Source organism: Mauremys mutica, chromosome 9, assembly GCF_020497125.1.
Source record: "Mauremys mutica isolate MM-2020 ecotype Southern chromosome 9, ASM2049712v1, whole genome shotgun sequence".
NCBI classification, from domain to species: domain Eukaryota; kingdom Metazoa; phylum Chordata; order Testudines; family Geoemydidae; genus Mauremys; species Mauremys mutica.
Window position 1 is genome coordinate 25,836,866 of NC_059080.1, and position 144,179 is coordinate 25,981,044.

Sequence of the window (144,179 nt, forward strand, 5' to 3'; positions counted from 1 at the left end):
ACCTGCGCAAAGGTATCGTAATTCCTACAGCTGGAGCGTAGCTGGGACTGCACAGCTTCCTCCCGCCAAACACTGATGAGGTCCAGCCGTTGCTCCTTGCTGGGGCTCGTTTGGCGTGTGGAGGCATGGTCTCCTGGAAAGATTCACTGATTGCACTCCACACCTGGTTGAGCAAACAGGAAAAGGATTTTTAAAATTCCCAGGGCATTTAAAGGGCGGGTCACCTGAGGCCAGGGCAGTAGAGTTCGAACTGATGAGCAGAGTGGCTGAACAGGCATTCTGGGATACCTCCGAATACTTCTGGAGGCCAATAACAGTGCTTTTGGTGGCCACACTGGCAGACCAGCGCTGCATCACCTGCGCTGCTGTCGTTATTCCCCAGGCAGAGGTGGAGTACAGCCAGCGCTGTAGCCAGGGAGATACAGCATTGTATGTGCCTTGCAAGTGTGGACGGTGAGTGAGTTGCAGCGCTGTAAAGCCACCACCAGCGCTGCAACTCTCCAGTATAGCCAAGCCCAAAGCCAGATAAGCTCTCATAGCTTGTCCCTGAGAAAAGCCTAAAGAGGGAATTTTTGGTTGGTGTGCTGGCTGGAAAGAGGGTTGGACCTGTGAGGAAATAAACTGTCTCCTGCCATTTGATTTCTACTATGGTCAGGGAAACAATGACATACGTGACACTTTCATCAGTTTCTCCTAATGACAACAACCCACATTGTAGTTAACCACTCAGGTCAAAAGGGGTAGCAATATTTCCCTACAAAACTATGATTTGGGGCTCCAAACTTTTCCTAGCTGAAAGCCTGGCTAAGAACCCAAGGCCCACACCTAATATGCAGGCAATAGAGAAGACTGCTGCCCTCGTCTCTTGCTATGGAGCCAGGCTCTGTGGCAATGACAAATCCCAGCATACCCGGTTCCATCATTAGCTCTGGATTTAAGCGGAGCAGGCAGCTCTCTATATTAAAGATGAGGGATGCCATGCACACCATTGTGGAGCTCTGCACAGGGCCACCTCTCGCACAGAATTTGCAGACCATTAATTAATTAATTACTCATGTATTACTTTAACAAGAAAGAAAGCACGAACTATCATTATTTATCTTATAATTTTCCATGAAAGTCACCTTTGCCACTTACATTATGTACGAGCTGTGGAAAATTATGTGAGTGGTACAAAAAGAGAGGCTGTATCCTGGAGACAGCATGAATATTGTATAATGTAGCACTTGCTGTCTGTTCATTTATATACTAAAGCAAACTAGCGTGTGAAATGTAGAGACCCACAGCACAAGTTGAAGCCGCAGTCTCCTGGGAAGCATAGATAATGGTTCTGAACAGGAAGAAGGGTTGGGGACATATTTCCCCTAAATGGAATGCATTATCAATTTCCCCCTCTCAGCGGGCTTTTTTTCTTTACTTTGAGGAAGACCTTTTCCTATTAGACGACTGGCTGAATGTCTCATTTCTGTACTCTCTTAGGTACTTATTTGACCCCATTACTGTACCATCTGGGCAACTCACAACAGCCCTCTACGGTGGGGAAGTGCTATTATCCCCATATCTGGGGAATAACTGGCTATGCAGTAGCACTGCAGAAAAGGATCTTGGGGTTAGAGTGGATCACAAATGGAATATGAGACAATCATGTGATGTAACTATGAAAAAGGCTAGTATCATTTGGGGCTGTATTAACAGGCGTATGGTAACACAGGGGAGGTAATTGTCCCAGTCTGTTCAGCACTGATGAGGCCTCAGTTGAAATACTACAGTATCTCCAATTCTGGGCAACACACTTTAGGCAACATGTGGCCAAATTGGAGAGAGCCCGGGGAGAGCAACAAAAATGATAAAAGAGTGAGGGTGGACCTGTTAACTCAGGGGTCGGCAACCTTTCAGAAGTGGTGAGCTGAGTCTTCATTTATTCACTCTAATTTAAGGTTTCGCGTGCCGGTAATACATTTTAATGTTTTAGAAGGTCTCTTTCTATAAGTCTATAATATATAACTAAACTATTGTTGTATGTAAAGTAAATAAGGTTTCAAAATGTTTAAGAAGCTTCGTTTAAAATTAAATTAAAATGCAGAGCCCCCCGGACCGGTGGCCAGGACCTGGGCAGTGTGAGTGCCACTGAAAATCAGTGCGTGTGCAGCCTTCGGCACACGTGCCATAGGTTGCCTACCCCTGTGTTAACTACCTTCACCTATGTTGAGGGCTGTTGTAAAGAGGACAGTGATCAATTGTTCACCACAGCACTGAATGCGGGACAAAAAGTAATCTGTTTAATCTGCAGTGAAGTAGATTTAGGTTAGATTTTAGGAAAAACTTTCTAACTAGAAATAGGCTTCTGAGGGAGGTTGTTGAATCCCTGTGGCTGGAGGTTTTTTTAAGAACAACTTAGACAAACAGCTGTCTGGGAAAGTCTAGGTTTACTCTGCTGTATCTCAGCACAGGAGCTGGATTCATTGGCCTCACAAGGTCCCGTCCAGCCTTATGATTCTTACAGAGGGGCCTGAGGCACAGAGAGAGACTAGTTAACTAGCCTGAGATCACACAGGCTAGCCTGTAGCCAGGCAAGGACTTGAACACGGTTGGTCGCCAATGTTCCAGGTTGAGCACATTAACCACTGGATCACTTGTCTTCACTGTTACAGCAGTACATGATATTTCATTACTAGTACTGGCGACAGCTGTAAATGTTGAAATTAAATGTTGAGGGGTGTTTGTTTGTAACAACTATATAGGAGAAAATGCAACTGTACTTAAGGCATTGCTTTAAATTTTTTTTTCATAATCTCACAACATGAGTATTAGCAGCAAAAGCCACATCATGATTTTATTGCTGTTACCCTCATCCTCTTTTTCCCCCTCCCAGCCAGTGTTTGAAACCATCAACTCCCATTGACATCAATGTAACAACTCCCAGTTATTTCAGGAGAAGCAGGATTAAGCCCATAGTTCCTGAGCGTGCAAACCGAGCTGCAGTTAGATCCCTGGGCTCACGTCATTTCATCCCCTCCACTAGAAGAAAGCATACTGGCACTCACAGCCTTACAATGTTCTGCCTTGATGACAGGTTTTTGCTATGGCATGTATTCTTGACATTGAAAACCAAGTTGAAGCAAGGAACTCAACTGCAAAGAATGTGGATTAGCATGTACATTGCTGAGGAAATCCTTGGAAGGTAGATAGGAAGGAATTTACGTTATTACCAAGAGTCAAAACACTCACCATCATTTTAATTTCAATGCAAAATGAATGTTCTCAGATGTGCTAATGATGTGTGACTTTTCAAAGCATGGCAACAACCACCTGATGAGTAACCACCCAAATGCAGCTCTGCTATCCACCTGGCTCTCATACAGCATCTGTTCTCCCCCATCACCTCCTTAACCCCATACTGACACTTCTCCACTGGAGCTCCAAGTAGGGCGAGCAGCTCGGGGTGCTCCATGCCCAGATTTTAGCTAGGAAATCACCATGGGAGATGGTACAACTGGGAGCTGTTGTTTTAAGTTTGTCAATGAAAATGTCTATCAATATCTGTCCTCTGCATCAGTGGTGCAAGTAGAAAGCATTTCTTGATGGTACTGCAGTCATGGGAGGGACACAAGGGGGAGGCACGTGACCACCCCTCCTTCATGTGACTCCTCCCCACCCCGCCCTCAGCCCAGGGCCCCCACGCTTTCCCTGTCCCCTCTGACACCCCCCTTTGTATATACAAACATCAACATGCTTAACTACCCACTTTCCCCCCAGTCTGTTTATGAGAGAACTGAGAATATGAGAGTTGGGTGAGGCGCCATTTCAGCATATGTATGACTTATTAAAAGACAAATTTTAAGTAGAACTGTATCCTAAACTGTTTTATCATATTGTACCAACCCAAACATTGCATTTCAATGGGGGATTCAGCTTCCTTTATAGGAACAGATTCCTGAAACTCTCACCAGCCCACAGAAGTGGTCCATAGTCATGCAAATAGTCCCATTGTCTTCAATGGGATTGATCAAATGATTAAGAGTTTTCAGGACTAGGTTCCAAGTTTGTAAATTGTTCTGGATGAAACTGACAATGCCTCAGCTGTCAGATCAGAAGGAGCTTCATTCAAATAAAGGTGGGCAGATGTGTGATAAGTCCTAGCTCCATTGCTAAGATGAGGAACATATTTTATTCAGCAAAGTTCTGGGCAGATTCCTGAGGCACCTGTTTTAAGGCCATCAGTGTCTGGCATTATAAGCTTCACTTATAGTTCTCTCACTCACAAAGCTGGAAAATGAGGCATTTGTTTTCTATGTTTTGCTGCTCCAGTTCCAGTTAACAAAGTGCATGTTAGACTAGTTTGGCTGCAAAGAAGAATTCTACGTACACTGGGGACAACACCTGGTTCCTCATGCAGAACTGGGATGACATCAGAATCCAAACATCATCTGGTCAGTGCAAGCAGAGCCGTTCCTCTAATGATTTGGACTTGATGCGATGCATTACATTATGGATGTCATGGTGGGATAATTCAGACCAATGGGGAGAAACAGAATGAAAAACACTGTTTAAATGCCTTCCGTCCGTGTCTCCCCCGCCCCCCGCTCCCCTCCTGAGAACTCCTGACCAAGGTAACAGCACAATACACATGCTAACAAACTTAAGCAAAGCCTTTGTTTAAGTTTGTTAGCATATGTACTGTGCTGTTAAAGCCATTTAAAGAATTAATGCCCTCTGGGGGTGGGAGAGGGGAGAGAGATAGCCCCAAGTCTTTCCAGTACCCTGTACCTGCTAAAAAATCTCTAGCCAGTACTGCAAACTGGAGGGTATGACCCTACTTGCACTCCTGCCTCTGCTTGTCCCACAGGGGCAAGGGCACTGCAGTCTAGTCTCATGTGGGGCACAAGAAGCTCCAGGGCCAGCCCAGTATCCAGTACATACCAGCATTAGTTCTGGTTGAAAAGAGAATGCAGCTGCTGAGATTCTTTGGGTTGCTGCATTATATCATTGTAATCCAAGAAATTTAAATTTCACAAGTCTTAGTATATTACACAAAAACATCCTGCTAAGGTGAGAGGAAAGACAACAAAGGCTATAGCCAACAAAATGAAATTCAACAAAGCCAAATGTAAGGCGTCACACTTAGGGAAGAAAAACCAAATGCACAAATACATACTGGGGGATAACTGGCTTGGCAGCAGCACTGCTGAGAAGGATCTAGGAATTGTGGTGGATCACAACCTCAACATGAGTCAGCAATGCCATGCTGTTGCCAAAAAAACAAATGCAATTTTAGGTTGCATTAACAGAGGCATAGCATGCAAGTCATGGAAGATGCTAGTACCACGCTACATGGCGTTGATTAGGCCTCAGCTGGAGTACTGTGTCCAGTTTTGGTCACCAATGTATAGAAAACATGCGGAGAAACTGGAAAGGTTGATCAAAGGGATGATCCTAAGGCAAACCACATGAACAAAGGCTGAAGGAAATGGGTATGTTTTGTTTGGAAAAGAGGAGTTTAAGGGGGGACATGATAGTGATTTTCAAGTACTTGAAAGGCTGCCGTAAAAAAAGATGGAGAAAAGATGTTCTCTCTTGCCACAGGGGGCAGGACAAGAGGCAATGGGTTCAAACTACAGCATAGCAGATTTAGATTAAATCTCAGGCAAAACTTCTTAACAGTAATACAATGGAACAGACTGCTAAGGGGGGTCATGGAACAGCCATCACTGAAGGTTTTCAAAAGGAGGCTGGATAGCCATCTGTCTTGGACGGTTTATACACAACAAATCATCCATCTTGGCAGGGGTTTAGACTAGTTGATCCCTGTGATCCCTCCTGACCCTATGATTCTAAAGGTTAATCCCAGACACTGAACTAAAACCAGCATGTTTCTGGCAGGAAAGGGGGATCTATTCCACCAAAAACTGGGCAGTTTTTACATGGCCTCAGACAATGGCTTAAATCAAAAGCAGCCAAAATCAGGGCATCTGCCATGTTGGCATGCACTCCTAACATACGGTATAAAAAGGAAATGCATTGCTGACAGCTTGAGCAAGGACTGATAGCATGCATCTTGTACTGGTGAAAGGGGCTACATTAACAACCCTGGAAACTGAAGTCCTCTGTTTATCTAAAGACAGTGGGAGGGCAATCCTGTTCTGGAAAGACCATTTTTAATCATGCACAATTAGTTCACTTTTCCATCAGCCTGGTTCCTCTCTATGGAGACTAACATCTGGGACAGAGTTTGGGAATGTGTTTCACAATGTAGCTATTGGTCCACTGGGACAGAGACCACAAACTCCTTCCACATAAGCAACCAAGCATCCCTCAGATGATACCTTTTGATTCCTAAGGCTTGATCTGGATTCAGACAGGAAGGGTGGAGATTAGCCATTACCCACCCAGTCCTCCTGGTAGTTTTATAAATGAATGTGTTTGGCTAAATTGGAGGTACTGTAAGTATTGGCAGAAGAAAAGAATATCCACAGTGTATAGCGCTGATCAGTTAGTGAGCACTGTCCAGTCAGCACAACTCTACAGTCAAAAGATCACTTTTTGGAACAATAAGATGCTCTTAGCGGTGTTGATAATGATACTTCGCACAGGATTTAGGGTGGCTTGTTTTTAGAACTATTCACAGGAGGCTGTAGATGCAGCATAAGAAATGAGGGCTTTGGGGACAGATTTTTAAAGGCATTTAGATGCCTAAAGGTGCTGAAAACCTAGTAGGGTTTTCAATAGTGCCCTGCCTAACACCCATTGATTTAAAAGGACATTTGGTGCCTAGACCCAGATCCTCAAAGCTATTTAGGCATCTAACTCCCACTGAAAGCAGTGGAAGTTAGGTGCCTATCTACACTTTTGAAAATCCCACTAGTTGCCTATATGCATCTTTAGGCACCTAAACTCCTGCTGAAGTCACACTGGAATGCTTCCTGTAAGCAAACCCACAGCTCTGCAGTTTTAAGGAATTAGCAATGCTGGACATGCACCTTTCAACCCAAATACTGAACTATTGTGCAGTACATTTCAAGAGCCCACCTTGAACAGGCGTTAGGACAAGAACAAATCAAAAACAGTAACACTATGAAGGAAATGAATGTAACAGACTTATTCTCTTCTGGGATCCCTGTTTCCCTGCTCTCTGATCTTGAATTTACAGGGAATATCGGAATTCCCTCAGATTACTCAGTAAAGCACCCTGTTTTCACATGGAGCATACTATAGCTCTGATATTTAGCATAATGGCTCTCTTCTAGCTGTGAAGAATGAAATCTCTTTAAAAGTCTCCCTGAGTCAGCTGCTAATGGCTTCCTTTATGTTTTGTACAGCTCTACCAACACCTCCCCCGCACCACAATCATTTAGTAAATAATTACTGATCCTTTCTGAAGTTAAAAGTAAATCAAAGTGACACTGTCTCATTTTTTAACCTGATGTCCAAACAAACGTGTTTCCACCTAACTTGATTATCTTATTAAGACACGTTCAGTCCAGACCTCTCACTGTGAAGCATATGTTGTGGAGGAGATGTAGGGGAAAAGGCCCTAAATAAACACAGCAGTTCTATATACAGGCCAATGGAAAATTACATAATTATCCTGAGTGGTCATTAAGTTTCCAGTATCAAAGAGCACTTTAACCTGCCTGTTAGCTATGACTACTTTCCACAAGTTAGGCTTCACTCTATTTTTCTCCTTAAGTATTAAATGATATGTCAGTAACTGTATGTAAATGGAAGAGGAGGAAGATAGATTATTATAAAAGTCTGTGTAATGTCCATGCTCCACAGGAAGTGCACTAAAAGATCAAAGTACCCAAAATGCTTTCCTCAGAAATTGTGACACATGTCAGACGTCTACACTTGGCTGGGGACCTGCTAGTAAAAAGAATGTTTTGCTCAGATTCTGCATCATTAGAATTTATGTTCCATATTGCAAACGAAGCTTACCGTCTCGCTGCCTATGGCAAAGACCACCTGTAAAGCCAACTGCTTTGGAGGGTTCTTTAGAAAGGAGCGCTTCTTGGTTAAGAATGGGTCTGAACTTTTGTAACTTGCAAATTCTTAAATTTTGGCAAACTTTGCAGAGGTAAACAATGTTTTTCTCAGCCCATGTCTCGCTGCCTGTTAAGATGGATTGTATCTATTTGCATCCACATTGGCTCCATCTTCATCTTTCAAGAAATACCCTGGGTGGACTTGTCAAGATACAAATGCTATTTTGAAGCAGTGTAAAGCAAACAGTAAAAAATGTACATTTTCAATTTTTTTTTTCTAATTCCAAAATGTTTGGTATCGTAAACAATAGCCTCTCTCTCTCGCAACAGACCAGTGGCTATTGCCATATTCAGTTATATCCAACCAATATTTTGATGATAATTATTTTGAGTTTTTGTTTTAAAATTGATCTTTAAAGGAGATAATTGGGCGCCTGATATCACTCTGATGATATCAAATGATCTGCTGCCAACACTACCATTTCTTTTGAGACCAGACATGGATTCCTTCTCAAATTACAGCTATTTCCAAAATGATACAGACTACTATGAAGAGCAGTCATTTTCTTTATTTGATATTCATGTCCTGGTGCCTGTGACTATAATTGCCAGCATCTTGTTTTTCTTGGGTATCACTGGGAATTTGCTAACACTATTCATTTTCAAAAGATACAAGGAAATGAGGACTACAGTTAACATGTATTTATCCAGCATGGCATTGTCTGACATTCTGATTTTCCTTGGTCTGCCTTCTGATTTGTACAGGATTTGGAAATACAAACCATACATATTTGGGGATTTCCTCTGCAAATTTTTATTTTATCTCAGTGAAACCTGCACATATTGCACCATCTTGCACATCACCACTTTGAGTGTCGAGCGGTATTTTGCAATATGCTTTCCTTTGAAAGCCAAAACGACAATCACTAAATGCAGGGTGAAAAGGGTCATCCTTTCTTTATGGGGGTGGGCTCTCCTGACTGCCAGCCCAATTCTGTTCCTGTTTGGTGTGGAACACCGCAATGGAAGCCTGCCTGATGAAGCCAAGGAGTGCAATTACATAGAACGCTCAGCCCGCACAGGGCTTTTAGAAACAATGACTTGGGTTTCAACCATTTATTTTTTCCTACCAGTGCTTTGCCTGACTCTGCTCTATGGACTCATCTGTGGAAAGCTTTGGCGAACCAGGCACAAGCTGAGAGGACCTCAGGCCGCAAGCAGAGAAAAGTACCACAAGCAAACTGTCAAAATGCTAGGTAAGGATCTGGCTTGAGACCAGGCTAACCAGCTACATTTTATATCACGCTAGGTCAGACACAAAGAAAAGGTGGAAAGAGGGAGGTGAGACAGAAAAGGCAAAGTAGGGCCCTTACAGATTTAAGGTTAGTACGTTTTACTTCATTTAGTCACGTTCATGGGTTTTACTGAGATACAGGGCCCCAATTTGAATTGTGTGTAGGTCAGTCGTGGGAACAGTTGAACTCATAGTTTGCTCTGGGCTGATGCAAAGTCAGAATAGCACCAAAAATAAATGTATGATGTTGCTGTGATTTTTTTTGTTTTGTTTTTAAAGTAAATCTGATCAACCTTGATTTGTATGTGTCAAGAGGGGCCTGCACTCAGCAGTCATGGTCTGACAGGTAGTTTTTCAAGCCAGCCACTCTCACTTCTCCTGCAGAAAGTTTCATGTGTTTTAGCAATTAAACTTTGGGCCACAATCTGAACAAAATCATGTGTCCAGGCCTAGTTAAACATTGGCTTTATTTCCACTTAAATCATGTTTAACATTTTAGTAGACTCATTACAGATCCCACTGGTCAGCATGTGGTGTGTGATCCTCTGCAGTTCAGGAACGGGGCTAGGAGGCTGAACCCACAGCAGCGTTTTCTGCTGTAATTACTCAACCTTTTAGCTCTGAAGGTCTCTGGTTCAATCCCCAGTCACAACTAAGATAGCAGTCATCACAATTTGATAAAACAAAGGATTTATTTGGGTTTATAAAGCTTCACTGAGCCTGTTCGCTCATTTCAGATGAGCAAAATACCCACTGCTTGTTGCTGTCAGCAAAATTCAGTGGGTGCAGGTACCAACCCTCTGTGCTCACAGTGCAGGCAAAAGCATTGATGGCCCTGGCCTGTCTGTTCCCAGATCCTCTATCAGCCCCCAGGGGCTGTGGATGTCCCCAAAATTGCCCCCTTTCCCAGAGCTCACAGTGGAATCTTGCCTCTTTTCAGCTCCCTCATTTTCTGCAGGAAACAGTGAAATGCAGGAACATGGATCCATGCAGTAGAATTTATTAACTTCAGAGCTGTGCATTTTCTCCTTCCATCAACTGTTATTGTCTCCAACTTTTGTTTCCCTATTATGGTATCTAAATATTTCTCTCCTCTTTTTCAGGGTCTTTCTTCCCCGGCTTTCCCTCTCCCCACTTCTTTCTCTGCATCTTTTTTATTGTTCCATTCATCTCCCAGATTTCTTTCACTCTGCTTTTCCATCCCCTTCTGTGTTTGGGCCCACGCAGACACTTTGTTCCTCTTCTGATCCCACTCACTTCCCAGCTGAAGACCCTGCCCCACAACCCTGGGAAATATTTCACTGACAACTGAGGCAGATTTCAGGATAACAACCTAACAGCAAGAAACAACGCTGAAGTACCGATGCTTCTGTAACCTAGCCTGTTTTGTTCCTTTCTTGTCACTGTACTACATACATTTTAAAGGTCTTTTATTTGAACCCTGGACACAACACTGCAGCAGGCAAACAAATCTCCAGTGCTTATATCTACCTGCCAACATGAAGCAAACATGGCTGCCCAAGTCAGGTGGTAGCATGTTACGGTACATACCATATTAATGTAGTAGTCTGAGGTTTCAGCCACAATGTAGTTTAGAGACAGAACAAACAGGGTTTCAAAATTTGTACTAAATTATATTTCTTTCCTTTTTAGCTGTAGTAGTCCTGGCCTTTGTGCTGTGTTGGCTACCATTCCACATTGGCCGAATCCTCTTTGCCCAGACTACAACCATCCTGTATGACATCACTCAGTACTTCAATCTCATCGCCATGCTTCTCTTTTACCTTGGAGCATCTATAAACCCAATACTTTACAATGTCATGTCACAAAAATACAGAAAAGCAACGAGCAAAATCCTGAACTACAGTCAAGTCTGGCAATCCAGAAATTTGACAAGGAGCGAAAGGACTTCTCTTGAAGGTACAGAAGTCAGTTCTGTCATGTAAACAGTGCAGCACTGACAAATAGTGTCCTGTACAGCTAGATTACAGCGGTCCACTATGCTTGTGAACTATGTGTTAATATCAAGCCATGGCACTGGTGCATGTTGTAGGTGAAGGGGGGATTTTAATCACTCTCAGGATGGAAAAAGCTTTCTGCTTCCATCTGTGTGCACAAAATTCTCCATTAACCAGTGTTACTCCTTCTGCTTCAGGGTGATGTCATTAGTATTTCCTGCAATGTTTATAAAGTTTTAGCAGTGTCAGGATCAAGTCAAAACTATATGCAGAAGCCAGTAATGACTCAACACTCTAAGTGCCAATGGCTTCAGTTAATTGCCTTGCAATGTGTCCCTGTGTAGTTCCAACCAGGGCCGCCCAGAGGGGGGGGCAAAGGGGGCAATTTGCCCCGGGCTCCGCAGGGGCCCCCAAGAGAACAGCGGAGGCTCCCGCCTCCGCCCCTCTCCTGGAGCCTCAGCGCATCAAGCGACGTGTCTCCGGCCGAGCCCCGCCCCGCTCCGAACCGCGTGGTGAGGGGGCGGGGCTGGGAGCTCCCAGCTGAGCTCAGCTCCCTCCGCTTGGCCCAGAGCTCCCACCCCGCCCCCTCCCCACGCGGCTCTGAGCGGGACGGAGCTCAGGCCCCGCCGGCCACACGCTGCAGCTGTTCCGGCGAGGCGCTGAGACTCCGGGTGAGGAGGGAGCCGGGGGTAAGAGGCTGGGGCCAGGGGGGAAGCGGGACCCGCCGCCGAAGTGCAGCCCGGTCTTTGGCGGCAGGGGGCCCTTCCGTTCCGGGACCCGCTGCCGAAGTGCCCCGAAGACCCGCGGCGGGGACCCTCCCCCGCCACCGAATTACCGCCGAAGACCGGGCTGCACTTTGGCGGCGGGTCCCGCTTCGGCAGTAATTCGGCGGCGGGGGGTCCCCCGCCGCGGGTCTTCGGGGCACTTCGGCAGCGGGTCCCTGAACGGAAGGGCCCCCTGCCGCCGAAGACCCCGGGCCCCCGGAATCCTCTGGGCGGCCCTGGTTCCAACTAGCCACAAGGCTGTCATCCGCTAGTGGATTTGTCCTAAGCCCTACAACAGTGGTTCCCAACGTGGTGCCTGTGGGCACCATGGCACCCGCCAGGGCATTTATGTGCGCCCACCTAGTGCCCAGCAGGGGAGAGAAGCCGCAGCACCACGCCTGCTGGGGACAGAACTCTGGGGCCACAGGCAGCAGGCACCAGTGTTATCTGTCCTCCCGGCTTCTCTCTGCACTGCCCAGAACGGATGGTTTTTTTTGGTGCCAGAACACAAAAACAATACAAAAAAACCCCCAAACCACTCCGACTCTGCAGAATGGATGGAATGCCGCCCTGTAGCATGTGCTGCCCCAGGCATGTGCTTGCTCCACTGGTGCCTGGAGCCGGCCCTGTATGTGAGTAATTGCTGGTGCCCGCCACCCTCTTCTGAAAACATGAATGTGCTACTGGCCACAAAAAGGTTGGGGAGCACTGCCCTACAAGATCGCAGCTTTTGGTTATGGTTGATACAGAATCTATTCAACGTCCTCATTCAAGTTCTTAGCATTTGTTTGATGTCTGAAAACTAATCAATCCAGCTTGTCTGTTTTGAATGAAACTACCTTTGTTCTCTTCATTTTAATATATTTAATAACTGGGCAAACCTTAAAGGGAAGGGAAAGAAAAATATTAAGATGTTATGATTGGGAAAGCTGCATGTCCGTTACAAAGGCTGACAAAGGGAAGCAGGAAAGTAAGCTACAGATTGGGAGAGGGAGGCAGAGGCAGAGAAAGTTACTTGCTGAACTTCCACAAGAAGTTTGTGACACACAGGGATGGAACCCAATTCTTGCACCAGTTCCTTAACCTCAAGGCCATCCTCAAGGGGGGGTAATGAAATTATATTGTTTGGACAGCCAGCTTACTGCACTTACATTAAAGGCAAAGGACTTTGATGGGTAGAGAGAGGATGGAGTCTATTTCAAGCTTCATTTTCCCTGGTGGAAATCAAGGTTATGTCAAAGCAATCCTGCCTTTGTTGCTCTGTCACCATTTCACAAGAAGTTGTTTGTGTTGTTCTGACAGAGCACAACAACTTACCACACATCACTTCACACACCACCAGAGTGGTGCTATATCACATCACTCAGTGCCGCTTTCCTTTTCGAAATGTTGATCTCAATGAGACCATTTTCAATCACTACTTTTAGTCATACATGCTGCTTCTCATCTGAATAACTAGAAACGGAGTTATGTAGTACACAGTGGTTCCAAAGGATGGACTCCATCAGCTTATAGCAAACAGAACAGCATCACCAAGTTCACTCATTTCATTAGTAGATTTTAAGGTTTATTTTTTGCCCTTAATGCGTTGCCTATAATCTTGCATGGGAGAAGGGGTGGGGAGGTTAATTCTATAAGGAATAATAGGCTGTATTCTCCACTGGATGGAGCACTGTCAGGGCCGGTGCAAGGAAGTTTCGCGCCCTAGGTGAAACTTCCACCTTGCGCCAACTCCCAACTAACCCCCCCCCCACGGCAGCTAACCCCACCCGGGGAGCCCCCCTCCGCGGCAGCTAACACCGCCCCCCTCCGCAGAGGCTACCACCACCCGGGAAGCCCCCCCCGCAGAAGCTAACCCTTCCCCCCGCCACAGCAGCTAACCCCGCCCGGGGAGCCCGCCTCAGCTCTCCTCCGCTGAGCACGCCGGCGCTGCTCTAATTCTCCTCCCCTCCCAGGCTTGCGGCGCCGATTGGAGACTTAGAGCAGGGGCTGTGTGCTCAGCAGAGGAGGCAGAGTGGAGGTGATCTGGGGCGGGGAGCGGTTCCCCTGTGCGCTCCCCGTTACTGCGGGCGGCCCTCCCCGCGCCTCCCCCCCCCGCCCCAGCTCACCTCTACTCCACCTCCTCGCCTGAGCAGGCTTTTAGGTGCGCTAGGCGGCCGCCTAGTTTGCCTAAATAGTTGCACCGGCCCTGAGCACTGTGAAATCAAAGCAGTGGAAATTCCATTGTAATTGGGCCAAAAAAAGTTTGAGGGAAAGGAAGTGAGCCAATCTGGTATAATCCCTTCTCCCTTCCTGGACATATCGTGGCTGGGCAAAGCCAGGGAACAGTTGATCTACACAATTTCAGTGAGTTTCCTTTAGATGATTCCCTGGAGTTAACAAACCCCCTGGAATTAACTACTGGAGTCCCGCTCTTTCCACTGCACGGGAGGTGGGGAGAGGAACAAATGGCAGCACAATCCCCCACAGAGGAGGGCATTGTGAGCAGCACAGTAGGACTGGTAGTTGCCTATGGAACTTGGGAAATCTGTGCTGTGGGAGAACTACATCCCCTCCACAAATCTCCTCCCACATGGAGATATCACCTTTGGAACTGCACAAGTTTAATCTCAGAACTTCCTGAGCACCTCTCGTCTGTAGGTTTAAGATGATATAGCCCATGGATGCTTAATTCCATGTTGCTGTTTCCTTCATCCTAAACTACATACTACACAGATGACAGGATTGCCCCAGAAGGAAGTTATTTTCTTATTCACAAATTAAATACACATAATCAAATTTGAAAACTTGTATTTTTATTGGCTGTATTAAATATATTATCTATTTGATAGTTACAATTTAGTAATACAATGCATGGCAGCTTTAACATAAGTTTGAAATATCTCAAAATTACAATGCAAAAAAAATGAAGATATCTAATATGTTAATGCCTCTAGGGTACATCAATCTGGAATGTATAACAGTCAATATAAAATCTACATTACTCTATACTTTCCAGTATATTTCCTGGAAATATGAACATTTTGTGGCAATTCAGAAGCATTTTATTTTAATTTTCTAGGAAGTCATGATTTTGGTTAATATTTATTCTGAAAGCCTACTTTGTTATTTTAAAAAGATATCAGAAATGCTATTGCCAAATAAATCACTAAATGATTTGCTCTGTTTGACTAGGAGTTAAAGAAAAAATCCTTTGGCAAAAGAAATTTGCTGAAGGCAGTCTATTGTTTTCTAAAAGTAAAATATGAAAGGAAATAAAGAAGGCATATTTGTAAACTTCGACAAACTAAAGACACTAATATCTGTATAAAACTCTTTCCAACACTGAAGAGAGACTTCCATGATATAAATGATTAACTTAAAGTTCTGCTACAAGTAGAACAATACATTCAAACACACATTTTCCAGGATTTTTTAATCAAAATAAATAGAGTACAAAATGAAGAGTACATTTTTGAAAAGGTTAATTTCAGATTGCACCATAGATCTATTTTTAAGAATATTAACTGATACTATGTCATAATTTAGGATTTCCACATCTGAAATGCATCACAATGCCTCAAACTAACTTGTTAACAGCCATAGTAGAAACATCCTTAAGATGTTTTATTCTTTGAAAGAATTAGCCTGTACCCAACAGTACTATCCCACATGCAAGTGCACTGCCCCGATGTACATGAAATGTAGCTGTAGCACTTGCAAAATATGTTAAATCTGTAACACTCTATGGCACGTTCTTTTAACGCCAAATAATTAAGATGACCCATTCTGAAACAAATGTCTAAATTTGTGGCTTCCAGCTTTCAAAACAGTTGATGTAAAGAAAATAGCTGTCAGACTTATCTTCAGATATCTAAAGAATGTGTTTGACAAGGAAAAGTCATATGTAGTGCATAGTATCCACCAAAAATATTCCTCAAAACACAGTCCAGACATGCATGACAAGTTTTGGAAAAGTTTCATCGCAAACTGAAAAGTCTCACCACCACCACAACGGAATGTGAACTGCCACCATTGTGATAGCAAAGAATTTAAAACATTGTATAAATGTTACCTAAAATTATTTCGTGTATAGTTTGATAATTCAGATAAGGATAGAAGAGCATCCAAAAGCAGTTTGAACTTTTTTATTTTTAGGTTAAGAATAGTACAAAAACATTTGCTCAGTTTGAGCCAATAGTGAAACATTTATCATAAATGCACTCTTTCTCCTTAAAGACAAAATCTGTGCCTTCTCTGAAAATACTGAAAAGATTTAATCAGATGCACAGGAAATTACTGTTCTCTCAGGCACTGAGAATGAAAATGTGGATTGGGCCAACAGTTATTTACCAACTGCTGAAAGCATTTAATTCAGAAATGTAAAGTACAAAAGAGGACCAATTTGCAATATTACATACAAATGTAATCACTCTGTTTGTACATTACATGCCTCTAGCATTTTTAATTAAAATTCTAAAAATGCTGGTACCTGTACTTTAACACTTGAAATATTAATTATTGAACCCCAAACATTAAAATAACTGTAAAGTAGTAATATATTTTGTTTTTCTTCTACAGTATATTAAATGTGGTTTGCTCTAGCAATGTTCTGCAGTACAGTAATGTTCTAAGCTCAAGCATTTTTGCTGCTGTATTTCATGTATACCAAACTATAACAATACTTGATTAAAAGTTGCTGATCCACTACCACTTGCCTAGTTGTACTTCAAAAGACTTTATATAAAGCCGTTTATCTAACTGGCCAAAGGGCCTAGGCTTTGATATTGAGAAAGACTAGGAGAAGGGGGGGAGGGAGGCAGTTTTTTGCTGTTCTATTAACCGCTAACCCTGATTACAAAGGACCCAGGATTACCCTTTCTATGGCAGTTGTGTGTTCTTTACTTAGAAAGGTTCTGCCAACCCAGTCTCAATGTCAGTCAGCAGCAAAGATGGAAACGTGTGTATCTCTTATACAATCATTTCCAGCTAGGATGTTATTTAGAATTAACCAACATAAATACCCAGGATGGTCATAAAAAGCTGAATAATGACTAGGCTTTAAACAATCTACTTGATTACAAAGTACTGAATAACAAAAGCAAACAAAATAGCAACCACTGCAAACCCCACAAGAAGAAGAAAAGCAGCAAACCGCTCGTCATTTAACATCTTCTTAATCTTTGCAAATTTAGCTGTAGAACGAGTACACTGTGGAACCAACTCTTGTTTTTGAGATGAGAATACTGTACTGGGACTGTAAGGTCCATACAGTTCTTGTAATCCAGTAGAATCTTGATACTGGCGTCCAGCACAGACTCTGAACCGATATTCACAGTTTGTCTGAAAGTTTGTGAAACGGAATGAAGTCTCTGATCCCTTGTATACCTAAATAATAAAGAGAGTGAACAAATTGCTCATCTATTTCACTTTCCCAATATCTAGCAATAGACACAATAGGCAGTGCAACAAGAGCAGGCCTGCAAGGGTCTGGGAAGCCTTCCTCACCCATCCAATTTGAGGGCCCTAGAAATAAAAGAACATCTGCTTTTATTTCTAAAGAGTTTCCTAGCAAACAGTCTTTAAAATGTAAAAGAACTAGGAGTGAAAACTTGCCAGTGATGTTCCCCTAATGACGACAAATTATTTGCCGCCCTTGCAAGGCTGGCCTCTGAAAAAACTACAGCCATAGGGTAGTGCCGACAGTACATCCTAAAGGAAGAAAGCACCTGCCCCAGAGCTTACAATTTAAGATAAGCAACAAATGAAGTGCTGGGGATAAAACGTACATTTATCCCTCACCCACAAACATCAAATCCCCAACTGTTCTTTAAACTTGCCTTTACTATTTGGCTCATTTCATAGTACAAGTGGGGTTTGGGAGGAGATTATGGCAGTGGTTTTACAAATCCGTTCTGACAGAGTGCTCCTACCTAAGGGGTAGAGTACAAGAAAGCACAAAGTTGCTTGAAGAAAAAGTGGGCAGACAGGTAACGAGGGAGAGCCAGGCTAGTAATACTGGGATAAGGAGAGGGGCCAGATTTGTGAAGGGCCTGTTAAGATTGGCATGTATGCGAAAGAATCTCATTAACCTTCCCCCAAATAATGAGGCTCCTCCGGTGCCTGGTGGTACACTCAGGTCGATAGGAAGTTCTTTACACATGAGATGGAACAGAAACAATTCTAGCTTTTTGGAAATTACCCTGTTCAAAACCTACTTGAGGTTTTCAGTGACATAAGGCATTCAACATTTGCAATGGTATCAAAAGCTCTGTGCATGAGAGTGATACACGAAGATATGCATAAAAATTGGAAAGATCCTTTTGAGACTGCGCTGCTCCCGCTGTAATTGTTAAAACTGTTCACAGTAGTTTAATAGTTTGAGGCAGTTTGTTCAAAAATAAAAAAATAAACGGCAACCAGACTTTTCCAGGTTTAAAATCCACACGAGGGAGGATGGTTTATAGAGCTGGGTTTTAGTAGTGGTCAAGAAAGTGTGCACAAGAGGGTTGGGCAAGTCTAAAAACCAAGGGTCTTAAGTTTGTCATCTCAGAAGTGGTACAATTGTGTAAACAGAACTCGTCATGTTCCACCCCCTCCCTCTGGGGAAAAACCTGCATCATTTCTGTCTAACTTCCTAGATTAATACACTACTTTAATTCTGTGCCTCTTATGGTCTCATTAAAAATTTATAATGTGCACAGCGCTATGGCGGCAGGAGAGCTGCTACCGCCACTCACTGAGATGGTTTTATGATGTCAGCATAGAGCAGCTACATGAGCGATCTTACAGCAGCACAGCTGCATTGATGCCACTGTAAGCTCGCTAGTGGACGTGGCTTTAGTAACATTCAGAGACTTGATTCTCTTAAAAAAAATTCCCTATAATAATTTTTAAAAAAATAGCAAATGAAATTTTAAAAGTTACCTGGTCAATCTCTCTCCCACTGGCAAGCTGAAGAATGTAAACAATGGAATCTGTTTTCATTGATTGTAAAGGCTCCCATGTGATTTCACAGATGTTTTCTCCCACCTGATTTACTTTGGGTGCTGAAGAAAAAAAAAAAAGAGAATCCACACACAAGCTCTCAAAAAAACTCAGAAAAAACTATTTTTTCCATGGTTAACCTGAAACCGCTGTAATCCCTTTTTTACATGACTAAGGACATGGCTTTAGTAACCCAGCCACCCCACTAATGAAGAAGTGATTCTGAATAGGGCTGTTAACAGGCTCAGGACGGGTATTCAATTTTGTGGTGGTAGGATCTCTGTTAAAAAGTAATTTTATCTTAAAGTATCTTAGTAAAGATTGAATATGGAAGCCCATTATGCTGTGTGTCAATTTTTCCACATACAACTTGTTTACAATTTGGTAGTAAAAGTTTTTTTAAACTGTTAGCCCCAAAACAGAGGCTGGGTCAGGATTCTTTCCATTTTGCATATCTCACCAATGAAAGGTTTTCCAGGCCAAATTATGCTCTCAGACACTGTGCAACTCTGTTGCAAAGCCTATGGGGGATGCAAAGGTGCTTCTGTAAACATAATTTGGCCGGAACAATCTTTAATCATTGGTGATGTGCCACACTGGTTTTACACCTACAGAATGTTTCATCCCAGTAGGGGGATTCCTAGCTGGCCAGATACAGTCACAGTATCCAGGAAATCTGCACTTCCTGTCTTTGACAAAGGGACTAGATAGGGGAGAGAATTTGTTTTTAATATCAAATATAAAAATGGCCATACTGGGTCAGACCAAAGGTCCATCTAGCCCAGTATCCTGTCTTCCAATAGTGGCCAATACCAAGCGCTTCAGAGGGAATGAACAGAACCGGTATGCTACTGTTGATTTTTTACGCACCAGAATTACAACAACTCTTAGAATGCTGTATGATGGAATGCTCACCTTTAAGAGATGCTGGTGGAGATTTGATTGTAGTGAAAGCATAAACTTCAGAAAACTCCCCTTCTCCAGCATCATTGTATGCCTGGATTTTAAAATAGTATGTAGTGGATTCACTGAGTCGCTGCACCTTGTACGTATGACAAGGTCCGCTATAAACAGTAACAAATCTAAAAAAAACCAACTGTACGTTAGAACTACACAAACTAATTTATGTTAATGTTTAAACACTAAAAAGTGTGTGAAGGGTGAAAGATTTGTTTGTAAAATTTTATTACAAAAATTGTGACTTACCTTAAATTTGTTACACAAGTGTTAGACCAAACAGACCTCTTTTATTGCAATAAACAGCTCATTATGTGTATTAGTGTCATTCACAACAACAACACTGAGTTGTGGGCACAAGAGAGTGCCAATGCCTTCCCCTCCCCCACTCATTTTAGGGGATCTATCATTAAACCTAGATTTGCACTAGGCTGGAACATTACACAGGAGGTTTGTTACACATGGTTAGTCATGCACTTTCTTTCCCAACCTCTCAAATTTTTAAGTTAGAGGAACTGCAAGCTTCTGGGGGAAAAAAGGGATTCATCCACTTTTATAATCTTAGGTCAAAAAGGAATTGTTCACCCTATTTGTTGGTTACATACACTAAACCTTTAAATTTAGAACAGATTTTTTAAACACACAAAACAGACAATAGACTTATAGGTTAATGTATTATGTTATTACAGTGTAACAATTCACAACTTTCTTAATCTTGAATAAAACATGTTATGCAAGTGCTAAGTATTAATTTCTCATGTCATACAATGAATCAGATACAGCCAATTTAGCTTTTCCACTGGAAAATGAAACTGAATATCCGATTCCACCATGAGAGTTCTAAGGAAACATACAAATGCAATTTAGACTGCAAGTGGGCTTAACACTCATAGTCTTGATTATCTTTCCAGTTTTGTCATCCAATAAACTATATCCACTAACAGAAGTGAGGAAATGAATAGTTTTATGATATACATCAGACCCATTAACTTGATAAGATCACAAAACAGGACGTGAAGCTGTAAAACATTAGCAGGCTTCTGAATGTTCCAAACTGTACAGTAATGATCTCACCTGCCAAATTTATCCTCCATCTGCAAGTTGAACTGTGTAGGATTGGTAATTAAAGCTCTACCAGGACCTTCACCCCATTTCAGTTTAAGGCTCTGGTAGCTGAAGACCACACATTCAAGATGAGGCGGGTCAGGAGGTAGTGGTTTTGTTTTGGCTTTAATGGAATGACTGAAAGGACCAACTCCAAAGTTGTTTATGGCCTGTATTCTAATTCTTCAAGTGAGAGAGGGGGGAAAAAAGGGTTTGCTGTTAATTTACAACTACTAGGTTAAATAATGTACTAAAAAAGACACTTTTACTGATTGTAAAGTTCAATTACTGATGTACTGAAATAATCTTATACACGCCCCAATAATATTCTGCAATGAAGCAAAATGTCAACTGTCATCTGCAAAGAACCAAACACCACAGAAGTTATAAAGCTACAGTTAGAGATTTCAGAGTTGATTTTTGAAAAAGAAAAAAAAAAAAAAGCTTAAGAGTTAAGATCTCTTTCAAGTTGAGCTAATATCTGGAATACAAGTGAGACAAATACTACAAGGTTTTCAGTGGGATTTTGCATAGAATAATCCTAAATAATACTGAGAAGTATTGCAGAATGGAAGCACAGTTGCTGCTGTTCATGAAGGTAAACCATGCAAGTTACAATATTTTTAAGAGTTCAGAGTTAAAGCAGGTGATGGTGTAATTTTAAAACACAAAGCAAGGAAATTTGCCTTAATTCACCCTGCTTTGACTGGGTATTTCAGCTCATCTGGTAATTCTCCTTCCCTCTCTAGTAAAGCATCTAATAAACTGTAAAACACAGGCACAATGTGATGACTAAGGACAAAATGACAGCTGTGACTATGATATTCCCTCCCCTCCCCCATTTGAGTTTTACAGGTTAACCTACAAATGTGATATTTTAACCTTATTAGCCTAGTAATTTTTAAAATAGATTGAAGGGCAGTTACATATAGATGCGTATTTAACTAAAAAATAGAATGTATATTTACAATGCACATAAAGTGTACAAAATTTAATTTTACCCCTTTCATCTATCCTTCATACAGAATCACAGAAATGTAGGTCTGGAAGAGACCTCGAGAGAGCCTCTAAGTCCAGCCCCTGAGACCATCCCTGCGAGATGTTTATCTAACCTGTTCTTAAAACCCTTCAATGACAAGAATTCCACAACCCCCTTTGGAATCCTATTTCGGTACTTACTTTCTAACTATAAGGATAGTTATTTCCCAAATATTAAACCTAAATCTCCCTTGCTGCAGATTAAGACCATTACTTCTTGTGCTTCCTTCAGTAGGACATGGAGAACAATTGATCACTGTCCTCTTCATAACAGCCCTTAACATTTGAGGACTGTCATCAGGTCCCCCCTCAGTCTTCTTTTCTTAAGACTAAAAATACCCATTTTTTTTTAAACCTTTCTTCACAGGTCAGGTCTAAACCTTTTATCATTTTTGCTGCTCTCCTCTGTTCTCTCCATTTTGGCTGCATATTTCTTAAAGTGTGGTGCCCAAAACTGGATACAGTATTCCAGCTGAGGCCTCGCAAGTGCCAAGTAGAACAGAACAATTACCTCCTGTGTCTTACATATGACACTCCTATTAATACATTCCAGAATATTTGCTTTTTCGCAATTGCATCACATCGTTGGCTCATACTCAGTTTGTGATCCGTTATAATCCCAATTCTTCTCAACAGTGCTACTACCGTAGCCAGTTATTCCCTGTTTTGTAGGTGTGCATTTGATTTTTCCTTCCTAAGTGAAGCACACTGCACCTGTGTTTACTGAATTTCATCTTGCTGATTTCAGATCAACTCTTCAATTTGTCAAGGTCATTTTGAATTCTAATCCTGTCCTTAAACCCCTCAAGCTTGGTGTCACCAGCAAATTTAATAAGCATACTCTCCACTCCATTATCCAAGTCATTAATGAAAATATTGAATGGTATCGGACACAAGAGCGACCCCTTGGGACCCTACTAGAGACATCCTCCCATTTTAACAGCAAACCATTGATAACTACTCTGAGTACAGTCTTTCAATTAGATGTGCACCCACTTTATTGTATTTTCATATAGGCCATATTTCCGTAATTTTCTTATGAGAATGTCACATGGAAGTGTGTCAAAAGCCTACTAAAATCAAGATATATCACGTCTGCTGTTGTCTCCCCTCGCTCCACCTCCACCTCATCTACTAGGTTAGTAATCCTGTTAAAGAAGGACATTAGTTTGGTTTGGCATGATTTATTCTTGATGTCTTCTTTGATTGTGAGCTCTTTGTGGTAGAGACTTTCTACTTGTATGCAGACATTGCTTAGTATTTTGTGGAAGCTTCCAGCAAAAAACAGATATTTTGTGACTAAAAGCTACAGTTATGAAAGATCAGTTCAAGAATTCGAAGTGTGATTTGTTTTATTGTTAGGACAGAAGTCCATAATTATATAGGCAAAACAAAAGGAAACACCTTGATTTTTAGGGTGTCCAGGCTCTTCAGGCCAAGGTCCGTGACCAGTGTTATAGAAACACCTACCATACTTCTAGCATTCTGGAAACACTGCCAATAATAGAAAAACTATATAGCCGATCATAATGATATTTTGCACTATAACTGAAGTTGGATTTAAATATTTTAATATGGATTTTCAATGCATTCTTTACCAAGAAGGAAAAACTATTTAAAAACAAACCCAGCTAACTGAAACCACAAAGGATTATTTAAAGCAATGCAATCCTGAAAGGAAGAATTTGAACTAGTGGTAGACTTTGCTGGACTTTTAACTGCAACTTCTCACAAAAGCTATCTGATGTCCTATGGACAGCTCGATGAAGCCTCTGCCACTTGTCTCCTGGCAAACAAAAGATACATGGGGAATGGGACAAAAAGTGATGACAATATTACGATGCCTTTGTGAAGTCAGTGGTATGCCTTCACCTAGAATGCTCTGTTCAGCTCTATTATTTGTATTGTTGCACTACACATCTACCTCAAAAAGACAGCAGAAATAAAGCTCAGGGAAGGGTGACAAAAGCATTAGAGGCAAGGAAAGACTTTCATATGAAGAGAGCTTGAACAGACTGGTACAGTTTAGAAACGACAGAGGGGACATGACAGACGAACACACAAATAATAGTATAGAGAAGGTCACTCAGTTACTCCTGTTCACTATTTCATAACAGAAGAGGCAACAGATTTAAATCTGATTTGAAGGAAGTCCAAATTAGCTTTTAAAATTCACTGTTACCAAATATCATGGATGCTAAAGTGCTTAGTCAGATTCAAAAGTTTTTTGTTTTTTTTTTTAAATAAAAAAAAAGATGTTTTAGGGCACAAGTCAAATACTAAACTCATGGATTTAGGAAGAAACTCCACCATTGGCAGGTTATTCCATAATTGTCCATCTTCCTCTGAAATATTTGCTACTGGCTGCTGTCAGGAGCCAAACAGGGCTAGATGGGGACTACTAGTTTGATCAAGGATCCATACTGTTTATTTAATGCCCAGAGTACAGTTTGCACTTGGTAACATTTCCTGGTATCTGGAATGCTAATGGCCAAAGGGACTTCTCTTCAGTGAAGTTCAATTAAAGCAATGTTACCATGCTGCCCACTATCACAGCCCTGATATTTTTTAAAAAGTTATTCAGCACTGTAAGGATTGAGAAAAAAATCAGTAAGCTGAAAAACAGACCACACTCAGTCTGAGAGTTAAGCTCAGTCCTGCAACTGAATAAGACAAAATGGCTGGGTTGTAGCAGCAAATAAGAATGCAGGCCAATCTCACTAGCTGCCAGTTCTCCAGGTGCAGGTGGTGGATCTTATGAGGAGGGGACTACAATGGCAATGGGCTGCCACTGCCTGGTTGAGGATGCCATGGCAACTGGGTGCACAGGCCATCTTCACTGACTAGCTGCTCATCACAGTGGCAATAAGGCCAAAGATGGCTTTTTGCCCTCCCAGGAGCTTAAAGAGTTCTCAGGATCCATTTGACTGTAGCTGGTACGTGGGTAATACAGATGAATGACAGAACAACTGGATGCAGCGTTGCTGTAGCCATGTCAGTCCCAGGATACAAGAGAGACAATACATATCTTGTATTGGACCAACTTCTGTTGGTAAGACAGACAAGCTTTCAAGCTACACAGAGCTCTTCTGCTAAACAGAAGGTGGAAGAGCTTGTGTAGCATAAGTAGTTAACTTTGAATGATCCCTTGAAATGTGTGTTAAGTGGCCCATTAATACCCCTCCAGTCATTGTGGGGCTGGAGGAAGGGCAGGAGAGAAGGCAGCTAGGAGGAGTTAAGGGTTATGGATTGTTATAAGACACAAATCCAGTGTCTCTATTCAGTCCATGATTATTAGTGTCTATCAAAGTTATGAATAGCTTCACTGCTATATCTGCATGTTGGGTTCAACCCGCAATCATGTTCCATTTGTTCCTTCCCTGATTTCCTGTGACGTTTCTTTCTTTCTGCAATTGTATTGTCACAACTTCTGATGGCATTTGGGTGTGAGCTGGTGGAGGAGGGTGATGTTAGTGTGGCAAGAGAGTAGTTAAAGGGACATATATATCAAAATTAGATAGCTATTCAAATCTGGTGTTTGGAGTTACTCCAACCAATTTCCAAATAATTAACCACAGGAGGATGCTACTCTTGGTGCAAAAGAGGAAATCACTTACACACTGGTTTCCTTAAAACCAGTGGACCTGGTGACCTCTTCAATTGTCCTGATTTAGTGTGTTGGGGCAGAATCCCCCATAAAGTTAGGGAAAGTAGCTAGGACGGATTCCATCACAGGAGGGAATTGACTTACAAAGACTAACTCTTTATCAGGCTTCTGCATTTTGTGTTTATTAATAAAGTTGTAGACAAATAGGCAAATATCTAGATTTTTCTCTATGTCTCTTCTTTCTGCTGCGACCTCAGCAACATACTGATACAAGGTACGCTCTGAGACTCAGTGTCTTCACCTTCTGGTTTTTTTTTTTCCTTCTAAAAAAGTCAGCCACTCTGATGACAACCCATTACATAAATGCACACTCTGGCTTACAGCACGTTCACTTTAATGAAGTGGACTAGTAGACCAAAAAAAACCTGGAAAAAAAAATAGTCCAGAACATTGTATGTTAAAATAGCTACAAAATTGGTTTCAGAATAAAATAAGGAATAATCACCTGTACAAAGTGTCAGGGTGCAGATTCTCCAGAATATGGCTTGTAACTCTACCAACAGTTACAAGTTGCTTTTCCCCATATTCTATATTATATCCAATGACATCTGACCCATGGCAACACGGTTCCTCCCACTGAATGGCAAGGCATGCTGACAAGGGACAAGGAATTTCCATCTGATCTTCTTCAAGCAGATGTAGTACTGACACTGCTGCAGGCACCGACGCTGGTGTTGTTACCACACCAATATCCCCAAATAATCCAACTCCAGCTATATTCACAGCCTGAAAGAGAGATTCCGTTGTGTTCAAAGAGTCCACATTTTTCTATCTTGTCTTTGAGAAAGCTACTGCTTTGATTTTGTGCTTCATTAAAGACATTTGCAAGAGGATGGCATTTTCCTAAACATAATGAAAATGTACTTATCAGTCCAGAACTAAAGGCAAAATTCCACTTTAGTACGTGCAGCTCACATGGAGGCGGAGAGAAATGAGAACAGCAGCAGAATGTCCTTAACCATTCTGTCTTGCATGATAACTCAGATCAATCTGTTCTGAAACACTTTTTGTTGTGTTCCTTCAAAATATAGTAAGCAATAGCTTGCAGTTCTTGAGCACCTTCCAATAAGGACATCTGGGATAAGGGTGTAACAGGCCTGGACATGTTCCCAAGTCGGCTGGCCACAACCATCTGGGGGCTTGGCTACACTGGAGAGTTGCAGCACTGGTGGTGGGTTTACAGCACTGCAACTTACTCACTGTCCACACTTGCAAGGCTCATACAGCGCTGCATCTCCCTGGCTGCAGCGCTGGCTGTACTCCTGCTCTGCCTCAGGTATAACTATTGCAGTGCTAGTGATACAGCGCTGTGGCCACCAAAAGCGCTGTAATTGGCCTCCAGAATTTTCCCATAATGCTTTTAACTAAAGAACTCTCTTTGTTTTGTTATGCAGCCTCTCTTTGTTTTGTTGTGAACTCGGGGCTCCCGGAGCTGCTTATCTAAAAAACAAACACAGCTCCTGTTTGCTGTGAATGAGGCAGGCAGGGGGATGAATGTCTACAGCTAGTGTTTGCTTGAGGAGAGAAACAGCCTGGGGGGGGGGAGGGGGAGGAGAAGGGAGTCCATCGGAGCAGCTGCTTATCTGGTCTACAGGCTATTTGCATTTAAGAGTGAATGAGGGGTCGGGGAAATGGTCAGAATTTGCAAGGCAGGGAGCTGACAGAGCATGAACGAGGAGGTGAGAGGGGCCGAGGGTTGCACTGATATCGCCTTGGGCAAACTTAAAAGAAAGGAAGGGATTGGAACTTGCAAGGCAGGGAGCTGACACACAGTGTCAGCTCCAAAAATCCAATCTCTCTCTCTCCCCCCCACACTCCCTGTCACACTCCACCCCACCCCTCTCTTTTGAAAAGCACGTTGCAGCCACTTGAACGCTGGGATAGCTGCCCATAATGCACCACTCCCAACACTGCTGCAAATGTGGCCACACTGCAGCGCTGGTAGCTGTCAGTGTGGCCACACTCCAGCGCTTTCCCATCACAGCTGTACGAAGACAGCTGTAACTGCCAGCGCTGCACACCTGCAAGTGTAGCCAAGCCCTGGGACTTTGAAGAGATGCAGAAGACATTAGTCAGTGTTTAATCAAACACTATCCTATTCCTAGGTTCGACACATTTTGGCTGGAGTGACAGAAGATGCTCTCCAAACCCTTTTCCTCGTCCAATACATCTGTACAATTTGGACCAGATTTGTATCCGTAGTTTCTAGCTGAAGTACTTATTCAGGTGCTAATTATCTTTAGGTTTTGATTTTTAAAGTGACATGCAAAAGCAAGCCTCTCATACCTGTACTCTGCAGTAATACGTGGTTGCAGGTGTAAGACCTTTCACTTCATAGCTCAGACAAGGGCCAGTGTATATGATACGCATTGATCCTTCCATTTGTCCCCAGTCCAGCCTATATTCACAAATTTCAGCACCATTGCATGCAGGACTCTGGGAAATTCAAGTCAGTGAAAGATTAGCTTTCAGATAGCTCATGATTTGTAATTATAAATATATATTTAAGATTATATCAATGTGGAATGAGTAGAGAAGAGTGTGGATTCAATAAAGTTATCAGTGAAATGAGTTGGCTGGTTTCTAACTACTCCCAAGAGGGTATATGTCGTCCTCCAACCACTACACAAATCACACTCCTCGCTACAGGGAATACAAGTATTAAAACAGGAGTAATTTGACAAAACTGCATTGAGAAGTTTGCACAGTGTGCACCCTATAGCACATCGAACTCTGGTCAGTGGTGCTTTTTCACATAAAGCACTACTGTTGAAACTATGCTAGAAAACAATGGTGTCAGAACACTTATTACTAGTACAGTCCTAGCATGCAAAATGGAGGTTTTTCAGTTTGAAAACCATTCCATAAACAATATCCAGACCTTCCAGGTAGTCAACAGCAAGGCTATAAGTACAGCTCGTCAGAAAATCTCCATCTAGCTATTTGACTGAAACAGAAACATTCACAAAGATTGCAATTCCCACCTGGTCCCATAATTTTCCAGTAACTAGCTGTAACAGTTGTGTGCACACTGCTTAAGGAAAATGTGCTAACAGCAAATAGTCACCCACACTGTGAGAAGGGCTTAAATATCACTCAATTGTCTCAATACAAGAACAAAATCTGTAGCTGAGAACATTTACAAAACAAAATTATTCAAAGTTGACTTCTGTCTGAGTACTGGTAAAATGGGGGAAGCATTTGAAATATTCCATCAATATATTCAATTATTCTCTTTGTGTATTTACTTATGTGCTATATATGATGCATGAAATTCTAAAGCCTTAATATGAAAAATTAAAAAACCTACCTCCCAAGTGACCGCTACACAGGTGGCAGCCTTACAGGTTAACAAGGGTGTACTACACTGATCAGGAGGTCCTGCAGCTGTAGAAATCTCTCCTTTTTCAGAGAGAGGGCCAAACTATAAGGAAATACAATTGCAAGAGTGTGGTAATGACACAAAAACAGGACAAATGCACATTTGCTCAGTGATAAGTTGGAGAAAATAAGAGATGCCATTTTATTTTGATAGGTACTGTGATGCAAAATCTTAGTACTAACTTCACAACTCCTACTGGAGCTTTTTGGGCAGCTGCAACACAAAATGGTTGTGTGCACACAGAACCTCCACAAAGCTCCCACTTGTATGGTTCTGCACTCTGGCAAGCCTCTCAACTCCTCCCCCTCCAAATCTTCCTTTCCTTGAAGTCACATCTTGCTTCCAAAAGCAAGTGGCATTGCTCCAGAGGCACTCTTCTGTGACAGACATTGCTCCCACCCCTAGTTCCAACCCAGTATTGCTTGGAGGTATCCTCTCTGCCCAACACTACCACTACCCTACTCCTACCTTACCTATCACATACTGTAAGTTTAAAGTGATCTGCAAAATCTAGATGGGACATAACAGAAAATGGGATCACTAGGACAAAATTAGGAAATTTAGAGGAAATGTTTTGAAGGCATAAAGGACAGTTGGGCTCCTAATTATTCTTTGAGCCACTGATGATCTTGCACATAAATGTCACTGTCTTCTCTTTGCCAGAAAGGCTTTTGCAAACTAGTCCTTCAATGGGACTAATATGGAAAGCCACAGAGATGCTGCAAACAATACCACCAGGATCCTAATATACAGCTATCTTATTAGTGGTAGTACCTGTATAGTTACTTGCAAAACAAAAACTGATTACATAAAGAGATTGATTACCCCAGCTTTATTTCCTGCTCTTATCCAGAAGCAGTACATTCTCCCAGGAAGTAGATTGTTCACTGTGCATTCTCTCATCAGACCCTGATACACTTGTCTATGTTCATCTTGTTCAGAGTTTGCCATTTCAACAACATACTCTGTTACTTCTGAGCCCCCATCTGTGGAAGGGGGATCTATGAAATATAAAGTTGCATTAATACAAAACCCAAGTAATTATTTTCAGAAAACAGCTCTTATTTTAATAACAGTTTCAAGATGGTCTGTATGAAACCATAAGTTAGATGAATTCTAAAAATAAATTTGCAGATGTTTGGTTTCAGCATCTATTTGAGCTGCAACAATTCACAAGCCTCTAATCCTTTTAAAAAACACATCTGTCTGTTAGTAAAAGATTCATATCCATCTTTTTGATCAGGCATTTATGCATATTATCTCTCACTTCTCCCCTTTACAGGATTAAAAATAAAAACAAACAAACAAACAAAACTTATTTTTGCTTTCAACTGCCAGTTTCAAACAGGTAAAGGGTAAAGACCAACCATAGCACACTATTCCCTACCTTCTGTGCTGGCTGCTCCTTAAAGTTCTGTTAGTAATATACAGCTCTTAGTTATACTGTGTATAGCTGCCCCACAAGCTATACACAATATAACTAAGAGCTGTGCATTACAGTTTTTACAGTTTTTCCTCTTGACTGAGTTTAATTACATAAGCTTTCACGTTTTTGAATTAGTCTCCTGATATTTCAATTTTAGTTTTGTGGGATAATTTTTGTTTTTAGCCTTCTATTTTTATAATGTTTAAAACCTGGAAAAATGTCTATCTACAGAAACATTGGTCCTTACCCCATTGTAGAGTTATTTCTCTGGGCTTAGCTTTGCTAACCAGGCATGGAGCATGGCAAGGTCCAGGAGGAACAGCTGATGTTTGTACAGTCAGAACATCAGAAGCCTAGGAAATGATACATGTATTATTTGAAAGTTACAGTTGTGAAACACTGCACAACGTTATTTTACTAACAGAGAAATAAAACTACTTTCAAGGCCTAATGTGTTTATTCTTTCCAAGTGACTTCTTGGCTCACCGGGCTTTCACCTCCCTTACTGACACAGGAAACTCTCAGTCTGTATGAAGTACCAGGCTTGAGATGATCACACACATGTTCTCTCATGCAACCACTATATACTACTTCCCAGTTAGTTCCTGCAGGAAAAGGAAAGAAGATCAATTTACAATCCATGGAGAAGGTTTTGTTATATTAAAACACTGAACTTTTCCCCATATACGTTAATCACAGAATGAAAACTAAATCCTGGATTGGTTCCATTATGCATACAAACAGAATTTACCGTAATTAACTACCACTCCTATAACAAAATAAACATTCTAATTGCTACAGTAATGACAATACGTACTTACATGTAAATAGAAGTGAACAATAAATAGAATTAGGCCTTTACAATGATTGCTTACCAATTAAAGTTTCTGAAATTTCTAGAAAATACTTAGAAATGTCTGATCCTCCATTATCCTTCGGTGGATCTGAAAGAAAGTTACATTTTAGTTACAATGAATTTCAAAAGTTTAGAAAAAACATGAGGTTTATGTATCATCTTGTAATCAACTATTTAGAACAGTATTTTTCATTGTGGAATATACTCATATGGGAAGTTAAACTGGAATTGCGATAATACTGCAATAAAAGATGAAATATGAAAGCTTCATGTTCAGAAAGAGCATAAAATATGAGTCCTTCTATCAGAATCTGTTTTTATGAAGTATTATACACATTTTAAGACAGCAATAGAGTGGGTTGGGCTCCACAGTAAGAGTATGAGGAGACAGTAGGCCAGCTGCTAAAGTTCTGCTACTCTTTTTTGAATGAAATAAATATTTTTGCTACTTATATATATATTATATGAAGACTAAGCTTTAATGTGTAAATTGCAACTTTTCTTGGAAGCCACACTCAAAGTTAAGAGTAGGGTAATCCAATTCAGTTGGTAAATATATTCTGAAGGAATAGCTGGTCATTAATGCATCTTGAAACGATATGGGATTAGGAGAAAAATATGTATTTTTAAGGCGATTACATTTAGGCTAAAAGTTTCTCTGAAGCAAGGCAGCTCTGCAGATTGCCCTGTCCGCAGGCGCTGCCAGACAACGGGAGCTGTGGGGTCAGCACTTGGGGTGGGGGAAGCATGCGGAGCCCCCTGGCTGCCCCTAAGTGTAGGAGCTAGAGAGGGTCATGCCGCTGCTTCCGGGAGCTGTGTGCAGAGCAGATCCCTGATCCCACTCCCTGGCTGGACCACTGGAGCAGGGCGAGCCCTGGACCCCGCTCCCTGTCAGGAGCTCAAGGGCCGGATTAAAACATCTGGAGGTCCAGATGCAGCCCCCAGGCTGTAGTTTTCTCACCCCTGCCTTATAGGCTCATTTCTCTTTCGAGGAGCAAGGGAAGACAAAAAAAAACACAAGTTCACTTACCCCATGTAACTTTCACATTGTGTGAATGGATCTTTCCCTTTACACTTGGTTTACTTGGTGGTCCAGGTTTATCAGGAATTGTGCTGTATTCTACTACCTCACTAGGGATACTTTTTCCTTCATTGTTGCAGGCAGAGAGCTGTTAAGAATGAATATAATATATTGATTGATTGCCATGGACAAGATCAGGATAATTTGAAAACAAAGATCAAAGAGAAAGGCAATTATTTTTAAAACATTACTCTGACATCATAATAAAATAAAAATGTAATCCCACTGAAAAATTACTACTACTAGGTTAGCCTGCTATTGTCTATGGTTAGGAAATACCATACAAGTGCTACTAGCAAATAGCTCCAGAAAAAAAATAAAAGGAAATCAAATACGTAATTTGGCACATACCCTAAACTTATAAGAAGTACTCCTCCTTAGATTTTTTAAAGTGCATGAGAGTTCTTCTCCGTTGTATTTCGGCTGAAAACCATAACCCTGTAAAGCACAGAAAATTAAGACCAGGCATACAGTTACTAACAACTCTCCTGGTAAAACAATAAGAGCAGCAATTGGTCTCCACAATTTCTCAAGCATTAAACCATTTGAAATCCCCTGGGACACTTCTAACCAAGTCTATATGGTTCTATACTATATAAAGTGTCTCTAATAAGGTGAATTACTTCATAAACAGAAGAGTATGGCAACTTCAGCAATTACGCTTGAATTTTTTTTTATCATTAGATAGTATAGGCCTTTACATACTTCAGCATTTCCACTTTATGAAAAGCTGTTTTATTAATTATACAGTGTTTATGAACTGTTAATTTTGGTGCAATATTTCATATTATTACACAAACATTTACACCTGAAATTACAGACTACTCATCAAAACATTAAGAAAACCCAACTTACAGAATCTTCTTCTTCCATATCTAAAGTGTAAATCAGAGAGTCATCTGAAGACATGCCATTAGGTGGGCTCCATTTTAATGATAACCATGTTACTCCTGCTTCAATAAACTGAGGGGGCAGTGGTGGTAAAGGGACGATTCCTGATGTATAATATGCCACTGTATCACTAAACCCACTGAAAAGTTAAATTTAAAGGTTAGTAACATTAGCTTGGGCTGTTGAGAAATTAAAGTGAGAAACAAAGAATACATTTTACCTCATTCCGATGTCATTTTTAGCAGCTAATCTGAGCAAGTACTTTGTAGAAGGAGAAAGTTTGGTTAGTTTGTATTGCTTTAGATTCCCATAGTAGCATTCTTTGAAGGCTCCACTCTTTCCCTTTAAACAAATAAAATAAAGACAGACTTAAGTAACTTTTACATAGGAAATATTTTTAAAGTTAAAAATAATCTCCTCCGCTCTCCACCTTCCTCTGTTACTCCACTAATTCAAAATTTTAATAAAGGAATTAAACCTAAATATTACATGTGGGCAGGTTGTGATCTTATCCAAGCTGTTTATTTTTTATATTAGACCACTTTTCAAAACAGAAGGCCAGTGGCCTGACATTTTCAATGCTGGATACCAGCCAAACAGGGAAACCAATAACTTATGACTGAGGATATGTCACTAATGGGGGGAGGAGGGGAGACAGACACAATATAGCAGAATTCCTCGAGTGGAAGGATGATCATTAGAGCTAGAAAGACCAAGGCCTACTGGTAAGAGGATTTGGAATGCAGAGAAAAATAACCTAAAGGATCACAGGAAGGGCTACTAAAAAATTTGAGACTTAGAGCCGGTCTACACTACAGTTAGGTCAACATAAGCTGCCTTACATTGACCTAATTATGTCAGTGTCTACACTGCAGCCTTCCTCCCGTTGATGTAAGTGCCCTAGTACACTGAGGCCTGGTCTATGCTACGACTTTAGGTCGAATTTAGCAGCATTACCTCGATTTAACCCTGGACCCGTCCACACAACAAAGCCCTTTTTTCTGACTTAAAGGGCTCTTTAAATTGATTTCTTTACTCCACCTCCGATGAGGGGATTAGCGCTGAAATCGGCCTTGCTGGGTCAAATTTGGGATAGTGTGGACGCAATTTGACGGTATTGGCCTCCGGGAGCTATCCCAGGCATACAGTCCATTGTGACCGCTCTGGATAGCGCTCTCAACTCAGATGCACTGGCCAGGTAGACAGGAAAAGGCCCGTAGTTAGTCGCCTCCTCGCCTGGTTTTGCGCGAAACAATTGTCTGCCGTTGCTCTGACGGTGGGAGGGGCGACTGACTACATGGCTTACAGGGAATTAAAAATCAACAAAAAGAGTGGCTTTGCATCAAGGAGAAACACAAACAACTGTCACACAGAATGACCCCTCAAGGATTGAACTCAAGACTCTGGGTTTAGCAGGCCATTGATTTCATGGAGGGAGGAAGCAAATGAATACAAACCAGATAGTGTCTATTTCTTGTTTTGATCCACTCCATCTATCTTTTATATCTTTAGGGTGGCAGCAGATGGTGCAGTTCGACTGCTAGCCACCATCATCTCCTGGCTGCTCGCCAGAAGACGGTGCAGTAGGACTGCTAGCCATCGTCATCTACTGGGTGCTCGGCAGAAGATGGGAATGACCTGGCTGAGTCACTCCCATGTCTGCCCAAGCGCCCCGACCAATCTCACCAAGGTCGGCTAAAAGAGAACCCAGGAATATGACGATGGCGGCTACCAATCGTAATGCACCGTCTGCTGCCAAAAGGCAATGAGCTGCTGCTGTGTAGCAATGCAGTCCCACGTCTGCCAGCACCCAGGAGACGTACGGTGACGGTGAGCTGAGCGGGCTCCATGCTTGCTGTTGTATGGCGTCTGCTCGTAACCCAGGAAAAATGGCGTGAAATGATTGTCTGCCGTTGCTTTCATGGAGGGAGGGAGGGGCCTGACGACATGTACCCAGAACCACCCGTAACACTGTTTTTGTCCCATCAGGCATTGGGATCTCAACCCAGAATTCCAATGGGCGGCGGAGACTGTGGGAACTGTGGGATAGCTACTCAGAACTACCCACAGTGCAACACCCCGGAAGTCGACGCTAGTCTCGGTACTGTGGACGCAGTCCGCCGACTTAATGCGCTTAGAGCATTTTGGGTGGGGACACACACAATCGACTGTATAAAAACGATTTCTAAAAAACCAACTTCTATAAATTCGACCTAATTTCATAGTGTAGACATACCCTGACATCATAACTCCACCTCCACCAGAGGTGTAAGGCTTATGAGAGTGTAGTTAGGGTGACGCAGTGTGTCTGTGTTACTTACATTGGCTGTTGGCTGCCTTATCAATTACACTAGAAACAGCTCCTGCTGTGTAAGACATAACCTTAGTTAAGGTAGCAATAAGCATCCAAACTCCCTTGGATACCTATGCAAACTAAGATGTTAATCCTTTGACATTTTGTTCAGTCATTACAAAACTCATTTTTAGTAAGAACTTTCGAAAGTTTTAAGTGACGTTTATGACTGTCTTCATGAAATGGACCCATCATGCTCACTAATAATGGATATATTATGAATATTACTTAGGATGGCAAAAAAATCAAATACAAACAGTTTACAATTTAACACTGTATTCCAAGAGTAATTTAATGGAATCTCTGTTTGAAATAGCGGTAGTACTATAGATCTGGCCCAAGTTTTGTTTGTTATTTTAAAGTTGGCTATATATTGATTGGCACAATAAAAAAATGTGTATCTACTTAAGCAATATACATATTCACTCATATCTGCAAAGCATTCAAGCTTTCAAGCAACTTTTCCATCATAAAAATAAAGGGCTTACCTCATCCCATTCTAAGAGAAAATTAGTTATTTTGGAACCATTATCATTTGAAGACTGAAATAAAACAAACAAACAAAAGATAAGATCAAAGGTTTAAAAGTAGAGTTTCATTTTACACAGACACTTGGATGTTGAACTGAAAGATTTTAATACCGAGGATAGGGTTTCAAATGGTGTTACTTAGACATAACTAAGTAAGGACAATACAAACTAATTTTAACACTATATCTCATCTTTCCCTCCTGATACACTTATATTTAAGCACCCTTTCAGTGATCATTTCAGACTTTATTGTGATGGTCTGGTAATGTATGTGAATTTATGAATTCCAGTTTGATTTAAGAACTCTAAGTTTATATACTTCTGGATGTTCTGCCATTCAATGTGACAGATATTAATGCCCACATGAATTGATGAAATTTGTGTTAGCAGGACAACGGAGCCTCCCTGGAAGGACTACTGCTCTGCTAATGACTCCTATCACATCACTACCCTCTCTGAGACATGAATGTAGCAACACTAGAGCATGATGTCTCATGCTGGAACTCATGACCAAAACTGTGCTTATAAGCTGGAGGACTTTTATGCATGCAGAGAGAGACCAAAACCAGAAGATAAGACTGGGCAGGAGGAGGAATGGTGCAAAAGAATCCTGAACTCCCTGGTAAACAGTCAGACCCAAAGAGCTTTCAGGAGGGTAAGTAAACTGAGGCAGGGTGTTGCCTGCAAGTGTATGTTATTTTTCTATCGATCTATGTATCTCGTGTGTGTCGGTTTAGAAATTCTTTTGCAGAGTCTACATTATTTTGTTACTCTCTTTGAGAAGTACATGATGTAACAGTAAACCAAATGGTCCACAGCTCTGGTGGAACTCTGGACCACCCAGCAGCTACTGGGGAAGCTTTGGAGAGCATAGATCCTAATGCAAGAGGAATATCTGACTTTGGGTTTGCACCTGGAGAGTGAGCCTAGAGGCCCAGAGCCAGAGACACAGTGCCTCAGTTCTGCCCAGCCCCAGGAAGCCAAGAGCATGAGGGACCAAAGGTTCTGTTTGGGTCTTGTGTAATAGCTTGGAGCATCTAGGAGAGGGAACTCATCTAGAGTTGTGACACTGATTTTCACTTGCCTACTTTACACACCAATTACCACAATTGTGCTCACAAACTGCGCATTTGCTCATACGATGACAGCATATGTAACTGCAATTGAGTTATGCAGTTGTATGTTTTTGAAAATCAGGATGACAATGTATGTTTACTGAGCATGAATCTATATTACACCAGAGAGCCATATGTAACTGCAAAGACATTTTTCAGTCAAGCACATGAACAGGGATAGTCTTACAAAACTCAGTCTAATAAACACACAATGTATTGTAACATGTCTATATAAAATACATTGCATAGTCTATTCAAGAGTTAGCCTGGGAGAGGGAGGGGAGAGATCATGATGCATAAACCACGCTAAAAATAATAGAATTCGGCTTCAGAGTTATCTTCGACATTCTATGCTATTTAATCTACCACACTGGGACCCTAAGCATTAGAGGTGTTGATGCTCCCCTCTCTCACATGCCATCGTTTCAGTAGAGAATTTTTCCACATATTCTAGGTCATACACACGTATTTTTGCAATGACAAAAGACATGTCTTTTTATGCTGACAAAAGCATGCTACCAACTCACATATTAATGGGATACAAAGGATATTGAATAAGTAACAGAAGAAAACAGGATGACCTGGAGATGGAGAAGTGATATTTCAGCTATATTGCAGAGTAACAATCTTCACTGAGCAACTTAAAATCCAACTTTAAAAAAAGAGAACTAGTACGTTTTGCTTTGTCAAGACTTTAAATATCCCTGCCAAGTTATTTACCTTCCACTGTACACTCAAGCTGTTTTTTGTTCTGTTGATTAGTTTAGGTGCAGCTGGAGGGTCTGGTTCACAACTTTCTGTAGTAAAACTCACCAATTCGGAAACAGATTCTTTTATGGAACTGCTTGTTGCTGAAATTCTGAATGACAAAGGACAATTAATGAAGTGTTCCAAGATTATCATCACATGAATATCCTAAAATTCAGAACATGGAGCATCAGTTTGAGAACTGCACTTAGAGGCAGAAGGTAGAGAAAAGAGAGTAGATGCTTATTGTATTAGAAGTGTAATACAGAGCCTTTCTTTTCTAGACCACTGGTTCAAGTATAACTCACACTGTTAGCATTGTAATTGTCCAAGAGAGGCTTAATGAAGTGAGTTTATGATCCATTCCAGTCCACAGTGGATTGGTATTCATGTCTCAAAAATCACCACCACAAATGCCACTGTCATTGGCAGTGTGAGGGAAATAAAGGCAAATTGGAAGAGCAGCATGGAGATGCTCACAATGCAGTTTCTTTGGATTTAACCATTTTGTGGACAGAGGAACTCAGACTCGAGGGCTGTCAATCTGGCACTGTTCGTGAGCTCTACATTTAATGTTTTTAAATATGAAAAGCACTGACGAATCAATTCTAACTGTTGATATGTCTCCAAATGAAACAATTCAGCATTTCTGGGGCTTACAGTTAACAAGCTTCATCTTTAAAGCTAGAAGCAAAAGTCAATTTTAAACCTGCTACAGACCTTTGAGAAAAGTAAACAACTTCATGTTAAACAATTTTCAAATAAATTCTGTTTTCAAGAAGCATATTTAACAGGAGCCCAGTTATCAGACTGTCAGGATGTCACCACTGTGACAAAGTAAATGATGAAACACATATGGGATTCATGATCAAAACTATATTAAAGAATGTTACCAGATGGATGAGACAGCAGAAGAGGATTACTTTATATTCAAATATGCCAAAAGGCCTTGACACTACAGGGTATATAAAATGAATAAATTAAACTTTCAAATTATTCAGGTACAAGTCTTCCAGGTAAATTCGTATTATAAATATCTGCACAAGCTACTAAACTTAAATGGAGGTTAACTTCTTCTTTTGTATGGCTTGGATAGGTAGCAATAACTACAAATTTATATCTAAGTTTGACTGCCAGCATATTGCCATAGCAGTGAGCTGGTGAATGTCCTTCAAGCTCCCGGCAGAAGAACGAAGGGGACATTCAGATATGATGTGCTCCATCGTTTGTGCCTGGTGACCAGTCACATATAGGGGTTTCCCTCATTTTCCACTTAAGGAGGGCTTGTCCACATCTCCCATGATATGCCCGATGCGATTCAATCTGCACCAGTTTTTCCGACATAAATCAAAACCCAGTGGTTTCTCAACAGGATCAATGATGAGCTGTTTGTTTTGAGTGGTTGAAATGATCCATGTGATTCTCCATTGAGCCTCAGCATCAAAGTTGGGTGTAAGGATCTTGATATGGTTCCATAGAGGGTTGCAGGATTTTAATCTTGTCTTTGGCGGGTTCTGCAGGTCATGGTGCAGTGGAATCCTCGTATTTGCCTTGACACAATTAAGAAAGTGAGACGTCTGAGCAGCTCTTCTAATCTGCGGAAGCTGGATGTGCGATAGGACTGGGAGCCAGTCAACTGGAGTAGATTTGAGCGTCCCCGACACTATGCACATAGGATTATTAAATTGAGTGTCAAGAAGTTTAGGTCGACTGCTGACCTCTCAGTGAACTTAACAACTTAACAACAACTATACTTCCTCAAACCGCCCTTTCCAGGACCAAAAAAGAACAGTTGGGCCAGTCCTCTGAATATACCAAATTAATGTAGAAGGGATGTCCAGGGAAAAAGTGGATTACCTCTCGAGAACCCTCAAAGATCATCACATTGATATTGTGGCCCTCCAAGAAACACACATGAAAGAAGATATAGTTGCCAGACATTAAATCTATGGCTATACTAAAATCGCTGCCGTCAACCATCCAAAACATGGCAGGGGGGAGGTTAACTAACCAATATATTTAGAACTGTATGGGAAATAATTCAAGAACACCGTAGCTCACCTGAAAAATCAGAAAGACAAGGAATTCCGAGATAACACTACTCTTGAACAAGACTAGAAATTAACTAAATACAGAACCAAGGCCCCATACCTACTTGTCTTCCGACCACATCTACTTGCCTTCCAACATGTATGCATGTTTCATATTGCTTAGATTGGAGGTGGCCCTTGTGATCTCGGCAGCACATTAGACCTAAACTATGCAGCAAGACTTCATTGAATTATGCAGCACACTGGAAAACATTCTGCAATTTATAGGAGTGGCATTTCTCCTGCAGTAGGATTTGAGAGTTGTCTTCTCCTGTATCCAACAAATATTGGAGTAGAGCCCTGCGTAGGACGATTTTTAATCCTGCTCCTGTCCTGCTCCCGCTATTATGGCAGCAGGTCCCGCAGGATCCATGGGATTCCAATCCCGCTGCAGGGCTCTACACTAGTCTCGCACAGGACCCTATATTGGAGCTCCCTTCTGCTGTTGGATGCCCCCAAACTCACTACTCCAGCCAGTCTCCTTTCTTGCATAATTAGACACTGTAGGGGCAAGGATTTGTTTGCTCTGATGGGCCTTAAGAGCTCTAGATGGCAGCTGCTGCTTCTTGCAAGCCTCTCCTCCTCTCAAATACTCCATTCTCTCTTCTGCCACTAAGGGGTCTGCTCTCCCACTACTCCAACCAGCCTCAGTTTCCCCTCCTCTAGTACTATTAAGGTTCCCTGGGGAGCAGTTTGGAAGCCTCCCCTCACCTCAACAGAGATTAGCTCAGAGACTCCTTCTGCTCCCCCGAGACATGTGAAAGAAGGTCCAGGAAGGCTGATGATTATTCTTTTCTTTGCTGCTGTCCTTAGTCTAGAAGAATCTCCATCCTCCTGATTCCTGCTCTACCCTTTAGAGCAGTAGCATGGAACTACAGGAAACCACTTAACTCCTCCTTTTTCAGCTGGAATCAGAGGAGACAGGCAGAGGGACAACGGTAGGCAAAAATGCTAACCAGCAAAAGGCAGGATATTTATCAATTTTGGCATTACAAATAGGACAATATTAGTACACAAGTGGCAACAATAACAGTGCATGGACACAATCACATTTTATATCGAACCCTGGTAAATAGTTCATAATCCCATCCATTTCAAGAAGGAAGAAATCATATAATTCTAATTTAACACAATATTGGGTATTCCAATCCTATTAGGGAAGTTCCCAGTACATACCTGACATGGCAATCTGTTGCTGGTCTGAGTTCAGGAAGGGTAATTGTTGTTTCTTCTCCTCTGTAGGAACAAAGAGTGATAGCTCTCCCATGTACTTCAAAACAGGCTTATTGCAAAACAGAACTATACAATGTACATTTAGTGTCAAAGTGTCCATTATCCCCTTTATACATAATACCTATTGGTATTACTTAAAATGATTTCCATGTGAAAAAAGTAGGCCTGCAAGACACCGTACACCTCCTGATAAAAACACTGCTGATCTATGTCAGTGTATTTGAACATATGTATTGTGAAACCAGACTTACATATAGACAGATTTAAATTTTCCATTTTTGCCGCTGTTGGATACTGCTACTTCAAATATAAATGTTGCTGGAGTGAGACTCTGACTTTCTCCATTCTGTGAACTAACTGAGAGATTCCAGGACAGAACTGCTGATCTTGCTTGTATATCAGAAACCTTTAAAAACAGTAAAATAATGCAAATAGGTTTGCTTGCTATAATAAAGGTACATTAGTCATTAACATGGTACTTGCTCATTTGCCCACTAAGTTTCTCACTGGAGGAATTCTTTACTTTTAGTTAGTGGAAGTGCTGAGTCTTTTTTAAGTTAGGACTTTACTGAGCTTTAATTTCAGTTTTAACTATTAATCATTCTAGGGTGCTCATATCAAGGGCACTATATAAATAGACCATAGGCGTATTTAAACAGTCTTAGGGTGTGAAGTGACGTTTCTATTTCACTTGCAGTGTCTGCACTAAGTACTTAGGCCAAAGTTTTCAGATTTGGTACCCTACGAAAAATCAGGCAGCCAATGTGTGTTTACGCACAAACAAATAGCTCCATTTTCTAGCTGAGTACCCACAGTTCTCACTAACTACAGCACCTCTGAAAAAAATCTGACCACTTGTTTAGATTTCTCAATACAGATTTTTTTTAAGGTGCTCAAATCAAAAAGATTTGGTCCAAGTACTAAAAAGCCTTTTCTGCCATGTTCTTCACAGCACTTCGAATGTCCTCCAAAATAAAGTTTGCACAGCTTTTTCTGGCACTAAACCCACAGGGTATCAGTGGCAGCAAAGTAGCAACATTACCATAACATAATGAATGGCAGGAAAGCTGGAGAAAAGAATGCAGCTTGCACTCTGTACAACTGATGCACAAAAGGAGTTACATGTACTTGACTGCAATTTTAGCATATAATCTATTTAAAATATCACCATAAGATTCCAAGATCCCAAACAGTCTGAAAATACTCAAATCTATGCTCCATTTTGATTTTAAATAAAACAGAAAATGATGCACTACTTTTTGTAAGTACTTCTTATTCTTTAATACTTTGCACTCAACTGAGCTCAGTCCAAAATCCAGTGAACTCAGTAGACAGATTGCATCAGACTCAGAGTGCTTTTCATCACAGCATCTCAAAGCATTTACAAATATTAAATAACCTCAGAGGCAGGTATTATCCCCATTTTACAGAGTGGGGAATTGAGGCACTCAGAGGTTAAGTAACTTGCTCCAGATGTCTCAGCAAGTGAGTGGCAGAGCTGAGCACAGAAAACAGAGCTCCTGATGCTTGGCCTCAAGCTCCGACCACTAAAGCATGTACTTTCAATTTACAACATTGAAAGCATTTCAAATAAAAGATCATTGAAGAAAATGAAATATTACAAACAGTATAAAATGTTATTTATCAAGAGAAAGTATACAATCAGGGGATTATACATAACATTTCAAAGACAATACTTACTACAGGTTTACCAACGCTTACGTGGAGATTGTACAATTTTTTGGATTCTGTGTCAGACTCTGAAAAGCCAAACATAAAACTTTATTATAGTTAAAAAAAATAAAAATAAACCCCTCCGCCTCCCAAACCAGCAGATAAGAAATGTTTATCTAAGTGCAACCACAAGATGGAGTTAGCTTCATTAAGAGATTAACAATAGTATATATTATGTAAAGTTAATTTCCCCTAGTTGTTTTGGCTGCGAGATTTGTAGAATTGTCCAAAACTAACATCGTTACACAAACTCCGTTTAGTACATCCTGCACAAAGGATATATTTCCCTAATCTGAACATATCTTGGTTTACTTTGACTGAACAAAAATCTTTATATAAAAATAAAAGATGTAAATTTTTAACAACACGATTTTGTCTTGGCTGCTGTATGTACTGGTGATGTAGTTAATGCTGCATTTCCTTTGTAAACCAAATTTTTCCATGGATATAAATTTGGAAGATGCATTTGAGATTTTTAAATCACATACTAAAAATACAGCAGAACACATTTTCACCTAGCGTTGTTATAGTCAGTCATATGCTTGTGAAAAATATTTCATTTAAAACATGTATGTTATGGAAGCCTGTACATTCAAGAGTTCAGACTGAAATTGCATTCTTAAAAGAAAACTGAAATGTTTTTAAAAGATAAAAATGTAACCGCTTTTTGCAAGGCCAAATCTTTAATAAAACATGTTTAGACATACCAGTGAAAGTTAGTTCCTCCTTTACTTATCTGCCAAGACTCAAATTCTGATTTCTGTTTTACTCTACTATTGAAGTGCTAAGTTTGTCATCTACAGTAGAGAAACAGACCTCTGAGTATTGCAATTTGAATCCTAATAGGTAAAGTCTTTCACTTTTAAAAAAAAATTGTATTTTTATTACAAGCTTACACATGCATTCCTTTAATGAATTGGGATCACAACTCATTTACATTTCCTTCCTTCCTTCAAACCAGTGTCATAGACCAAGATACAGCAGTATCTCAAGTGCTCAGACAGAAGGCAGAAAGCTGATTTTGCAGTTGCATAATTAATTTTTTTTAAAACTGGCACTTAGTCCATCATTGTGCTCAAAGGAATATTTGAAAACATTTAAAGAGACTGAGTAATTTCATTTTAAAATGCTGTTTACTGCTCAGACTAAAACGTTTCAATTGAAATTTCATGAAGACTCATTATAACCGAGACTCGCATGAAACATTAGAATGAGAAAGATTCCTGATTCTGTTATACACATTTATGGTACACCCCAACATGGAATACCGTTCTGAGTTCTGGTAACACTATCTCAGGAAAGATATGGCAGTAACAAAAGAAAGTTCAGTGAAGGGACATAAAACAGAGGCACTTCCATATAAAAAAAAAATGAAAAGAGTGAGACTGTTTAGTTTAGATGAGATAATATGGTAGAGGCATAAATCTGTTGTCTGGTATGCAAAAGGTAAGTAAAACACTCATGTTTATCTTCTCTCATAATACAAGAGCAAGGGGACATTCAATGAAATTGAAAGGCAACAAATGAGAAGCAATACTTTACACAATGAACAATTAACCTGTGAAACTTTGTCACAAGATGAAGGACAAGAGTTTAGCAGATTCCAAATGAGAATTAGAATTTATCTGCCCAGTGAGAATATAGCCACATTTACATAAGACAACTTTAAAAGTTTGGGAAAAGAAATCCCCATGTTTCAAGGCATTAACAAACCAGTAGCTGAAGGGTTTGAACAAACTTTCTATGGGTAAGTCATTCCATAAACGAACTATGCAATTTTGAGTACCTTTCTCTGAAGTGGCTAGTATTGGCAGTATACCAGACTAGACGGGCCACTGGTCTGATCTGGTATGGCAGTTGTATGTTGCTATCCAAAGGAGCAAGATTAACAACTGAGAAACAATACAGCTATCATGAAACTAGCACACAAATTAGAAGCTTGAAAACAGCCAAATATCCTGCAGAAGCAAGTACCCCTAAATAGTAGTAACAGGAATTTTCCTAAGAGACGTACATTCTAAATCAGCAATTGTTGCAAGTGATAAAGAGTGAATTTCTCACAACACACTTCAAATATTATGTAATCAAATGGTTACTTTTTTCAAACCCATGTATAAACTATGAAGGGATAGCTGTAGCGAAAGTGATGAGCAAAACATTAGGAAAAAAGTTTGAACTTGATGAGTTTGTTTCTTTATGATACCTAAAGCCTGAAAGGATTTTTGTTTTCAAGCAAAAAATGATTTTCTGGGTTCATATTAGAAATTGAGGTCTTGTCTGCTCTGGAAGACGATGATGTATGGAAAACTAGCAAAAAATCACATCAGAATCTCTCAAAGCTGAGCAACTAACAAAACAGATTTTTAGTCAGGGGGTATAAATTGTTAATACCACTTGAATTTCAGTGACTAACTGAAATTTTGGAGAAAGAATCTTTGTGGAAGATTCAACACCCTTCCACTTCAATTAAGTCATTTGAGGTTATAATAAACATGCTTCCAGATTCTCCCAAGAGGTACTCCAGCGAAAAACTATGGAACACCAGACTTGATATTCCCAATATTTCTAAGCTAAAAAAAATCTAACAATTGAAAACCTTTCAGGCCTTCTCTATAAATCCTAAAAAGGCAAAGAAATTGAAGACTTTTTATTTATTTTTAAGTAATTGCAGAGACCTTACTCCTGGGGGAATTCTGCACCGAAAAATTTAAAATTCTGCATATTTTATTTGTCAAAATAACACAATATAACCATGCCAGTTTCAATTATTTTGGTAATTTATTTCAAAATACCTGTCAACAAGTATGTCTGTAACAATGCAGACAACAACAAAAAAAAGACTCAGGATATTTTTTTTTTTTTGGACAAACATATTTCTTACTAGTGACAGGTTTCAGAGTAGCAGCCATGTTAGTCTGTAACCGTAAAAATAACGGGAGTACTTGTGGCACCTTAGAGACTAACAAAATTTATTTCAGCATAAGCTTTCATGGGCTACAGCCCACTTCATCTTATGCATAGAATGTTCCTATGCATCTGATCAAGTGGGCTGTAGCCCACAAAAGCTTATGCTGAAATAAATTTGTTAGTCTCTAAGGTGCCACAAGTACTCCTGTTCTTTTTACAGATTCCTTACTAGGCATTTTGATACAGAACTCTGAATAATAATTCATTTAAACTACAATACAGAAATGTATTTCCTGCATCCCTCAGAAGTAGTATGGGAGTCAGGGGTAATGGAGAAACTGATGGAGAGGGAAGTAATTGCTGGGCAGGAGCCTGTCTATGAACTAGGAGTGCTATTGGGTGTGGGTGGGAAAAGTATGGAACAGGGTTTTTTGGAGGGTGGGGGGGAAGAAGGGGAAAGAAGGGAGAGATTGTTAGGGAGCCACCCCCATGTAGACCTTGGCTGAGCTCTAGTCTCTCCCATTCAGTCAGGCACATCTGCCCTATCCCTGAGTGTCCCTGCACTCCTCCCCTCCATCCCCATGTGTCCCTGCAACCCTGCTCAGCCACTTCTCCCCCGTTCCCATGTGTCCCTGCACCTCCATTCCCATTCAGCCCCTCGCTCACCCCACTAGCTCCTGTGCCCATGCACCCAGTCTGTCCCCGCCCCCCAACCTCTCTGAACCCCAGTCTGCTTGACTCCCCAGCAGCCCTGTGTGCCCCACTCTGTCTGTCCCCTCATATCCCATGCCTCTCACCTGGCCACGCAAGCAGGGCACTGTGAGGAAGACAGCCTCTCCCCTGCCCTCTCTGCCGCTGGCTGAGCCAGCTGCCCTCTCTTCTGGCACTACAGAAGCCGCTGGTGGGTGAAAGGTGTAATTGCAGTGCCTTCCTGGCAGAATGTATTTTCTTTGGGGGAAAAAATTTCTGCAAGGGACATGAATTCTGTGCATGTGCAGTGGCACACAATTCCCCCCATCTCCCAGGAGTAAGACCTGTAAGATACTTTGGGTATTTCCATCAAAAAGCCTACATGACAAAAGTAGCCAGCTACTACTTACCTCCCATCTCTGAATCTGCTGGTGGGCTTGCTCTTGTTTTTACTATTTGTTTTTGCTTTATTAGCCCGCATGCTGCTTGCTGTCCCTTTCCATTTCCATATCCATTCTGAACATTTGTATTAGAAGAATTGGGAACTTTATGCGGTGAAGAAGGAGGGCTGTTAAGTTTATTATTAGTATGCCCACTAGCTTGTTTCTCCTTAAGTCTTTTCTTCAGATGTTCTTGCATTTTGACAGTCCTTTCATCTCGCTGAATAAAATTTGTCCTTCCATGGGAACGAGATTCTAAAAGACGACAACAACATTTGTATGTTTTATTCAGCACAATTTGCTTAGCTGGCAGCTGAGAAACACTCTGGAAGTTAAAAAAATAACTGCAACATAGCCAGGCACTGAAAAACCTTGCAAATTCTAAGTAAGTGTAAAGTGCAATGCTATCTAACTGAGTCTGTAGGAGGACAGATCTGGTGCCGCTCATAGCTGTGACAAACTGCACCCAAGTGAAGACCAAAGTCTTGACAATTTTCACACTGTTACTCAGATGAGTGTGGGCACCAGAGGAAATGATAAGAATTTCATACTGCTGATTGGCAGGGGCTTCCTATAGTTCCAGGCAATACACTCAGTGTTTTAGGATCACTTGTGTCTCAATAAGAAAGGTAGTGGTAAAAGTAGGCAGCTCAAAGTTTATTTTGGTTTTATACTACAATAGGACCATAGAGTTATGAACAACTCAGGAATGGAGGTTATTTGTAACTCTGAAATGTTTGCAACTCTGAACAAAACGTTATGTTTGTTCTTCCAAAAGTTTACAACTGAACACTGACTTAATACAGCTTTGAAACTTTATTAGGCTGAAGAAAAATGCTGGTTTCCCTTTATTTTTTTGGTAGCTTACATTTAATACAGTACTGTACTGTATTTGCATTTTTGGGGGCTCAGCTGCCGCCTGATTGTGCATTTCCGGTTCCAAATGAGGTGTGTGGTTGACTGGTAAGTTCATAACTCTGCTGTTCATAATGCTGAGGTTCTACTGTATTGCTAATTTTGCTCATATTTGTTTTAATGTAGCCCTTGCCTTTAATTTATGCCCATTTACCTTTCTTGTATTTAATCCATACCCAGTGAGTTACAGTTCTGAACCATAACCTTTTTACTATTTTTAAATCCTCTCTCAGCTTTTAAAAACATTTCCTATTTTCTCTGGTTTTTTTAATAATAAAAATAATAAATAATAATAATAATAATAATAATAATAAAAATCTCAGAACTGGAAGGGACCCTGAGAGGTTGAGTCCAGCCCCCTGACTTCACTAGCAGGACCAAGTACTGATTTTGCCCCAGATCCCTAAGTGGCCCCCTCAAAGATTGAACTCACAACCCTGGGTTTAGCAGGCCAATGCTCAAACCACTGAGCTATCCTTACCCCCATATCCCCTTCCCCCGCATACTCCCAATAGTTAAATCTTTCCTTTTTGCTAGTCTTTACCTAATACCCCCACCCCCAAAACTATGCCTCTTGATGAGAGCTGTCCTCCTTCCTATGACATAGCAGTGCAAACAGCAGAAATAACATTTTCTAGATTCTTTAAGGATCTTAAGGGACTTGACCATTTTTGAAAATAAGATTTAGGTGCTTTATTAAAATTTTCCCTAGCTTTTTCTTCCCAAGAAGTTGCCACCACTACTATCATTGATCAAGCTCCCCACACATTATGACAGTGGCTACTCTTGAATAGCCCCATCTTGTTAAATATCCTCTTTTCTATTATTGCTCATAAAAGGAGAACTATGTAATCCTGCTATGTTACAAAAGGTTATGTCAGTAGGCTCTTTGAAAAGTTACTTGTGAACACACTCAATTAATGTGTATAGCTACTCCCACCACCCTCAACTTGGAGGACCAGTTGTGTGTGCCAAGGTTTTATTTTTTAAATTTATTTATTTAAGCCATACCTGACTTTAAGAAAAAAAAATCCCTGAATAAAATCTCCCCAGAACATAAAAGCGGTTGAAAATTTCCTCAAACTTCCCAAAAAATTCACCTTTGGGCTGAGACCAAGTATGAAGAGTTTCAACATCAGCAGAAACTTTTTCAGAAAGTTAGAAGCAATTTCTAAAATGGTATCATTATTGAACCTGTAGTAGCAAAGACTAAGATTTAAAGGTATTAAAGATATTAAATCTAAAATATAAGATATTAGAAAAATTCTACGGTAAGTAAAATTTCTACATTGCTATCCATCCAAAAGACAGAATTCAAATAAATGTAGTTTACTCTGTGAGCCTGCACATCTGTAACACCTTTCATTTGAGGATTTCCCAAACACTTTAATGAATTTAGGCATACAACATCCCTCTAAGGCAAACATTCCCCCACTTACAAATAGAGAAACTAAGGTTTGAAGAGGCTACAGCCTGCACCCACAAAGCCTGAGTTAGGCACCTAGGTTCCCTAAACTATGAAGGGGGAAGAGACAGGCACCTAAGAACGGGATCCACAAAAGCCAGCATGCTAGGCAGAGAGCAACCTAAGCTAGCCATTCAGAAATTCTTACCAAGAGGGATGTTTCTTAAGCACTGCCCCTTTATGGAGTTAAGTACCCTTAGCCTAGGCTGCAGGGAGGCACCTACCTCTCCTTACAAACCACAGCCAGGAACCCTAGTCCTGGAGCCAGACTGCTTAGGCTCCTGCCTAACACCACAAAATGGCCAGGTGGGGAGGGACACCCGCTTATAACCCAAGGGTTAGAGTACTCACCTGGGATGTAGGAGACCCTGGTTCAATTAACTTTTCTGCCTGATAAGAAGGGATTTCCCACCTGTCAAGTCAGTGCCCTAACCACTGAACTATAGAGTGATTCTCTTGCTGTATCTGGCCCAATTAATATTTGATTATTTTAATTAAATTGGAATGGCTTTAACACTAGAATATCCCATAATCTCTCAAAATCCCTCCCAGTCATTGTGTGTGGAGTTAGGTCAGAGCACCCCTACTGGATCAAGTCCTGCAGGCCTTACTTCTATCTCCCTGGTTTAAGGATTGCTCCAGATGTCTGCCTGAGGCAGCAGTGTGCTTGCCCAGAGGAAAAACAAACAGTTAGGTAACCAGGGAACTTCTACAGTGAAAGTGAAGGTTCTGAGTTTGGGCACCTACAGAGCTAGGCGACAGCTGAGTGAGGGTTTTGTACATTGCATTGGTACCTAAATTTCAGCTTTAGGTGCCTAAATCCCTTTGTGGTTCTAGCTTTAAGTGACTTATCCAAGGTCACACAGTAAGACTGACAGAGTGACAAACAGAACACAGGTTTCTTGACTTCTAGACCTGGTGCCTTAACCAGAAGGCTATGCCTCTGTCAGTTAAAGCACAGTATTAGCAAGTCTTACCTTGTTCTTGATAAACATGTGTTGGTGGAGGAGGCTGGTGAATGAACTGCGGTGGTATTTCTCCTGTCCCTGGAACTGGAGAGTACACTGGATGAGGTGGGTGGGGAAGCAAAGCCGGGTGAGGATGCATGTAATGTGGCACATGTGGTGGAGGGGGATGCATGGAAGGATGGAATTCAGACGAATGTGGTAATACCACCACCTTACGAACTCCATTTTCTTCTACCATCTGTGATACAATGTAAAATACAGAAAAAAATCAGTAATTTTTTTTGTATAATCTACATTCCTTAAAGTTTAAGATTAGATTCTAGCTTAAAATAATTGATATTCAGAACCAGATACTGACCTGTATTGCTTTGGGAGAAAAATCTCCACTGTGATGGGCCTCAATAAATTCAAACTCTTCTGCAAGAAATCCCAAATTTCTGAGAGTGCCCATTAAAAAAAAAAAAAGCTGTCTGGCAGAGATGTAAATAACCCAGAAAATATCCACAACATATTCCTGGTTACAAGTAAACTTGAACTGACTGTAAGTGCCACCCCTACTTCTTACAACAACTATGTCAGAAGTGACATATGACCTGCCTTAGGTCTTGTCTAGACTAGGATAAAAAGATGTGATAGTTTTCTGGTTAGCTAAAGTGCTAACTAATGGTGTAGACAATGCAGCATATACTTTAACATATGCTAATCTGGTTGATCTGAAATCTTGGCTCTCCTTAGTATCTAATTTGACTGGCTTAGCACATGCTGAAGTATATATACTGCCTTGCCTATGCCAGACTTAAAATGTGCACATGTTAGTTAATACACCTTTAAATGCTAATTTAGGCCAGAATTTGGGATAAAACAAGGATTTTAGGAGAGCACATATATAAGCAGGAACAGAAAGAAGGACTCAAAGAACTACATCAGACTAGGACCAACTGTGAAACAATAAGCAATGCCCTGTCCTGCTGGATCTTCAGGCCATCTGCCAGAGGCAAGCATAGGCTAAAATTTGGGATTCATCCACAGGGAAAGATCCTAGCTGATAATGGATGCAGAACACCTATAGCCTTCTTGTGGTATCCGGAAGTAAATGAATCCAATATCACTTAGACGACACAGAAATGCTATCCAAGGAACTAAACTTTTCAGTATCCACTCTTCTGGTTGGTCCAAAGGCCTCTGGAATTATCATCACAAGATTTGTAAAGTTCTTTCCCCAATATCAAAAACAAGTTATCACTGATTCTAGATGAAGATTGCATCTAGTCAGAAGTTAAAGGGATAATGAGGATCTCCTGAAACCCCATTCAAGTCAAAGAACAATCAACTACCTTCCTTTCCCCTCTTCCCCACTAGCTGTTGAGTGATATATGACAGAAGAGACACTAGATGACAGAATATATGTTCTGATGAAAGAGGAAAAACAGGTACTTGAGAAGTAACCAGAATTCAGTAGAATAAGCAGAGGACTTAAACTGGTTTAAAATTAAATTGTCTGTAACCTCATCCCCTCTGACTGGCACCTCCAATCATTGTTACACATCAAAAATTTAGATTACAAAATACTGGTGCTATAAAATAATAATGGATTGATTATCAATGGATGTAAGGAGAAAAGCCCACACTAGACGTACACTGGCAAAGACAAAATTGAGACATTAACTGATTTGCTTCTCATATACAGTCCTCAAAGTAAAATCATACAAAATTAACACTGCTTTTAAAACACCAATAATTTCTAACTAAACCATATTACTAAAAGTATGCAACACTCATGCACTTGTAGACATTTGCACATTACATATTAACGTACAGAAATCAATGTACTAGTCTTTCAACCTCTTTCAAATTCTAAGCCCGGCACAAAATTAAATTAAGTTGCTCCTTTTAACACCTAATCCTTGAGAAGGAATTAAATACATCATCAATATTACTGTAAACATGTTATACAATTCACAGTTAAAGCAGTTTCACAAAGAGGACCGTATGTTTTATCCTGCTAGTTCTATCAAGGTCCTCTACTAGAAGGGCTGGCTATAAGAAGTCATTGTAGCATTTCATAGTTCGCTAAGCAGAAATTGTGGCTGCAGATTTATTACTTATGCCAAAAATATTTTGAAAGGCTCCTCAGTAAAAGATAAAGCAAACTGACCAAGTAAAAGAAAAATATTTTTTCAACAGAACGAGAATGTGTCAACTCATGGATTAGTACCACACAAGTCTGCTGTGATGTGACCTCTACATCAGTTGTAATTATATTGCAATTTGACTATTAGGATTTTTTGGAAAAAATATAGATTACCTTCTTCAATTTAAAAGAACATAATGAAAAAAGCTTGTCTTTTGTGTATTGAATTTTTGTTTTAAAATATGAGTGAATTTTTCTCTAGAAATAAGTTTTCTACATCAAATGAACTAAGTATATTCACTAAAGCTAAATAAATCTAAAAGTCATGGCAAAGTTTCATGCATCTATTGAACCTAATTAGGAAAAAACTCAGTTTGACAAAGGAGATTAATGAATACAGTAAGGGTTTCAGCTACAATTTTATAGTTTGGTGTTGATACAAGTCAAGGCCCATTATTCCAGTATTTCATTCTACTAATGTAGAGACCAACATTACCACCATGTGTTTACTTTTGTACATCTTTGAGTACAGAAAGTTGAGCCCTCATTTGTACTGGGCTGAGAAAAAAGGTTTAAAACCCCCAAATTTTGTTTTAAACTTGGTTTCTACCATTATTTAAGCCTTCCACGGTGGCCACCCAAATCAGCTTAGCTGGACAGTATTTCAATACCATTTCCACAATGTTCACACTCCACTAGGGTCAAAGCATAAGTCCTCTATACTCTAGGAGTTGTTTATCTCAGATATTACTTTTTGGTCCAAATATACTAATTTCATGACACTAAACAAGGAGTTTTAGTTCTGAAAGATTTAGAATAATGAACATTCACCAGATTATTATTTTTTTTAAAAGCAATCATCACCATTAGTAAAGTTTTGGGTCTCAGAAAACAAAATCTCATTTACATCTGATAATTTTTGCTAAAGTGTAACTATTATATTGAAGTGTTAAGAGGATAAATGTTGATAAAGAGAAAGATTTTGAAATCCTTTGAGAGGTACTATAAAAGTGCAGAAGACAACCTGGAGGAAAGATCTAGGGAGTATTTACATTGGCCAGGAAAAGGAAAAAAAATAACCTCACAAGGATGAGAGGATGACAGTATATCAGACTGATACAAAAGAAGAAAGTATGGGAGACAGAAGTCTCATTTATTGGCATTATGGTTAGCTCAAGTTTAAATATAGTGCTGCAAACAATGTGCTTCAGCTATATTCCAGAGGGATCCCCACAAGGAAAAACAGAGCATGCTTATTAAGTCTTTTGACTCTTTGTAGTCTAGTGCCTATTGTGATTGTTTACATCACTTGACTCATGGCATGAGGACAAATAGGCCTAGTAGAACTAAAAGATAACCTCCTCATAACAATGGACAGATCCCATATCTCAATCATTCTACATGGTTGCAGCTTTTGTCAGAGTCAGTCACAAGATACTACTGACCTGCATCACTTAGATGAACTAGACAACTGCAGTACAATTGCTTTGATAATGCCTTTCCAGACAGACCCAAAGAACTGATGGGAAACTACTTGCTCTCCAAAACCCTCACTAGTGTAATTCCAGAGGGATCTATCTTGTCCTACATGAGAACTCTTGGAGAGGTGGTAAGCAACATGGATTTCATTGGCAACAATACACTGATGACATCCAGCTATATATAGTTCCCCCTACAGGTGCCAATATCGGACACCCCCATGCCTACAAGAGATAAGAATTTGGATGAAGAATGGCTGGCTCAAACTAAACCTGGGCAAGACCAAAATCATGTTGGTTGGGAGAGGCAAAAGTTGTGAAGACCAAGCTGCAACACTGAACTCCCCCTCCCATCTAGTTTCTCCCACCTACCCCCAATTAAATCAGTTATGTAATACCCTGGGGTCCTATCAGGCTAATCATTAATCCGAGATGACAATGTAGCAATAGTATAAAGAAATGCCTTCCTCTCCAAATTTATGAGAGGAATAGATGAAGTCTCCTACAAGAATCTGGTCAGTGAACCACTCATTCACAATTTCCTAGAAACAGAAAATGAATCTACTATATCTTGATCTAAAGGTTTAATCAATGCAGAGATATAATTGAAAGCATCTGACTCTTCCACCTATAACCACTGCTAGCTCCCAAGTCACTTGCATCATCAGTGTAAGATTTTGTTTCTGATTTTTCAAAGCCATACACGTATGTCAGCCCATGACACAAGGCAGCTCTGGGATAATGCAGTTAACAGGTAATGTCCTAAGTTTTGTTATCTAGTCTGGAGGTGATGCATAAGTTATGTTTCAGAGTTAAGTGTTTCACTTGAGGGAGTCTGGCAATGGAATGAGCTCCAAAAGGAGATTCAATTAATTTAAAACCAGACTACCAATTTTTGAATATGCTTCAAAATTCCTTTTTTTAATAAAACTTTTTCACATATCTGGAAAGCTTTAATACTTAAACATACAAAAATCCACATACTCCAAATAGAACTTGCTAGAATCTGGGAAGGGCAAAGAACAGACTTCTCTAGGATTTAAATCAGGGATGGGCAAACTACGACCTGGGAGCTGTAACCAGCCATTTTAATCCGACCCTCAAACTCCCACTGGGGAGTGGGGTCCGGGGCTTGCCCTGCTCCGGTGCTCCAGCCGGGGAGCTGGGTCGGGGCTTGCCCTGCTCCACATGGCTCCTGGAAGCAGTGGGATGTCCCCCCTCCGGCTCCTACGTGGAGGAACAGCCAGGGGGCTCCGCACACTGCCCCCGCAGCTCCCATTAGCTGGGAACTGTGGTCAATGGGAGCTGCAGGGGCAGCGCCTGCAGAGGGAGCAGCGTGCAGAACTCCCTGGCTGTGCCTCCGTGTAGGAGCTGGATGGGGGACACGCTGCTGCTTCTCAGAGCTGCTTGAGGTAAGCACTGCCCAGAGCATGCCCTGACCCCCTCCCACACCTCAACCTCCTGTCCCAGCCCTGATCCCCCTCCAACCCTTGAACCCCTCGGTCCCAGCACAGAGCACCTCCTTCACCGCCCAAACCCTCATCACCAGCCCCATCTCAGAGCTAAATTACCTGTGCTGGGATTAGATACTACAGTGAGAGGTGCTATAGGAAACTAAGATTTTTCACATGTCAACAAAGATCCCAAACAGTCAGATTATAACTACTTTGGTAATGACTGACCTGAGAGTAAATCAAATCTGTGACCTAAAGGGTGAAAGGCTCTATATTCCACTACATATATCCATGATAATACAACTGGAATATCTGGCAGCAACTATTCATTTTACTGAATAGTGGCAGCACTTGTGGAATATGACTATCAACCTCATCAATCAGACTGGTATTGAAAAAAAACTCTGCAACTTACATTAGGTTTTCCTGCTGCCAATATAAGAAAAATATTGCTAAGGTTTTCAAAGCCATTAAAGGGAGCCAGGCAGGCAATTCCCATTTGTACTGGAACTGGATACTCAAGTCAATAGCCATTTTTGAAAATCTCAGCCTATATGCACAAATCAGACACCTGATATACTAGATCTGTCTTGTGAAGGAGACCATGATTTCTACAGTTATTAAACAGCTTTAGAAATTGTCTTTCATTTTTATTAGGGATGTGATAAGCAGCAACTTCTGATGCAAAAGCAAACAACTGTAAATTAATTCTTACCTGAGATACATAGCCAGGAGGCACAAATATTGGAGGCACAGAACCATTTGGTGACACCATAGGAACATGTGCTGGACCTGAAAAGGAAAAAAGTGTAAGATTTAAAAGTATTAGCACTTTTTACCACAGTAAGTATTCCAAATTTTATACAGTCAGAAATCTCCCCACCCCTCCCCCCTTTTATTTGGTGGCCTAAAGGTAAGCACTCATTCATTTAAAAAAACGTGGCTAAGTTACTTGGGCTGCAAATCCTTATTTATGCAGCCATCTTTAGATAACTGAATTTAAAAACTAGACTTGAAAATTAGGAAAACTGTAAGCAAATCTTAGTGTGTACTTTTTCCATTAAAAACCCAAAATATATTTTAATAAGTGTACATCAGCAGATATAAAGTGTCTGCTGTCTGCAGGAGCGATTCACTGACACTCAAAACAGTGCATGGAATACAATTTTAATGTCTCACTAAAGCGTTTGGAAACTTTTCTGTCATACTGCTCAATATAAATGCTCCACTTGTATGTATACTACTTGGGTTTATTAAAAAAATATGGATAAGAAATAATCATAACCTCTTTCTGCTCTCACATACTATATATTATTTAAATATCTGTATAGGATAATGCTGGTTTTTTTTATCTCTCTGATGAGCAGAATTAAAATATGTAGTAACATTACTCATTACTCCGGCTATCTGCACTTGTAAAAAGTAGCAACCATTTTTTTTTTAAAAGAGAAACAACGATTATTTCCAGAAAGCTGATCTTATTAAAGATTAATAAAATGCTGAGAGAAATGGAGAGACTAGACAAACTTCATGGGCAAACATTCTGAGAGGTGAAAATAGGTACTGCAACTGTGGAAGTATTGTGCAAAATAATATAATCATATGAAGCACATTTTGAAACCATGCTTAAAATCTGCAGACTTGCCATTGCTACTACAGAAGAAGCTCTCCATAACTACATGGATATTAGTATTTACTCCTTAATAGCAATAGACTACAAATACCACAGTGTTGCACAGAGATTTTGCCATACAATACTCACTAAAGTAATTTGGAGTTAGGTAGCTAAAACCTCCGTAAATTGAAGTGTTAAAATCCTGACAAGATCATTACAAGTCAATAGTGTTATCTAATTAAGACAAGATTCAAATTGACGTGCACTATATATTTTATAACCAGCAAAGTTTAAGATGTAATACATCTAAGATATTTAACTCTCTTCAAGCTTAACATTTATCTTCCAGTGGATTCCTAATCATGCTTACAGTACATACTGAACAGATTCATTCACCATATAACAGAAAACATGTAAACATGCTTATGACTATGTAGTGGAAGTCTTATGGCAGTAGTTTTATGAAGAATCTTTTAAATATTTGTTTTTCCTGTTTAACACATTTAATTGAACTCAGTGGAATTTTCTTTTACCTTGGATACACTGGATATGTCCATCTTCAGTTCTAATAGTGAAAGTTTCTCCTGGGTTTACCTGCACAAGTATAACCTGAAAACAAAAAACCCTGTAATTTCAATAAACTTCATTTAAAATATTTTAGAGATTTAAAAAAAAAAACAAAAAAAACCCCTTTCCTTTCCAGTCTTGTCTTACAAAATTTCTTATAGAAGTAGAGGGCAAGTTTAGAAATACTGATAATGTGGGTTGAATTCCCATCAGTCTCAGTAAATTAATTATATAGTTATTCTTTATTCTGAAACATTCAAAACTGTTCTGATAATACCTACCAGTCATTTCCTCCCTAGTTACAGTTGAAAGGTAAGCTATACTTTACTTTTTCTTGTCAACTTTGTTTTCCATAAAATTTCCCCTTTTTTACTTAAATACCACCACCACATTATCTAAAAAAATAAATACTTTATCCAAAGTGAATACATTTTGCTTTACAGTCTTCTCTATGACACCGCCTCAACAATCTCAGAATTAGATTGACAAGATTGGGTATCTAGAGAGAGAGTATTTATAAAAGATGTTTTACCCAGGAGGATATTTTAATCAAGTTTCCACACTGAAAATAGGTTAAAATATAGTTTGACAATGAGTTTTCCAAAGACCAGTTAATTTTTCTTCATAAAATTATTTCTGAACTCACTCATTAACATTTTCCACACCTTCTCTGAGGATGAGAAGCCTATAATTTTCCTAGACATATTCAACCTACTTAAATTTTTGCTTTATAATCAAATAGATATAATGTATTGACTGTTGTATCTGACTGTTTGAAAGAGATAAAGCCTCTGGCTGTAGTTGGTGTCAATCTTATTTCTGAAGACAAAACCCTTGTGCATTATATTTTATATTGAAAATATCTTTATAATCCATTCTTTGTACCACTGTACAGCAATAAAATAAAAAATTAAAAATAGCCTTACGCTTTAAGTTAATTCTCAGTTTGTTTTTACAATTGTGGTGTTTGGCTCTATGGCTTGTAATAGCTTCTCTTTGGAGGAGCTGCAGCAGAAGGGATGGGGACAGCAAGTTATGCAAACACTGGCAATGTGACAATTGTTTATTAAAACCTTTTGATAAGATGTGCAGGGACAGGAAATGTTGCCAAGTTAACACTACCACAGCTGTAAAGTAAATACAGGCCCTCCAAAAAGCTTCAATGTTACTCCCAAAACAAAACTCTAGAAGCCTTATACACTAATTTCCTAGCCTTTGACACAAAATTAATATTGATTAAATAAGTTAAGTCTTAAAGGATAAAACACATTTAACCCGAGATTAACAAACAAGGTTTTAGTCAGTTCAAAATGAAGACGTGCCAGATTTTTGCCTACCTGTGCTGCTAAGTGTCATGATAAAAGTTGTTCTAATTAACAGGCCAATGGACTACACATAAAATTTTAAGTGTCTGGCTTGTCTGTATGCATAGGCTACTCAATTTAAAACCTGAGGGAGCTCACTGAGGATTATCTGTCCTGTTTTCTACTTTGTGTTTGCCTTTTTCACCCTATTGTAATACAGAAAAACCTCACTACATTAAAAAACGAAGTGAATTTACTTTGTATATTGGTGGTTTTTATATGGACATTTAATTTTTTCCTCCTTTAAAGAATGATGGAAAGCAAAAAGGCTTCAGGGATTATTTACTGCTGATGTTAGTCAAGAATTAAAACACAAAGACAGATTTAACTAATTTTTACTTCAAACAATGAGCTATAATTTTCCTTAAGATAAATGGCATCACATCCAACTAATCTTACATTCTCGATACCCTGCCAATTCATTCAGGAACAAGATGGCTGGGGGACAATTTAAACCATGTATTATAGCGAAGTTTTGCCTGTGGTTCAACCTATATCTCAAACTACATTTTCAGTGGGTTATAGGAGCAGAGTATACATAGCCTAACCACAAGAGAATGCTAGGTTTACGATGGCTAAAACCACAGGGATCCTAAACACTATCTATATAAAATGGTTTAAACAGTTAAATCCCCAATGTCTGCCATGAGGCATATTAGGAAGGCAGAAAAGCCACAGCAGAATGCATTAGAGTGCTCTCCCAGCTGCACACCTCACACACTGTGCAGTAACTCACCTTGAACCTCTCATTTCTTAAACGGCATAATGGATTTACAGACTCTTGCTGTACAACATAAGTAAGCTTATTAGAATTTGTTTTTTTTAAAGAGTTTTGGATAACATCGATTTTTATTTTTAAACATTTATTTTTATCCATTTAAATTTTCACAGTTTGCCCACTTAATAGCTCTGATATAAAAGCATGCCAGATCTTAATAAGTCAGACTGTCAGCAAGTCCTCCAAAATGGACAAATGGAATGAAACTTCCTTTAGTTTCAGGTACTATCGGTACCTCAACCAGTGAGAAGCAGAGATGAAGTTCCCCAATGATCTGATTATCTTTTTTATAACTCTGTAGATCAAGTTAAAACTCCAGCGGGATGAAGCTCTTGAACCTACCAGAGTTCTTTATTTTCCTGATGGCTCGCTGCTGCATGAAGACTCTGGGCTGAGGAAAATGGTTGCCACCAATTAGGGAAGAATGACAGCAACTACAGCTTTTATAGCAGTAGAGTTTTTCTGCAGCACCCGGCCCCACCTTTCTTTTTGCCTCAGGGATCACTACATAATTTAAGACATGACACTGGGCTGCTTTAAAACCAACAATGATGGCATCTCTGTTTTATGCTGTTTTAGGATTCCTGTAGGAAATTGCTGTGCAAGCTGTGCCTTTGGCTCCTCTTCTCCATTTACACCCTTTTGGGGTGATCTCATCCACTGAGAGCTTCAACTATGAACTTTGTGTTGATAACTCACATCTATCTTCCCTCTATCCAATCCTATCTCTCTGCTTCCTTCTGAATAGCTTGCTGTCAACTTGAACCTGACATGGCGCAAATGGAACAAGTTATTCCTCCTCCAAAACACTGCCCACTCTCTCCTATTCACTACTGCTGAAACAACCACCATCCTACAAATCACAGAGCTGGGTAATTATCTTTGACTCTTCTATTCTTCATAGTCAGGCTGTTCAAATCATGTCAATCATTTCTTCCTTTCAGCACCTTCAAGATCCCTCTCTTCCCTGCTCAGACAGCAAGTGGTCTCATCTAGGTCCTCAGCATCTCTCACTTTAATTACTGCAACCTCCCTTTCTTGGTGGTCTTCCCGACACCCAAATTGGTCACCAACTTCAATTTACTATTTTCCTGGTGTAACATGATGCATCAGCAATTTGAATATTCTCTCAGCTGATGAGTGTCTAGAAAGAGGGATTTCCCCTTGCTAAAATGCTAGGGTAGGCTAGTTTATATGCTTTTTAGCTTTTGTTTATTGTGTGATATAAACTCTCTTTTAAAACTTCCCCAAATCCACACCCACTATTTAAATTCTGCTGGTAAAAGTACAAAGTATAACATATTCCTTTGCTTATTCCTTCTCTGAATACTTTCTAGTTTATCAACATCTTTAAAATAATGAGATGTCCGGAACCTAATACAACATTTCTCAGTGTGATCACGCTAGAAGTGTACAGAGACTATAATCTCTAGGTCACGTATCACTTCCTTTTTGTATTTAGTACAATGCAGTAACCTTTAGAATACCATATCCAATTGCAAACTCACTTCTAGTTAAGTGTTCACTAGATGTACTAACTTACACTTTACCAAGCTGAATATCATTTTTTGCCCAAAGTTCTAATCTCATTAAGCACTTGTGTTATTCTTATGTCCTCACTGATATTATGATCGCCTTCCAAATTATCATGAACACTTTTCATTAGTGTGCTATGAACTCCTTTATGTAGATTAACGAAGATATTAAATATCACCAACCTAACTGATCCTTGCTATATCCTACTACACCTCTCTCCAACATAATTATTTCTTTACGCTACTGCAGCCAATTTCTAATCCATACTGGTACTTATATTTAAAACAGTTTGTTATAATCAAAGATTTTGTGAATTATCAAATGCTTTATTAAATCCAAATACACACTTTTCTTTGATCCATTAATTTTGTAATTCTATAACAAAGCAATCAAGTGCGTCTAGTGAAAAATATTCTCTCTAAGCTTTACTGCTTATTTTCATGGTTCTATCACCTTCTAGATTCTTAATGATTTTTTTCTGGTCTCCATATTTGCGTCAGAAGTTAGACTGAAGACAGCAACAGAAAAAACTCTTCTGATTTTGAGTATCAGTACTACACTTACTTTCCTTCCATTTTCTGTTAATACCCCAATTTTCAAGGCGTTTTCAAACAAGAATTGTCAGTAGTACAAGCACAATTTCTCTACTTCTTCTATAAAGCACATAGCCCAATTATGGGCAGTGTTGAAATATGCATCACTCCAATTAGCCTGCTAGGCAATTACTGCCATAGCAGGCAAAGTCTAAACTAGCAAAGAGTCTTGTGGCACCTTATAGACTAACAGACGTTTTGGAGCATGAGCTTTCGTAGGTGAATACCCACTTCGTCGGAGGCATGTAGTGGAAATTTCCAGGGGCAGGTATATATAAGCAAGCAAGAAGCAGGCTAGAGATAACGAGGTTAGTTCAATCAGGGAGGATGAGGCCCTCTTCTAGCAGCTGAGGTGTGAAAACCAAGGGAGGAGAAACTGGTTTTGTAGTTGGCAAGCCATTCACAGTCTTTGTTTAATCCTGAGCTGATGGTGTCAAATTTGCAGATGAACTGAAGCTCAGCAGTTTCTCTTTGAAGTCTGGTCCTGAAGTTTTTTTGCCGCAGGATGGCCACCTTAAGATCTGCTGTTGTGTGGCCAGGGAGGTTGAAGTGTTCTGCTACAGGTTTTTGTATACTGCCATTCCTAATATCTGATTTGTGTCCATTTATCCTTTTCCTTAGAGACTGTCCAGTTTGGCCGATGTACATAGCAGAGGAGCATTGCTGGCATATGATGGCGTATGTTACATTGGTGGACGTGCAGGTGAATGAACCGGTGATGGTGTCGCTGGTGTGGATATGTGGGCAGAGTTGGCATCGAGGTTTGTTGCATGGATTGGTTCCTGAGTTAGACTTACTATGCGTCAGGTTGGCAGGTTGTCTGTGGGTGAGGAACCAACCTGAAGCATATTCTGACCAGTAACTGCACACTGCACCATAGTAACTCTAACTCAGGAACCAATCCATGCAACAAACCTCGATGCCAACTCTGCCCACATATCAACACCAGCGACACCATCACAGGACCTAACCAGATCAGCCACACCATCACCGGTTCATTCACCTGCACGTCCACCAATGTAATATACGCCATCATATGCCAGCAATGCCCCTCTGCTATGTACATCGGCCAAACTGGACAGTCTCTACGGAAAAGGATAAATGGACACAAATCATATTAGGAATGGCAATATACAAAAACCTGTAGGAGAACACTTCAACCTCCCTGGCCACACAATAGCAGATTTTAAGGTGGCCATCCTGCAGCAAAAAACTTCAGGACCAGACTTCAAAGAGAAACTGCGGAGCTTCAGTTCATCTGCAAATCTGACACCATCAGCTCAGGATTAAACAAAGACTGTGAATGGCTTGCCAACTACAGAACCAGTTTCTCCTCCCTTGGTTTTCACACCTCAGCTGCTAGAAGAGGGCCTCATCCTCCCTGATTGAACTAACCTCGTTATCTCTAGCCTGCTTCTTGCTTGCTTATATATACCTGCCCCTGGAAATTTCCACTATATGCCTCCGACGAAGTGGGTATTCACCCACGAAAGCTCATGCTCCAAAACATCTGTTAGTCTATAAGGTGCCACAAGACTCTTAGTCTGGATCTGTAAAAGCAGCAAACACGGCTACCCCTCTGATAAAAATCTAAACTGACTGTTATGCATTATAGTTTTACAGGTGTACTTGCCTGTTGTATGCTGTCCCCATTAACCATATGAGGTAGAAGTGGCACTTCATTCATTATAGGTGTGGCTTCTAATGGAGGCGGCTGCTCGGCCATCATGGCTAAAATGACCATTCATTGACAGCGTCGCACATCAACCACCTGCTGAAATGAAAATACAGAATCAAGATCAGGGAGCTATTTTTATTTTAATAACTTTCTTACTAGCCTCATTTTTATAGAAGTTTGCCCTTCATATGAGGTGTCTAGCAAACTTTGAAAAGAAAAATGTAGCAGGGCCGATTCTCTTCTTCAGAAGAAAGATTTTTTTATATTAATTGGTTCTTTAACTTACACCATTCATACCAACTCACTGACTTTTGAAAGTCCCAAGAACAAAAAGAAATAAGACTTCTTTATTCCACAAAAAAGCAATTATCCCAAAGATGTTAAAGTCATTTCTGACTTATGGTCACACATTTACGTCTGTATTATGCGGCTTTGTTAAAATATAGTTTTCAATCCCTTTGAACACTGGCATTTTTGAGACTGCCAGCCAAATTAACACTTAGGAAGATTCTCCTATAGCCTCCCAAGAGTTGAATTCTAGAATGCTGGATTACTGTTTACACAGAATTGAGGCAGCTAAATTTAGATACTCTATGTGTTGTATGCATAATAAATAAAGATTCATAAACTTTCTCACACTACTAGAAGATCAGGTAAAAGTAAGTAGGTAAAAAATGTTTCGTATTTAAACTTTCCCTCAGAAGTACACTTGAGTAATTCAATATTCTGATGGTATAATTCAGGTAATAATATTTAAAAAGAAAAGTTACAAACAAAAGCAACATTTTCCATAGGCAGTCTCTATTACAAAGGCTTCTAAGAAAAACAGAGAGAAGTCTATATGACTAGCTTCCCACGAAACAAATACTGTATATAGCATTGTGACTGACCTCACTTGCAGATATAGAAAAAACGCAGAGACTGTGACGGCTGAAACGCCAGCCTTCCCCTCTCTCTTGCTCCCCAAATCCTCTAACACGCTGCTGCAATTATTATGGATTCCCACTGACTTGGGCTCAGTATTACCAAATGCTTAAATGAACACAAGGGGTCCAAAAGCAGGGAGTGAGGGGGGCAACCACACAGATAACAAGAAATGGGTACTGTGAAGTGACACTAGATCAGCGGTTCTCAAACTGCATCAGGACCCCGTTTTAAATGGTGTCGGCAGGGCTGGCATTAGACTAGTTGGACCTTGGGGCCGAAGCCCAAGCCCCACCACCCAGGCCTGAAGCCGAAGACTGAGGGCTTCAGCCGTGGGTGATGAGGCTCAGGTTACAGGCCTCCCACCTGAGGGCTGAAGCCCCTCCCCTCCGGCAACAAGGCTCAGACTTTGGTCCCCCCTCCTGAGGTTGTGTAGTAATTTTCGTTGTCAGAAGGGGGTTGTGGTGCAATGAAGTTTGAGAACCCCTGCCCCAAATGTTAGTTCCTCAGCTATGAAATTCTTTACTTAAGAACATTTTGTTAAAAAAAAATAAAAAAATAAAAGATTTTTCAAATATATTTTACTTCAATCAAAAAGTTAAAAGTATATGCAATATTAATATACAGGAAATGGTAAATATCAGACTTTTACTTAAATTAACAGGCAGTATCTAAGCTTAATAGGCAGTGTTTAAGATTAAGGGGGAAAAAAAATCAAACTGAGTCTTTTACCAAGTAAGTTAATAAAACTATATCCACTGGGATTGTATAATGGAAACGCCACCAAAACTTCCACATAACATCTCTAACAAGAACCTATGATATGAAGTCATTATTAGTTTTCCTTGACAAGATATTACACCTCTTATTTTATGCAAAAAACTTGCATTTGTTTTCACCATAAAAAAAATTCACAACTGGTATAATGCACCTACAGTAAAGCAACAATTTACAATAATTAACGAGTTTCTAGTTAAATGAATCTCCTAGGAAAAGCAATGTGGATATTATAGTCATAGGCAGACTTGTAAAAGTAGAAAAAAATCCAGTCATTTATATTCACATCTTAATGGTCTAAAGAGAGTAGCACAGCGAGTTTTGCATGAAAAGAAGTGACAACTAATAAAACATCTTGGGAAAAAAACACTCTACAGAAAAGCAGCAGTGCTTTTTTGACAGCTGTTTTATCAGGGCTTGTACCGTATTTTGAGCCAGATTTTTTCTGACAGAAATAATTGTACTGATTTTTATGAACATTCATGCTACTTTTGAGTAATCTACTTTTATCTTAACACCTGAAGTAAGAATTCAGCATGTACAAGGCTCTTAATTAGTAACAATATCTACTTTAATGTAATAGGAGGGGGAAGAAAGAGAAAATTAGCCTGTTCTAAGGAGAAAAGGTTGTTTATACTCAATGTCTGTATGGATTTTTCCCCTCCAGTCGTGTATAATCAACAAAATATAATTGCCTTTTGTTGGATTCAGATGCTAGATCAGTATTTATTTCTGGATTTAATACATTTTAGACCCAGTGACTAGGTCTCACATCAAAATATTTTCCCAATACCTAAACATCTCCCCAGAAGGGCACCACATGTCCTTGAGAATACCATGGAACTGTGTTCCAGTGGGCCTCAGCAGACTTAACGTTATTGGCAATAAGTAATACAATTTCACACACATATACATAGTCTCATGTGATCTATTGTGATTTTTATTTTGTAAAGAAACAACAGTGTTGGCACAGGACCTCACTAATAAAAGGCCACCTGCAAATCTTGCATGTTGGCTCTGTCTAGTAGGTGTCAAACTTTTCAAACACTGCTTCAAATAATATTTAAAATGAGATGCAGCTAATTCAGACCCAGCATTTAGGATCTGCAGAAGTTTTTTCACAAATACTGAAAACAAATTTTTGGAAAAGTAAAGAGACTTCCTGTTAAAGCATAAATCTCAAGAAATGAGCATGACTAAACAAATCAGATTAATTGTCCAAATAAAGCAATGAGCAGAAGCTAAACAGATTGCATAAATAGCGAAAATTAATTACAGTACCACATAGATGCTAGAGTGGTCTGTATACATCTTAGATTTATTACATACTTAATACATGTTCGTTTGTTTTTTAAAGTCAAGAAATTCTAAATTAGGGATAAAAACAAGAGTAATTTAAATGTACCAACCAAGAAATACTCAAATGAGTTCATCCATCAACAATAATTTTGTCCTTTCACTGCCACTTGTCCTGTAGAACAACCCCACTAAGTGCTACATTAATTTTTTCATGTTGAGCATATGAATTCCTAGATCAAACTAGATGATCATAATTGCCTCATCTAGCCTTAATCTCTTGAGTAACACAGGCCATAGAATTTCATCCAGTATTTTTTTCACCAAGCCCTTAACTTCAGGTGGAACAAGAACCTAGCTTTTACACAGATATCCGATTTTGATTTAAAGAATGATAGTATGTTATTTAGCTCTGCTTTGTCTTGAGTAAAGTTACGCTGAGAAGGAGGAAGAAAGAAAATCTGTCACCTTTACGTCCAGATAGCTGTGAGAAAGTTTAACTCCAGTCTGTATTTGTAATGTGGGCATTCTGACCTATTGGGAGGCTAAATGAAGTATCCAGCTCTTTGAGTAGTGGGGGACACGGACTGGGTCTTGCATGGATCATGTGTGGACGGGAATAAGCAGGATGCGGTCTCTGGGCTGTAACAAGGTGGTGGGGAAAATGACGTCTGCAGTCCTTAATTAGAAGCAGGGAAACCACAATTTACATGCAGATATGCAGAGTTCCTCTTAGGTAGCTGGAATCTGGCTGAAAAAAATCAAAAGGCCAAATTTGCTAAGGGGTCAGAGATACCTGGTATTGGTACCTCAAATAAATAGTTCCAGATTTTCTAGATATTTCTGCTTTTTTGGTGTACAATACTTTATATTTCTGATTTTCCAATGTGTTCCCTCCGTTCCCAATAATTATGTTCTAATATAAATTAATGCTCTATTTATAACTAATTCAGAGATTGTTAGAGCTTTTTATTTTTTGGAAAAAGCTTCTTATAAACTGACGTGAAAATTTTATGAAAATTGCTACATTTGAGGCAGAGAAAAAGCTGGGGTTTCCTGGCTTGCTTTGGGACTCTATAGAACACCCTGCCAATTCCTAATGAGGCGTCCTGACTTCTGAACATCTTAAATCTAGTATAACCTGCCAGCAGAGTTTATGACCTCTAGAGTTTACAGGCTCAAAAACCCCACACCTGCCCAAGCCATGGAACAAGTAGAAATTTAAAAAAAAGAAAAGAAACAAGAAAAAAAAAAGTCAAAAATCAGTCCCCAGTGAGAACAAAAGAAGAAATTCAGAGTTAATACAGAGCAGGCTATTTTGAGATAGGAAACATTTCACAAACTGCAATACATTCCCAGTTTTTCAAACATCAGTCAGATCTCAGACACCCTGTTGTATCACCCCAATCTTAAAATATTTCTCCCGTGCCACAGGACCACACATGAGAAATTTTAGGCAGATTGGTTTATTTATGGCAAAATTAGAGCGGGTATTAAAATCAGGCTTTTAACAGAAGCCTAGTTACAATTTTAGTTCTGAAGAGACCACCGTCTCTCCATAATACTAATCTGTTCAAAGCTCGTATGTTTTTACTAAATCTTTGGAAATAATTCAGAATGATACCCAAGTGATTTTTTCTACACCGTCTTGTATAAAGTTTGGCTTCGAGCCAAAAAAAAGGCACCACAAGTTGAATTGACAGACACTGAAAATATTCTTTAGGGCTTACCCAACAAGTATGTGCAGTCAAACATTTTCTATATTTACAACTGGGAAAAATACTGTATAATTTAGGCCCGTGTTCTCAGGCTGGGAGATGTCTCTCAGTGTTAGGAAAAAAGGATAAAGTTAACTCCAGAAACAAAATATAAGATTCTTTACGAAACAGACTACACTGCTTTATATTAAGTACATTTTGCAGGAACTCTGCTGTTTAACTTGTTCTCATCCTCCCTTAATATCCAAATAAGCAGCAGAATGCCACAGTGATTTAAGGTAGTGCTATCTGCAAGATGCTCCTGTGCAGAATTACTTTCCATGTGACAGTACCAGAAGCTATATGAAATGCATGCTGGCCACAGTATGAGAGTCTTACTGCTGCTGCAGTCATATAGGAAGTGCTACTGCTCAGAAGCATATCCAAGATAGCGATTATGAATGTTCTTTTGTTGGAGGCTTTTAAACAAATGGCAGAGTACCTGGAGACACAGAAACTCATCAACACCACAGAGAAACTTTTGTTGTTGCTTTTTAACTGTTCTTCCAAAAACAGTTTCCCCAGGTAATATACAGAAAGAAGAATTGTGGTACAAATCCTTTCATGGGCCATATTCCAGACTTTGTACCAGCATAAAAGTTGTGTTGGAATCTTTCTGGAAAGAACTATATGTTTAAAAGCTGTTTTGGTTAACTTGATTCTCCTGTAGTGTAGACAGGACCAGAGAAACGAACTATCAGCTGTGGCTTTGGTATTAGGAAGACTCCCTTGCATTTATAATATGCCCTTGACATTTTTTGAGAGTTCCAATCCAAAGAAATTAATTTGCAATCATAGAATCATAGAATTCAAGATCAGAAGGGACCATTATGATCATCTAGTCTGACCTCCTGCAAGATGCAGGCCACATAAGCCGATCCACCCACTCCTTAAGCAAGCGACCCCTGCCCCATGCTTCGGAGGAAGGTGAAAAACCTCCAGGGCCACTGCCAATCTACCCTGGAGGAAAATTCCTTCCCGACCCCAAATATGGCGGTCAGCTGAACCCCGAGCATGCGGCCAAGACTCTCCAGCCATACCCTCTGGAAAAAGGCTAACAATATCCTATCATTGACCCATTGTACTAATTACCAGTGTGGCACTTAATTGACCTATTGACTAAGCCCGTTATCCTATCATACCATCTCCTCCATAAACTTATCTAGCTTAATCTTAAAGTCATGGAGGTCCTTCGCCCCCACTGTTTCCTTCGGTAGGCTGTTCCAGAATTGCACTCCTCTGATGGTTAGAAACCTTCGTCTAATTTCAAGCCTAAATTTCCTGACTGACAATTTATATCCGTTTGTCCTCGTGTCCACATTAGCACTGAGCTGAAATAATTCCTCTCCTTCCCTGGTATTTAACCCTCTAATATATTTAAAGAGTGCAATCATATCTCCTCTTATCCTTCTTTTGGTTAAGGAAAAATCATATGGATTCAAAGGGTAATCCTTTTACTGAAGCAATTTATAATCCTCTGGAGGGATTAAGTAAATATATAAGAGCTAGATAATATTGCTTTTGACCAGTAGATCTCGAAGTGATTTACAATGGAAATATCATCAGATGGGGAAACTGAGGCACAGGTGCACACTGATGCTGGAAGCTTATGCATTTTTGTAGTTAGATTTAGGTGGTCAGTTGACTGACCATACCTTTGCCACATTAAGGGTCATCCCCAACTTTTAACTAAATGGTTAATTTACTTAGTATCAGGCCCAAATACACAATTTATATAATACAAACATCTATTACATTGTCATTTGGGCATGCAGTGTATCAGGTGTTTTTTTTTTTTGTTTTTTTTTTTTTCCACACACACCTAACTCTCTGCATTCTGAGCATTAAAGTGGTTTAGGCATTCAATGCTGAATGTGTCAGTGCCTAGAAAAAGAAAAGAAAAAAAAATCACAGAAACAACACTGTGATCCACAAAGCCCAATTTAGGCCCCCCCATACAATAAATTGGGAGAGACAGGTGCCCTCAGACTGGAATTCTCAAAGTTAGCATGCTAGATGGGGAGTCGCCTAAGTTAGTCAGTAGGAGGTGCCCAGCAGAGAGGTGCGTGCTAAGCCCAGTCACTTTTCTGGAACACAGGCTGCCTGGAGGCATATAGCTCTGCCAGAGATCCAGGAACTGGGGGAAAATAGGAGCTCAGCCACCTAAGTTGTATGCAGGACCCAAAACAAAACAGCTGGGGGCAGAGAAAGGATTTGAACACGGAACTGCTAAGTGCGTACCCTAACCATTAGGCTATGGAGTATTCTGATGTGGCTTCTCTGATGTGGAACAACTTCAATAGAAGAGAGTGACTTTATTAAACAATTGAATATTTAAACATTATTTGGGCCAGAGAACAAGTTAGAATTACTATAATCTTGTGGTTAGAGCAGTCATCTGAGAGATGGCAGATCCCTGTTCAAATCCCTTCTCCCTCTCAGGAGGAGAAGAAACTTGAACTATGGGTCTCCCACGTCCTAGGTGAGTACCTTATTCACTAGGCTAAAGATTATCTGGGAACACCTGCTCTGTTCCCTGCCTCCGGCTGTTTTGTATGACTCTGCCTGAGGGGTCTGATTTGCTAGGCATGCTCAGAGGCTGCCTATCGGATCAGGCCTCTGCACGAGACTTGGGCAGCCAAATGCCTGTCTTTCCCAGTTTATGAATCGCTCAGGGGCTTAGGCAGGAGACAGGTGCCCAGGCGCCTATAGTGAGACTGCAGAACGGATGCCCAGAGGAAAAAAAAATTAGGCACCAGGAGACTTTAGGTACTTATAGGGTTAGGAGGCAGCTGAGAGGGCATTTTGTGGATCATAGTGGTACCTAAAAATGGGATTTAGGTGCTTAACTATCTTTGTGGATCCCATCCTTAGAGCACAATACTATGAAGGAGCCAAGTGGCTTCTGAAATGCGCTATTTCCACTTAGGTCAATGGGAATTAAGGGTACTCTACTCCTTGCAGAATTGGGCTCTTAGAGTGTTTAATTCTCCACCTACAAGGAGCAATGGGATTAACATCTTTCCAGCTACAGTTGTTTTTTTGTTGGTTTGTGTGTGTGTTTAAGCAGATGAGTGCACAACAGTCTGTTTCTTTCCATTTGCTGGGAATACAAGGTGTTTTGGCATCAGCTAACTTGTTCAGTTAATGCTGTCCTGAAGCTACAAAGCATGAATTCTTCAACACTTAGCACATTAAGCTTACTTAACACAATTAAAGATAATTTCTTATGTGAAAATAGGCTAATTACATCTCAAAGCATTACTCTGGATGTTTAGGGCCTGAAGGAATCCATTTTATTTGTATGTTAACACTGTACTTTGAAATCCTACATCTCTCTCTCTCTCTCTCTCTCTCATTTCTAAATCTGAAAAAATGGCCTTAAGAATTATAGGAAAAATAGACAAAAGTGTCCAAAGATAAGCAAACAAATGACTTGGGCTAGAAACTGCAGATTTACGTCTCAAAGGCAGAGCCAATGCTCGAGATCAAGGTTAGAGACAGAAGGTGAGAATGAAGAACCCAGAAAATAGGGAACAAAGATTGTGAAAATGTCTGTAAATGAATTCCACAACAGCTGAAACTATAAGCACAGCATTGGCTGAGAACACTTAGAAAACTGTTCGGCTGAATGCTTTGCACTTAAAATTAAAGCAACTTTAGACAGACAAGACAAGATTGTAAGCTCTTTGGGGCAAGGACAGTCTTTTTGTCATGTGTTTCTACAGTGCCTAGCACAAGAGGATCCCAGTCCATGACTGTTACCATAATACAAACAGCACAGCAGCAACACATCAGACCCTATTCAGTCACCAAAACAGAAGCAGGTTTTTAACCTCCTCAAGAAGCTACAGGTTTCTGTAGCAAAAGCAAAATGTTTGGATGAATGCTGATCCCTTGTGAGATCTCAGTAGGAGCTGCAGGTGCTCAGAATTTCTGAAGTCCAGGCTATTTACATATGTAACTAACTTTAAGCACCCATGTTTGAAAAAATTGACCTTAATGGGAAAAACAGAGTGAATTAGTAATTTCTTTAATTAGAAACACAAGTAAAACTGAATCCTTTCTAAGGTAATTTGGATTCAGAAGAACCAAGTGCTGCTCACTCAGCGAGCTACCAGCTCTTTCTTCAGTACCTGGGGAAGAGGTAGCCTCTGTCTGAAACTACACAACCCAATATACTGCTTATTAAGCCTAGAAACAGTCTCAAGGTAATGAGTATGTCTATTCAGACTAGCCCATTGTACAGAAAAAGACATGGAAGTGCTTTTGACGTGGTTAACTTGAAGACCCAAGTGACAAGGTACCAAATTTGAGCCCACTAAGTGGCTGATTTAAGTCTACTTTACCTTATGGAGGATATTAATTTGGGTACAGTATTTGAGGATTAAAAAGTTATAGGACAAGAAATGTTTGAAAATGCTTTCAGATGAAACTGTGAAATATGTAAACTCAATAAGCTTTGAAATAAAAAGTGAACAAAGAGAAGCAGCAGTCTAATAGGGAACAATGAAACATACAGATCATTCAAAAATATCATATCCCAGGAAAGGTTCTCTATTAAGAAACTGGTGAGACCAGTCACTTCTTTTCCAACCCAACAAAACAGTAGTAAATACAGGACTTCACAGCTTTAATACAATCAGGAGTTTGTTTTCAGGCCTACATCTGCACTAAAAAAGCAAAGTTGTTTTCCCACTAGCTCTGAGTCAGTCTCCTTATGGGAATCAGAAATGAGCTTGGTCTACACTGTCAATTTATGATTCAGATGCAAACTTTTCCAACTTAAGAACTCATTTACAAAGCATGATTTGCTTTAGTTTTGTGCTTCAAAATAAAATAAAAAATTACAGGCCTCGCTACAAATTAAGAGAAATCTTAGGCCTGGTCTACACTACGATTTTAGGTTGAATTTAGCAGCATTACCTCGATTTAAGCCTGGACTGGTCCACAAGACGAAGCCCTTTTTTCCGACTTAAAGGGCTCTTTAAATCAATTTATTTACTCCACCTCCATCGAGGGGATTAGCGCTGAAATCGGCCTTGCTGGGTCGAATTTGGGGTAGTGTGTACGCAATTTGACAGTATTGGCCTCTGGAAGTTATCCCAGAGTGCTCCATTGTGACTGCTCTGGACAGCGGTCTCAACTCAGATGCACTGGCCAGGTAGACAGGAAAAGCCCCGGGAACTTTTGAATCTCATTTCCTGTTTGGCCAGCGTGGCAAGGTGCAGGTGAGTACAGGTCTCATCAGTAGAGGTGATCATGATGGAGTCCCAGGATCGCAAAAGAGCTCCAGCATGGACCAAACCAGAGGTACGGGATCTGCTTGCCATATGGGAAGAAAGCTGAACTCCGTTCCAGTAAACAAAATGCCAAAACATTAGAAAAAGTCTCAAAGGGCATGAAGGTCAGAGGCCATAACACAGCAGTACTATGTGAAAATTAAGGAGCTAAGGCAATCCTACCAAAAAAACAGAGAGGCAAACGGCCGCTCCAGATCACAGCCCCGAACATGCTGCTTCTATGATGAGCTGCATGCCATGCTAGGGGGTGCAGCCACCACTACCACAACCCTGTGCTTAATCACACAACACAGAAATGGGTTTTGGGGATTGAAGATAGCTCACAGCAAGGAAGCGGAGAAACCAGTTTCCCGAACAGCCAAGATATGTTTCTCATCCTGGACCTGGAGCCAGTAACCCCTAGACCCACCCAAGGCGTGCTCTTGAAGGCGGAGAAGGGACCTCTGGTGAGTGTACCTTTGTAAATATTACACATGTTTAAAAGCAAGTGTGTTTAATGATTAATTTGCCCTGGCATTCACGGCCAGTACAGCTACTGGAAAAGTCTGTTAACATGTATGGGGATGGAGTGGAAATCCTCCAGGGACATCTCCATAAAGCTCTCCTGGATGTACTCCCAAAGCTTTTGCAAAAGGTTTCTGGGGAGGGCGGCCTTATTCCATCTGCCATGGTAGGACACTTTACCCAGGCCAGTAGCACATAGTCGGGAATCATTGCAGAACAAAGCATGGCAGCTTATGGTCCTGGTGTTTGCTGGCATTCAAACAACATCCGTTCTTTATCTTGCTGTGTTATCCTCAGGAGAGTGATATCATTCACAGTCACCTGGTTGAAACAGGGTGCTTTTATTAAGGGGACATTCAGAGGTCCCCGTTCCTGCTCGGCTGTTTGGCTGTGGCTGAACAGAAATGTTCCCCACTGTTAGCCACGCGGTGGGGGGGAGGGGTGAAACGTGAGTGATCTCTCACACCAAACCAGCAGGCCCTCAATACAAGAGGCAAAATGCAACCTTGTAACGAAAGCACATGTGCTGTGTAATGTGAACAGCAAGGTTTAACGAGAAAGAGTGTACCCATTGTTCTCTAAATTGTGTCTTTTTAACTACCACTCTCCCTTTTCCTCCACCAGCTACAAATGTTTCTCCTGCGCAGAGGCTAGCGAAGATTAGAAGGCAAAAAAACGCACTCGGGATTAAATGTTCTCTGAGCTCCTGCTGTCCTCCCACACTAACAGAGCACAGCAGAATGCATGGAGGCAGACAATGTCAGAGTGCAGGAAAGCACAATATGAACGTGAGGAGAGGTGGCAGCCTGATGATGATAGGTGGCGTCAGCTTGCTGACAGAAGGCAAGAGTCGATGCTCAGGCTGCTGGAAGATCAAACTCATATGGCTCCAGGGTATGGTTGAACTGCAGGAAAGGCAGCAGGAGCACAGACCACCGCTACAGCCCCTGTGTAACAAACAGCCCTCCTCCCCAAGTTCCATAGCCTCCTCACCCAGGTGCCCATGAATGTGGGGGGGGGAGGGGGGAGGCGCGCCCTCCGGCCACCCAGCCACTCCACCCCAGAGGATTGCCCAAGCAACAGAAGGCTGGCCTTCAATAAGTTTTAAAGTTTTTAAGTTTTAAAGTGCAGTGCAACCTTGTCCTTCCCTCCTCCACCACCCCTCCCGGGCTACCTTTTTTTTTGTGTGTGTGAGAAAATCTGATCTTTATTTTCCAGAAATATACAAACTTATTCTCTCATTTCCCCATCTTCTTCTTCTACTCCTCTGATGTACAGGACATTGTTACACCTTATCAAAACTTCACCAAGGTGTCCTGACAATGCACCATCTATGTATTCTTCTGTGTTTGCAAGCTGCATGTTCATGTAGCCGTCGACAGACACCAGGTAGCCCTTGTACTCCATCCCCCACTTCAGCTTCACCATCACCGGCTTCCCAGTCAGCCCGTTCAGGAAGGGCTTGGGGATCAGGGGCAAGCTCATGGTAACGCGGCCTGGCACAAGGCAGCGGTAAAAACAAAAATTACTCACAGGGCCGCACATGCGCCCTCCGGAGTCTAAGAGAAAAGCAGGAAGTGACGTCCGCGCCTCCACTTCCGGGAGGGACCTACCTTGGCAGTTAACCCCCTATTTGTGTAATGAATTAATAAAGAATGGATGAATGTGAAGCAACAATGACTTTATTGCCTCTGCAAGCGGTTATCAAAGGGGGGAGGAGAGGGGAGGGTGGCTAGCTTACAGGGAAGTGAGGGCGGGGAGGTTTCATCAAGGAGAAACCAACAGAACTGTCACACTGTGGCCTGGCCAGTCATGAAACTGGTTTTCAAAGCTTCTCTGATGCGCACCGCACCCTCCTGTGCTCTTCTAACCACCCTGGTGTCTGGCTGTGCATAATCAGCGGCCAGGCGATTTGTCTCAACCTCCCACCCTGCCATAAATGTCTCCCCCTTACTCTCACAGATATTCTGGAGCACACAGCAAGCAGTAATAACAATGGGAATATTGGTTTCGCTGAGGTCTATCCAAGTCAGTAAACTGCGCCAGCCAGTTTTAAATGTCCAAATGCACATTCTACCACCATTCTGCACTTGCTCAGCCTATAGTTGAACAGCTCATGACTGCTGTCCAGGCTGCCTGTGTATGGCTTCATGAGCCATGGCATTAAAGGGTAGGCTGGGTCCCCAAGAATAACTATAGGTATTTCAACATCCCCAACGGTTATCTTCTGGTCTGGGAAGAAAGTCCCATCCTGCAGCTTTTGAAACAGACCACAGTTCCTGAAGATCCGAGCATCATATACCTTTCCCGGCCATCCCACGTTGATGTTGGTGAAATGTCCCTTGTGATCCACCAGTACTTGCAGCAGCATTGAAAAGTACCCCTTTCGGTTTATGTACTCACTGGCTTGGTGCTCCGGTGCCAAGATAGGGATATGGGTTCCGTCTATTGCCCCACCACAGTTAGGGAATCCCACTGCAGCAAAGCCATCCACTATGACCTACACATTTCCCAGAGTCACTACCCTTGATATCAACAGCTCAGTGATTGCATTGTCTATTTGGATCACAGCAGCCCCCACAGTAGATTTGCCCACTCCAAACTGATGCCCGACTGACCGGTAGCTGTCTGGCGTTCCAAGCTTCCACAGGGCTATCGCCACTCACTTCTCAACTGTGAGGGCTGCTTTCATCTTGGTATTCTAGCGCTTCAAGGCAGGGAAAAGCAAGTCAAAGTTCCATGAAAGTGCCCTTACGCATGCGAAAGTTTCGCAGCCACTGGGAATATTCCCAGACCTGCAACACTATGCGGTCCCACCAGTCTGTGCTTGTTTCCCGGGGCCAGAATCGGCGTTCTACAGCATGAACCTGCCCCATTAACACCATGATGTGCACATTGCCGGGGCCTGTACTTTGTGAGAAGTCTATGTCCATGTCTATGTCCTCATCACTCTCGTCACCACGCTGCCGTCGCCTCCTCACCTGGTTTTGCTTTGGCAGGTTCTGGTTCTGCATATACTCCAGGATAATGCGCGTGGTGTTTACAGTGCTCATAATTGCCACGGTGATCTGAATGGGCTCCATGATCCCAGTGCTATGGCATCTGGGCTGAAAAAAGGCGCAAAATGATTGTCTGCTCTGATGGAGGGAGGGGCAACTGACGACATGGCTTACAGGGAATTAAAGTCCACAAAGGGGGTGGCTTTGCATCAAGGAGAAACACAAACAACTGTCACACAGAATGGCTCCCTCAAGGATTAAACTCAAAACCCTGGGTTTAGCAGGCTGTTGATTTCGCGGAGGGAGGGACGGAGGAAGCAAAGGAATACAAACCAAATCGGGTCTATTTCTTGTTTTGATCCACTCCATCTATCTTTTACATCTTTAGGGTGGCAGTAGACGGTGCAGTTCGACTGCTAGCCACCATCATCTCCTGGCTGCTCGCCAGAAGACGGTGCAGTAGGACTACTAGTCATCGTCATCTCCTGGGTGCTCGGCAGAAGATGGGAATGACCTGGCTGAGTCACTCCCATGTCTGCCCAGGCGCCCCTGAGTGACCTCACCGAGGTCGGTTAAAAGAGCACCCAGCAGTATGAAGACGATGGCTACCAGTCGTAACGCAGTGTCTGCTGCCAAAAGACAATGAGCTGCTGCTGTGTAACAATGCAGTCCCACATCTGCCAGCACCCAGGAGACTTATGGTGACGGACAGCTGAGCAGGCTCCATGCTTGCTGTGGTATGGCAGCTGCTCAAAAGGCACAAAACAATTGTCTGCCGTTTCTTTAATGGGGGTGGGGGAGGAGAGGGCCTGATGACATGTACCCAGAATCACCCGGGACACTGTTTATGCCCCATCAGGCATTGGGATCTCAACCCAGAATTCCACTCGGCGGCGGAGACTGCAGGAACTGTGGGATAGCTACCCACAGTGCAACACTCCGGAAGTCGACGCTAGCCTCGGTACTGTGGACGCAGTCCTCCGACTTAATGCACTTAGAGCATTGTGTGTCCCCCCACAAAAAATAGATTGTATAAAAACGATGTCTGAAAAACTGACTTCTATAAATTCAACCTAATTTTGTAGTGCAGACATACCTTAAGTGTTTACTGCCTTGTTACACCAAAACAAGGGGGAAAAAATCCACCTTTTTACTAAACCTCCAAAGGATATTTAAACTATCATGTCCCAGTGTGATTGCTCAGCAACTCAATTTAAGGCTTGTTCTCTACACGCACAATAACTCAAAGGTATGATGTTAAAATGACTTAGTTAAACTGGTTCAGCTTTGTTTGTGGATGCTCTCATGTCATGTAATCATACCTTTAGTTAAATCAGTGCAACTTTGTGTGAAGGCAAGCCCTAAATCTAACAGCACATAGGACAGGTTTATAAAATGTGAAAGCTTTCCCAATTTTGATTGAATATGTCCCACTTGAAACCTCCATTCTTTTTCCACTTTTCCTAAAATCACCAGAAAGGGAAAATGTTCTTGACAATGACTAAGATTAAGATTTTGTCACAGTTATTTTTAGTATAAGTCACAGACAGGTCGTGGGAAATAAACAAAAATTCACAGAAGCCTACAACCTGCTTGTGGACTTTTACTAAGAAAAATAACGGGGAGGGGGAGGGGAGGAGGAGAAGGGACAGGGGGACAAATGAAGTCTGAGACCTATGGGGTGGTGAGATGGGGGGAATGAGAGCCAGACTCCTGCTGGGGGTGGGGTAGGGAAGGTTGACACAGTGGATGACAGCTCCAAGGCCCCTGCCACCCACATTGGCTGAGAGCCACGGGGCCAGCAGCTCAGAGCTCTGGGGGTCCTGCTAGCTGACAGCTCCGGTCCCAGCTGAAGATGTCACGGAGGTCTCTGAAAGTCATGGAATCCATGACTTCTGTGACCTTCATGACAAAATATTATCCTTAACAATGACTGATTTTTGTTTGTTTCTCTTTCCACTTTGGTAAAGATTGAGGGCTAGGAATCGAGAGTGTTGTACAGAAAAATTGGGGTTGCTGTAGTTCGAATCTAACATTTAATAGGTTAGTTATATAAAATCTTAAATCTTGTATTTTAAGATACCTATGCCTGAAATGGCAAAAGTATTACCTGCTTGTGGACATTATTTGTTGTACCCATACCAGAAAGTTAATTTTCATAGATGTTCCATGTTTTAACAATTTCCATGGCAGGAGAAACCTTTTAGATAACAATGTCTGTGTACAACCATTTAAGACTATCAATGGGAAGAAAGGAAAGAATTAGTAACATAAATAAATAGATTTGAACACACACTTTTGTACTTTTTTTATCCACTCTACTTAATATTTAGAATCTCTGGGTGGTTAAAACATTTTTTTAATACCTTTATATCCTTAAGTCTTTGTAAATATTAAATGCTACCTGATTCCTGTTATTTCAAATAACTACAGTATCACAGTCCTTCGGTAATCCTAATTAGAGCAACACATTTACAGTACAGATTAACCAAGTAGCTGACTTCGCTTAAACCTCCACAAGGCAGAGCCAAATAAACCAACCCTTTTTATAGTGCTATCAGTATTGAAGATATTTACTGTAGGGCATTAAATAGCAGTAGATACGTATAATCATTGTGTTACTTTATTTATAACAGTCAGCTTAACAACTGGTTTAACAAATGTCTTTCACCAGACAAAGTAAAAACTACCTAGTTCAAGGACAGTATACCAAAGTATGGCTACCATAGAGTTCTTAGCATACAAAAATCTCTTTTGTGGGTGTTTCAAGACGGCCCTCTCCCTACACAACCAACTGTTCATTTTATGGGAGAAGTTAACTATTCTCCATAACTGAAGCACCTCTTCCCAGGTGTTTGCTTTTTATTTAGTCTTCCAGTTTCCTGCAACCTACCACTCTCTTCCTCCATGAGCCAACTTGTGTTCTTTCTCCAGCTCCATCTACTGCTTTGGAAGGTAATGAAACAAATTATACTGATTGGGAAGATTCAAATGAGCAGAGTAGCAGCCCTTTACAAAGATCAAAATGGCACGTCACAAAGTATGAAATGTGGCTTTAACAAACAGCATGTAGGAGCTGTGATACGTTATTGAAAGATGCAAGTTCACTGTATGAAAGAAAAAGTGTAAGTCTGGAACTGGGGAGAGGAGGGAAATCATACAACTGTACTAGCCAAGAAAATAAAATGCATGACTGTAAGCTGTTTGCAGCCAACACTATATACCAAATAGAAGTGCTTGAAAACACATCGAAGGGCACAGTATTTACAATTGGTGATACATAAGGACATACAAAAGTCTATGGCTTTTTGGTGGATGTTAATTTGTATAGCACTTCTACAAGTGTCTTTTTCTCCCATCATTGTTATAAGCACGAAAATGGATAATGAGAACAACAGTTAATTAGATTCAGACCCCACAGCAAGCATTAGATGACAGATTCAAGACATACTCCTTTCAACTTTCCAGGAAGAGTTAAGAAGTTACACAGTGTATATCTATACATCAGAAAGCTCTTTTGCATTTCACAAAAACTTTTTATGCTGCAGTCACTTATTTTCCACCCATTAAAAAAACAAATTACTCTAGCTCACTGGTTCCCAAACTATGGCCCATGCAGCTTATCCTCATCTCAAACTAAAATTAAAAGAGACAGAAAAATCTCTACATACTTTTCTAATACTGTAGATTTTTCATGAAACAATTATAATTTCTACAGGGATCTTATGGAGTTATAAATAAGAGAGAAAGGAATCCATGAGAATCTTTAGCGTTCATAGTTTGGCCTGTTTTAATAAAGAAACCCTGCTGTAGGTAGAAACAAACTGGACATAAAACAGAATTCAGCTTACTCAGATTCATCTTTATTTTTAAACCTGATTGGAACCTTCAATCTCAAAGCTATTTAGAAATATATATTTTTTTAAAATCTGAAATGTCATCTAGTTAGTTATTTGATCAATATATTACTACTGATTAGGACTAAATATTTCCTTGCTGTGTGTCAGCACAGCTTCTGTTTTAGGCAGGTAAATAGTTTCTGCTATATATTATAACTTGTTTTTTGTATCCAAATGCCACTTATGCAAGTCTCCAGTAAGATAACACCACATAGCAAAGAAAGTGTGTGTACTTAATGCCGACATAAACAAGATAAGTCCACACTGCTCCTAATTAAATAATTGATTGTGTCAGTCACAATGCTGATTTTAGAAACTGTTTTAATAGATTTTTTTCACTTATTAACTATTGAATCAATGTTTACACAGAAACATTTAATGACTTTTTCTTTCATCTTCTCCATCTATCAGTGTTTAATTTTATGTATTTTTCCATATACTCTCTGGCTCATAACTTATCCAAGTTTCTTCCAAATAAGAAATATTCAAGTGCCAAATTTAAAAATGTTGACACTCATTTACATTCTTTCACTTTAAAATGTTACTAAAGAACTTTAAAAAGAAAACTGTCAGCTCCATATGATCAGGAAGACTAAGATTCACAGAACAGGGCAGAGGGTTCTATTTCTGATTATCATTAATTCACCACTGACTCGATCTTGTGCCTGTTGATTTTAACAGTGCAAACTCAACTGGGCAACTCACAACTATAATGTACTTCAGTTTTTCCTTAGGTAAAATTAAGATGAAAGTAGCCCTCTTTCCTTGAAGACTTCCTGACATCAAAAAAGGACATGAAACATTGCACACTTTTGATAGGACAGGTGAAAGACATCACAGAGCACCCAATGATCAACTCCAATAAGACCAGCAAATAAAAGGTAATAATTGGAGATATACCAATCTCCTAGAACTGGAAGGGACCTCGAAAGGTCATCGAGTCCAGCCCCCTGCCTTCACTAGCAGGACCAATTTTTGCCCCAAATCCCTAAGCGGCCCCCTCAAGGATTGAACTCACAACTCTGGGTTTAGCAGGCCAATGCTCAAACCACTGAGCTATCCCTCCCCCCAGGACAGACAAATTTGTATGACTCTCAGTACCTAGGCAGTCTTAAGTTTACTCTTGGGGGAATTCTGTGCCACTGCACAAGTGAAGAGAGAATGTCCCCCTCAGATTTTACTCTTTTCTTGCAGAATAATTGATTTACACACCCCTTCTGAGCAGTGGTCCTGAGCATGCACATCAAGAGCAGCAAAGGGAGACAAATCACCTGCTTGGAGGGTGAGGGAGGGCTGGACAAGTGTGCGATACTTTGTCCCTCTCACTTGCTATCAAGTTGCGCTTGGAATAGCAGGTCTGGAGATGTCCCACCCGGTGGCTCCTACCCTACACCAGGCTCAAGCTGCTAGTCCTAGCTGGGCTGAAGGAGAGACTGGGCTTCCTCTTCCCCTTCATGGGCTGCCCCCAGGCTGGGTCATACCCACCGTAAGGAACCTCCCTTGGATGCAGAAAGCGCCGCATACACACACATCTCACTTCCTGCCGCCCTCACTCCCCCAGCCACGGGAGGAGGGAATCACTGTGTGGGGAGCTGTTCCCCCCTTCTCCCCATCTGCCCAATCTCCATACATCCAGACCTCCTCCTCCCCCCCACCACCATCAACTCCCACCCTCCTACATCTGGAGCTTTACCCCTGCACTCAACCCCCCCATCCCACCCAGAATGTACAGTGACGGGTTGATGCTCAGGCTCTAGGGCTCTGCACAGTGGGAAGGTCCCAAAGCCATACAGATGTACTAATACGCCTAGTAAGGAATCTATATGTCAAACCACATTTCCTGAATCTTTTCTGTTATCTGTATTGTTATAGACATAATTGCTGATAGGTATTTTGAAATAAATTATCAAAATACCTGAAAATGACATGGTTATATTGTGTTATTTTCAAAATAAAATATGTAGAATTTTAAAATATTGTGCACAGAATTTAATTTTTTGGCACAGAATTCCCTCGGGAGTAAAAGTTATATTTAGTGTGTACAGAACGACACACTACAACCTTGTGTATTTTTATATATACACACAACATACACACATTACATAATAGCAATGTCCATCTTAAGAGCTCAATTATGAAGCTAACAGAGTTTCAGTATTATGTAAGTATTAAAAAATAACTTGCATGTTATGAAGATGTTCTAGTACACAGTGTATTCTTCGGAAATTAAGGCCCCAGTCATTAAAGACGCTGTCCGATTATTAAAAAAATGGAAAAGATTAAAAATCAATTTATAAAGTTAGGCAAAATTTCTTCAAATTTGAATTACCCTGAAAATATTTTATCTGATAGGGAATGTAAAGAAAAATCAACTATTTCTCTATTTGTGTGATCTAGAAAATGTGTTCTTTGTGCAAACTCAATAGCTACAAACTAAAATCTAACTACAAAAATTGCTCTACTAAAAGCTTTCCAGTAGAAGAAACTGAATTCATTGAAGCTGTTAAAAGCAGACATGTTACATTCAAGATAGGGGAAGAGTATTCAATGAACGTCAACCGATATAGTTGCTAATGAAAAAAATATTTTTTCCTTCAGAATATTACGAACAAAAATTAAGTAGTATTCTAAAGTTGACAGTGCCCTTTCAGAGGTATCTACAAATCTAACCAAGTCATTTTAAATGTAGGTTAGTCTACAAAACAAGAAACTTCTTCTTACTTGGAATAAAATAAAGTGATGGATCTGGCGCCAAGTTCCAACCTCTAAAGAGTGTGTATGTTAAAAGATTAAAACTTCCTTGCCCTTATGTATATGATGAGAGCCAAAGCACTTCAAGGTCTTTGCAAATGCTAGATTACTAATATGATCATCTAAAGAAAGTCAATTTTAGTCAGATATACTGATTAAGATCCAGGTCTAAATATTGAAAAAATGAATCCTCAGAAAACTGAGGCAGTTTCCATATCAATCAAGAGAGACAGAACAATAGTAGATTTACATTAAGACTGGAAATAGACTAAGGGCTCCGAGCCAGTGGTCTCTCTATGCTGGTCGATACACAGAAAGGATTGTGTTAGCACCATGGAAAGAATAAATTATCGCTGCTTTTACAATAAGCTCTTCAAGAATGTAATAAAGAGTTCAGTGTGTGCTCCTCACTCAGGAATCCAAAACTTTTCAGTTAAGGTCTGGCTTGCAGTAAAGATAACAGCTGAAAACTAACCATCTTGACCTGGGTAAACTTAATCAGAATTTGCCTTATGTTGCACACTAGAAAGCAGGTAAAAGGAAAAATGTGATGTTATTTTGCTGGTATTTTGCAACAATTACATTATATTTTCTAGTAGCAAGAGTTTGATTCAGAGACCTGGCATTGGTATTCATAATAATTTGAAATTTAGCGATAGGTTGACTTGAAATTAAAATAAAGATTATTTCCTTTTTAAGTCTCTAAGAGAACATCACAACCTTATTAATAAGAGGACATACCTGCTTTCAGAGGCATATTTTTAAGTCTCCCTTAATTACAGGGAATTAAGTATTTATGTCACAGAAAAGTATTCCCAGAACTTTTCATGCCCAATGTATTTTTTGTAGTTGACTTTAAGTTTTCAAAGTTCATGAATCACAAGGTCACTAAATAATGGTTGTATTAGAGCTAGGGTTCCAGTTCTGAATTTAAAACAAATGCATATTTTTGTTTAGATACAATATACTTCATCCAGAAGAATCCCAAAATATTTTTCAAACAATGCATATACAGACAACCATATACTATAAGAACACACAGTATAACTGAAATGCAGTGACTCTACAAATTGGTGGGAGTTGGCAAGTGGGGGGAAAAAGAGCATTGCCAAGGCCAATGGGACAAACTATCTTACGAAAAGGGCACTGGAATTTTTACTGTCTACACAGTGCAGACAGGATTTTGGTTTTAAAGGTCTCATCAAAACTTTTCCAAAAAATAAATAAAAAAGATTGGTATTAGTATTGACAGACCCACACACAGTCAACAGAATACAAAATGTTACCCCCTCCAAAAAACAACAACAAAACCCCAAACCACTTTAAAATGTCCTACCAAAATATTCTGCTTGACTTTGTTGCAAAGCTGGTTTCAACTTAACCTCAAAGAAGGACATAGTGTGTGATCAAGGATGTGGCAGGAAACACATTTGTATAGACAGAGTTATCTTTATTCTCGCTAAAAAAGTGTGTACATTATGAGTTACTGTTCCAAATAATTCCAACAGTCAATTCTTTGAAAATAGTGACAGGGTATAATGCTTTAGTACAATTAATTGCTGAGCATGACAAGAAATAAGATATTTTAATATTACTTTAAAGATGAAAACTACTTGAAATATGCATATCTACAGATACACTAGAAGTTATAATTATTCAGATTCATTGCCAAGGTACTGCCTAACTGCAGCCCAGGCCAAGTTTTTGAAAAAGAAAATCTTGTTGCAACAATCCTGAACCTACAAGTGAGTGATCTTCTTGTAATAGCTTGTTTCAAGAAACTTTAAGATGATCAATACAAGGGATCTTCTAATAGAATCTTGTAATTAAAAATTGCAGGTTAAAATACAATGGAAAATTTTCACTACACTTTCCCCCTACCCTATTGGAAGGACAGAACTGGCAGGAGATCTTTCAACTCTGTATTATGAAATATCAGACTAATATGACCCAATCTAATGACAAGAGATCACAATGAAATGCAAGCATCCCACAAACCGCAAGACTTGGGACACAGTAAGGCAAAGTCTTGGAAGGGAAGAGAGCATACCAGCTAGCTATTTTTCCAACAGGCACAAAAATTAATATAATTTTAGGTTTCAAGAAATGCAACCATTTTTCCTGTTATTCATATTTATTCCTTTTCACACATGTCCTTTCTGCCTTTTATTTGAGGAGTCTGGAAGGCAGGGGTAAGAAAAAAAAATTTTCTGATAAAGACACTGGACATTATATAAACTAGCACTATTTTTAGCACATAAATCCAAAGATATTTTATTGGTTTAAAATACAGAAAGGATGGTCCAATAATTAGGGGACTACTCTGGAACTCAGGAAACCTGGATTCAATTCCATGCTCCACCACAGACCTAACACATGATCTTGGACCAATAACTGTGTGCCTCATGCCCCCCACACCTGTAAAACAGGGATAACAGCACTTTGCTACCTCACAGAGTGTTGCATGGACAAATACATTAAAAGATTGTGAAGCACTCTGATACTGCAGACTTATGTAAATACCTAAGATTAGAACTATGAGGTCCTGTATCTGTAAATTTAGTTGTTTTCTGTGTCAATGTTAATACTTAGGCTTTGGGCAAAGCTTGCAATGACTTCTGATACAAGCAAAATCTAAATGCCATAGAAAGAAAAGGATTTTAAAACACAAAGAAACTGGCTGGAAACTGGAAAATTCTAGTTCTTTTTAAAAATACAACATACATTCAGAGATAGGAGTCTCAACAGCAAGCTTAAAAACAAAAGATGAGCCTATCTTCAGTGTTAAAACCATCCAGGAATAAGAAGTCAGCTAGCAGACAAAGAATAGTTATAAACAGGAAATAAATTCTGAGTCTGAGCTAAATACACCTGCCAGTTATGTACCACCCAGGGGCTAGTTGAAAAGATTATAGCTATACGCACTTCATAAAGTGCCTGCTGCAAAAGTTTATGAAGGAAAGTTGCCATACTGCATACTGTGAAACAAGGGTCCCTGGAGGCCCCCCCATCCCAAGCACCAGCACTACACACTAAAGTAACAGCATTGGCCTTTTGTTAGAAGCCAATAATAGGATCACACTGGAAAGCAGTCACAGTAGGATACCCACCCTCACGGCTGCCCCTAGCAGGAGGGGTACTGGGCAGGGGTAAAACACGGTCCTTACTAGCCATAGATCAGATGGCAGGACCGACCTACCCAGAGGAGAGAGGGTGAGGGAGGTGTTCAGTCTCTATTTGCTGATCACTCCAGTCAAGGGGAACAAGTAGAAGGCTACGTGGCATTTGCAGGCAGCAGCGCCGGCTGCTGGAGAGGGGGGGGGGGCGAGAGAGGAGGGAAGAGAGGGACTCCAGTCTCTGAAACACCCCCCCCCAATAAACAAACGGAAAGTAGCAGGGGGGAAATATTGGGGACTCGCTGGAGATAGCCCGAAGGGGAGGCAACAGGAAGGCTGGCTATGTTCCAGCTGGCTCCGTATGGCACACACTGGGAAGGAGATGGGGGTGGGCTCATGGGAGTAAACTCCCTTCTCAAAAGGGGAAACCTCGCTATGGTCTCAGTCCAGCACCCCATCTACCTGTCCCACGGAAAAGGGGGAAGGAATCTTATATCCGCAACGGGACAGAAATGTAACCGCCTTCCCTGAGCGCTCCCTACCCTCCTGCACCCCATCTCCCGCGGTACACGCCCTACCCCCGCCCCATCCCGATGCCCTCTGCATCCTTCTGCCCCCATTCCCGCACGGTGCGCTCCCTGACCCACCGCCCCCTTCTGCCCCCCATTCCCGCACGGTGCGCTCCCTGACCCACCGCCCCCTTCTGCCCCCCATTCCCGCACGGTGCGCTCCCTGTCCCCCCGCCCCCTTCTGCCCCCCATTCCCCCACGGTGCGCTCCCTGCCCCATTCCCGCCCCCTTTACCCCCATTCCCCCACGGTGCGCTCCCTGTCCCCCCGCCCCCTTTTCCCCCACGGTGCGCTCCTTGTCCGCCCGCCCCCTTCTGCCCCCCATTCCCCCACGGTGCGCTCCCTGTCCCCCCGCCCCCTTCTGCCCCCCATTCCCCCACGGTGCGCTCCCTGCCCCATTCCCGCCCCCTTTACCCCCATTCCCCCACGGTGCGCTCCCTGCCCCATTCCCGCCCCCTTTACCCCCATTCCCCCACGGTGCGCTCCCTGCCCCCTTCTGCCCCCCATTTCCCCACGGTGCGCTCCCTGCCCCCTTCTGCCCCCCATTCCCCCACGGTGCGCTCCCTGCCCCATTCCCGCCCCCTTTACCCCCATTCCCCCACGGTGCGCTCCCTGGGCGTGTCCCGCCCCCTTCGGCCCCCCATTCCCCCACGGTGCGCTCCCTGCCCCATTCCCGCCCCCCTTCTGCCCCCCATTCCCCAGCGGTGCGCTCCCTGCCCCATCCCCGCCCCCTTCTGCCCCCCATTCCCCCACGGTGCGCTCCCTGCCCCATTCCCGTCCCCTTCTGCCCCCCATTCCACCGCGGTGCGCTCCCTGCCCCATTCCCGTCCCCGTCTGCCCCCCAGTCCCCCGCGGTGCGCTCCCTGACCCCCCGCCCCCTTTGCCCCCATTCCCCCGCGGTGCGCTCCCTGACCCCACCTCCCGCGGTGCGCCCCCTTGCACCCTACGAGCCTCCCAGTAAGCGCCCCACCCCCGTCCCCGGCAGGCCCCATGGCGCCCCCCGGCTCCTGGCACCGCACGCACCGCCCCGGCTGGGGAGCGCCCGCTCTGCCCCAGCGCCCGGGTTTCCGCTGTGCCCGGCAGCGAGTCCCTCCGGCTGGGGTAACACCACTCACCGAGCGGAGCGGGGCGCGACGCGAGCGGAACCACTGCCCGACCTCAGCGCTGCCAAGCGCCCCAGACGCCGCCAGACGGCTCCGCCATGATGGAATGCGGGCACTGCGCGTGCGCAGCTAGTACAGGCGTGATAACCAGAAAGAGGGGCGGCCGGGCGGGACAACCAATGTAATGACACCAGCGTCCCAGTTTGAACCGTTCAATCCGGCAAAAAGGACTCGGGAGGGGAAAATTCCAAATGAGAACAATTTCTGGTACCCTTTCTGGTACCCATTAGTTCAAATAGGATTATAATTAAAAAAACCCTGAGATTATAATGGGACTTGCATCCGATGAAGTGGGTATTCACCCACGAAAGATCATGCTGCAAAACGTCTGTTAGTCTATAAGGTGCCACAGGATTCTTTGCTGCTTTTACAGATCCAGACTAACACGGCTACCCCTCTGATATAATGAGAAGGTAGATGAAAGTATAATCAGAGACTGTGATTATACATAATTATAAATTACAAAACTAAAAGCAACACTAAAATAAGATTACTGAAGGATAGAGGAAGCAGTGGGTCTATAAGACCCAGTTGACATATTGTTATTCATTATTTGTATAACTACCACAGTGCAGTAGGCATAGGGTTGCCAACTTTCTACTCACACAAAACTGAACACCCTTGCCCCGCCCCCTGCTCAACCTCTCCTCCGTGGCCCTGCCCCCGCTCACTCTCTCCCCCTCTTTCTGTTGCTCGTTCTCCCCACCCTCACTCACTCGCTCATTTTCAGCTGGCTGCCTCAAGAAGTGGGGGTGTAAGAGGGGGTGAGGGCTAGCCTCTGGCTGGGGCCAGGGATGAGGGATTTGGGGTGCAGTAGACTCTGGGCTGAGGGGTGGAACCGAGGGGTTTGGAGTATAGGAGGGGGCTCTGGGCTGAGGCAGGGGGTTGAGTTGTGGGAGGAGGTACAGGCTCTGGGCTGGGGGTGCGGGGTCCAGGGTGGGGCCAGAAATGAGGGGTTCAGGGTGCAGGAGGGGGCTTCAGGCTGGGGCAGGGGGTTGGGAGCCAGGAAGGGGTCAGGGGTGCAGGCAGCGCTTACGTCAAGCAGCTCTCGGAAGCAGCAGCATGTTCCCCCTCTGGATCCTATGCGGAGGCTCTGTCAGGTGGCTCTGCGCACAGCGTCATCTGCAGGTGCCGCCCCTGCAGCTCCCATTGGCCATGGTTCCCAGCCAATGGGAGCTGTGGGGGCAGTGTTTGGGGCGGGGGCAGTGTGCAGAGCCCCCTGGCTGCCCCTACATGTAGGAGCCAGAGGCAGGACATGCAGGCTGCTTCTCGGGAGTCATGCGCCACAGAGACTAGCAGGGAGCCTAGCAGGGAGCGATGCCAACCAGACAGTCAACGGCCCAGTCAGCAGTGCTGAGCAGAGCCGCCAGGATCCACACCCGGACACCTGGTCATCCTAAGTAGGCACTTTATAGACAAATGAAGGCAGGATGCCAGCCCCAAAGAATATACAAAGGAAGCACCAGAGATTATTCTGCAAACTGCTCTGCAAGCGTGGGCCCCTATGCCCATGTGGAGCCCAATATGTGGTTAAAATTGGCCCCCCATGCGAGTCTTTCCATGTGGAGTTGTTTAGGACATAGTGGTCTAAAGCCCAATTCTGCAAATACTCAGGTGGGAGTCTAACCTTAAAGACTATGAATCCATGAGTAGTCATGCTGAACTCTACTATACATGTGCTTAGGTAGGTGTACTGTAGAAGCAATAGATGAATAAGACTGCAGTTCCTAAGAAGGCAGGGGAGCTCGAGTATAGTCTTTGTTTAATACAATAGGGAGAAAGTGAAGAGTATGAAAATTGGAGCTGACCTTGACAACATGTAATTTAACCACCTATCTTTGACAACTTACTCACCTGAGGAAAGAAAACACTTTCCTTTTGTCACTTACCTGGCAGGACAATTTACAGTTCTTTACTACTTTTGTGAGATGTTTGACTTTTTATTAGGACTAGTTAACAGTGACACTGTAAGAAAAAAAAGAGCTAGGACTCTATGATATTGCATTTCATACTTTGCTAGGAGATACTTTCACTGAGGGCTAGAATTACACTAGAATTGCTACAGAGGTGCAACTGTGTGACTTTTTCACACCCCTGAGTGACATAAGTTATATCGACATAAGTGCTAGTGTGTACAAGCCCTGAGAGACATCATTCCAGAAGGTGGAGGAGGTTAGGTAGTCAAATTCCCAACTCGCCTGAGGTTCTGCCAGACAGCACTCCCTAGGTGGATGTAAAATATATACATAATCTGGCACTGATTATAGACTCTAACCACTGAGCGACAGAGAACATATCAGTTCTTTTCTGCCTGTCACAGATGATCAAGATGATGAACAGGGATGGGATTCAGTATATTTTATCTTCTCCACCACTCACATGGATATGTGGGTTCCATATAGCACATAAAAAAGTTAAAAGAGTTTAACATTGTAAAGCTCCCTAACAGGAATAAGTATAAAAGGACTCATTAGTATTACATTCATTTTACAATTGGGTAAACTGAGGCAAAGAGAAGTGCTATGACTTGTCCAAGTCACACAGTAAGACAGTGAGGAAGTTATTAATAGAACCCAGGTATTCTGACTGCCAGACCCATGTTCTAATCATACTCCATCCTCATTCAGTGGGAGCTTCGATGAAGCCCACCAGTGATTTGTCCCCAGGGTTGTCCTGTTAGGAAAAACTATACAGGAAGTTCTCTTCTGAAAGTCATTTTTGGAAGGAAAATATTCAGCATCTCATCTACTCCACAAACACGCAGCAATGATTTTTGCTCTCTCCTACTTACTTCCCCTTGACAACTCACACTTCCAAATCACAGACACTTTCAAGGTACATTTTGTGCAGCAGTGATTAGAGGCTTATGCAAAAAATAAAAATATGTAGGTGAAGTTCTATCTGCTATTCCATTCTACATGAGACAAGATTCTATGCAAATCTGCACACATATCCTGATTTTTTTCCCTTGTAACTTGAATATCCATAGATAGTTGTGAAGTCTATTATGCATAAGCAGCACTTAACAGGTGAATTCATGTGGTTTGGTTTCCACTATATTAAACTTAGATCAACGATCGCTGTTTTAATGAATAAGGAAAATTGTTCCTGTGTGTTAGAAACCCCTGTACAGAGGGACACTCACTACTGGCTGAAGTGATTAGCTTGATATACTAAGGTATCAACACTAAAATAAGCTACCCTAGCTAGCTAGGTGCCTTTCAAACAGCCAGTCCGGGTGAAGAAAGATCAGGGTTGGTCTTATTGTTTGCTGAATCTGTAAGTAACTAAATAATTATTTCAACGTGCAGAGTCCACCAGAAAAAACAGCATTACAAATAATTCTAGTCCTTTGAATAATAAATAATAACTTTCCACTAAAAACTGCATTTAAAAATGGTTAACATTGTGATAGAAAGCGAAGAACGAATGGACACAATCTCCTGTAAATTTATGCATGATGGGGCACATTTAGAAAGTTGTTAAAGCGTTACCCTTTTCTCTGTGTGTGTTTGCATATACATAAGCAGGTGCTGAAAGAGTTCAGTAGAAGTCTGGGGTGAATTTGTGACTTCCCTTTAATTTATTTATGCTATTTTTTATTCCTTAACACAATTGAGAAACTGCAGCTGCTACAGAATGAAGCTGCCTGCATGTTAAACACATTACTTAAGGAACACTTTGTGGTCTTTGTCAGCCTTCCTACTAATTTTGGGTTGTAATTTAAGGTGCTTGTTCCTTAGAACTTGGTTACCTACAGAACTGCTTATCTCCCTGTGGGGTAGACTTGGATAGCCTTGGCCTCTAGTGGATGTCCTCGCCTCTGATGGATGCCAAGAAACCCATGGGATTTGGTACCTGGACCCATAGCACATTCTACATGGGGAAGAAATGGGGAAGATTTTGCCTCTTGATAGAGTGATTCAAGAGAAATCCCATACGGCGCTCTCCTCCCACTTACAACTTCTCCATGGGTTTGACTCTCTCTCTCTCTAAATGAATGGCCTGATCCTAAGAGGTGCTGAGCACTGGCTGTTCCTGTTTTTGTCAGCTGGAGTAGCTGTGTTCAGCACCTCTCACTATCATACCATTTAAAAGGTACTTACATTTATATCTATATTCAAATAGATTAAAATGTCAATGAAAAGGATTTGGAGGGAAAGTAACTACTATTGAATGGTGAATCATATCTTAAGTAGAAATTGTTTATTTCACTGGCAATTCTAATATCCAGAAGAGCAGCCATAAATCTATATCAAATGTAAGCCCTTTCATATACTTCAGAAAGATAAGCTTACGTGATGCGTTTGTTGACTAGGAACAAAAGACTGGTTAATCGTTTCACCTTTGAGAGAATTCCTGGAATCTTCAGCAGTCAGTCTCAGGAATCTTATTACTCCACAGGCTCTTACTCATCTACAGTGAAGCATATCTGCTGCCCTAAGGATTTAATTGTCTTAAGTGAAAGATATCCCCTTAATTTTTAGGGGACTCTCCGAAAAAGGTACATCAAGGTATTTTAAATTTTGAGATTGTTAATGAGAAAAATGTATTGTATAAAATAAATTTTGCAATTTCAAGCAAGAACCTACAGTACTTTATTTTGAATGCAGAGTAAGTATTTCCCCAAGATCTAACTTTTTAATTATTACCTGCTTGACATTAAAAGGGATGGCTAGTGGTGGTGTGTCTTATTCCTCATCATTGGCATAAAAGATATGATATGCAGAGTACAAAAGTTCTCTAGAGGTGAATACTTGACATTCTTTGCACTGAAAGCCCCATGGTCTCGGAGCTCCGCCGTGATTAGGAAAAGGAATTGGATCCTCTTGCAGACAATAGCCTATCCTTTAGCAGGGGGTGGAAATTCCTTTTCCCTTTTTGTTGTTGGGTTACATTATTTTTTGTCTTAATTTACCTCCTTAAATGTATTTTACATGGGTTATAGCATAGCAAGGTCTTCTCTGGTCATTCAAACTCTAGCAAACAACATCACTCACAGGAAAGCTTACAAAAATCACTGCCATTTGCTTGTGAGCCTGAGGATGAAAGGCCTAAAAACCTGCCAACATTCCACAAGCTCCAGACTTCCTCTAGAATTCAAATTGCTTCAAGTACGAGAGCTAACAGAGCTATTCCTAAACTGCAGAAATTAAATGACTGTATATTTGCTGCCTAGAATCTTATACACAAACTGTTATGGGGTAATGGCAAGGGAGAAAAAGACAAGTTTTCAGCAGAGTTTGGAAATGATACCGAGAATCAGTGAGGCTGTCATACAGGAAGTCTGTTCCAGATGGCAAGAGCTGCACAGAAGCAAGGTTTGGCACCAACAGTGGCATGTCTGCATGGAGGGACAGAGAGGAGGCCGGTGCTAGATATGAGGTAGATGGGACAAGAAGAATAAGATAGTATGGAAAAGTATATGACAGGTTTTGAAAACAAGGAAGGAGAACTGGATTTTGAAATTAATGAGGAGCCAGTGGCGTTGTGTGAGGACAGGACCGATGATCAGGTTTCTTTGAACATGAGAAGGCAGGCAACACCAGTCTATGCCTGCTGGAATCTGAAGAGCTGGAATTTAGGTAAATTATAGCCTAAGAAACTGCTTTTTAGTCAAGGTGAGAGGAGATGAAGATATGCATAAGAATCTGAGGGTTACTGACTTGCCGTATTTGAGTATCAAAGAAATAGATTACTGGAGCAGAAGCATCTCTTTTATCTGGATTGAGCATCACCACTCCAATAGTTCTCTCACTTCTCCATCCATAAGCCATGCAACCCTTCCTAGTGCCAGTACTTGGCTCTTATGTCCTTCACAGTTTTACTGATACTGTACCCTGATGCCTAGTGTAATTGGAATTCTTCCATGGCATACTTCTAAAGCTTCCAAGGCACCATGGGAGTATTTTAAATGCACAGAGCATTTTCTGGTACTTCAGAATGAAGGCAGACCCACAGGGGGCACTAAAATGGGTATATTGGATCCAGAAGTGGATATGTGGATGGGAGGAGAAGTTGAAAGGAGCAGAATTAACATCAGAACAATGATGGGGGAGGAGAGACATGATGACTCAGAAAAGGTAAAGGAGAAAAAGGAGAAAACAGTGGGAATGGGGAAAGAGGGCTTGGGAGAAAGAGGAAGAAAAAGCAAGAGGAGGGCTGGGCCTCTAAAAGGAGGAGGATGGTGGTGGGTGGGAAGTGTGGGTGTTATTTGCAGCTAGTCAAAAATGGAAAAAAGGTTTTGAAAAAAAAAAAAAAGTGTCCCCTTTCTTCACCAGCAAATTTTGAAATTTGAAAATATCTTACAAACTGTAGTACTAATGTTTAATAAAAGACTTAAGGTGCATTAAATAACCCCATCAGAACAGAAAGAAGAGCAGGGGAAAAAGGAGTGAAAATAAAATAAAGAAATGGACAAGAAAATGGGGAAAAAGAACAGGGAATAAGATTTGCATTGAGTAAATCAGTAATGCATGTTGCTTTCTGCATTTCTTAACATTTTCTTGGAAGCTGGGGCACAACTCTACATTTCTGGGAAAGAGAAGAGGGAACAGAAAGGCCTGGCTAGATATTGTGCTGATGGGACTTGATTAAAAACCACTACTTACATTCATTCTTGGGCATAACTAACTGGGTTTGCAGGGTACACATTTCCAAAAAATCACTTGTCATGCTGACTGGTATCTTCTTTGAATTTCAAGCCTTAGGAACTGGGCATATGGCACTAACATTTTTCAGCACTTGCATAGCTTCACAGTGATGCCAATATTTTAACAAAGATCTCTAACAAAATCCCCCCCTCTCCTGAGTCTGTGATAGAACTTGTGTATCAGGGTTGTGTGCGGTGCACACTTACCTAAACCATCCATAAGAAAGGCAGGAGGCAACACCCCTGGTAAATGCACTTATATTAATCCACACTGTGGATGCTTGGATCCTTAAAATAAACTGAGTGTATATATGGGGTCAGAGCATCAGCAGGTATCAATCAGCATTGTTCCATTGATCCCAATGGAGAGAACATGTTTATACCAGCTGAGGCTCTAGCTTAGTGATACAAAAAACAATGTTCAAGTTGAAAGGAGCACGAGAGGCTAAAGACCTGGACGAATGTCTAGGAGTTTGCTTCACAGCTAAATTATTTTTGAAACATGCCTACCATTGAGTGCACTCTGATCTATTCCAAAGACAATTTTCTGTTCACATTTTAATGGACCCCAGAAGTAAGTCATATCTACACCATTGAACACTATCCAGGGAGAAAGAGGTGACTGCATCAGAGGCCTAGCAGTCATTCAAACTCTTGTCAATGTGGGGACAGGGACTTGGCCAGTAATATAATCTTTAATGAAATGGTTATACGTAAGTACAGTGATCTGAGTATGATAGCGAATTCCCCTGTAAACCAACCATTCAGAGTAGAAATCTGCCTGGAAATGAATGTGCCTAGGAGCAGTGCTAACTCATACTTCCTGCTGTTCCCTAGCACAGGGAGGAGTGCCAGTGGCAGTATGTTTCTTCAGGAACTCATGGTCTGAGGTGGAGTGGGCTACACAGAGTAATAGAGAGGTGCATCCCCTCCAAAGGGTTAGAGCTTCCTTTCACTGAAGATCCCTAGAGTCCTTGAGGGCTGCAGGCACAGTTCCTCAGCTCCCAAAGCCCTCTCTTTGATGGAACATTTGCAGAAACTCCACAAGGTTCAGCTTGTAGGATATCCTGGTCCCTCTCTCACTCTTTGGAGGGTTTTCCCCAGGAGTATCCTATGTGAAGTCGTAAGACAGGACTCTGTGTGAAGTTCTCTTAGTTTAGCTTCCATTTTTGTATAAAGATACTTATAGAAGGTAAACTGTATACTATTCAATAAAGCTTTCAAGGCAAAATTATAAGAATGTAAGAACTGCCATGCTGGGTTAGACAAATCTAGCCCCATATCCTGTCTTTGACAGTAGCCAGAACCAGAGTTTCAGAGGAAGTGTATAGAATAGGGCAGTTGGAGTGATACACCCCATCTTTCACTCCCAGTTTCTGTCAGTCAAAGGTTTAGGGCTTCCCTGAGCATGGGGTTCTGACCCTGACCATCTTGGCTAATAGCCAGGGATGGACCTATCCTCCATGAACTTATCTAATTCTTTTTTTAACCCAGTTATCAGTTTGGCCATCACACCATCCTATGGCAATGAGTTCCACAGGTTAATTGTATCTCGTGTGGGGAAAAGTACTTCTTTTTGTTTTTGTATCATACCCACTGCCTATTAATTTCATTGGGTGCCCCTGGTTTTTGTGGGGAAGAGTAAACAACACTTCTCTATTCACTTTTTCCACACCATTCTTGATTTTATAGACCTTTATCGTATCCCCCTTAGTCATCCCTTTTCTAAGTTGAACAGTCTTAATCTTTTTAGGCTCACCTCATATGGAAGTTGGTCCATACCCTCGATCATTTCTATTGCTCTTCTCTGAACCTTTTCCATTTCTGTTATATCCTTCTGGAGATGGGGTGTCAGGCCTGGACACAGTAATCAAGGTGTGGGCATACCATAGATTTATGTAATAGAATTAAGATATTTTCTGTCCCTTTCCTAATAGTTCCTAACTTTGTTAGTCTTTTTGACAGCTACTGCAGATTGAGCTGAAGTTTTCAGAGAACTAGTCACAGTGACTCCAAGATCTCTTTCTTTAGTAGTAACAACTAATTTAGAACCTATCGTTACAGGCGTGTAGTTGGGATTATTTTTTTCCTAGGTGAATTACTTAGCCCTTGTCAATGTTGAATTTCATCTGCCATTTTGTTGTCCAGTCTCCCAGTTTTGCACTCAGCTTTGGACATAACTGTCTTGAGTAATTTTGTATCATCTGCAAACTTTGCCATTTCACTGTTTACTCCCTTTTCTAGATCATTAATGAATATGTTGAACAGCACAGGTTTCAGTACAGATCCCTGGGAGACCCTGTGGTTTACCTCTCTCCATTGTGAAAATGGATAATTTATTCCTACCCTTTGTTTCCTATCTTTTAACCAGTTACTGATCCATAAGAGGTCTTTCCCTGTTATCCCATGACTACTTAGTTTCCTTAAGAGTCTTTGGTGAGGGACTTTGTCAAAAACTTTCTGAAAATCCAAGCACCCTACATCCACCAGATCACCCTTGTCCACATGCTTGCTGACTCTCTCAAAGAATTCTGATAGACTGGTGAGGCATGGACTTGGAATTCTGTTGTTTACTATGGTTTCTACCAATTTGCCTGATACTGAAGTTAGGCTCACTGGCCTTTAATTGCCAGGATTGCCTCTGGAATCCCTTTTATAAAGCAGTGTAACATTAACTACCTCCCAATCATCTGGTACAGAGGCTGGTTTCAGCAAAAGGCAGAGGTGAAAGTAAGCCGGTCCGGTCCGGCATACCGGCAAGAGCCAGTACATCGTGCTGGACCGCACTGGTTTCTGCAGGCAGGATTAAAAGGGCGCCGGGCTCTCCGCAGCGGTGGGGAGCTCCGAGCCCTTTAAATCCCGCTCGCAGCTCCGGCGGCTGGGCTAGGGCCAGGATTTAAAGGGCTTGGAACTCCCCGCCACCACGGAGAGCCCAGCGCCCTTTAAATCCCACCTGCAGCTTCGGTGGCTGGGCTGGGGCTGGGATTTAAAGGGCTCGGAGCTCCCCGCAGCCGCGGGAGCTCCGAGCCCTTTAAATCCCGGCCCCAGCCCGGCAAGGCTCAGGGCTCCTGCGGCTGCCTTTAAATCCCAGCTGGAGCTGCGGTGGGGATTTAAAGGCCTGGAGCTCTGTAGCAGCTGGAGCCCCGGGCCCTTTAATTTGCCCGTGAGCCCCAGGGGCTCCCAGCCACCTCTGCAGCTGGGAGCCCCAGGTTGATTTAAAGGCCCTGGGGCTCCCAGCCACAGCTGGTGCCCCAGGGCCTTTAAATCTTGAGAGACCCCACCTCTTCTGGTTGAGGCCACACCCTTCAGGACTCTGGCAGTACCAGTAAGTCCTGTAAATTACTTTCACCCCTGGCAAAAGGTTACATACTACAGTTGGTAGTGCTGCAGTTTCACATTTGAGTTCCTTCAGAACTCTTGGGTGAATACCATCTGGTCCTTGTGACTTAGTACTGTTCAGTTTATCCATTTCTTCGAAAACCTCTAGCTGCACTAAAGCTAGCCACCATGTGAATGACACATCCAGACATTTATGACTATTCTAAATGGAAAAGAACAAAGTTCAACATTTGAACATGGCATATAGCATCTGTTTTATTGTTATTTAACTAGTTTATTATATAGACTAGACTTTGAATCTATATGCTGCAAATAGTTTTAAAATATAAATACACCCCCGATGTTATTTTGGAACTTCAAACTTAAATGAGTTGCATCGAAAAACTGTATTTTTTTAGCCAGGGTCTGTCCAAGAAAGCAATTTGGTGAATTAAGCCTTGGATCTTTGCAGCAGCTCCATCCTTGCCCCCAAAAAAGCATGAGAAGCAAAAGCTAAGTTTAATCTTGCCACTGTTTATGACAGACCTTTGTAAGTACAGAAGTTGGAACTGTCAAAGCTTCTACTTTACATATGGAATATGTCTTTTTAATAATGACAGACAACTCTGCTGAGCATGCTTAAGGCAGAGTAACTCAGATCTGCCAATCAGTCACAGAAAACTAATTAAACCACAGCAGCTTTTAAAATGAAGGAAGAAAGGTGGATTGAAGCCCTTCAACACAACTGAAAGGATCCCTATGGGATCAAGGTAGAGTGTTTGTTTGTTTTTGAATGTTTGCAAGTGCTTGGCTAGCAGGAGCTATTTATCTGAATGACCAGCTGCAGATACTTAGCAGCAAATCTGACTTCTGACCAAAATAAATTCCTATAAATTAAAACACTAACTTTTTTCTTTGTTTTTATCTGAAAAGGCCTACCAGAATCAAGGGGACAGTGCTGTTTCTGAGAGAACTCATAATAACCAGTTCTTCTGTCTTTGCAGATCCTTGAATGTGTATATACTTAAATAGAGAAATTCTACAAGCTCTTCAGGCTTTTGGCCAAATATAATGGTGCACTCTACAGTAATGCTGGTTGGGAATTTTTCAATTAAATGTTTTTTTTATTGGAAAATGCTTATTCGTTGAAACAAACTTTTTGCAGGAAAGGTTTGGTTTTGATGAATGTCTCGACTTAAACATTTCTTTTAACGAGTTTTGAAGCTGTCAGGATGAAGCTGTCAATGAAAAAAAATCTTGTTTCTGGTACTTTTTGTTTTGAAATGTAAGCTAATTATAGTAAAAAAATTAAAGTAAAAATGGTCGACATTGAAATGAACCATTTTCAAATTAATGAAATGAAAAATATTGATTGACGCAAACTGATTTTTTTTTCCAGACTATTGGTTGTGAAAACGTTCAACATTTCAAATTTTTGTCCTGATTCAGGCAGCAACAGTTTTTGAAATCTCAACATTTTTGGCAGGACAGGAAAACCACTTCCCAATGTGTCAGCCAGCAACTGCCCCAGGTGAGAGTCAGATACAGTTTAAGTTCCAACACAGCGAGTCTTTATTGGTAATTTTACAACAAAGAAAAACAATACAAGACAAATGAAAACAAACTGACCTCTGGCAAATCCTATAGAAAGCATGGCTAACTTTGCCCTGCACTTTTTGGTACAGAGTAAAACCATACCTCCCAGACCTCTTTCCAGCTAGCAGCAGCATGCTAGTGTCAGAAACACACTTTCTTTTTCCTGGTGTAAATCAGGAATAACTCCATTAAAATCAATGGAATTACTTTGGTTTTACATGGTTGAAAATTAGCTCAGAATCAAGCCCAGAATGCTTGGGGCAAAGTCACCACTGGCATAAATAGGTGCAATATCCTGAAATCAATATTTGCTTACACTAGCAGTGAATTTAGCTCAGTGGGCCAAATTCACAAGTGATGCTGAAATTACACATTGGTCAGTAGTTCTGAGTCTTAGGGAATCTAAGTGGGTGTAAATGTGGATGCAGAGAAGCTGGAAGTTAGTGATATAGGAAGAAAAGCAAGTAAGAGGGAGGATAAGAAGGTGAAAATTAAGGCAGGCACCTCACAACTCTTGCTTACACCCTCTTCCTCCTGAAGTTGCATGAACATAGATTCCCTAGCACCCACTTACTGATGTGAAACTAACATTTATATCACCCCTAATTTGATCCTTTGTGTGTAGCCTCTCATCTTAAAATATAAAGCCCATCACCAACAGTAGAGATGGCTGATTTTTGACAATAATATCAAAACTTCTCTTTCAGATGCTGGTTTTTGATATGCATATACATGAAGTAATATTTTCTCAGTATTCATTTCAGCTGTCTCCACCAACACACCATTTCCCTGTTTCTGATGCCTGACTTTTATTGACAAATGGCCCATTTCCAGTGGGCTCTTTCAGACAGAGATTTCTTCCCAAAGATGTGATAGTCTACTCTCCCCAAGGAAGGCTTGCATACATGTTTGCATGTCACTAACATCTGGCACATCCCTGCACTGGGACCTGTGAGGAAGTATTATAGGGCTGGCTATGTTGGTTTTATACCATCTGGGGAAGCTCCTTATACCAGGAATTTCCAGGAAGCTGGTTAAGCCATCTTCCTTCTGCTTATTCCACCAGAGTGGCATGGGGAAGGAGGAATGTAACTCAGAATTGGCATCTTTGTCCCTGGATTTAAACCAGAATCAGGACCTTTGACCTGCTCTGGAATCAAAGCAGAGACTTAAACAAGGAAGACCACAGGCCCTATTCACCACTGCCTTGCTCCTTGTAAAGTCATTTATTTCTATGCAAAGTGGGAATCAAATATTATTGGACTGGACTGGACGTGTTTTACACTTTTTATTCACTTTGTACAGCTGTAAATGACTACACAAATTGCAAGGTAGTGAAAAATCAGACCCTCTGTATCTCCAATCTGGATAATGAGAATTTTGAAAGAGCAGATTTGTTCTAATCAAAATAAAAGGAGCCCAGTGGCAGGCAAGGGTTGAAGCTGTTTTCCTGTCACACATACATTATGTGAAGCTCAATGGCAGCACCCTTGTGGAGAGCTGGAGTAAAGCACTGCAGCTGATTCTGAAATGGGGGAAGGAGAAATGTACCCACATTTATAATCTCAATAGAGCTATCCCTGCCCCCCCCAATAACCATTTGAAATTTGACATGAAAAAGGTCAATTTTTGTAATGAACATTTTTGTGGAAAATGGGTCCCTTTTTTTCCAAACCAGCTCTAAATCTCAAATCTAGGTGAACTGCTAGTGAAATTGCATCAGTGATACATTGCTAAAAGAAAGGGGACGCTCTTCCCTTTGTTTTCCTTTCCTTTTATTTCCTGTTTTGTGTATTTGTGCAGTTTTCCTACCTTGTCAGGTGACTCAGGTTTCCCCTATTGTTCTGGCTACTTCCTGTGTTCTGAATCATCCTGCATTTAAAATTCAGGGAGAAAAACTGCTTCCCCTGTGTCATTTCAATTAAAAAAACCCTCAAGCTGCCATATTAACTTAATCACCTACCCAACAAGAAGAGAAGGGACATTTTTTTAATTTACACCCCATCAACAACCCTGTACCTCAGAAACCTAGAAAGGCAAGACGCGTTAGTGAAAGACCATCAGCCTAAAACCAGTGTCAGATCTCTGACATTTTTTAACAGTTTTTCATTGTTGTGCTTTATTTCTTCTTTCTCTTTCTCCTCCTTTGCCTCTCTCCAGTTCTCTTTCTATTTTAATGCTTTTCCATTTCCATATTCTTTTTGTGTTTGGTGTTTTCTTTGCTGTTCCCAACCAATCCCTTTTTCATTTTTTCCATTGCTCTAATGCTGGAGGCCAGTACTCTGTGTTTGGGTTCCATCTGGGCTCTACTTTCAGCCTGAAGTGTCCTAAAAGAGTCTGGATCTGATTGACCATTGCCCTGCACTTTGTGTAGTTATTTGCATCAATGCAAAGTGGGTGTGAAGTGGGTTAAAGAAATCAGCAGGGTAGCATTTTACATCCACTTTGCACTACTGTAAATAGCTAGACAAAGTGCAGGGCCAGGGTAAAGCAGGCCCTCTGATGCAGTTAAAAAGCACAATGCATCATAAAGAATCTAGGAGCACTACAGGCTAAAAGGTAGATCAGTGAATAATACAAAGAAGGAAACTCATAGTCGGAGGAGGATGTCTGGGATCTCTTTCAGTGCAGTTGTATGAGGGAAAATATTCAAGAGTGCTGCTGTGGTTTGGCCCAGTTGTATTCTGTGTACCCATTATAACCAGCCCACTCATTTGTTTAGTCCTCACCATCTCCAGTATGAGAATCATGAATCTGGTTTACCATGCTCAAACAAAGCTGAAAAGGTCCAAACTGATATTCTGCATAAGGAATCTGCAGTCTCCCTCCACTGTCTGTCTGATAGAGTTGATTGCTATGTGAGAGAACCTGTTATTAACATGAATAAGGACCCTTTTGTGTATGGGAAAGAAAAGGGAGGAGGGGGGGAAAAATCTGGCCTTCCCTATTTTCGCTTGCTATAAAAAACATTTGAGCTGCCTTCCTACTAGTGTCTCTTGTGAGCACATTGTTAAGTGCTGCTGCTGTTGCTGCTGCAGGAAATTAAGTTTTTGATGCACACTGTATAAAGTTTCTCTAGAAAATACACAATTGTTTACTTTTCTTACTTTCACGTGAATTTAGTGCTCATGAAATAGGCTGAAGTGACTGTCCTGGTGACTGAGGGCCAGAACCTCAGCTGGTGTAAACTGTCGTCATTCCATTTAAGTCAAGGGTGTCACACCAGTTTGCACTGGCTGAGGCCTGGCTTAGTAAAAGTAAAGCAAAGCATGAGAAGCACAAGTGAAAGTTTTCCCCACAATGCCCTTCCATTGTGCCTCAACCCTGACCAGAGGGATCCCCTGAAGGGCTGAGGAGGTATTCATTTTCCATAGCCAGGCAATATTGCCCCTCTGCTAAGACTGCCAAAATGGTACCAGTTTGGAAAGTGGTATTGATAGGAAGGATGTTGCAGAAGTTTTGGGGACTAGTTTAGAACTTGGGAGACCCAGGGTCAATTTCCTGCTCTACCACAGACTTCAGTGTGACTTAGGCTAAGTCACTTAGGCCCAGATTTTTAAAGGTACTTAGGCATTGCTGAGCTTAGCTTTGCAACACCTTAATGCTTAAGTTCCTTCTGAAACTAAGAGTTAGTCTCCTAAATTAGTTAGGCATTGCAACATTGAGCACTTTAGTCTCAGTGCCTCAGTTTCCCCTCTAAAATGGACTAATAGTGCTTCCATGCCTCACACAGTGCTGTGAGGACAAGTATGTTCAAGGTTGTGTGATGCTCAGATACTACAGGAATGGGGACTATATAAATACCTAAGCCAGCTAGGTAGTTTTGAGACATGGACGCCACTTACAATGAGTACTGGTTTGAGACCCCAGAACTACAGTGATGGGCATGTTTTAAACAAAATACCACCAAATTCAATTCATGCACACCACTGCATAGCTAGCAGATGGTGACAAATTCTGGTCAGGACCAATAAGGGCCAAATTTAAATTGACAACTTACTGATTAAAAGTTTGCCTGCATATCCAGTTCCCAATCCCTGAGCTATCCATTCCCCCACATTGCTTAAAGTGCAGATGGACAAATCAATGATTCATTTCATGAAAAGACTGAGGAAGAGAAACAGAAAGCAGATAGGCAGGGTACATCTACATTGCAATTAAAAACTTGCTGCTGGCCCATGTCAGCTGCTTGGGCTCATGGGGCTCAGGCTAAGGGGCTGTTTAATTGCCATGTTATTCAGGCTCTGGCTGCAGCCTGAGTTCTGGGACCCTCTCACCTTGCAAGGTACTAGAGCCCAGGCTCTAGCCCAAGCCCAAACACCTACCGTGCAATTAGCCCTTCAGCCTGAGACCTGTAAGCCTGAGTCAGCTGGCACAGGCCAGCCACAGGTTTTTATTTGCAGTGTAGACATACCCTCAGTAGTCCCACCTCATGGCCCAACCTGAGCCATAACAATGTTTGAAAAGAGAAGGGAGATAGCAGCAGGGAAAGGTAGTTATTCTCAAAAGTATTGCCAACTCATGATTTTGTCATGAGCCTCATTATAATTATTGTTTTCCTTAAACCCCCAGCTCCCGGAGTCGAGTGATATGTAATGATTTCAGCTTTCATTCTTAGAGAAAAAGTAAGTTTCTAGATCTTGTGGCTGTGGGGAAAGCTTCAAAACGTGACCACAGTGATCCTAAAGGCTCAGAAAACAGAAGGCAAATAAAAAGAACACCAAAGTTGTTATTTTTACATAATCTCATGATTTTAAAGCCACTCATGACTTTTGGTGAGCCTGATTCAGGAGTTTTGAACTTTTCGAGTTGGCAATACTGAATTAAACTGCTTCAGAGACAGAAGATGGCTAATATATTCTGTGGGACCATTAGGATTCCCGTCCTTCGGAGCTGCGAAATTTGAACAACGTTTTTTAATGGTGGGCCTGATCCTTCAAATATTTACACATGAGTGGGTTCAATGGGATTATTCACAAGCATAAAGTTACTCATGTCATGTGTCAAAGTTTGTAGGACTGGTTCCTCAGTGTGGGCCTAATCCTACTCCAACTGAAGCCAGTGACAAAAATGCTCAGTGGAAGCAGGATCAGGCCTTTAATGCCTATTCCAGACATTCTGCTAAAAAACAAAACTAAACAAGCAAATCCACAAAATGTGTATTGCAAAAGATATACAGAATTTTGTTTAATGAAACTAATACAGTATTCCCTTCAACTATTCTCTTTGTGGTTACTTGGGTTACTTCAGAATTTTACTTGCCTTTGTGACATCTCATAGCAGTGTCACTCATCAGGCTAAGATGATGTATCATCTAGCCAAGACTAGGATAGGTGGGCAGGGGTAAAAATGTGAAAGTCAGGCCTTTTTTTCACAATGTCATTCAACAGGGTATGTTAATCCCTGGCTTTATTATAAGGTTACAGTGGAGATATTTTTAAAGTCTCATTCTGATAGAGAAAATGCCCGTAATTCCTAAATAGGAGAACCTGTTATGAAATGAACACTGACCTTTTGTGTATTTGGAGAGGATGAAAAATAAAACATATCTTGCCAACATTGGCTTCTATTGTTCAGATACAATGTAGCTGCCTTCTCCCTAATGTCCTTGGATAAATAGGTCTGTATTTAATTATAGAATTTTGTAGCAAAACAACTGTAACACCATGATTATTTAAATATAGAATCCTTCACCCAGAAGGATCCTAAACTGCATGTGTTTACATTAAATAGGATATTAAAGGCAACACTACAGGACAGTATTTAAAGAGGACAAATGAAGGGAAAAACCCACAAAATTATAGATGAAACATGCAAAAACAGATGCCAGTAGCATACCAAGTGTACTGCAACTCGGAGGCAAGCACTGTAGGTGCTTCTGCCACTATGCCTTGTAGCTGCTAGCCTTGGTGGGTCCCATTAACCACTCAGGGTACATCTACAGCAATAAAAGACCTGCGGCATGTCCGCGGTTCGCTCAGGTCAACTGATTTGGGCAAGTGGGAGCTAAAAATTGCAGTGTAGACATTTGTGCTAGGGCCGGAGCTCGGGCTCTGAAACCCTGTGAGGGAAGTGGGTCTCAGAATCTGAATCTGAATGTCTACACTGCTATTTTCAGCCCTGCAAGCCCAAGTCAACTGACCCAGGCTCTGAGACTCAGTGCCACAATTTTTCTATTGTAGTGTAGACATACTTTCAGTGAAAGGGTGTTTTACTAGGGCTATCAGGAAAGGGAAAGGTTGTAGATACTACAGGCACAGAAGCTTAAATGGTTACAATTCAAAGTGAGCAATAGTGGTAAGTGTTGAGGCAGTCCAATCAAGAGGCAGTCCTAGTGCCTGGGGGTCCCTCTTCAGTCCAGTCTCTATTCAAGCAATGAGGAGCCTACAAGTTTCCAAGCCAGACTCACTGTGGCCCTACACATTTGCTTCCTGCCCAGCCACTTCTGCTCCCCCGTAAATCCCACACAGACCGCTGCACCCCGCTGTGATGTCCGACAGTCACAGCCTGCTCCACAGGCAGCTTTGGTTATGGTTCGTAGGGCTTTTCTCCTGCTCTCTGTTTACCTTCCCAGCTACTTCCTGGTTCAGGACCTTTCCCTGGCCAGGGAAAAAGGGAAATGCAGTGCAGAGGAGACAGATGGGAGTGGTAGTGCCCTGCTTTGCAGATCCACCATAGAGCTAATGAGAGGCTCAAAAACCAGGACATTCCAAAACATAAGTGTGATGGGATGGAGGGCCTCCATCCAGTGCAGGGTGAGTTCACCCTGTCCCTCAAGCTGCCCTTTACCGTGAGGCAGTAAGACCTAAGGACTAAAGTTGATAGGGTTACCCTGGTTCGCCAGGCAGCAAAGCCTAGTGGCCAGAGTCAAAAGCATTACCCTGATTTGCTGGGCAGTGGGACGCCACCTGGGAGATGGGTGCCGGCTGGGTTAGGGGGACCCAGGCCTTCCCTGCCCACTAGATCCCAGCCCAGAGCCCTGGCAGCAGCAAGTGAGGTCACCACTGAGTCAGCAAGGTTCCAGCTGCAGCACACTGACTATACTTGGAACTAATGCTAGTCCTTCCCCAGGATACTTCCTACTGTGACTCCTGCATCCATGGTCTGGGTGGCTTCAGGGTTCCCAGATTCCTCTGCCTGGGCTGTTTCCAGTGGCTCCAAAGTCCCTGGGGCATCTGCAGGTATCAGGATCTCTGCCAGGGTCTCAACTCCTCTGGCTTCTGCAGTTGGGGGAATGCCATAGCACTGAGGCTGATGCCTGCAATAAACAACCTTCCTCTCTGATGGTCAGCCCCGACTGAGCTAAGCTGCTCACTCTTATACTGGTACTGCACTTGGGGCATGCTCAGTAGGGATGTGAGGGCGGGGCTTCCTCAGCCCATGAGGAGGAGTTAACCCATTCCTGTCCAGTGTGGCGTGAGTTCACCTAGTCACAGTAAGATTCATATTGACAGAGCCACTCTGCATAGCCCTGGTATGTTTTATGATCTAGATTAAGGAACTAATAGTGTGTAAAGGTTTAAATGTAACAATTGACCCAGATATAGAAAATATTACATATGTTCTATACAATTGCATTAATTCTGTAATTGAAACTTTAACTTTAGGGTTTTCCTGATTTGGACACTTGATTGGTTCTCATACTCACCTTTCCATTCACATTAGTTAAATTTCCCTATATTTGCTAGTAAGGGAATGCTTTAAGACATCAAGAGACACATGAACACAAATCACACATATAATTGTATATGGGACTCATGAAGCAAAGCTGGAATGTTTGTTCCATTCTGGTCACCCTGATATAAAGTATTACAGAGAAAGGGTTTCAGCTTCTACTGTTAATAATACCAATGTTGGGATATTGTTAGCCTTTTCCAGAGGGTCTGGCTGGAGAGTCTTGCCCACATGCTCGGGGTTCAGCTGATCGCCATATTTGGGGTCGGGAAGGAATTTTCCTCCAGGGTAGATTGGCAGTGGCCCTGGAGGTTTTTCGCCTTCCTCCGAAGCATGGGGCAGGGGTCGCTTGCTGGTGGATTATCTGCTACTTGAAGTCTTTAAATCATGATTTGGAGCATTCAACAGCAGAGTCAAGGGAGAGAATTAGTTCAGGAGTGGGTGGATCGGCTTATGTGGCCTGCATCTTGCAGGAGGTCAGACTAGATGATCATAATGGTCCCTTCTGATCTTGAATTCTATGATTCTATATGCCTTGCATCACAGAATCTCAAAGCACTTTACAAATATTAACTAATTAAGCCTTTGTTTTAGGAAGGAAAGACATGAAAAAGGATCACTTTACTCACCAACTAAATGCAGCTTCCTCTGGAGTGGAATACAACCAATGTCTCCCTAATGGTGTATGATACAGCAACTCTACACAACAGTTTAAGATTAATATAGTATCCAGCTGAAACAGTCGTGAGGGAGAGGAATTCAGATAGGTGGAATAGGTCTGATTCTATAGCCACTCCATGTGTAGAACAGGGCCGCCCAGAGGGGGGAGCAAAAGGGGCAATTTGCCCCGGGCCCCGGGCTCCGCAGGGGCCCCCAAGAGAAGAGCGGAGGCTCCCGCCTCCGCCCCTCTCCTGGAGCCTCAGCGCATCAAGCGCCGAGTCTCCGGCCGAGCCCCTGAGCCCCGCCCCGATCCGAGCCGCGTGGTGAGGGGGCGGGGCTGGGAGCTCCAACGGGGCCTGAGCCCCGCCCCGCTCAGAGCGGCGTGGGGAGGGGGCGGGGCAGCTGCCTCTGCTCGGCGTGGAGCTCACAGCCCCGCCCCCTCACCACGCGGCTCTGAGCGGGACGGAGCTCAGGCCCCGCCGGAGATGTGCTCGGGTAAGAGGCTGAGGGGGGGGGGAAGCGGGACCCGCCGCTGCCGCAGCCGCAGCGCAGCCCGGTCTTCGGCGGTGGGGGGCCCTTCTGTTCCGGGACCCGCCGCCGAAGTGCCCCGAAGACCCGCGGCGGGGACCCCCCCCCGGCCACCGAATTACCGCTGAAGACCGGGCTGCGCTTCGGCGGCGGGTCCCGCTTCGGCGGTAATTCGGCGGCAGGGGGCTCCCGCCGCGGCTCTTCGGGGCACTTTGGCGGCGGGTCCCGGAACGGAAGGGCCCCCAGCCGCCGAAGACCCCGGGCCCCCGGAATCCTCTGGGCGGCCCTGGTGTAGAACTCCCAATGCAACAACTGCAGGATCAGACCTATTAATCAGAATTTGCCCATGACACTGGGGTCAACATCTCTATTTTTACAGAAGTTTGATATGATCTTGAATGTCCACAAGGAGTCAAGGCTATGATTCTACATCTCACCCAAAAGGACAGCATTCCCTGTCACTTTGGTGGAGTTTGCTTCTTGATAGATTCAAGATGGAAATGTGCCACCTACTGAATTATCAACATCACTTCCTGTAGCACTAAAGATTTTCTTAATCTTGCATCCTATCTGACCTGGCCCAGTCCTGCTTAATGTGGGAAAGCTGACAGTACAGAGCCTGCAGATTCAGACCAAAAAGTCCAGTGACCAACTCTGTGATCAGGAACACATCCATCAACCTGTCCCTGCACCAGAATGGAAACAAGCAGAATGTAGCATTTTGTTTGGCCTTTTTAACTGCAGTGGACTCCAAAACAATGATCATCTCTTTCTTTTATTATTTAAAGCTATAGCAAATTGTGATGAAAAGGTACTGTCCCAGGCACAAAATCTGTTTGCCCCTCCTTGCCATGATGGTTGGTAATCAGGGCCGGCTCCAGGGTTTTTGCTGCCCCAAGCGGCAAAAAAAAAAAAAAGAAGCCACAATCGCGATCGGCGGCTGCTCCACTATGCCGCTTTCTTCTTCAGTGGCAATTCGGCGGCAGGTCCTTCCCTCCGAGAGGGACCGAGGGACCTGCCGCCGAATTGATGCCAAAGAACCTGACGTGCCACCCCTTCCCCTTGGCCGCCCCAAGCACCTGCTTGCTGAACTGGTGCCTGGGCCCTGTTGGTAATAAAGAAAACTAATGATTTTTTTAATCTACTGGCCAAAATTATTACTCACAGTGGGTGAAATGTTGTGAGCTTGATATTAATATTAAAAAGAATACAGTATAATATAAATAGGGGAAAGAAACTGAGAGTGAAAAGCAGGCTCCCCAAAAGACATAAGATAAAAGCATCCTAAATCCCAGGAAATGCAGAATGGTGTAAACAGAAATGGTTTCAGTTCACATTGGCTTTGGCCTCCATTTTAAATTGGTTCCAGTTTATGTGTAGATTCACCCCCTCGGGCCCTGTTCTCCCACAGCAGGATATGAGTAACCTCTTTTGAAATCAATGGGTGTTACTCATTCTCCTGCCTCAGGATGTGAGTTCCATTAAAGTCTCAGGTTCCTTCTAACTCAGGGGTCAGCAACCTATGGCACGCATGCCAAAGACAGCACGCGCGAGCCGATTTTTAATGGCACGCTGCTGCCTGCCGGGACTTCAGCATGCCATTAAAAATCCTGCCTAGCCTGGCTCGCTCTCCTCTGCCCTCCACTCCCCCTACAGGGGCAGGGAGCAGAAGCATAGCCGTGCGCACGGGGTGGGCAAATAGCCCCACTCTCACGGCGCGGCAAGCCGCGGGGTCCGCGCTCCTGGCCGGAGCACCTGGCCGAGTGCAGCAAGCCACCGGCCCCTCCCCCGCCTTCTTCCCTCCCCTGGAGCCCTGCCGCCGCGTGCGCAGTGCTCTGAGGGGCGGGGCTGCGCGCTCCTGCGGGGCAGCGTATCTGGCTCTGCTTGGAGCCTCATGGTAAGGGGTCTGGGGCTGGGGGGGTTGGATAAGGGGTGGGAGCAGTCAGGGGACAGAAGGCAGGGGGGGTTGGATGGGGGTGGGATCCCGGGCGGGGTGGTTAGGGGAGGGGGAGTCTCTGGAGGGGGCAGTCAGGGAGCAGGGGGGGTTGGATGGGGCATGGGAGTTCCGGGGTCTGTCAGGGGGTGGGGGGTGGATAGGGGTCAGGGCAGTCAGGGGACAGGGAGCAAGGAGTGTCTGGTGGGGACAGTTAGGGTGTGGGGGGGTCTCTGGAGGGGGTGGTCAGGGGACAAGGAGCTGGGGGGTTGTATGAGTTGGGAGATCTGGGGGTCCTGTCAGGAGGCAGGGGTGTGGAGAGGGGTTGGGGCAGGCAGGGAGCAGGGGGGGTTGGATGGATCGGGAGTTATGGGGGTCCTGTCGGGCCGGGGTGCAGTCGGATGGGGCATGGGAGTCCCGGGGGTCTGTCTGGGGTGGAGTGTGGATAAGGGTCAGGGCAGTCAGGGGACAGGTAGAGGGTAGGGTCCTAGGGGGGCAGTCAGGGGACAAGGAGCAGGGAGGCTTAGACAGGGAGTGGGGTCCTGGGGGGCAGTTAGGGGCAGGGGTCCCAGGAAGGGGTAGTTAGGGGACAAGGAGCGCAGGCATTGGAGGTTCTGAGGGGGGCAGTCACCCAGCCCTCTGCCCTGAGCCCTGACCCCCCCCACACACACCCAGGCCCCTGCCCTGAGCCCTGTACCTTCCTCTTACACACCCAGCCCTCTGCTTGACTCCTTCACCCCCCGCAACCCCAGCCCTGACTCTGGCACCCCCACACATACCCAGCCCCCCCCTGCCCTGACACCTGCACCCCTCTCACATGCCCCCAGCCCTCTGCCCAGAGTCTTGCACCCCCCGACATCCTCACCTTCCCACACACCCCAGGCACCCCCCACATCCCCACCCCCACCCTGAGCACCAAACGGGAGCTCCTGCAACCCTCCCCCACATTCCCACCTGCACCCCTCGCATCAAATGGGAGCTGCCCAGGTAAGTGCCCCACACCCAAACCTCCTGGCCCAACCCTGAGCCCCCTCCCTCATTCTAGCTCCTGGCCAGACCCTTCACCCCCAGCCCTGTGCTCAGTGCACTCCCACCCTCAGCTCAGTGCAGAGAGAGGAAGAGAATGGGCCAGAAGCAGGGAGAAGGTAGGTACCCGCTGTATGTGGGCAGGGCCAGAACCCCAGACTGGCAGCGGGCTGGCAGGAGCTGGCGGATGGAACCCCTGAGCAGCAGTGGGCTGAGCCGCTCAGCCCCCTGCCGGTCTGGGGTCCTGGCCGCTAGCCCCGCACAGCCTGCTGCCGGTCTGGGGTTCTGGCTGCTGGACCCTTGCCAGCCAGGGTCCTGGCCGCAGGCCCTGCTCAGCCCGCTGCCGGCCTAGGTGAACAGAACCCCAGACCAGCAGTGGGCTGAACGGGCCGGCGGCATAAGATCAACATTTTAATTTAATTTTAAATGAAGCTTCTTAAACATTTTGAAAACCTTGTTTATTTTATAATACAACACTAGTTTATTTATATAATATATAGACTTATAAAGAGAGACCTTCTAAAAACATTAAAATGTATTACCGGCATGCGAAACCTTAAATCAGAGTGAATAAATGAAGACTCGGCACACCACTTCTGAAAGGTTGCAGAACCCTGGCCTAGCTGCATCTGTACCGGGGGTTAGGTCTGCATAGCTATAGCACTCAGGCATGTGGATTATTCACACCCCTGAGCATCGTAGCTATGCCAATCTAAGTTTTATGAGTAGGCCAGACCTTAATTGTTAAGAAAGAGGAAAGGAACAAGGTCAGAAATCTCTGGAAAAGAATAGACTCTACAGGCCTATTTGAGCTTGTGTAAAATACAAAAGCCTGGGGGTATGAATTAAGTTAGGAAGGGTCAGGACCTAGGAAAGGAATTTAGGTGGAATCTCTTTAGAAAGAAAATAGTTAATGCATGCAATACACCACCAAAGGCAGTCATAGAAGCAATTGAGTAAATAGGGGTAGGTTTTTTTAGTTTGTTTTTAGTGATTCATACAGTGCTGCATTTGGAAGGCAGTATATTGAGAGAGACAACAGCCACCTCAGCTGGGGAAAGAGAGGCGGGGAGCCAAGATTTTCTACCTGCTCTTTTTGCATCTTGATGACCTTCTGTGGTTCCAGTCCATGCAACTTCAGATGATGTGTCACACTTTCCATAGACAATGTATAATGACATTTGAAACATCATTGTAGGAGCTGGAATTTTGTTAGACATTTTGAATTTATATAAAAAAAATCCCCATGTACCTTTATGATTTAGGCCTTGTCTACACTACAAGACTATTTCGAATCAACTTAGTTCGAATTTGTGGATTCGACCTTATGAAGTCGAATTTGTGTATCCATACTAAATACACTAATTCGAATTTCTGAGTCCACATTCACGGGGCCAGCCTCGACTTTGGAAGCGGTGCACTGTGGGAAGCTATCCCACAGTTCCCGCAGTCCCCGCTGCCCATTGGAATGCTGGGTAGAGCCCCCAATGCCTGCTGGGGGGAGAAATGTGTCGAGGGTGGTTTTGGGTAAGTGTCGTCATTGAACAGTCAATCACAACCTCCCTCCCTCCCTCCTTGAAAGCGCCTGCGGGCAATCTGTTCGTGCACTTTTCTGGTCAGTGACAGCGTGGACGCCACAGCACTGCAAGCACGGAGCCCGCTGCGATCATCGCCGTTTTCTCCTCCTCGCACTTTATCGTCCACCTCTTCCACAGTCAGCTGCTGAGAAATTGGGCTACTTTTCAATGGTGCTGCAAGCACTGGGGGATCATAGGGGACGTTTTACAAACATCAACGTCGGGTGGCCGGGCAAGGTTCATGATGCGTGTGTTTTCAGGAACTGTGGGCTGCTCAGACGCCTGCAGGAAGGTAGTTTCTTCCCGGACCACGAAATAACTGTTGTGGATGTGCAGATGCCTATAGTCATCCTCGGGGACCCAGACTGCCCGCTAATGCACTTGCTCATGAAGCCCTATACAGGCGCCTGGGACAGCGACAAGGAACTCTTCAAATACCAGCGAGCAGCGAGCAGCGTGACCTGTGACTGTTCAGTTTCTTTACAGAGAAGCTGAACCTGCCCCTGTTTCTTTACCCACTGACTGTTGACTCTCCTCTTCGGTTACATACCCCGTTCATCCCGTTACCCCCACTTCCAGCACACGTGTAAAAATAAAATACATGTCCCATTATTACTTAACAAAGGTTTCTTTATTCATGACTTTTCGTGAAAGGGTTGAAACTGGGACGCAGGCTGTGCTGGGTAGGGTGTGCGGTGATGTAAAGACCGCCTCTAAACTCAAGGAATGACAGGCTCCTGCTCCTAGAGCGGTCCGCAGTGCCGGAATGCTTCTTTCAACGGAGCCTGCTATCCCTCTTTATGGAATTCTGTGTGCGGGCGGATATGTGACCTTGTGGTGGAGGAGGACGGATACAGATTCCTCAGCTGCGTGACTCAGCGGTCCAGGACAAGGACCGCTGTATAAGATCTGTAACCGCCCTCCCCCGCTGCAAAGTCACATCTCCCCTGCCCACACAGATCCTGGAAACCACCTCCAAAAACCGACCAGGGTGCCTACTGACTGCACCGTGTGTGGGACCCGCTGCTGATCCTGCCCCCGTGTCTGTACCCTGGGAAAGGTGACTGTCCTATGCAATTAACCACCCCCTTCCCCACGCCCCCCATTCAAACACAGTCTTCTTTGAAAAAACATAACGGAAACAGTAATTAACAGCAAAGCATTTTTATTAATTAAGTAGACAGTTAGGGGATGGGACTGGGATTGGGACTACTGTGAGTCTGGAAGTGAAGGACTTCGGCAAATGTAGGGTATGAGAGCTTTTGGGTACTTGAGCACTGTGCTGTGGTGCAGTGACAGTATTCACGTCCCCGGACGCCCCTCCTCCTGATTATTTTCGGTGAGGGGGGTATGGGACTTTGTGGCGGGGGAGTGCGGTTGCAGATACACTGCAGGGTGTCTCTGTCCTCCTGCGGTCCTGCAGAACATCCACAAGGCGCCTGAGCGTGTCCGTTTGCTCCCTCACTAGTCCAAGCATTGTTTCAGTCGCCTGCTTGTCTTCCTCACGCCACCTCTCCTCCCGTTCACTGTGTGAGCGCTGGCACAGAGAGACGGTCTCCCTCCACTGGCTCTGCTGGTCCGCCTCTGCTAGGTAGCAGCCCATACGTTCCTCGAACATCTTGTCCCTTGTCTTTTTCTTTCGCTGCCTAATCTTTGCCAGCCTCTGCGAGGGGGATGCTGTGGCAGGTCTGGAGACAGTGGAAGCTGTGAGATGGGAAACAGGGAGTGAATTCCTTGCAAAGATACATTTTTGCGAACAATTAACTGAGTCTAGGCTGTCTCTGTGAATTCTGGGTTGAGACCCCTGTGCCTGCTGGGGCAGAAATCATTTTCGCGGTGGATTCTGGGTAAATGTCGCCAGTCATTCCTTCCTCCGGGAAAGCAACGGCAGACAATCATTTCAAGCCCGTTTTCCCAGAATTGCCCTGGCATACGCCATAGCGTGGCAACCATGGACACTGTTTTGCCTTTTGTGTATGTCACTGTATGTGTACTAGATGCCGCTGACAGAGGCGGGCCAGCAGCGCTACACAGCAGCATGCTTTTGCTTTTGCATGACAGCAGAGATGGTTACCAGCCATATTGTACCATCTACCATACCATAAATTGGTAATAAGATGGTAATAAGATGGGCATGGTTACCTGTCCTTTTGCACTGCCCCATTTGGTGCTGTCATAAGTGCCCCTGGCCGAGCAGCCAGGGGCGCAAAAGCAAAAATTGGGAATGACTCCCTGAGTCAATCCCTCCTTTTTGGTATCTAAAAATAGAATCAGTCCTGCCTAGATTATGGGCAAGTGTACTAGAGAACCACTGTATCATAGAACCAGAGAGCACAGCTGCTCTGTGTCCGATCCTGCATAAATTATGAGCTGTATGCTATTCACAGGGGGTGCTCCTGCAACAACACCCCCTGTTCATTCCGTTCTTACCCCAGCCTTCCTGGGCTACCATACCATTGTCCCCCCACTTGTGTGATGAAGTAATAAAGAATGCAGGAATAAGACACAGTGACTTGTTTGTGAGAAATGAGTGGAAGGAAGCCTCCAGCTGCAATGATAGTCCAGGCAGGACATTAAGGAGTGTGGATGAAGGAGCCCATCATCCCTCTGCTAGTCCAGGGGCAATTGAATCTTTTATTTACAATGAAGGGTGGGGGCTGATGGAGCTCAGCCCCCTGTTGCAATGATGAGGACGGTTACCAGCCATATTGCACCATCTGCCATCAAAAATTAGGGACAGGCGCCCTTGATCGACCTTACTGATGCTGGTCGGCATGGTTACCAGCCCTTTTGCACTGCCCCATGTGCCAATAGGCTGATGATGAGGACGGATTTCCATCTTTTTGTACCATCAGCCATCCATAGCGTGGGGGGAGCAAGGATGTTGGTGTTGAGTGCTGCACCATCGCGTCTATCTGCAGCATTCAGTAAAGATAGGGTGACATGTAAAAGGGTCAACAGAGGATTGTTTTCACTTCTGGTGGTGGGTGGGGTGTGTGCGCAAATTGCCGAACTATGCCCTGACCCACCGCAGACACTGTGTTTGACCCTAGAAGCATTTGGAGCTCATCCAAGAATGCAAATACTTTTCGGAGACAGCAGGAACTGTGGGATATCTTGCGTCCTCATTCCCCCCTCCCTCCATGAGCGTCCATTATATTCTTTGGCTTTCCGTTACGCTCGTCACGCAGCTGCGTGCTGAGTCTGTGCTATGCCGTCTGTCCGTAGATTTTTTAAAAATACTTTGGACCAGGCGTAAAATTACAGTAATTACCCTAATTAGATGCAGGAGTCTCCGAGCGAGATCACCCTGAGGAGGGTCACTGAAGGAGATAGAGAGCGCATGCTGCGTGAAAGCTAGCACGAACCAGGGCCCGATGCAGCCGTGCTCGGGGAGGCAGTGCTCCCTGAGTACCTCATGAAAGCCTTGCGCGGAAAACTGTGCTACCACGGAGCACCCAATAGGGCAGCTCTCCCCAGGAACCTCCTGCTGATGCTTTTCGATTAACGCAAGGAGAGCTTCGTGGAGATCTCCAAGGATGATTTCTGTTCTATCCCCATATCTAGACAGACCTCCTTTTCACACAGTTAAGATTCCTGTTATATTAAGAATAAAAGTTAACATGGTTAAAGCACTTACCGACTGCTCCTTCCCCTGATTCAGGGTCCGGGTTAATGGCCGGGGAGGGTTGTTGGGGGATCTCCGTGACGGTGATGAAGAGATCCTGGCTGTCGGGGAAACCAGCGTTGTAAGCGCTCTTGCCTGCCTCGTCCTCCACAAACCCTTCCTCATCTTCCCCGTCCGCGAACATCACCGAGGAACTGGCCGTCGACACTGTCCCATCGTCAGAGTCCACGGTCACTGGTGGGGCAGTGGTGGCAGGCTCCGTAGCGTCCGTTTGCCGCTTTGATTTTTTGGTAGCCTTGTCTGGGGTCCTTGATTTTCACGCGGCGCTGCGTTGCATCCCGCCTGTATCCTCTGTCTCTCATGGCTTTGGAGACCTTCTCGTAGGTCTTCGCATTCCCTGTTTTGGAGCGCAGCTCCGAAAGCACAGACTCCTCGCCCCACACACCGATCAGATCGAAGAGTTCCCAGTCAGTCTATGCTGGGTCCCTCTTTCTATTCACAGATAACATGAACTCCTCTGCTGGAGAGCTCTGCATCGTTGCAGGTGCTGCGGAGCTCGCCCCGATGTCCAGCCAGGACGTCAGATTCAAAGTGCCCAGACAGGAAAATGAATTCAAATTTTCCCGGGTCATTTCCTGTGTGGCTGGTCAGAGAATCCAAGCTTGGACTGCTGTCCAGAGCGTCAACAGAGTGGTGCACTGTGGGATAGCTCCCGGAGCTACTAAGTTCGATTTGCATCCACACCTAGCCTAATTCGAGCTAGCCATGTCGAATTTAGCGTTACTCCACCTGTCGGGGTGGAGTACCAAATTCAAACTAAAGAGCCCTCTAGTTCGAATTAAATGGCTTCCTGGTGTGGACGGTTGAGCGGTTAGTTCGAATTAACGCTGCTAAATTCGAATTAAAGTCCTAGTGTAGACCAGGCCTTAGAAATTTTTCCAGGAAGTTTCTAAGTGCCAGAGCCTCAGCTGGTGCATACTGGTGCAGCCCTATTGAAGTCAGCTGAGCTTTGACGATTTATATTAGCTGAGAATTGGGCTCCAAATTCTATCCTGACTTACACTACAAGCAATTTCTTTGATGTCAATGGATTTTCAGCATGTAACTGGAAGGAAAACTTTGTCCTTTATTATTATTTGACATCGTATTATTATCTGACACAGTGTATTCAGTGCTGAAGATTACTCATGAGTAGGGGCCTGATTTTCACTGCCTAGCACTTAGTGCAGAGAAAGCATGAAACACCACCATTCTTACCTGGTAGTTTTACACTTACATTGCTCAGTGTCAGCGACTATGGCCTTGTCTACACTACACAATTAAGTCGACTTATGTTAGGTCGACCTACAGCCGCTGCAGTAATTACTGCGTTTTTTCATGTCCACACTACCCTCCTTCTGCCGGTGGTGCGCATTCTCACCAGGAGTCCTTGCATCAACTTAAGGGGGCAGTGTGTGGAGCTGACAGCCTGGGCTTTCAGTCCTGCGTGGAGCTCACAGCTGTGAGTCCCATTGCCAGGGCAGCTTTACGTCGCATGGACCTAACTCTGTAGTGTAGACATGGCCTATGCAATGCAAGGCAGTGAAGAATCAGACAATGCAAACATGTTTTGGAATATCTGTTCCTAAAAGATAAATCCTAGTATTAGCAATTTATAGTGCAAACAGCACAGATTTAATATAGTATTTTCTCATTTGATGAACAATATACAATCTCCCTTTCTTTCACATATAGCATCTGCAGAGAAACATTCTATAGGTGCAGCTGTAGGTCCATAAGCCATTTCAAGGTCTCCTCTGTGACACTGTGGATATCATCCAATTCACCTTTGAATTCATAGGTGGGGCACTGTGTTATGATGTTTTGGATGCTGTCACCGCAGTTGCATGAAGGGGGAAATCTTTGATTTTCCAGATGTTCATCAAGTAGCTGCATCTTCCATAGGTTGGTTGCATGCTGCTCAGTGTGGTCCAAAGTCTGAGTGGCAAGTCGACACCTGGAGGTTGTTAGCTCAGTGGTAATGTGTTTTTCTGGAACTGTAGATGAGGTCCAGACACTTTGCCATTCCCTGGCCGGATCCAGAGACATGAGATGGCCACGTGTGTTTTTGCAATTTCAGGCATTGTTGGGGTGTGTCATCCATAACCTGCCAGATGGGAAGTTCTGTGTAGTCTTTGGTGCGTTTATGTTCTTGTGCTGTGACTATATCTCAATGGATAGCTGAAGGTTTGAAGTTTGCTAATACAGAAAGCCAGGTGTTGATTTTAAAGTTAAGAACATAAGAACCCCAGCCATACTGGGTCAGACGAAAGGTCCATTTAGCCCAGTATCCTGTCTTCTGACAGTGGCCAATGCCAGATGCTTCAGGGGAATGAACAGAACAGGTAATCATCAAGTGATCCATCCCCTGTCGCCCATTCCCAGCTTCTGGCAAACAGAGGCTGCTAGGGGCACCATCCTGGCTAATAGTCATTGGTGAACTTATCCTCCATGAATTTATCTAGTTCTTTTTTGAACTCTGTTATAGTCTTGGCCTTCACAACGTCCTCTGGCAAGGAATTCCACAGGTTGGCTGTGCGTTGTGTGAAGAAATACTTCCTTTTGTTTGTTTTAAAACTGCTGCGTGTTAATTTCATTGGGTGACCCCTAGTTCTTGTGTTATGAGGAGTTAATAACACTTTCTTATTTACTTTCTCCACACCGGTCATGATTCTATAGACCTCTATCATATCCCCACTTAGTCATCTCTTTTCCAATCTGAAAAGTCCCAATCTTATTAATCTCTCCTCATACAGAAGTTGTTCCATACCCCTAATCATTTTTGTTTCCCTTTTCTGAACCTTTTCCAATTCCAATATATCTTTTTTGAGATGGGGCTACCACATCTGCACCCAGTATTCAAGGTGTGAGTGTACCATGGATTTATATAGCGGCAATATGACATTTTCTGTCTTATTATCTATCCCTTTCTTAATAATTCCCAACATTCTGTTCACTTTTTTGACTGCCACTGCATGTTGAATGGAAAAGTGCCCATGATAATTTGCATAGCTGATTTAGCTGCCTATCCACAAGTCAAATATGGCAGCTTCCTGTCCACTCCAGTGCACAGTACTCTGCAACTGAGTACACCAGGGCTGAGACTGATGTTTGTAGCTCTGGGGCAGTTGATCACCAGCTTGTTCCAGATCACATGTGAATAATGCTGATGTGAGTCTTTGCTTTAGAGGCTACTTTCCTGAGGTGGTCATGAAAGGTCAGTGTGTGGACAAGAATGACAAAAATGGCAGCTGAGATGAAACCAAATCAGTAGTCTGTACCTTCCACCTCGACAATAGAACTGCACAAAACATTCTGCTGAATTTTGTGGTGAAACTGTGCATTATATGACCCAAAGTCAACAATATACAGAATGTTCATATTAGCCTATTTGGATATATTAAAACCAGTTCCTTGGAGAGATGTCACTGAAAAGGGTTAAGGCAGCTTCTTATTTAAGTAGGTCCTGATCCTGCAATGAACTCTGCCTGGGCAGGCCCCAGTGCCTGTGTGAAGCCCCATTGAAGAAAATGGGGCTTCTGCTCTCTCAGAGCTTCTGGTAGGATCAGGCTATTAACACAGATCTTCATATGCTGACAAAGTGAAATTTCAGAATTAAGGCTTGTGCTGAGTAGAGCTTGTGTAAAGCCATTTTCACCACCAGTGAAAAATGTTCAATGAGGTACAATGAAAACACAAATTATAATTTGTTTAAGAAGCTTTAGAAGAGATATAGGGCAATGTTCCTGGCAGCAAGGTTTCTGTTCAGAACAAAAAGTTGCATTTAGTACAAAAAATGGTGTATTTCCATTTGGAATAAATTCATTAAACAAACAAAAATCACTTTGCTCAGAAGAGAGGCCTGCCTCATTTCAGTGTAAGAAGGTATGTTTATTGACAGAAATGGGGAAATTTTACCCTCAATAAAATTTGCAAATACTCAAAATATTATTTGTACATGCAGACACTCGAAAAGCTGAAAGCAATAGTTTTACAGAGCTATAGTTCAGTTCCAAAACTTACAAATGTGTGTGCCAAGAGATGGATTTATGACTTTGGAACTCCAGGCAGCAGCTGCCCATCTGCTATGTCTAGTTTCAACAGCCAATACTATTTTTAAAGAGACATATTAAGAAAACCACCAACACAAATCTTCTTCTTCATGTTGCTAAGCACATCTTAGATTACTAACACTGATGGGATTTTAAACATCTGATTTACTTGTCATTATTTTGGCTGTTCATTTTCTTTCTACTTTTCACTCAGCTTGGACAATGAAAAGAGATGACCATATTCCGGCCATGTCATATCCTCTGTTGCCATGACCGGAGGGTAAAGCATCTAGTATTTTCCCTTCTGTTCTCTGGACCTCCTTGCAGAATTCAGGACACCCCCACCAATTTTAGTGAGTATGTTAATGGAGAGCAGGATTTTGAATGGAACTTTACTCAGAAGTGTCTGCAGCTCAAACCAAAAGAGCAGCAATGTGCTAGCAAGTGAGAACCAGAAAGTTAAATTGACCAGGTCCAGAACAAAAGTAGAAGGGCGGGGTCATGTAGTCTTCTTGAGTAAGGGACAGGAGGTTCTATATAAATATCAAGAGATTGTATAAATTATCTTAAGAACCACTTTGTTAATGACACAGGGAGACAGCTATGACACATCTACAGGAAAAAAGACATTTGCGAATGAAATATTTTAACTGGTTTACATTTTGAACCACAAACAGTAAAATGCACTCACTCATCCTAATGGACTAGTGGCTTGCAGAATTTAATTTAAAATGGGAAAACAAAAAATTGCTTCCTATCAGCATTAATCACAAAGAACATAGCTATGAATGAAAAATGCGTGTTTGCTATTCTGATGGGCCCTTAGTGATAGCACTGCTAGCAGATGTTGCTATGTTAAAATGCTCACAAGTAACACAATGCTCAGGGACTTCATTTCTGCATGATTCATATGTAAGGCCCAGCTACTCCTTGTGGAGCACTGTAAAGAGGGTTCTGTTTCTTTCCCAAATCAGCTTCAGACATTGCTACTGCAGTTAGATGGAGGATCATTATCAAGTTCCTGTGTAATATGCAGCATTATACCAAAACCAATTATATAGCAGATCTTCAATGCATAGTGTGGCAAACTGGGAATGACATGGCAACTCACTGGTCTGAGAATGTTGTACCGAACTTCAATGGAATCAGTAATTATCCGTTAGTGAACTGTAATAGCCCAATTAATGTTTTAAAATGATAAAAATATATCATACTGTGTCTGCTCAAAGAATATTCACACAGAAATGGTTTGACTAGATTTCGGTACAGGTTTAGTTAGATGGTGCATGAATGTAATTCCTGCTAGTGAGCCTGATCCTGCACCCTCTCTGAATGCAGAACTCCTACTCAAGTCAGGGCCGGATTTACACCTTACATGCCCCAAGGCACAGCATCGTCAGCACCCTCCCTGCCTACAGCTGATCTTTGTGTTTTCTGTAAAAAATTAAACTTTTAACCCACGTTTAACTCTTAGGCACCCCTAGAACACTGGCACCCCTAGGCACATGCCTAATTGGAAATCTGGCCCTGACTGAAGTCAGTGAGAACAAGGCTGGGCTGCAAGACCATGAAAATTACATGTACACAGTGGGCCCAATCCTGCAAGGTGCTGATCACCTTCAACTCCCCTTATTTTTTATTGTAGGAGATGCTTAGCACATTGACATTGACTCTGCACTGCTAGAAATTTGCTGTTGACTTCTATGGGTGCAGTATCAGGCCCATTACTTATCTTACAGTTGCTTGGAGTATGTTGCTTGGAAGGCCAAATAAAAAGTTATTTACTTCTCAAGCCTTGCAGATATAAAAGTCTTTTACTATAGAGACATTAAATAAACATCCTGAAATAAGTGTGGTGAAATCTCGTGAGTCCCTTCTGGACTTTCTTGCATGAGCACTTGAGGAATTTGGCCCAGCATTAATAAGACCAGATACAGTAAAGTCTCACATTACAGTGTTTCACAATACCACAAATGTCGAAAAAAGGAAATGTTTTCAGGGACTGAGGCAACCCAACTGAGGGCTTATGTCAGGCTGAAGTACTAGAAGCTAGACTGGTCTTTAGATAATACTATAGTATGGTGTGTGTGTGTGTGTATGTGTGTACGTGTGTACATGCATACACATACAGAAGATACTAAGGCTAATATTTTCAAAAGCAACTAGCAATTTTGGATGCCTCAAATTTTGGATACTTAACCTGAGATCATTTGGATACTTCACTTGAGACCATTGGCGTGTGTTGAGGACTTTCTGAGACTGAAGCAAGTTTAAGGTGTTCAGTTTTGGGTACTCAATGTGAGACACATTAAAATTACCCGATTTTCAGAAAATCAGGGCACCCGCCCTTTGGCAATCACACAACTTTAACAGGTCTCAAGTTAAGCATCAAAAAATGGAGACATCCAAAGTCACTAGTCACTTTTTAAAACCTTGGCCTAAACAATTGGTCTGTCTTCTGACTTGTCTGAGGGATGCAAAACTGATGCTAAATCAAATGCGTTAAAAAATGTTCTATTTAAAATCTAGGACTGATAAATATCATGGGCCCAAATTAGTTCTCTGTTTTGCCCGTGAAAACCGAGTAAGGTTGCATAATTGTAACTGAGAGCAGAAATTGGCCCAATATCTTGATGCATTTCTAGGAGGAAACTCAGATGTTCAGCAGATGTTGAAAAGGAGTGCAAAGAAGATAAAGTTTGGTTTTATTTGAAACAAAGATTTGTGCTGTTCTCCTAGAAACAGAAAGATTAATTGTTTTATTTTTGTAAACAGAAATCTAGTTTGTGGTCAGCCTGCTGGCCCAGAGGTCCCAATACAATCTCTGGCATGCAGCAGGTGTCTGTTTCAGACCATCTCTGAAAACCAGCACAAACATGAACTAACAATGATAAACTAAACAGAGCTGATTCTCCACCTGAACAGAAGCTGATCCTGAAAATGCTTACTCACATGAGTAATCCCACTGATCACACATATGGAAGCCATTCATATATGTAAGAGTTTGTGCCCCAGGCTCACAGTTTGTTCCTCTGCTTTGTTAAAGGAAGAAATGTACCAACATTTCCCTTTTAGTAACTGACACATCACTTGCCATTTTTCAGTCCCTTAGCCCAAACAGAACGGCTGCCCTGATCACTGTATATGTTTGATTGTCTATTTTTATCCTTTGTATTTTTTTTCAGCTCATAGACTTGCATTCCACTTTGTGTAATGATACAAAAAGAAACAAACCAACCCTGCAATGGTAAGGCTGAGCAGTTAAGCATGTATGTTATTTTTGTGGGCCAAAACCGCTCACCCTTAATGTTGCATTAACATGGAAGTGTTTTTGCAGGTCACCATTTATAGTGAAATGGAAACTCCCTTTAACATCAATGGGAACAAAATTAATTCCTAAGACTGGGAGTTTTAATTTCTCTAAAATGAATTGTATTTCATGAAAGTAGGTCTTGTTCTGGGGAGCTATGTAGAGCAGGGTGGGGGTGAAAGGGATCCATACTGCTCACTCCCACCTAGCTACAGGCTATAGGATACCTGTGCACCTGCTACCACAGTCCTTGGGATAATTTAATAGTGACTAGAGAGTACTCAATGAGACTAGGATGCAAAAATTTATCTCTGGAATTGGCAAGGACATTTTGAATTTTTTCTCGCCATATCTCACACTCTTCCAATCCACAGATGGACTAAGCTATAACTGGACCCAAAGCAATAGCCATGAGATGAGGAAAGAGTAAGACTCAGAGCTCAGTCTGGTTGGAAGCATCTTATCCATTGTGCCTTGTTATAATGTAATATTGAATTATTTGTTCTTCGGTGCATGGAATACACCCATCAAACATTCTCTGAGCATAGTCATGTAATTTAATAACAAAGCACACTGCACAGCCCTAAATAGACTCTCTCCATCGCTTGATTTGTTGCCTCAAGTAAGCCTGAGGTTTAGAGCAAATGTATTCACAAAGTGACTTCCCTATGCATAGCTCTTTTCATACAAGGATCTCAAAGCACGTTTCAAGCATTGAACAAAAAACCTTACAACACCCCTGTGAGTAGAGAAGTACCATTGCACTCCTATCTAGTCAGTCAAGGTGTTAACAGGCCACTTCAGCGTGAATGGTCCCTTGAAGGTCAAGGACTACTTATGCTAACCAATCTGTTCCGCCTTGTATTTAGCTGTGACACTCAAGTTTCCCCGGACCTGAAGAAGACCTCTGAAAGCTTGTCTCTCTCACCAACAGAAGTTGGTCCAATAATAAATATTACCTCACCTACCTTGTCTCTCTAAGCTACTAACCTCTTCTTCAAATACTTCCTCAAGACCCACTTCTCCCACGATGCAGTGTTGCCAACTCTTGTGATTGTATTATGAATCTCATGATATTTTGTGTTTTTCGTAAAGCCCCAGCTCCTGGAGGAAATGGATTACACTAGAATCTCAGCTTTAAATAAAAAAAGAGAATAAGTTTCTAGCCCTCATGGTTGCAGAGAAAACCCTGAAAATGTGATCCAAATGTACCTTAAAAGCTCTGAAATCAGAAGGCAAACAAAAAGAACAAAAAAAAAATCCATTTTTTTTAAATCCACATTTTTTAGTCCAATTTAATGATTTTGGGGTGGGTGGAGCCTGACTCATGAGATTTGACAGTACTGAGGCTGACAATATTGATAATCCATGATAAATCACTAACTTATTAAGGCCAGGGAGGTAGTCAGTCGGTATTACTGAGAGCATTGATATATCTTGTCTGTTTATATCTTTAAACAAACAAAAATGATACAGTGTATTAAAGATTATTGCCAGTGTCTAATTTCCTCATTTAACCCCTCGCTGTGTTAACTCAAATAATATTACTACTATTAGTTGTAGCTGTGTTGGTCTGAGGATATTAGAAAGACAAGGTGGTTGAGGTAATATCTTTTATCTTCTGTTGGTGAACAATTCTGAAGTGGTTCGACAGCTTCTCTCTCTCACCAACAGACGTTGGGCCAATAAGAGATATTACTTCACCCTCCTTGTTTCTCTAATATCCTGTGACTGACACGGCTACAACTACACGTCATACAATATTACTACTTGTCATACTGGTGAATACAAAGGTCAAGACTCAAGTAAAAGGCCAAAATAAGAAAGAGAATATGTCTTTTGATGTTCCCTGAGCATCTGTAACAGCACAAAGACCTCCCAGTTGAAAGCAACTATTTCTGGCTTGTGTGTGCACGCTTTTGGGTTCATCTCTCAAGAGCTGATGGACCCTGTAGAGCAGTAATGGTATTTGTGGTAAGGTGCATGCCTCAGGAACATCAAAGAAACCACACACAATCTGAGAATGTTGCCTTTCTCCTGGGAGGCCACACATTGGACCATTGAATTACTACCTGTTAAGGAGACTGCGTGAGGAGGTCTTGTGGCTACAAGTAAGTCTGGATAGTAGGCGACCTGGGTTCCATTTGCAGACCAGTAACAGACATCTTGGGGGTGAGGGGATCAGTGGTTTGAGCATTGGCCTGTTAAACCCAGGGTTGTGAGTTCAATCCTTGAGGGGGCCATTTAGGGATTTAGGGATTGGTCCTGCTTTGAGCAGGGGGTTGGACTAGATGATCTCTTGAGGTCCCTAATAATGTATGACCTTGGCAAAATCTCTTAGGCAAAAACAACCGAATGTCATCACCTCAAGTTAGATGCCAAAGGGCCTGATTTCAAAGTTGATGAGTACCCTCAGCTCTCATTGACTTTCATTGGAGGAGTTGACTCAATACCTCTGAAAATCAGGCCACTGGATTTTGGTTTCTAAGTATATACATTCAGGTCTAATTTTCACAGGTGCTGAGTTACAGAGCTGTCAAGTAATGGGGAGCTCACTTACCTCACCTCACATGTCACTGAAGAGCAGCTCAACTTCAGCCACTCAGCTGGGGTATTTTTTCTTCCTTTTCCCAGCAGGCTATATTATAACCAGGATATTTGGGTCTCACCATAGCCATGGAACAAACTTCAGTGACTTTTTTTGGTTGACACAGCTCAGAGGACCTTGGTATTTAGGCTGCATCAAGCTCTGAGTATACAGGTGGCTCCATTTGTAATGATGATGTTTATTTTATATTTACATAGCTCTTTTCATCCATCACACAGCCCCATGTTCCCTATCAGACGCTGATTTCTCTTTTTCTGTGAAATGCACCCACCTCTGGGGGGGATGTAAAAACTCTTAAAAAACAGCAGCAGTTGACAAGAGTTTAGCGAAAAATACTGTATGCACCTGCAATGACAGGGGCTTTTAGGTAAGCAGAATGTAATTATCCACACTGGAATTTGCGTAGGAGACCAAGGCTAGCGCCCCTCTACTTGTAAAAAGTGCCATGGGATCTTGAAAGGTCACAAGCAATCGGCACTTCAGTTTTATATCTCACCTTCCGCAGCGCAATCTTCCAACCACGGCTTACTAATCATTCAAGGCAACAACGCCACGTAGTAAATCACAGCAGCACTACTTGCAGCGCAGCGCCACCTAGCTTCATGCAGAGGCATTAGTCTACTGTTGAGAAAGAGACAAGCCACTTCGCAAGTCTCCATCATTACACTGTGCAATAGCAGCACACTGGGGCATGGTTCCAGACTCACCCAAAGAGAACAGTGACATTTGCTGAATCCCCCATCCACACCCGACTCTCCCTTTTAACCTTAGAGGCTACAGATTCCTTTCTCCATATTAATCACATAGGAAATACAGGAAATATGGCATAATGGATTAGGCCAAATTTGTTTGTCCATGCTGGCATGGAGATAGCCATTAGTGGGAATGCTGAAGCAGCCAATAGCTTACATGGCTTGTGCCAACATTTGCTTTCTCTCATCCTGGAAGTTAGGACCTGTGGTACAGGCAGGTGATTTGAGGTAACTGACAATCCCACCATACACCAAAGTTCTCTCCCAAACCAAAACCCAAAGGGTGTGTGTGTGTGTATGAACAGGAAAGCAGGGCCAGAAAGACTGGAAGAAAGTTACACCTGCAAGATATGAATGCATGGGAGAGAGCCTGGGGGAACAAGAGAAGCTGACTATGAGGGAATGAGAAAAGGGGAATAGAGTGATAGGAGATGGTAGAAAGGTCAGTGCAAGAGAAGAAAGGAAAGTGGGAGTGAGAAGAAAGGGAAAGGAACAGAGGGAAGGATGGAAAGAGGAAGGAGACAGAATGGGCCCTCTCATGAGGCTGGACCCAGTCAGATTTTTGTGAGTGCTCAAATTGAAGGATTCACATTCCTAACCTTGGCTTTTGTGGCCTCTTTTAGAAAAATGCATAACATTAAACACTTGACAATTTGCCAGTGTGACAACTACTGCTTTGTAGTGATTTTTCCCAAGAACACATATGGTAATATTACAAGGGTCCATAGCATAGAATGAGAGGGTACTGAACCAGATACATGAAAGCACATGTGACATTAAAACACACTTATCCCCTGCCTCCAAAGCAGCCACTATGTCAGACATTTTATGCTCTTAGTTTGCTGTTAGTCCCTTTGTCTGCAGTGGTGTTGTTCCTGGCAGATCATAACACTTTCAGCACTGACCAGCTCAGAAATAAAGGATAGCTGTGGGTTTTTGCTGAGCCAGCACTAACATTTCGACCTTAATTTATAAAGTAGGTATAGAGACATAGGCTCTTCCACAAGGAAAACTGATCATTAAAAGGGAAAGGATGAAATTTTGCAAAACCCAATTACTTTACTTCTCAAGGACCAATCACCAGGTGACACTACTGTACCATGAATTACTGCTTATGCACCAAAAAATTATGTTCTTATACTCGGGCAGGTAGATATTGATGCCTCTGTCTCCTTTTCTAGGTATTTCTGCCACACGTCATTATCATATCAGCATGGCACCTTTCTCCCCCTAGTTTCTACCACTTTATTATTGGTACGACAAGCCAAACCGAGAAAAGTGTTGCCAGAGCTAACACAAGTATCTGCGAGTGAGGCAGGTTTCACAGTGGTAATGAGTTGCCAGCAGAGAGGTACGTCTCTCTTTCTCTGCCCCAGCATTTCTCTTCAGGTCCCTGTACATTTCCTAACCCTATGCTGAATAAAAACCCATTCACAGCTGACATCGTCAGGAAAGGGACAAATGGAAATTACTTTCTAGCCTGTTTTATCAGCATTTGAGAAAATTCTGAGGGTGAAATCTTGGTTTCATTGAAGTCAAATGGAAAACTCCCCTTGGCTTCAATGGAACTTGGATTTCACCCTAAAAGATACTACATTATTACGTTACACTAATCCATTTGTCCAATAATCAGATTTCTATATATGGCTAAATTCTAATTAAATTATCAAGAATGAGTGCAATCCTGTAGCTACTGGAACTTTTATAGCGTAACAATGAATACACCTTTTACAGCAATTTAGATTCAGGTTATTAATTTTGCAGGTTTAAAATCTGAACAGAAAGTGTCTAGCTCACAGATCTGTGTAGGCTCCTTTACACAGGACCACAGTGAGAGACCTGTGACCTTGGGAATCTTTGCACATCATGCAAGTGGCCTCTAGATCATCTTTGCTAAACAGTTTTAATTTTATTCTGGTTTCACTCACATATATTCTGCTTGTTTTGCTGTCTTTATAATCAGCTGTTTGGCTGTTTCTGTGGGTCCCAGCTGTCTGCTTGTCCAGATGTTTCTCTTCATACTGGGATTGCAGATGTGGACAGAATACACTTGTCTTTAATTCCCCTCAGAACTGAATGATACAGGCATAGCACAAGTTGTGTAGACATGGGGACCCAGTGTTGGGGTTTGACCAAGCTGCACTTAGCATTGGACCTAAGCGATGAGGCCAAAGGCAGCTGTCATCCACTGTACGTCTTCTTGACAATATGCTAGTTCAGGCTGCTCTAAGCTGTGCCGAGTTACGACAGCCCCCAAAGGCACAGTTCACCATATCATCTTTTAGTATCACATCTTAATTAAGAAGAATCCTTATGCAGAGCTTTTAAAACTAGAAAATCAGAACACAGAGAACAAGTCTCAAATTATAACTTGCACCATTTTATTTTAATTGTATCCGGAAATGTTTTGAGAGTACAAAAACCTTCCCTCTTATACAAAAACAGGCCGATGTACCTTTTCTTACTATTCGTATTGTGCCATCAAAGACAGAAGGATGAAATAAGTAACGTTATACATAAATTTTTACGGTACAATACATTGCATGGAACATTTTTCATTAGATATAGCTATAGTACTTAACACATACTTTGAAACACGCTCTTGAAATAGGTCAGTGCAAACACACTTACACAATGACACCACTGACAACACCATATAAATAGCTTGAGACATAGCTGTTAACACTTTACATCACACCTAAAGAACACGTTCTTCAGTACACAACAATTTAGACCACTCTTAATTTACAATATTAAAGTAATTTCCTTTATACAGAAAGTCAGACTGCATTAAGACCACAAAACTCAACAATTTAACTACTTGTTAAACAAGCTTTAACTACTTGTTTTCTAGATAAGATGCTCACTCTTACAAGAGTCTATATATTGTATGTCTTTCCTAGTATGCCAAGGGCCCTCGGTCCAGTGTCTTCAGCATTCCAGAGAAAAGGAGACTGTTTTTTGTTTCCATGCATCTGAAGAAGTGGGTTTTTTACCCATGAAAGCTTATGCCCAAATAAATCTGTTAGTCTTTAAGGTGCCACTGGACTCCTCGTTGTAACTGTTCAGAGCACTTCTCCTTCCTTCTTGGTTAAAAAACACAAAGGTGCTTTCTTAGATATAGGATGAATGATAAAGATCTGCCCCCAACTTATCTTTTAAGGTAACAATGTGCCTAGCCTTCATCTGTACTGTTCTCTAACAAGACGCCGTCATGTTTTACCTTAAGTATAGTAAACCTTCTTGTGTCTTTTTTCTTCTTTTTCTTTCTTGTGTAGTTTTCCTTGAGGTCTTGGGTTTTCTTTTTTCCATAGTATGTAAGCAAGATGTGCAGTCAGGAATCATCCCTTTTTTGGGGAGCGGGGCGCCATTCTTTTTTTTTTTAAATAAAAAATCACTTTACAGCCTCATACATTTACATAGCACTGCCCAAAGATAGGTGCTGCTCCTTCAGTGAGCTCTGAGTGTCTGGACCCCTGCCTACATGCAGAGATCATTGCAGGATCAGGGCCACAGAGCCTTATGTTACCGCAATTATTTACAGGACTAGTCCCATTGAAATAAAGCCTATAGAGTGAGCCACATTTCAAAGCTTTTTATCATGTGAGCATTTATGACAGGTAGCTCTACCTTAAGTTACGCTTTAACTTCTATTTGCACTGATACAATTTATAAATCGGTTCGTTTTATTTGGAAAGTTGTAACACTCTAAGTTTATATTCGCAATGGCAGCACAAACAGAAGTTAGTATAATCAGAAACAAGTTTCCATTGTGAATTAAAAGCGAACAGATTTCTGTCTGATGGAGACCGGGATATCTGTGTGTATCTCACCTATAAATCAAGCAGAAAACACACCTGATATCCTTCAGTTTGATTCCTCTGGGACTTGGTTCCTCTAGTCCTGGAGTGTATTGCCACTTTCCTTGACCCAGCAAAAAAGGAAGTTACACATAAAGCAAGAAAGTGAGGTGAGACTAGTCAGCTATGAAACAATCCAATTTTGTAAGGGGCTAATTGGGGCGCAGTAACTGCAGTTCAGCTACCGGCTGTTCGGGCTCTGCGTGCTTACAAAAGCCTCCCCAGTGGGAGCACAAAGAGGAACAGGGGTTGTGTCTGGAGAGGCATTCTCTCCTATAATCTTTTTTTCTGCCTAGTAGAGGAACTTCCTTATAGTACAACGTTTTTCATAGGTTGTCAAGGTACATCCAATTTGCTTAATCTAGGATCCAATTGTTAGCTTGGAATAAACATTCCAGCACAGAATGCTTCTAGCCTTGGGACTGCCTAATTTACCAGCCTGCAGGCATGCAATGTGCTGACAATCTTTTAATAAGCAGCTTTCTCCGGGATTGTGGTAAATACTGTGTACTCGGATAGTGAGCTTGGAGTGAAGGGTAGGAGGGACTGCAGAATCTATTAATTAGTTTTCCCTTTTAACCAAAAACATTTTCTCATCGCTATGAGCCAGGAAGGTGGCAGTATCATTTGGCAAAACGTTTTCTTTTCACAGTTATCGGTGAAATCCTGGTCCTATCGAAGTCACTAGCAAATGTCCCGTTGACTGCAAATTTGCAACAGAGCCAGGCTTACACCTTATATGTCTGACCTACTTCCAATTCAAAGTGGAGTAGATCAAAGCACACTGGGGAACTTTTAGGGCGTGATAGCAGATTGTAGATTTATACCCCAGATTGCTGCACACTAACTGTTCATCTAGACAAGCCCTGAGGCTCAGGGGTAAGTCATTTGTGGGTGGTGATGATTTAAGGTTATTCAGTGAGTGTGTGCATTGCCCCTGAGGCAAGGGAAAGCACTCCAAGCCTCTCTGGCACCCCCCAGTTTGTATTTCACTGCTTAAGTCTCGGACAGCAGTAGTCTCTGCATTTCAACTCCTATTGAAATTTCTGTTCTATTTTGATTGTGGGTTTTTTTTGGGTAGATTTTGGAAAGCTCTTGTAGCTGACAGGAACCCAAAGAAAGAAAGGAGAGAAGGTCTCTCATGTTTCCATGCCTTGAGCAGGCAAAATTCAGCTTGAGACCAATATGTGCTGCATGGTCAGAATAGAGTGGAGTGGCAGGAAAGAACAGCGCCAACCAAAAATACTACATTACTGGAAACCTGCTGAGGGTCAGAGGAAGCCAGAAAGTCTTCCTGATAATCAGCATTCATTTGAAGGCTGGGAAATGTCGTGGATAACGGAAGACATGGGATCTGAAATAAGGAAATGTGGAGTTTGGTGCTCATCCTCCCAGCCTCTAATAACTGAGCAAAAATACAATATGGAAAATGTACCTGATGACTCACTGCTGTTTAATATTACTGCCAGGAATGCTCCCAAAGCTACATAGGCAGCTTAGAATAGCCCCACTCTGTTCAGCCCTCTTCTACAATGCCACTTTATGGTGGAAAACACCTCAAAGAGGAGCTGGGGTGAGAAGGTGGGTGGGGTTCAACTCTGTATCTTGAATTTTAAATATACCTTTCCACTCCCCCACCCCCACCCCCCGCAAAGCCTGACTGATGCATGGCTTAATTTTCATAGAGTCATAGGACTGGAAGGGACCTTGAGAGGTCATTTAGTCCAATCCCCTGCACTCATGACAGGGCTAAGTATTATTTAAACACCTGACAGATGTTTGGCTAACCTGTTCTTAAAAATCTCCAGATGAAGATTCAAACACCCTCCTTAGGCAATGTATTCCAGTGCTTAACTACTCTGACAGCTAGGGCTTGGCTACACTTACAAATTTGCAGCGCTGCAGCAGGGTGTGAAAACACACCCTCTCCAGCGCTGCAAATTGCGGCGCTGCAAAGCGCCAGTGTAGTCAAAGCCCCAGCGCTGGGAGCGCGGCTCCCAGCGCTGTCCGTTATTCCCCACAGGGAGGTGGAGTACGGACAGCGCTGGGAGAGCTCTCTCCCAGCGCTGGCGCTTTGACTACACTTAGCGCTTCAAAGCGCTGCCGCGGCAGCGCTACCGCGGCAGCGCTTTGAAGTGCTAAGTGTAGCCAAGCCCTTAGGAAGTTTTTTCTAATGTCTATCCTAAACCGCTCTTGCTGCAACTTAAGCCCATTGCTTCTTGTCCTATCCTCAGAGGTCAAGGAGAACAATTTTTCTCCTTCCTTCTTGTAACAACCTTTTATGTACTTGAAAACTGTTATCATGTCCCCCCTCAGTCTTCTCTTTTCCAGAGTAAACAAACCCATTTTTTTCAATTTTCCATCATAGCTCACATTTTCTAGACCTTTAGTCATTTTTATTGCTCGTCTGGACTTTCTCCAATTTGTCTACATCTTTCCTGAAATGTGGTGCCTAGCAGTGGAGACAATACTCCAGCTGAGGCCTAATCAGTGTGGACTAGAGCAGAAGAATTACTTCTAGCATCTTGCTTAGAACACCCCTGCTAATATAGCCCAGAATGAGGTTTCCTATTTTTGCAACTACACCATTGACCCATATTTAGCCTGTGATCCACTATGACCCCCAGATTCCTTTCCACAGTACTCCTTCCTAGGCAGTTATTTCCCATTTTGTATGTAAGCAACCATTGGCTTCAAGGAGACTACTCATGTTTTTAGGGTTCAATTGGTGCAGGACTGGGGCCAAAGTGTTTGTTTGGGAGGCAGATACCAGAACTATAGCTCAGGATTTACTTGTAAAATTCAGATAGACAGAAAGCCATTCAAAGATCTTGTAGCTGTGAGCTGAGGTAACTAGTGTGTTGCAATATAGTTGGAAATGGGAACTCAAATTACAGGAAATGTATGGGGGAGGGGAGGGGCAAATACAGTTCCTGGGTGTGAAGATATAGGCTCAGACCCTCCAGTGTGGTGTGGCTCTTTATGCTGCAGTGCCAGTGTATAGTAGACATAAAGCTAGCCGAAATGGTCACATGAGGATTACTTCTGTGTAGGGTGAGCATCTGGTGATGCAGAGCCAGTGTAGTAGCTCCTATGCCACCCCCTCATGGCTAGGGCTTCCCTAATCCCAGGCTGCAGTGGGGTTGTTAGTAGCTAATACAAGTTAGAACAGTCCCTAGGCTGCTCTAAGTTACACCAGAAGATGGGCCTGCCACACAACTGGCCCACAATTGGAGGAGTGTATAGGTGGCTTAAAGTCATCTGTGCACACACCCTTTTGAATTAGGTGGTGACAATCAATGATCTATGCCACTGAAAGTTAAAAGCCCGGGCAATATATAACAGGGAAGACATTTTCCTGTGAAATCAGTGTCTGTTTTGGGATTCAGTGCATACTCTCCTCCTCTCTTCCCCCTCCTCCTTTGCATAAGCTCCATCAACTTCTATCATGGCTTCTATATTTACATTTCCCACTGGCTAATGGTCTTTGTAGAGTTGCTTCATGACCTTATGTGGGATTTTAAGAGTTTGTTTGCATGAATTTACCAGCACACAAATGTTTTCCTGCCGCTGTGCTATAACTTGTTAAGTGTGTGTGGGATACGTACATGCCTTGGTAATAATTGGAGATATACCAATCTCCTAGAACTGGAAGGGGCCTTGAAAGGTCATTCGAGTCCAGCCCCCTGCCTTCACTAGCAGGACCAATTTTTGCCCCAGATCCCTAAGTGGCCCCCTTGAGGATTGAACTCACAACCCTGGGTTTAGCAGGCCAATGCTCAAACCACTGAGCTATCCCTCCCCCCTTCTGAGCACGTTCTCAGAATATCCACTCACATTTCAGTCCTTTTTGTTTTGAGTCTCTTGGAATTTAAAATTACCCTCAGAATGCTCCACAGCACGATCAAATAAACCCCTCAATGGCAGCCAGAGGGGTGTCTGGTCAGAAAGGTATGAGTAGAAGCAGGTCCCTTTGGATTTTTGTCTCTATTTAACTTTTGAAGACACATTTGTTTTGTTCATTTCTCCTGAAGCAGTTCTGCAGTCACTAGTGTCCCACTGTGAGCTTATTTCTACTGCAGTGCCACACAAAAAGCCTTACAAAGGAAGCGCAGCTACACGCCACATCCAGCTTATTTATGGCTTTCTTGAAACGGCTCGTCGTCTTTCTCCTTTAATGATAACTTTTTCCTGGGTCCCAGTATCACACTGGAGGAGGAAGCCTTTCTAAATGTGGAAAGTCTCCTCCGAAAGTTGCCCCCTGAAAAGAAATACAGGAGCGGGTCAAAGCAGCAGTTGGACGCTGCCAAGGATAAGGTTATCACTACTAATTTCTGCATGAAAAGGATGTCTTCACAGCTGGAGTCTTTCCTCTTCAGGAAGTGAAGGTGGATTGTGCGCTGAATATGGTAAGGTGTGAAGCTGACCAGGAAGGCAGCTGTTACAATGATTATCATCCAGATGGCCTTTTTACGAGTAGACTGATTCTTCTTCAGTGAATTCTTCAGTAAGGTCTTTATGATCATGGCATAACAGATAGTTATGACACCAAAGGGGATAATGAAGCCTACAAACAGCGCAATATAATGTAGGACCAGCAGACTGGTCATCTGACTGCTTTTTGGAGGTTCAAAGCACTTTGTCTTGTTACCTTCTTGGTAAGATCCACTCAGTAAAAATGGAGAACTTGTCAGTGTGACAAAAATCCAAATGCTCAGACATGCCAGTCTGGACTTTTTCTCAGTTACCAAATTGAGATTCTGGACGGGGAAAACGATGGCTATGCAGCGAGAGAAGCTCATGGCTGTCATGAATAAAATGCTACAGTACAGGTTGACGTAGAATGCATAGGAACTAACTCTGCATAAGAAGTCACCAAAGAACCAGTTGCCTCTGTGAACATAATACACTACTCGAAGAGGCAGGGTGCATACACAAAGGAGATCTGACACTGCAAGATTCAGCATGTAGATCTGGAAGGCTGTCTTCTGCCGATACGTTTTTATGAGGACACACAGTACAAAGCCATTTCCAACAAAGCCCAGAATCGCAATCATGGAGTACAACGTGGAGTACACTTTATTTCGGAAGTCGTCAATGGTCAAAGGGCATGTCAAGTTGCTGCCAGCCAATGTGGTCATATTTCCTGTGGTATCCATAGGCTCTGCCTGAGAGGTGTCACCTTGAAACCTACAGTCTAAAGATGAAAAATAAAAGTGAATTTTATAAAGCATGGAACATCAAAATATAACCCAATTATTAAATGGAAAAGACAGAAAGGTGGGTTTTTTGTTTGTTTTTTGGGGTGGGGCTAGGAGGGTTCATATCGAGCTAATATTTCAAATATCTGATGGCGTAACTATCCTCACAAAAGGCAGGATTGATGTTCTTAAACCCAGATAATTCGTATTATAAACATAAAGGGTGAGATTTTCAAAATTCCTCAGCATTGGCTGGACTCTTCTCCCATTGAAGTCAATTGGAGTTTTGCCATTGACCCCCAAGGGAGAAGAATTAGCCCAACTCTGAGAACTTCTGAAAATCCCATGCTAATTTCTCATAACTCATTCTAAAAGCAAATAAAAGAACAAAACAAAAATCCCCACTGGTGCTACCACTGGTTCCAAACTGGCAGTACAGTAGTACTGTTTGGAGCTGCAATGCAGACAACTTTATTGGCTTCCAAGTTCTAACTTCCATGTTAGTTAAAAGGGGGAGAAGGAAATATCTGACAGCAGTATAATCACTAGTCAGCAAACACAGAACTTTAAAATGTATTCAAAAGGGACACTTTTAGCTACTCACCCCTGTTTTTAGTGTGCTCATTCTCTAAATGCCTGGCAAATCCCAGCTCCCTCCACACCATTGCGGAGGCCTTCTTGTATGAGGGCAGATCTCAGCAGGAGAAAACCCATATGGCAATTTTTGAAGCTTTAACCAAAGTGTAGAAAGAAGCCTTTTCTAGTACACACAATGATTTAAAAAACTTAAAAAATGATTATCTTGAAGACAGCTTAAAGGTTGAGGCTGCTCATAGCTAGAATAGATGCTTGTTAGCTGCCAAACTCCTGCACAGGCCTCACTCCACTTAGGGATAATACAAATCTTAACATGTCAAATTAATATAATATACACAGTCCCTCACTCATTTCATAAGAGCCCTACATGTTAGCCTACCAAAATCCAAATGTGGGAGAAGGGCTTACAGTGGGAAGTTAAGTACCAGAAAAAGCTTCAGATGACATGGGATGAATTTCTTTAATGTCAATGTTTTCTATAATCGCCCTTTGGTGACTCAGCATTTCTTTTGCTTTAAGATGCTAGCCTTACTCACCAGGCTGGGGAATCATCCCATGCTCAGATCAGTTTTTAGCCCTGCCTCCAGTCTCCATTCATTGTGCAAACCTCCAACAAATTCACAAAAGAAAAACAGAACTTCCAGCTGGGGCTTTCTATCCAGCCACAACACCTAGGGCTTCCCACCTGGAGTCTCTCTTCCCCAGGAACTACTGCAGGAGACAGGTTTTAGAGTGTTAGCTGTGTTAGTGTGTATCAGCAAAAACAAGGAGGAGTCCTTGTGGCACCTTAGAGACTAACAAATACTGATACTCACACCTTCTTGTCACCTGTTTGAAATGGGCCACCTTGATTACATTGGATTGCATCCGACGAAGTGGGTATTCACCCACGAAAGCTCATGCTCCAATACGTCTGTTAGTCTATAAGGTGCCACAGGACTCTTTGCTGCTTTTACAGATCCAGACTAACATGGCTACCCCTCTGATACTTGATTTCATTGGCCTCATTAGCACTACAAAAGTGATGTTCCCTCCCTTGGTATTCATCCCTTCTTGTCAACTGTTGAGAATAGGCCACTTCCACCTTAACTGAATTGACTCGTTAGCAATGACCCCACCACACTTGGTAAGGCAACTCTCATCTTTTCCTGTGCTGTGTATTTATACCTGCCTAAATAAATAAATAAAATAAAATAATGCCTACTTCATTTTCCACTCCAGGCATCTGATGAAGTGGGTTTTAGCTCATGAAAGCTTATGCCCAAATAGTTCAGATGCTAAAAAGATGATTAGGATGAATTCCATCTAGGTCTGTGACGGGGACCATTGAAACAGGTGCTATGAAGATAAAGATTTACTCCCCAAATAAAAGAAAAAACATGTGTCTTATGCAGCACCATTTAGGAAGTGCACACTAATGTGGTGCAAGGGGGCATCATGATTCTGAAATCATCAAGGGAACTGCTGAGCTCAAGCATTTAATTACTTTCGGTTTCCTTTAATACTGGACAACTTCTGTATCAAATAAATATTTCTTGGAGGACATAATATTAGAAATGCTCAGCAGCAATCTCTGAAGGACATGCTAGCTATCCTGTGTGTGATTTATAAAGAACCCCTCTGTATGCCTGTAGAGGGGCAGGCGAGATTTGGAAGTTGACAAGCAAATCTGTTATATAATGATTTGTTCAGAGCCACTTCCCAGCAGTGGGTAAGATCACATCCTGTCTGAGTCAGGGCCCAGTAGGCAAATCCTCCATCCCTGCCTAGGTTAGCTTCCTTACACAGACTCTGTTCCTCTTTGTGGGTTTCGTTCAGTTCCATTGCTTTATATAGAGCAATTTAGAACATCAGGCTGACTAATTTGTTCCATCTTAAATCTGTTAGCAGTAGCATTTTATAATGTTTGCAGTAGATAAATAAAAACAAAGCAAAAAGTCCACCACTTAAAAAAGCCTAGTGTCTTCACTCTCAAGCAAAATATTTGAGATTACCTATGTGAGAAAGAATTAATACATGATGACATAGAAAGGATTTATCTGCAAGAATTTACTTAGACTGTGAGCTCTTTGGGGCAGGGACTGTCTCTGTTCTGTGTTTGTGCAGTGCCTTCCACAGTGGGGTCCTGTTCCATGACCAGGGTTCCTAGGCACTACAGAAATACAAATACTAAATAATAATAATAATGATGATGATGATGTAAGGTTTGGGATGGTCAGATTACTCAGGAGTGGGAAGGCATCAGGGGGTTATGCAGGTGTTCCCAAACAACACACCATTTATACAGGGGCAGCTCTAGGATTTGCGCCGCCCCAAGCAGGGCAGCACGCCGCGGAGGGCACTCTGGCGGTCGCCGGTCCCGCGGCTCCGGTGGACCTCCTGCAGACGTGCCTGTGGAGGGTCCGCTGGTCCCGCGGCTCCGGTGGACCTCCCGCAGGCATGCCTGCAGATGCTCCACCGGAGCCATGGGACCAGCGGACCCTCCGCAGGCACGTCTGCGGGAGGTCCACCGGAGCCGTGGGACCAGCGGACCCTCCGCAGGCATGCCTGCGGGAGGTCCACTGGAGCTGCCTGCCGCCCTCCCGTGGGACGCCACCCCAAGCGTGCGCTTGGCGCGCTGGGGTCTGGAGCCGGCCCTGCATTTATAGCACCCTACCCTAACAAGCCCTCGATATGTGCCAAATATTTTACAGCAAGTCTATTTTTATAAATATTCTGGGAAGTTTTAAAACTTCATTGGGACTATTTTTTGTTTTCTTTCATCTCTGAAACCAGATGTTCCAGTTACCATGAGTTCAACAAAAACTCTAAAAGTGACCTAAAATAGCTTTCCATACATAAAAATATCATGACCTTAAGGTCTGATATCTCAGGATAATCCATGGGTCTCCCCATGGACAGAAGGAGATAGTCTCCCTGCTTAGAGTAGCTCAGTGATGAGTCTGATGGACTTCGGGGAAGAGGTGTGGTTGCAGAGGTGGGAGAGGCTGTGGTTGGAAGGACATTACAACATGCAAACTTAAATAAGCAAGAGTCACGCAGCTTTCATTGTCCTGAGAAGATGTTCATAGTTGCATTTGGACACCAAACCTATTCTAATTTTGGTTAAGTTCAGGATTCTATATGAACACTTTGCACAGCTATGCCCTCAACCTGGGACTAATTAAAACCAATTATTTACTGTAGGAAGAATTTCCCTCCCACTATTAGTTCCCCGAGGACCCAATCTCCCCCAGGGGTTGGTTATTATACATAAATTACTATTTCTCTTATTAGCCTTAAGAAAATAAGCAACTAAACAGCTGTTTCTGATCATCCTTTTCTTTTAAAACAGCTGAGCACTGACATTTGTCGGGTTTCTAAATACGATTAAAGATTTCCTTTAAAATCACGAGTGATTTGTAAGCGAAACTAAAAACCACCGATGAAAACGTGCTGCATTCAAACAAAGTAGACTGATTATAACAAATAAAATATGTGACAATTCTTGTGTGTATCTGTTGAAAGAATTCATTTGCTAACTGATGATGATTTAGGTTAATTTTGCATCATATGAAATTAGGTACAGGGAAAGTCTAATTTACAAACATGACCAAATGCCTCTACTGATGTAGGCATAATCAATGGGAATTTTTAACTAAATCAGTTGCTGTCTATACTTGATGGAGTCTTGAACCAAAACCCTTGGATCTGAACAAACCTCAGTTGTGGAGGTGTTCCAAATGTGAGTCCAGATCCAGACATAACATTTGCAAATAATCCCCCTTTTTTAAAAAAATAGTGGCAGAACCAAAACCCTGGATCCAAACATCCAACATTGGGTAGAAATTGGACTGAACTTTGTGACATAGACCTACTGCTTGTTCACATATTGAGGGTATAACAGATCCCTCTCTTTTTATGTTCTTTACATAACAAATAGCGCATTGAACCATTTATCTACGTACAGCTGCAGCTAACATGGTAGGCATGTAAGCAACCAGAAGGGGGCAGCCATGATTAACCAGAACAAAGTATATGCCAAATTAAAATAACCACCCAACAATTTGGAGACGATTTAGTTTTGTTATTCTTAATTCTTCATATACTGTACCCAGGCTTTTAGTGGGTTTTAAATAAATGACACTGGAAAATTGCACTAAAGAATTACATAAACAAGAGAGGTTTCAGAGTAGCAGCCGTGTTAGTCTGTATCCGCAAAAAGAATAGGAGTACTTGTGGCACCTCAGATTCTAAGGTGCCACAAGTACTCCTGTTCTATAAACAAGAGACAAACCCAAGATGCCACTATGGTTGTTTTTAAAATGAGAGTTAAAGCACAATCAACCCTAGGTGTCAATTCGAGTTTTCTTAATGATGTGAGCCAGATTTAATTTTCTCTGAGGAGGAGTATGCGAGCTACCTCCAAACACTGAACTCAGACAGCTGCTTTTAAAAATTCCTTATTGTTATGTTTTAGCTTAAAGGATAGAGTGAGGTATAGCCAGAACAAACTGAAAACCTTGATGAGTTATATTGCATAGGTTTGAGTCAGCTTGCAAGATCAGTGTGGTGACTTGTATATTTTTCTTTCAGTTAGAGCATACATTATATTCCTCTGTGTTATGCCTTGTAACAGTTAGTCATATACAGATCCCAATGCTGTAAACAAGCATATGCTTAATTTTGCTCGCACAAGTAGTCCCAGTCCCACTCAATCCAGTGAGACTGAGTGGAAGTGTTTGCAGGATCGGGACCACAGTGTATCATGTTTATTTTATATTCTATTCTTTATAACAGAGTCCCTGGATGGATTGTCTAGGTCAGCAGTTCCCAATCTATTGGTCATGAGTCATGACCCCACCTGGGGTCACGCCAAAATGGTGGTCTCCATGCTGTCTGGGGTCCCAGAAAGCAATGAAGTTTGGAAATGGGATTATGCAGGCAAAAAGTTTGGGAACCGGTGATCTAGGACCTGATCCTGCCTCCCGGAGGTCCATAGGAGCTTTGCCATTGACAGGGTTACCAACTCTCATGGTCTTATTTCAAGTCTCAACATACTTGGTGTAATTCATGAAACCTCAGCTGCGGGAATCAAGAGATTGCATGAGAAACTCTCCTTTCATGAAAAAAGCTGGAAGTTTCTAGCTCTCATGGGTTGCAGAGAAAAGTTTGAAAGTGTGAAACAAGGGTACCCTAAAGTCCTGGAAATCAGAAGGCAAAGAAAAAGAACCCCAAAGGTATTATTTTTTAAAATATCCTGATTTTTAAGGCAATAATGATCTTTTGGGAGCCTCAGCTCATGATTTCTGAACTGTTGAGGCTGTCAATAATGCGACTGACTTCGCCCTCTGAAGGATCAAGCCCCTAGCTCCTGTAGCCTTCAGCTCTGAACCTGAAACCACTTATGCACATGCATAACTTTTCCCAGGAAAGTTCTATGGGACTATTTGTGTGCAAAATTACTCATGTGCAAGTGATTGCAGGGTGGCAGCAATAGAGAAGGATTTCCTTTTTGGTTACATGAGCCTTTTGGCTATTAGGTTTTTAAATGTCTCTTTCTTTTGCCCATTAGTTTGGTCAAAGCTGAAGGACTCTAATATAAGTAAGTTTGGGTTATGTGGGTTGTGTGCGTTCTGCCTTTGTATTCTCCTCCCCCAAGCGTTTTATTGCATCATGTAGTCAGTAAGCAGAAGTGTGCCAGTCCCCAGCACCTGTGACTAAGTCTGATGCCCGCAGCAGAAAAGAGAGAATGGCAGTGAAATGTTAGGTGAATTGTAGTGCCCGTGAAAGGTGCTGGATTGAAAGTGCTGGAGGTCGAGGTCATCTGTTTATCTCAAAACAGACACATAGGCAATGGCAATACAGGGTCCCCACACTGCCCTATCAATTAGCTTTAATTCTGAACCAGAGGGACCAGCCCAAGGCTTTAGACAGCAATTAATTTTCTATGCTCATTGACGGCTTGAGCTCTTTACTATGGCCTTGTCTATACTGGGGATTTGCCTTGGTTTCAGCTCCCAGTGTAGCTACGCCAGTGCAAACTCCTAGTGTAGACAGGCAAAGACCCTGTGAGCCATAATTTGCACCTGTGCATTTTACAACATTTTTACAACATGTGCATTTCAGTTAGGGGTAAGTTCTCCCAGTGCAAATAGAGGCTTTGCGTTCTACACTAGAGGTTTGCACTGCTGCAGTTACTTTCGTGGCTGGCCACAAATGGCTGAAATTGTGGCAAATTCCCAGTGTGGGCAAGGACTAAGAGTGCCAGAAAAACTTTCAAATGGTGGTGGCGGCATTCTGATGTGGAAACCTATTAGACAGCTCTCAGTCATAGCTAATCTGGGGCTGGATTCAAGTCAAGTTACATGAGAAATGCTTCGTC

General features: G+C 42.3%; 4 protein-coding genes across 6 annotated transcripts in view; 1 reads left to right on the forward strand and 3 right to left on the reverse strand.

The window, feature by feature from the left end:
* Nucleotides 1–8,481: 8,481 nt before the first annotated feature.
* On the forward strand, nucleotides 8,482–11,222 carry LOC123377529 (growth hormone secretagogue receptor type 1-like). Its single transcript, XM_045030565.1, has 2 exons — nucleotides 8,482–9,238; nucleotides 10,930–11,222. Exons 1-2 carry the CDS (start codon nucleotides 8,482–8,484, stop codon nucleotides 11,220–11,222), a joined length of 1,050 nt encoding a protein of 349 aa, XP_044886500.1.
* A 3,549-nt stretch (nucleotides 11,223–14,771) lies between these two features.
* On the reverse strand, nucleotides 14,772–88,852 carry LOC123377534 (fibronectin type-III domain-containing protein 3a-like). 3 transcript variants are annotated; one of them, XM_045030574.1, is made up of 26 exons: nucleotides 88,757–88,852; nucleotides 63,703–63,840; nucleotides 57,765–57,840; nucleotides 56,332–56,408; nucleotides 50,563–50,791; nucleotides 47,176–47,460; nucleotides 43,136–43,194; nucleotides 41,686–41,840; nucleotides 41,378–41,437; nucleotides 38,085–38,223; nucleotides 36,208–36,261; nucleotides 33,587–33,708; nucleotides 33,331–33,505; nucleotides 32,827–32,913; nucleotides 32,425–32,563; nucleotides 31,414–31,482; nucleotides 31,025–31,143; nucleotides 30,786–30,891; nucleotides 29,938–30,113; nucleotides 29,041–29,154; nucleotides 28,017–28,166; nucleotides 26,176–26,456; nucleotides 20,996–21,208; nucleotides 19,880–20,046; nucleotides 18,905–19,026; nucleotides 14,772–17,365 (listed from the first exon to the last, which is right to left on the reverse strand). In XM_045030574.1, exons 2-26 carry the CDS (start codon nucleotides 63,811–63,813, stop codon nucleotides 17,048–17,050), a joined length of 3,603 nt encoding a protein of 1,200 aa, XP_044886509.1. In that variant the 5' UTR covers nucleotides 63,814–63,840; nucleotides 88,757–88,852; the 3' UTR covers nucleotides 14,772–17,047. The 3 variants fall into 3 exon arrangements, with proteins under 3 accessions (XP_044886509.1, XP_044886510.1, XP_044886511.1); XM_045030575.1 differs by having other exon boundaries at nucleotides 63,703–63,843; nucleotides 88,757–88,842; XM_045030576.1 differs by lacking the exons at nucleotides 14,772–17,365; nucleotides 18,905–19,026; nucleotides 19,880–20,046; nucleotides 20,996–21,208 and adding an exon at nucleotides 25,955–26,095.
* LOC123377535 (small nuclear ribonucleoprotein F-like) lies at nucleotides 75,539–75,853 on the reverse strand. Its single transcript, XM_045030577.1, has one exon. It carries the CDS (start codon nucleotides 75,851–75,853, stop codon nucleotides 75,539–75,541), a length of 315 nt encoding a protein of 104 aa, XP_044886512.1.
* Nucleotides 88,853–136,150: 47,298 nt separating the features above from the next.
* Nucleotides 136,151–144,179, reverse strand: part of CYSLTR1 (cysteinyl leukotriene receptor 1) — a 10,945-nt gene continuing 2,916 nt past the window's right edge. Inside the window, exon 2 of the mRNA XM_045031479.1 lies at nucleotides 136,151–137,214. Within this exon, the coding sequence (XP_044887414.1) occupies nucleotides 136,151–137,176 (1,026 nt within the window). The 5' untranslated portion in view covers nucleotides 137,177–137,214. The remainder of the gene's footprint in view (nucleotides 137,215–144,179) is intronic.

Excerpts from the sequence above, each read along its gene's own strand:
- LOC123377529 (XM_045030565.1), top strand. The coding sequence starts at position 8,482 with ATGGATTCCTTCTCAAATTACAGCTATTTCCAAAATGATACAGACTAC. Across the intron at positions 9,239-10,929 it reads GCAAACTGTCAAAATGCTAG|CTGTAGTAGTCCTGGCCTTT; the intron begins GTAAGGATCTGG and ends TTTCCTTTTTAG.
- LOC123377534 (XM_045030574.1), bottom strand. The coding sequence starts at position 63,813 with ATGGTCATTTTAGCCATGATGGCCGAGCAGCCGCCTCCATTAGAAGCC. Across the intron at positions 28,167-29,040 it reads GTGTAGCGGTCACTTGGGAG|AGTCCTGCATGCAATGGTGC; the intron begins GTAGGTTTTTTA and ends TGAATTTCCCAG. Across the intron at positions 19,027-19,879 it reads TCCACCAGCATCTCTTAAAG|CACCCAAAGTAAATCAGGTG; the intron begins GTGAGCATTCCA and ends TTTTTTCTTCAG.
- LOC123377535 (XM_045030577.1), bottom strand. The coding sequence starts at position 75,853 with ATGTGCGGCCCTGTGAGTAATTTTTGTTTTTACCGCTGCCTTGTGCCA.